Genomic DNA, 144,179 nt, shown 5'->3' on the forward strand with positions numbered 1-144,179 from the left:
ATTGTATAATTTAAAAGGGGTCTTGTCTACTTTTTCCTATAGAAAATTGATGCCAATGCCCTGATTTTCCATTGCTGAGGGTGATGTCATACGTGCCGTTATGTCTGCGTTTGCAAACGCAAACAAAGCCGCACCCACCGGGGCGCACCGCAGACAAAACGGCACGTGTGCCACCAGCCTTACTGTGACTACTGTGACTAATAATCATGTCCCAGCCCAGTCTCCGATGGAAGATCTGTTTCATTATGCCTATTGTTTCCATATGACTATGTTTTTACTATATGTGTTTGTATATGTACCCCATGATCAGTAAAGCACTACGGAATATGATGGCGCTATATAAATAGAGATTTATTATAATTATCAAGAAGAAGATTCCCACAGTCACGGTGCCTGGATCTATGAGTAAGTGTCCCTGGTTTATCATGACGGATTTTGGTGGTAGGTTTCCTTTAGGGTGATGTCACACGTTCAGTTTTTCAGATGCCGTTTTTGATGCCCAAACCAGGAATGGAGTGAAAATAGAGGAGGAGGAGGAGTAGCAGTTCTTTATGATAAGTCCTCACCTATCATGATCCACACCTGCTTTTGGCTTCAAAAACTGCATCTGAAAAACTGAAGGTGTGGCTTCACCCTCAGGTTGCGGTCACATGTCGCATTTAACGCATGCGCACGCAACAGCTGAAGAGAGATTTGCTTAATTCAACAGCTGTTTACACTTGCGTTTACAAAACGCTAATGTTAACTCTTGCGTTAACGCATGTGCTAACATTGTGCTAACAAACGCATGCACAAATGCAATGTTAACACATACGTTAACATTGTATTAACTGTTTCATTTTGTAAATGCAAGTGTTGACAGCTGTTTAATTAGGCAAATCTCTCTTCAGCTGTTGCAATGCGTTTTTAAAAGCAACGTGTGACCACACCCTCAAGGATTTGTATTATTGATCTATAGTACAGGTGTTCTATATCAGATGAATGGGGTTCAACACTAGACCCCCTCTCCAATCAATTGCTTGAAGAGATTGGACAAGCACTGCAGCCTATCTGGTCCTCATCAAGCACAGTGCTATATATTGCATAGTGGCAATGTTTGGTATTGCAGCTCAGTGCAATCCACTTTAATAGATCTGAGCTGTAAACAGGTCATGTGACCAACTGATTAGATGCCAACACAGCAGAGCCTTATTATTGCCTAAAATAGCTGCTTATGGTTGAACACTCGCCGATCTAATATTGATCACCCATCCTAAGGATAAATAATCAGTAATAAAACATTGTGAAACCTTAACATTTGAGTTAGAATCCAAGTAGAATCTACAAATTTCTTATTGCAAATCTATACATCAGTTGCAAATAGGATGTGGGGTCAAAATTATAGAGGGGGCAGGCCCATTGCTTTCTTATTGATCGCAGTAGTGTGATCAGCCTAAACCCTGGTGCTAAGGAGAGCTACATCTTCTCTCATCACTGTCCATTCATATACTATACCGGACGTAACTGCTATGAATATCAATCGTCCCAGGATCCCCAACACTTACTTTGTATGTCATCCTGAGACAGGAACTTGGTCTGCAGAGAACACAATATCAGTCACCTAACAGCAAGCGATGCATAAAACATATAGACTAGAGGAATAATGTGAAAAGATGGCAGAGGTTGGGTATATATGCCATGCTGTGCCATCTGTGACCTACCATGTCTGCTCCCCGTGCTGTTCCTGCTGTGCGAGATGTTAAAGTCCATACAGGAAGAAGAACATCCTGTAATGTTATCCTGTTGTCATGGAGATCAGAGGTCAGATTCCGGCATTTTCCACCAGGTAACAGGTCCTATTACCTTCATAAAGCAGCTGTCACACAAGACTCCTGTCGCAATGAAGTATTTATGAAGTGTACACGGAATACAACCCACTCCGAATATTCCTTGGCTTTCAGGCATGACACTACTTTGCCTCACTAGTGTGCAGAGTGCACCGGGTTAATGAAGACCGGCGCACAATTATTTTTGTCATAAATGTGGCGGCTAAAGTGAATCCGCACCAGAACGTCCCTATAGGCGCTCAGTATTGTGTCTCGCCGTGCATATTGCAGCCTTAATAGGTAAATCCGTGTTGGTAGGTTTCCTTTAAACAATGGGACATTTACTAAGAATGTGGGAAACTGCACATAAATTGCTCTGCCCGTGTAAAATGTTGGGTGCACAAGATTCATTAAGAACGTGCACCAGAAATCATGAATCTGTCACTTCCCTGCACTGGCCCGACAGAGTTCTCCAACTTTTTTTGTGGTGCACCTTTAACATAGGGCGTGTGACAGACTTTGCATGTTAAATCTGGCACACAGTCCAACTGAGTGCCGGAACGCCCCCTAATTTGTGTCACATCTAGACTAGTGCAGCTGCGTCACAAAAGAGCCGCTTGCGACACAATAGTGGCGAAGATACTTCTTTAATACCTGTGCAAGCAGTTTATACCTTTAAAAAAAAAACCCTTAGTAAATGTGCCCCAATGCGTCTCAGGTTACGCCAGTCTCTAGCTGGAAAACAATAGTCTTTTGCTAGGCCAGATTTAGCACTGTGAAATTTCTTCGCACAGTAGATTTGCCTTTTCTCATGAGGCCATGCCCATGTCCCCAAAGACCACGCCCCCTTAGTCGGACAAGTCGGAGAAGTGCCAAAAAAAAAGATCTAAGTCTTTAGAAATGTATCAATGGCAGTGGTAATGTCAGCTCACCTGGATCGTTGATTGTGAACCCACGTGGACCAGTATAGCACGGACTTGATTCCGCCTCCTCCGGATTACAAGTAACTTGAAAACGCCATGTCCAGCTCATGAATACAGATCCACTTGCGTTTTTTGGAAAAAGCAAATATTCTTTATTGTTCACATGAAGACAATGTAAAATCACATGGAGTCATCACTTGAATGCATGAAAAAATCGCCTACGCGTTTCGGGTAGGTGCTCTACCCTTAGGCCCCTTCCACACTAGCGAGTGTGATGCGATGAACTCGCATCACACTCGCAACGCAAGCTGCCGGGAACGCACGGCCCGAACGCTGCACCGCGGGAGTGAACTGACATGCTAAGTTCACTCCCGCGGTGCAGCGTTCAGGCCGTGCGTTCCCGGCAGCTTGCGTTGCGAGTGTGATGCGAGTTCATCGCATCACACTCGCAAGTGGGGAACGGGCCTTATTCATGGCTGGTTTGAGATGTGCTACCGACGGCTTTAAATAGTAGCATATGCTATCACGTGATAGAACCCTGGACGGAAACAACAAGTTCAGTCCCAGGTGAGACTCACGGATAATTAATGTGCGTTCCGTCTGAACACATCTCAATCTACATGTACAAAAAATCAAATATTAAAAACTGTATTGACAATTAAAAGAGGAAAAGTTGAGGAACAGTGGGAGCAGGACTATTATTCATAAACAAGTTGACCCTATATTTTAACATAACACATTTTCAGTATTGACAAATCACATCAAGTCTTTTGTTTAACCCCTTTGGTACCCGGGTCTCCAACGAGAAAATCCAAAACGTTTCTCGGTTGAGGAGTTTTCTTTTATGATCGCCCCCACGTACAGGTTTAAGAACTTTCTCTATGCCCATGCAACTGAAGGCACTGCAGTCGCCGCCATGTACGTTTTGAAAATGTCTTGAGGCCATAGAGACATTTACCGCATCTTTATTCTTGGCATCAGACAAATGACAGCGAATACGAACCTTCAGTGGCCCACTCGTACAGCCCACATACTGGATACGACAAGTATTGCAAGTGATGGTATAAATAACAAATGCAGTATTACAATTAATAAAATGCGATATTTTAAATTGTTTACCGGTACTAACAGCAAAAAATTCTTTTGATGGTGCTGAATGGGTACAGCAAATACATTTGGTATGGCCACACTTATAAAACCCAGTTGTTGACAACCAGGTATTTTTCTTACTCTCTGTTGAACTAAAGAGACTGGGCGACAATATGCTGGCTAAAGTGGGCGTCTTCCTAGACACAAACCTCACGTTACCATCAATAAATTTGGCAATCGAATTATCCGTCGCTAGCAATGGTAAGTATTTTTTAATAATGTTAACCATCTCTGTGTACTGGGAACTATACGCTGTAGAGAAAGTAATGGAGGATTTTTTAGATCGATCAAGGGGTTTGTTTCGGGTCCTGTTCTCACTAATAAGTTGGGTTCTGGGGATTTTATTGACAATGTTAGTTGCTCTATTGAGCATCCAAGGTGCATATTTTCTATTAGTCAATCCCTGGCATATTCTCTGATTTTCCACTACATAGTCAGTATGCTGTGAACAATTTCTTTTTAATCTTATTAGTTCACCTACTGGTATGTTTTTAATGATATGCGGGGCATGGCATGAAGTAGCTTCCAAAATTGAGTTAACTGCTGTTGGTTTAACATAGGGAGTAATGGCAACATGGGTTCCACTATTGAGGGTGACATCCAAAAAATCTATACTCTCCAAATTGATATTTGAAGTGAATTTTAAATTCATATGGTTTTCATTTATGTAATTATGGAAGTCGGTGGCCTGTAGTTCCGTCCCCTCCCATATCAGGAGCAGGTCGTCGATGTAACGGCCATACCACCTGATATGGGAGAGGAAAGGATTGTCGGGTGAGAACAAGAACGTCTCTTCCCACATGGCCATGTAGATATTGGCCAGGGAGGGAGAACACCTCCCCCCCATGGCCGCTCCACATTGCTGTACAAAAAATTTACTGTCAAATGTAAAGTAATTCTTCGACAAAAGAAAATCAACTGCCAGAATGATGAATTCCCTGACACAAGGTGTATAATGACTATAATTCGTCAAAAAGTATGATAACGATTTTAACGCAACATTGTGTGTGAGGGAAGGGTACAGCGAGACCACGTCACATGTTAACCATCGATATGTGTCTTTCCACGGTAAGCCGTCCAATAATGATACAACATGTTTAGTATCACGGAGATACCCTGGTAGGGCTTTCACTATGGGTTGGAGATGGTGGTCCACCCATTCACTGAGTCTCTCCGATAATGACCCTATTCCCGAGACTATAGGTCTAAGTGGGGGAGGAAAGATATTTTTATGTGTCTTAGGAAGAGAATGGAAAATCGGGACGATGGGATCCTTGACCATCAAATATTCAGCAATTTTTTGGTCAAAGGCTCCCATTCTCACACCCTCCTCAACTAAGTTTTTCAAACATGATTGAAATATTTTAGTAGGATCATTACTTAATTCCCTATATGTAACTTCATCTGACAAAATGAGAAAATTTAATTTCCTATAAAGACCAGCATCTAGCAAAACCACTGCACCACCTTTATCAGCCTGACGTATAATCAGGTCTTTGTTATTTCTTAGTTTTTTTAAAACTACAGGCCACCGACTTCCATAATTACATAAAACCATATGAATTTAAAATTCACTTCAAATATCAATTTGGAGAGTATAGATTTTTTGGATGTCACCCTCAATAGTGGAACCCATGTTACCATTACTCCCTATGTTAAACCAACAGCAGTTAACTCAATTTTGGAAGCTACTTCATGCCATGCCCCGCATATCATTAAAAACATACCAGTAGGTGAACTAATAAGATTAAAAAGAAATTGTTCACAGCATACTGACTATGTAGTGGAAAATCAGAGAATATGCCAGGGATTGACTAATAGAAAATATGCACCTTGGATGCTCAATAGAGCAACTAACATTGTCAATAAAATCCCCAGAACCCAACTTATTAGTGAGAACAGGACCCGAAACAAACCCCTTGATCGATCTAAAAAATCCTCCATTACTTTCTCTACAGCGTATAGTTCCCAGTACACAGAGGTGGTTAACATTATTAAAAAATACTTACCATTGCTAGCGACGGATAATTCGATTGCCAAATTTATTGATGGTAACGTGAGGTTTGTGTCTAGGAAGGCGCCCACTTTAGCCAGCATATTGTCGCCCAGTCTCTTTAGTTCAACAGAGAGTAAGAAAAATACCTGGTTGTCAACAACTGGGTTTTATAAGTGTGGCCATACCAAATGTATTTGCTGTACCCATTCAGCACCATCAAAAGAATTTTTTTCTGTTAGTACCGGTAAACAATTTAAAATATCGCATTTTATTAATTGTAATACTGCATTTGTTATTTATACCATCACTTGCAATACTTGTCGTATCCAGTATGTGGGCTGTACGAGTGGGCCACTGAAGGTTCGTATTCGCTGTCATTTGTCTGATGCCAAGAATAAAGATGCGGTAAATGTCTCTATGGCCTCAAGACATTTTCAAAACGTACATGGCGGCGACTGCAGTGCCTTCAGTTGCATGGGCATAGAGAAAGTTCTTAAACCTGTACGTGGGGGCGATCATAAAAGAAAACTCCTCAACCGAGAAACGTTTTGGATTTTCTCGTTGGAGACCCGGGTACCAAAGGGGTTAAACAAAAGACTTGATGTGATTTGTCAATACTGAAAATGTGTTATGTTAAAATATAGGGTCAACTTGTTTATGAATAATAGTCCTGCTCCCACTGTTCCTCAACTTTTCCTCTTTTAATTGTCAATACAGTTTTTAATATTTGATCTTTAGAAATGTGGTACAAGGCATTTTAGACATTTTGTTTTTTTTGGCGCAAAAATACCAGAATTGTGACCCAGGTTTGTTAAATTCCCCCCCCCCCCCAGCAAAAAAAAAAATGTACTAAGCTCCGCAGTCCCCCCAGGCATCTTGTGCCGTGGTCTCTCCAGTGCTGTACCCCTGTTTGTTTACAGGGGCAGGGAAGCTGTGCTCTCGCCGCTTCTGCGTCTACCTGACCCCATTACCAGCAGGAGGGACATGGTTACGCGTGGGCCTGTCTGACTGTCCGGAAGATGCATGAGAAGAGCTTCCTTGTCCCTGGCATGGAGAAACCGGGGGGCCGGATAGTGGGAGGGACCAAGGAGGTAAGTACATGTTTATTTCTTTATGAAGTGCCCCCAGCCTCATCGCTAATTTTTGGTAATCTCGGAACAACCCCTTTGACTGCTTAAAACTCCATGACCTAAGAAGGCTCACGAATTGAGCCCATTTCATACAGACATGCCGATTGCGGGTGTTAACCTTTTAATAGCTGCCAGAAAAGCCAGTGGCACATTGTAATAGATGATGTGGAAAATCCACATACACTACCTACTGTAGTTTATGATGATCAATCAGACAACAAAAAACAAAAAAGTTAAAATAATTTAAAGAATTATACTCGTGTATAAGCCGAGTTTTTCAGCACAAAAAATGTGCTGAAAAACGTCCCCTCGGCTTATACACGAGTCATATAGTCATAAAAAAATCTTTAAAAAATAATAAACTTATATACTCACCCTCCGGTGGCCCTGACCTGCAGCGCTGCTCCCCCGATGTCCGCGCGGGTCCTCTTCTTGCTTCGGCGCCAATCTTCTGTCTTCACTAACTTTGTGCCGGGCGCTGCCATGTTTTTCCTCCAGGCGGGGCCTTGTATGACGTCAGCAGCGGCGCGTCATACTAGGCGCCGTCCAGGGGAGAACAATGGCGGCGCCCGGCACGAAGTTAGTGAAGACAAAAGATTGGCGCCGAAGTCAGAAGAGGACCCGCGCGGACATCGGGGGAGCAGCACTGCAGGTCGGGGCCACCGGAGGGTGAGTATATAAGTTTTATAAGTTTATTATTTTCTTTTAATGCTGGTCTGGCTGTATACTACTGGGGGCAGTGCTGTATACTACTGAGGGCAGTGCTGTATACTACTGGGGGCAGGCTGTATACTACTGGGGACTGGCTGTATACTACTGGGGGCAAGCTGTATACTACTGGGGGCAGTGCTGTATACTACTGAGGGCAGTGCTGTATACTACTGGGGGCAGGCTGTATACTACTGGGGGCAGGCTGTATACTACTGGGGGCAGTGCTGTATACTACTGGGGACTGGCTGTATACTACTGGGGGCAAGCTGTATACTACTGGGGGCAGTTCTGTATACTACTGGGGACAGGCTGTATACTACTGGGGGCAGTGCTGTATACTACTGAGGGCAGTGCTGTATACTACTGGGGGCAAGCTGTATACTACTGGGGACTGGCTGTATACTACTGGGGACTGGCTGTATACTACTGGGGACTGGCTGTATACTACTGGGGGCAGGCTGTATACTACTGGGGGCAGGCTGTATACTACTGGGGACAGTGCTGTATACTACTGGGGGCAAGCTGTATACTACTGGGGGCAGTTCTGTATACTACTGGGGACAGGCTGTATACTACTGGAGGCAGGCTGTATACTAAAGGGGGCAGTGCAGTATACTACTGGGGGGAGTGCTGTATACTACTGAGGGCAGTGCTGTATACTACTGAGGGCAGTGCTGTATACTACTGGGGGCAGTGCTGTATACTACTGGGGACTGGCTGTATACTACTGGGGCAGGCTGTATACTACTGGGGGCAGTGCTGTATACTACTGGGGGCAGTGCTGTATACTACTGGGGACTGGCTGTATACTACTGGGGGCAGGCTGTATACATACTGTGGGGGTCTGTGACTAATGCATTTCCCACCCTCGGCTTATACTCGAGTCAATAGGTTTTCCCAGTTTTTGATGGTAAAATTAGGGGTCTCGGCTTATACTCGAGTATATACGGTAATACCTAAAATAAATAAAAGAGTCATTTTACATATATCAGGCCAACAATGGACCATAAAAAGCGGCCACATAAATTCATCCGTATCCTGATATTACCCCCCCCCCCCCCATCATCCTATCCTCAGATCACCTATGCTGGCTCAGAGATCTTAAGTGCAAGCACTATGTGTAATTTCTTCTGGTTTCCCAAGGGATAGAGGCCCATTAGGAGAGTTAGGGAAAGCAACAGGACACTTTCATCCTCCATTATAAATGTGACCATAGACTTATGCTGACTTTTAATAGAAGTGCATAAACATTAGGCTCATGTATACAATCATGCCTTACTAGTGTCATTCATTGCAGGTCCTGGTTATACAGTTAAAGGAACGCTCCAGTCACAGCAGATTCAGTGAATTATGCAGCAAACATACCTTGAGAATGCTGTAGCTACACTGATGCAGGACCATGTCTTGGTTAATCAATGAGCTGAGTGGTTTTGCTGAAAAAAAAAACAGTTATAACTTTCAGGACCTTGGGAAAGCTGGGGGAGGCTGCCTGCCTACATAAACACATTACACATGGAGCTTAGTCAAGACATGACTAATCAACCTTAGCAGAATGGCTCATACACAGCAGCTGGGGGATGGTGCAGCAATTGATTATTCTGCCTTCAGGCACTACCCAGGCATTACATCATCCTGTAAAGCAGTGAAAACTAATGTACGAATGTGTGAATAATATCATTGTTTTATCAGCAAAATCACTCAGCTCAGGTATTAAACAAGATATGATCCTGCAGCAGTGTAGCTACAGCATTCGTAAGGTATGTTTGCTTCATAATGCATCACATCAAATGGTAGGTTTCCTTTAAGGTCGGTTATGCACTGAGCAGAATATCCCTACTTCCATATAGCAGAGTAAGGAGGGTATAAAGCAGGGGTTTATTGATCCATAAATATTTGTATTTTTTATGTATTTACCCATCTTTCATATGAATGAGAACTTCCCATAGACATTTTTGTGGGTCCAGGATGCTGCTTTGGTGTACCAGCACAGCTTTATTCCAGGACTGGTTTGCATTTGCATCCCATGATGCATTACTTCTTCTTTGTGCTAATAGCCAAGGAGAGCAGCAGGAAAGCCTGCTATGTAGAGGAGTTGTACAGATTTCTTTTTCATTGAAGACCATTTAGAATATCCTAGGATGTTCTTCATATATAACTGCCTGATACTTGTGATTGTACTGTGTTACCTCCCTGAGGTGGATGTTGTTTTAGTATGTTGTTACATTTTTGAAAATCTTTTAAATTAAGAAAAAAAAATTGTTTAACTTTGCATCTAGAGGGCAACGAAATAAAAAAAATTTAGTTCAAAATGAGTCAATGGGATTTGAAGGGGAGAATCTATGGCAGATGTAACTGTCAAAGGAGTACAAAGTTATCACATGGATCCCACTTTTTGCAGAATTTTTAATTGCACAGAATTAGTAAAAAAAAAAAAAAATGTCCATAATCCAACAAAATAACAAAAAAGTAGTAAAGAGGCGTAAAAAACAGAAGGTAAAGGAGAACAAGGGAGGGGTAAGGGAGAACAATGTCTGCCCATTCTGCCACATCTGGTCCCACCACAAACAGCATCTTACTTGTACATACTTTTTGATGTGGGGCAGAATCTGAGTAAATATCTCCCATGTGTCAAAGTACCTTTTAACTTTAAAGTTTAAAGGACATTTACCACCAGGATGAAGGATTGTAAACCAAGCACAATGACACACTGCTGTGTGCACCCTCTGGCAGGATCTGCTCTTCTTTTAGCTTTTTATGCCCTTGTTTTTCGAAGAAAAGGGTACTAAGGGGCACTAAGCTCCATTAACACCTATGGAACCTGGAGCCCCTCAGGCTCATTTGCAGCCTTTTTTTTTTTTGAAAAACCAGGGCATCTAAAATCTAAAAGAAGAGCAGATCCTGTCAGAGGGGGTGCACACCAGCATGTCAGTATGCTTGGTTTACAATCCTTCATCCTGGTGGTAGATGGCCTTTAAAATTGAAGTTTCTTCACAGTGCATTTCAAAGAAGATTTGGATAGAAAGTGAGCATGTGATGGGGCAATCCACTCCTAGAAGATAGGTTTTAGCTGATACAATATGCAGCAACTTATTTGAGCCTTTACTACAGGGAAATAATGCCACTTCAATCCAGCCAGACAACCCCTAGTGGGCATTGCATAGTACATAGTTATTTGTGTATGCAAATTGAACTCGTGAACGCATTTTCAAAAAGAATGGATCACCCGGGAATCCCATAGCCAGTTTGTAAGGTCTGCATCAGCTATTCCGCAGGAATGTCTAGGTCAGTGGTGGCGAACCTATGGCACTGGTGCCAGAGAACCTATGGTACTGGTGCCAGGCTCCCAGGCACAGAGTTTGCCAGACATGGCACCTTCCTGCAGTCTCAGGTAGTCCAAGTAGTGCCCTGATATTGTAAAGTGACCCATCCTGTGCTGCTTGGTCCTGTCCAAAGAGTGAAAAGGTGTGGGATTGGAGCTCAAAGATTCTGATAGCAATACGTTTGTTACTGCCTAAATTGCCGTGTTGGCACTTTGGGAAAAGCTAGTGGTTTTTGAGTCTCACTTTGGGCACTCTAAAAGGTTCTCCATCACTGGTCTAGGTTATAACCCCAGTTAGGCAAAATATAAGTATTCTTAAAATTCAATGCACAATTTTCAATGACAATGTACCTCGCAGAAGGTATTCATGAATTTTGAGAAGGGTTCTGGGAGGAAAGGTCTGGGCGGTTATTGGACCATGACTCCCTCCTGGTTTGTGTAGTGCTGTAGTACTGTAAGGGCATACATAATAAGTGGAGATAAGAGATGGGGATATTAAAAAGATTTGAGAGAGGACCCTATTTTTCAGAATTAGGCACTTTCCCACAGAATAGGTGATAAATTGGGACTTCTTTTCTACACATTTGATGATTGGTGGGTTTGCCCTTAAAATAGGTGATGAATCTCAGATCTGCTGGGGTTTCACAATATTCCTCATATGCCTATATGACCAAGCTCAGATAACTAGACTGTACAGTGACCACAGCCTATGGACAAACGCTGCCCATATCCAATAATAAATAATAATTAAAAAAATCTGTATTATCTCAAACTAAACCAAGTGATTTTTAACACTTTACAAACTTTTACCATAAAGTTTAATAAAAATAATCATCCACAATGAAAAAAAAAAGAAAATATAGATTTTATTCTGAAATAACCATTCATAGGTAATTGCAGACATATCAGAGTTCTCTTATTGCACAATTGCCATCACGTATGATGGGTAACAATTCCTGGAAGATGCATTATCAAAATTGATTGTCTAAACGTACAGTATCCTTCTAAATCCAGCGGGCGGACTAGTTACACACCCAGTCTAACATATAAACCCTATAAACCTCTATTGCCAACAAGTCTGATAATGTAACAGAGAACACATAAAGTGAGCGCCATATACTAAAATAGAATTATTCTGCATTAAAAACTGCCAGGTCTGCTACAGCAAGAAGAAAATAGGCTCTGGTCTTGTCAATCCTCTCTATACAGGTAAAATAATGGAAGTCTATGGTGAGGGCCGCTCCGACCAGGTGACTACAGAGGGGAGAGCGGCTCTCAGTGCAGGCTGTTGATATGCAGCGTATAGAAGGCCCAGGGCTCGGGAATGTATATGACTCCAGGGTATTTCTTCCGCAAAATTTTGTCATTCCATAACCACACAATCCAGACGGCAATGAGGAACAAAGTGACAGAAAATGAGAGTAGTAAGAAGAGGCCATTGCTGTCCAGGCGCAGCCCTTTGCGCTTCTGGTGCAGGATGAGGGCGAGCATGGCAAAGAAGGTGAATATGAAGATGATGAAGATTTGCCCCTCAGTCACCAGGTACCTGGAAGAAAGCAGAACGTAGACATTGGATGTTCAGCTTATGCTTTATTTCATTGGAAGAAATCCAATTAAAAAATTGGGGCAGATTTATCAAGCTCTCTGAAAGTCAGAATATTCGTCAATTTTTCATTTCTTTATTTATATAGCACATACAGATTACACAGCGCTGCACAGAACTTTCCAAATCAGTCCCTGTCCCCAATGGGGCTCACAATCTAATCAACCTACCAGTATGTTTTGGAGTGTGGGAGGAAACCGGAGGACCCGGAGAAAACCCAAGCAAACACGGAGAGAACATACAAACTCTTCGCAGATGTTGACATGGGACTTGAACCCAGGACCCCAGCACTGCAATGCTGTAGTGCTAACCGCTGAGCCCCTGTGCTGCCCATCAATCTCCTATAATATTCTCCCATATTACAGATTGTTTTACCATACTAAAAGGCAGCCTCTTACTGACTGTGACTGGTCATAAAATAGTTTTATTTTGGGGACCCACTTTTAGTTTTGCCCCACTTTGTCTAAAACCGGCCCTGAGTGGCCCATAAGTTTGTAAATGTTTTATTCTTAGTTGCCCATGGCAACCAATGAAAGCTCCCCTTTAAAATATTCATGAGCACTGGTTAAATGAAAGCGGAGCTGAATATTCTGACTTTTAGACAGCTTGATAAATCTTCCCCATTGTGTTAAACACAAAGGGGACCTGTCACCAGTTGTTTCCCCACTGAACTAATTCTGGGTAGGAAATATCCTTTCTAGCACTTCCCAGGTTACCTATTAAAAAAGCCTCTCCAAAGTCAATAGCAAAAAGTGACTCTTCTAAGCTCATTTTCACAAGTTGAGTCGTGCTGTGAGGCTGCAATGGGAAACGTCACTTCAGATGCCCATATTCTGGCCGGTGTAAGGCCATAATTAATGAATTTTTTTTTCATGGATTTTTATGGATGCGTTTTTTTTCGGGACTCATAGGGCTAGTCAAAAAGTAATAAGAATTTAAAATAGTTGTTTTCATTTTTAGTTTTATTTGGGGTTAAAAGTGTAATTTATAGTGTTTTTTACTTTTCGAATTAACTCAAAATGAACATTATTTTTATTTTGTTTTGGTCGTTTTGATATAGAATATGTATAGTCTTGTGGCAAACGGGGCGACTACGGCAATGTCTTTTGTAGTGTAGCAGGGAATTTTTTTTTTCATTATATTGGGAAATGTCAATGTATTTGTATGAATATTTATTAATATTTTGTGTTTATACTTTATATCTCCCCTATGGAGGTCATAAAAGACCCCTGAGGGACATTTTCCCTTTTTTTAATTTGCATTTTTTCCCCTCCTGTAACTGGGGCATCTAAAAGAGCTCCGATTACCCCCTAAAGACCTGGCAGTCATGTGACCACAGGGTCTACCAGTGAGATCCAGTGAGGAACGGAGAAAGCAGAAGGGGTAATATTCCTCTCCTGCCTTCTCCCTAGGGTCTCCGACACCGGGAGGCTCATTCCTGCTCCGGCAACTGGCGCAGGAGCAGAAGGAAACTGCAGTGGTGCCTAAAGTCTGCGGGGGGGGGGGGGGGGGGCCGAAAGGAATTACAGATAATAATCTTAACCACAAGCCTGATGATCTTTGAAGGTTGTGTGAGCTACTGGTTCTATGAGCTTCTGTATAAAACGTGACTCATACAAGGCAAAAACTGACTCTTCTCAGCTCTTTTGTATGTGGCATCGGATGAGATGTTTTATAGGAGAACAGGTGAGTTTTCACATAAAAAGAGGGAATTCAAGAAAAATCATTTTATACCCTATCTGAGGGGGCTGGTAGTTCATAGACCTGCACATTTATTTGTCTGCAAAGCAATATTACCCAATACTACCATGTATATTGGATCTGCTGCCCATCCATTACATTATTTGGTGCAGAACTTCTCAATGTTCAGCCACCACAAAACACGACTGATAACTGTATATTATTATATCTGCCTCCTGTCGGGCTGTGGAAACCTGCAGGTCACAACATGACAATATTCACTCTCATTAGATGCAATGTAAAGATACTTGCCAGTAATACAGACTGCTAGGGAGTAGCAGTGACCAGGCAGATAGAGGCATCTCACTTTCCCGCTTCACAGTTGTGAAACAACCAGAGAAGTATATGAACAGGATCAGAAAAAATGGAATGTACCTGAGAGAAGGAAAAAATATTTATTTCAAATTTAAGTTTAAATTGCCACTGAATCTCTGTATACGTGAGGTTGCAAAAGGTCTTCTTTATAGCATCATAAATAGACATGTGGTCATAAATGCAAAATATCACTTATATACTGGCCATGCACTACAGGGGGGGGCAGCGGGGCTGGCCATGCACTACAGGGGGGGGCAGCCGGGCTGGCGATGCACTACAGGGGGGGGGGGGGGAGCAGCCGGGCTGGCCATGCACTACAGGGGGGGGGGGGGCAGCCGGGCTGGCCATGCACTACAGGGGGGGGGGGGGCAGCCGGGCTGGCCATGCACTACAGGGGGGGGGGGCAGCCGGGCTGGCCATGCACTACAGGGGGGGGGGGGGGGGGCAGCCGGGCTGGCCATGCACTACAGGGGGGGGGGGGGCAGCCGGGCTGGCCATGCACTACAGGGGGGGGCAGCCGGGCTGGCCATGCACTACAGGGGGGGGGGGGGCAGCCGGGCTGGCCATGCACTACAGGGGGGGGCAGCCGGGCTATACACTACAGGGGGGGCAGCCGGGCTATACACTACAGGGGGGGCAGCCGGGCTATACACTACAGGGGGGCTGGATGGCTATACACTACAGGGGGGGCTGGATGGCTACTGGGAGGCTGTGACCAATGCATTTCCAACCCTTGGCTCATACTCAAGTCAATAGATTTTCCATGTTTTTTGTGTTAGGTACCTCGCTTATACTCGAGTATATACGGTACATCAAGTCTCAAGCAGAAGCAGTAGACTTTTCTTCACCATCAAGTGAGCAGTACTGTGGCCTTTTTTGTTTCTATATGACCCTGTTGATATTCCTTAGAGTGAGGTGACTGATTGTTATGGAGCAGACTACTTTAGGTTAAATGGGATTTAAGGGTCAAAATACAAAAAGAAGACATTTTTACCCAGCTATGGCTTCCTGGTACCATGGTATGACCATGTAGTCCCCTTTAGGACAGACTTAAAAGACCAGGGAATTCTGACTTGGATCCATACCCAATGCCCTATTTATCAAATCCACCAAAACTTAGAAAATGGTTACCAAACATATTACCTTTGGGCTAGTAAATCAGGGGGCCACTCATAGAAAAGTTGGCATAGATAATCCCAGGCCTGGATGGTAAGTGCAGATCATGTGGTTAGAAAACATGAAAGACCTGAAGTGATCGTCCACACGGGGCTGCCTAAATATGGTGGTCATCCAAACATATGGATAAAAAGGACTGAATGCAGTTTCCATTAGTTGAAGGGCATGGAGGAAGACAGTGCTATAAGGGTATGGGTTGTGAAGGTGGAACCATTTTGATGCCAGTAGAGCAATTTTAGGAAGGAAGTTTGCTGGGAATGAGTGAATGGTATAAAGAGGATTTAGAAGATATTGGTAATGTTGTACTGTACAATGCTAGGTGGCTCTTACCACATGGAATGGCCCAAGTACTCATCATAGTAGTACAGCAACTCAAAGGAGTCCACCTGCAATGTAAGGACAGAGAGTATTAGGCAAAATGCAGTAAATGATGACAGGATAATACACAATTTGGTCAACAACCCTGATTTTATCCCCATGCACAGCACCGTATGGGGGCCAGTCATACGACTGCACAAATTGCAGCCATATCATACCCCCATAAGGGTCTATGGTACCTGGTCAAAGTGGGATGAGCACAGAGTCTTACCACACCGTGACCTAGCCTGGCGCTGCACCATAGGGTATAGACTATGGTTCCATATTTACAATCACTCACCCTCCCTTCTCCACTGGCCTGGTGCTATGCCGGGTGAACATACAGCCTTGTGTTTACTGTGGGATTTAGAATCTGCATCGTGTGAATTATTGTGAGTCCCTGCCAGTAACTCCCCTCTTACAATAAGTGGGGCCAAGCTAGTCATTAGTATATAATAAAGCCACGTTACTGTGGCACCTGACACGGCTGCCACTGAACGGTTTCTTCACCTCCCAAATGTCCACAGCAGAACCCCCTACCCACAGCTCCCCTCCGTCTTCTCACCAGGGTGGGGGGCTGTAGATTCTGCATAATTGGATTGTCCCGCACAGAAAGGTGAAGTTGGTATCCACTGAAGATTAATCTGTGATTGACAGAATCTCCCACCAGGTGAATACTCGCCCCCATGACGAACGTCATAATGCTGATGTAGATCACAGAGTTGGGGAGGGTCTTTGGAGATCTTTCGATCAACTGAAAAATAAAAAAATGGGAAAATTTTATTTATTACAATTGCTATACAATAAAATACTAAGAGATTATGTTATGATAGAAGAGGAATACCAAAATCTAATTTCACAGGCAAAGAGTCGGTCCCCTACTTAAGGACACCGGACTTACAGACAATCCCTAGTTACCGGCAGACCTCTCTGGCCACTGTGACGTCTAGTGAAGCTCTCTGGATGTTACTACAGTCCCAGGCTGCAATAATCAGCTGTAAGGCGTCTATAATGAAGCTTTATGGATAATCCTTGGCCCCATTACAGCAAAAAATTTTAAACTCCAATTGTCACTGGGGTAAAAAAAATCTACAATTATAAAGTATACAGTTTCAACTTACATATAAATTCAACTTAAGAACAAACCATCTGAACCCATCTTGTATGTAACCCATCTTGTATGAACCCATCTTGTATGTCTTAAAGTCAGACAATGGTGTTGAATAAGAGGTTCATCACCAAGGAGTTTTTCCAATTCACAGAAAGCCCCTTTAATGCCAGTGGAAGTCTGAATCTCCATATTTTACTCCAGTAAACTACCAGCCCCCTCAGATAGGCGATGAAACGTTCTTTCTAGAATTCTCACTTATGTGAAATTTCACCTGTTTACCTACGGAAAAAAAGTCTCCTCCAAAGTAATATGCAAGCGAGCAGAGAAGAATCATATTTTACTGAAAAAATTTATAGATGCACTTGTAGATGCCTCTTGTATAGCACCTAGAAATATGCTCTTGGTATCATGTTAAAGATAAGAATCTTATCTTACAATGATTTGTATTGTTCATTTGTACGGATTTTGATACATGCTATATATTACTGTAAGTTTTATGTGGCAGTAAGGATGAAGCTTCTCCCTGTAGCAGCCTCTGTTTCTGAGTACTAATAATCCCACTTCACCTTCAGCAGCAGCAGTGGAGTTATAATGTTATAAGCCATATGGAAGTAGTCGCCTGCGCTGGGTTTATTCAATGGGAACCAATCCAGGGGAAGGATTATCTGCAGAGAGAACAGAAAACATGACTTCACTAATAAATCACTTGATCTCTGGTGGCAAAGGAAAGATACATCTGGAGGAAATACACAGTAACACATTATTGCAGTTGGAGTCTGATATGTGGAATTTAGAACGTTTTTTTTTTTTAGAATTTTAAACACTCGGCTTAAGGTATGTAAAGCTAAAGCAAGTGTGAAGTTACAAAAACAAACAAAGAGTTAAAGAGGGTTTCTGGGATTTTGATAACTTCTGCATAATATAGGTCATAAATATAATTACAAATGGAAGAGACTTCCGGCACCCGCCCATCAGCCGATGTTGGGAGCCACAGCATTGGCACTAGCATAGTGTAAAGAGGTGGAAGCAGACGGCGCCATGTGTACAATCAATAGGGGTTCACATACATTACATTATGACAAAAACAGGTGCAAGTACAAAATACAAAACTACAGTGATCAGGAGACAAGTAGGAGGAGGACCCTGCACGTGAGAGCTGACAATCTATATGGGGGGGGGGGGGGCAGAGCAGTTAATGTGTGTTGTAGGCGAAATGGAACAGGTGGGTTTTCAGGTTATGTTTGAAGGTTTGGAAAGTGGGGGACAGTCTGACACATTTGGGTACAGAGAATGGGAGATGCACGGGAGACGTCCTGGATGCAGTTGTGAAAAGAGCGGCTGGATATAGAGTGAAGATGAAGGCTCTGTGAGGAACTGAGATTACGTTCGGGGCGGTATTGGGTGATAAGTATTTGCAAGGAGATTACAGAATTTACTTTTTTTGGGATTATTAATCTTTGTAATGAGATTTGTAAAATATACTATTAGAAACCCCGAATATCACTCCCCATATATCACTTTCAAATTTGCACCCCTCAAATCAAAAACAGCTTTTATTAAGATTGTTAACCCTTTGAGATTTTCATAGTAATTAAAATAAAATGTAAGAAAAGTTAAAGGACATCTACCACCAAGATGAAAGACTGTATCCAAATGAGCCTGAAGGGCTCCAGGTTCCATTAACAACTATAGCACCTATGGACCTCTTAGGCTCATTTGCATACAACCCTTCACCCTGGTGGTAGATGCCCTTTAAAATAGTCTGTTTTTGTCAGTACAGTCGGTCCCCGGGTTACGTACAAGATAGAGTCCATATGTTTGTTCTTAAGTTGAATTTGTATGTAAGTGACTGTATATTTTATAATTGTAGTTCTAGACAAAAAAATTTTTTTTCCCAGTGACAACTGGAGTTTCAAAATGTTTTGCTGTAATGGGACCAAGGATTGTCAATAAAGCTTCATTACAGACACCTTACAGCTGATCATTGCAGCCTGGCACTAAAGTAAAGCTTCACCAGAGGTCACAGGGGGCAGAGGAGTCCGTCTAACTATGGGTCATCTGCAAGTAGGGGACCGCCTGTAATATGTTCATTTAGCCCTAAAATTTACACATTCTCAAAACTATAAGAACCCCCCCCCCCCTCTTAAAATTTGTTATGCATTTTCTCCTGTGTACGTAGACATGTGGATGCTAATTGTTGTAAAGGTGCACATGTACAACAAGTATGGGTTGCAAGTTGTAGGGTGCACATTTGCTATGGACTGCCATGGGGGCTTAAATCAGATACCATGGTTGTCATAGCCCCAATCGGCGACCCCCGAAAATGGGGGGGGAGGGGATTGCCGATTGAACAGGGAATTTCCCTGCACGCATTTAAATCCTGCGGTTGTGTTGACTGCAGCATTTAAAGGGTTAACACCCGCGATCAGTGCATGCTCCGACCGCGGATGTTACCTTGGGCAGGTGGTTCAGTTTCAGTGTAGAGCTGAACCTTCATTGGGTCTACAATGTACTATTACTGCATGGAGTGTGATGTGACGAGCTACATGCAGTAATAGTACATCAAGGAGCTGCAAGAGTTTAACAGATCTTTCTAAAACAACCTAAATATAGTATATTTATAAAACAAAGTAATCACCGAAATACCATAGAAAGTTGCTAGATATTGCAACAGATGGTTTAATTACTTTTGTTTTTCTTTTTAACTTATGACAGTACCATAACTAAAGCCAATACATATCTTCACAAGCTTTGTGCAGCGCTGCGTAATCTGTGTGCGCTATATAAATAAAGAGTTATTATTTATTTGATTTATTATCTTCTCCTTTACAACAAATCCTTCATTGAATATATTTGTCTCTTTATGTTTAACGGAGGACCCGGATGAAACCCAGGCAAACACGGAGAGAACATACAAACTCTTTGCAGATGTTCACCTAGATGGGACTTGTACCCAGGACCTCAGCGCTGCAAGGCTGTAGTGCTAACCACTGAGCTAGCGTGCTGGCACTACAAATTTACTACATTTCAGCCTTCTGGGGTGCACGGTTAATGTCTTAGTTGTATTTTCATTGAAAGCACCTAGAATCAGAAAAAAAATCTAATAAACCTAATTGTTTATAATATAATAAGGTGGACAACTAGAACTCTCTTCGCCCTGGGGCAGTTGCATTATGACGGTCATAGAAATCTTATCCTATCACTATAGAAGTTTTATTGTCTGATATTCTTCTTGCCAACTCAACAACTCTGATGAGTTGTGTCCAATTTTGGACACAAAGTTAGGACAATACACAGATAGGAGAATACTTTCCTAGCTATTTCAGTATCCCTGGCTAAGAGCAGGCAGGTAGTCAGGTATCTCATGGTCTGATCAGTTAATGGAAGTACAGTCCATCCATCATCCGCTAATAGGAATGCTTGTCACCTTTCCTCTCCTCCTTTAGGAAGCCATGTCTTACACAGCATCTGGTGGATGACAGGTGTGGGGCACTTTAAATTAATCAACACCATCGAGGTAACATGCACCAATTGACCTCACACCCAGAGCCTCATGTTACCACAGGATAATGTGACATGGCAGCTTCCTAGTGCATTTGTAAAGGTTAACTTATTGTTCCAACACAGGCATCAGCTTATAGTGAACGTCTTCTACTACTGTAACTTCTTATACCAACCCTTTGTCTCCAGCTTTTACCCCACTAAACTACAAGCCTCCTTTAGGTAGGGCAAGAAATGTCCTTTCTTAAATTCCCTATCTGCTTTCCCTTCTCCTTTGGGTCCCAGACCCAATGTTTGTATCTTTGACCCTATGTTGGGGTCTTGTTTTCCTATAAAATTGGAAAAACTCAAAAAAAAAAAAATCACTTCCTGATGTTAAATCTCGCCCAGTTAGGCTTTGTTCACACGTCTGGTTGGATTGCACTTAGAAACGCAATCCAGACGGAACAGGGAGGGACTTGGCCTGATCACATATGCGTTTTTAACTGAGCAATATTTTAGATATGTTGGTCTCTATAATAACTAGAACCAGGCTTCTGGTGTCGTGATGAAGATAATCTTAAAAATCGGACACTTAAAAGATACAGCCAGGAACTGAACCTTTAAGAGATGTTGCATTTTTCAAACGCATTACTACAGAAGAGGAGAAGTGTTTTGCCCAATTACATTGCTGTTAACATTTGTGTTTACAAAATGCTATGTAAACACAATGTTAATGCATACATATGTTAACATCGTGCTTACATTGCATTTTATAATTGCAAATGTTAACAGTAATGTAATTCGGCAAATCAACTCTCCTCAGCTGTAGTAATGCGTTTCAAAACGCAACGTGTGACTGCGCAATATCTATAACTCAGTTAACCTAACTGTAACCAAGTAGGTCACGGAGCGGATGCCTGTACAGCTCATCACCGGAGCTGAACTGTCATCCTAGTTTTCAGCTGACATCCCAGCGCAACACCCGCTTCCATCGCTAATGTTAACCCACTAAATTCGCAATGGCAATGTGACCCCAGCTTTTACCTGTAGGGAAATTCCCTGCCTGATCGGCACCCCCTTCTCACAGCATTTTCAGGGGGGGTCACAAACAGGACCTTACAGACAAACAGTGAGCCAGCCTATAGTAATACGAATTCTTTATTTATATAGCACACTCATTTGCATGATTTTTTAAGCCTCTTCTTTCTTAAAATCAAGGACATAGGAAGCTTAAACAAGAGCAGATCCTGCCAGAGGGTGCACACACCCGTATGTCAGTGTGCTTGGTTTATAATCCTGCTTCCAGGTGGTAGATGTCCTTAAAGTTAAAAAATGGCTCCGTCCTTAAGGGGATAAATGCAATACACCATGTGCAGGTTACTGATCGCATGTGTTTCCCAACACTGTGGGGTCCAGAATAAGGGAAAATGAAGTGACATTGCACCTCAAGAAGTGACTGCATTTGAGGATTTTTTTTTTTTTTTAGTGTTCTGGTTTTAGAAGGTTAGTCAAAGCTAGAATAATATGGTTTCTCGATCAGGAGGACCGGATGATGAAATCCTTGTAATGCTTCATGTCTCCTGCTGTGGTGCTGCAGGGAAAACGGACACAATGGAAAAGCAATTGTCCAAAGCAGGCAAATCCTTTTGAGGGGAAAATTTTGTGAAACTATTGCAAGTAGCTTAAAAGAATCAGATTCTATGTCTAATCTTCATAGTTTTCAAAATAATACTGGTCACCCATTACTTCTCTATTATCCCTTGCACCAACTTCCTGAATTTCCTGTATTAGTTGGTATTGTACACCAGGCCTTTATTTTCATTTTTGTATTTAGACACAATGGTCAAATCCTCTGCAGTTTTTTTTATAGTCTATTCATACTTCATAATGACCTACAAAAACTTTAGAGAATTATTAATAGTTAAAAAAAACACAAAACAGCCAATGTTCCATGGATGAATTTGTCACCCAAAATTGCATCTCACATTTTCTTTATGCACTTACCATGACAATCGGGCGTCCAAAGTCCAGAAGCCAGTTCTGTAAGGTGAAGTAGAACCACAGATCCAAGTGGAAACGGTTATTTCTTGATTCATCATTGGGCTGAATCACACCAAATCTGAGGAACCATCAAAAATACTGCTCAATAACATCATCAGATACAACTAGACAATGACAACATTTTGGGTCATTTACTACGCACTTAGCTGGTTTGAATCTGTTTTTCTTCATTTCTGGAAGTGTAAGCAGCTGAGAAATGTTACCACAGCTGCTGCCTACACTTCCAGAAATGAAGAAAAACTGATTCAAACCAGACAGACGTGTGGTAAACATGCAAAAACACATGAGTTTTTAATGCACCAAGAAAACTGTGTGACTGCACCCATAGAAGAGATTTATTTGAAGGGTGTGTTCCCATACGGCGTTATTGCATGTGTTTTCAAACGAATCACTACAGCTGAGAATAGATTTGCCTAACTAGATTGCTGTCAGTATTGCATTTACAATACGCATGCATTATTACAATGTTAACATGTGTGTTAACACAATGTTAACAAACGCATATGGTAACATGATGTTGACAGGTGCGTTAATAAATGCGTTCTGTAAACTCAGCTGTTGTGATGCATTTGTAAACGCACGCGTTAATACGATGTGGAGGGTGCATTCCCGCGTGGCCTTTTTGATGCTACGAAACGTGTTTGTCAGGGTGCATGCGTCAGAATGCATGCGTTTTTATATATTACAATGGGTCTGGTTACTCTGGAAGCATTTTTCTTCATTGCTGGTAGTGTAGGCATGTAAACAGGTGAACTCGGCCTTAAGTTTTTCCATGCAGATTTTAAAGCCAAAACCAGGTGAGAAAGTATAAGTGTGACGTCACATGTACCTATTTGATTTTGTTTAGAAAATTTATGAAAACACACAAGCGCGAGCCACGGTCCGATTGCATATGTGTTTCTATGGAAATGCAGGAGATCAGTAACCCATACCCATTTTCTAAATGGGATCAAAGCGGAAAGGAAGGAAGATATTACTTCACTCTTTTTTGGTTCTGACTTGGGTATCAAAATGGTTGCTCCAAATGAGCAAGATCCAAATCTCTAATTCTGCAGTCACACCAAGAACACAATTCTTCACCTAAACCACTGACACACCTTTTCTCCTGCCCTGTGTAAATTATGACCTGCACATCAATGTATACAAGATACACAGTACAGGCAGTCCCCTACTTAAGGACACCCGACTTACAGGTGACTAGTTAACCCCTTAACGACTTGGCCTTTTTTAGTTTTTTCACTCACCAACTTCAAAAAACTATAACTTTTTTATTTTTCCACATAAAGAGCTGTGTGATGGCTTATTTTCTGCGTAACAAATTGCACTTCAAAGTGACGGTATTTAACATTCCATGGCATGTACTGGGAAGCGGGAAAAAAATTCCAAATGCAGTGAAAATGGTGAAAAACCACATTTGCGACGTTTTCTTGTGGGCTTGGATTTTACAGCTTTCACTCTGCGTCCCAAATGACATGTCTACTTTATTCTTTGGGTCGGTACGATCACGTGGATACCAAATTTGTATAGGTTTTATAATGTTTTCATACATTTAAAAAAATTAAAACCTCCTGTACAAAATTTTTTTTTTTTTATTTTGACATCTTCTGGCGCCAATAACGTTTTCATACTTTGGTGTACGGAGCTGTGGGTAGTGTCATTTTTTGCGAATTTTGATGACGTTTTCATTGCTATAATTTTTGGGACTGTGCGACCTTTTGATCACTTTTTATGAATTTTTTTATATTTTTCAAAATGGCAAAAAAATGCCATTTTCGACTTTGGACACTATTTTCCTTTACAGGGGTTAAACGCAGTGAAAAAACATTATCATATTTTGATAGATCGGGCATTTTCGGACGCGGCGATAACTAATGTGTTTATGATTTTTACTGTTTATTTATATCAGTTCTAGGGAAAGGGGGGTGATTTGAATTTTTAGTTTTTTTTATTATAATTTTTTTTTTAAACTTTTTTTTATTTTTACTTTTACTATTTTTCAGACTCCCTAGGGTACTCTAACCCTAGGTAGTCTGATTCATCCTATCATATACTGCCATACTACTGTATTGCCGGCGGCAATCGAGGTGAAAACACCCGCAATCGGTGCTAGCACCGTTTGCGGGTGTTACCGGTAAGCCTTTGCTGCAATATGCAGCAAAGACTTACCGGCTATGGAGAGGGCTCGGCCCGCCCCGGGACGGCGCGCGTCGGGAAAGGGTTAAAAGACAGATCCATCTGTCCACTGTGACCTCTGGTGAAGCTCTCTGGATACATTACTTTACTCCCAGACTTCAATGATCAGCTGTAAAGTGTCTGTAATGAAGTTATATTGATAATTCTTGCTCCCATTACAGCAAAAAAAGTTTGAAATTCCTCCAATTGTCACTGGGACAAAACATTTTTTGTCTGTATCTACAATTATAAAATATACAGTTTCGACTTACATAAAAATTCAACTTAAGAACAGACCTATGGAACCTATCTTGTACAAACATTTTAGAAAAGTATCTAAAAAAAAATAGGTTGCGCATGCGTCGTGCCGCTTCATTCAATTCTTCAGGAGTAGTGGAAATTGATGACCACAGCGCTCGACAACTTCCAGCACTCCCATAGACATTTAGGCAGGATGGACGCTCTACCTGCGGATAGGCGCTGGGTGAGGGGAGGTTGTGGAAGACAGTTTTAAGCTCCAGCTTATACACTATGGCAACACTCAGCAAGACACAAGGTAGATAAACTGTATCAGCAGGATCTCTCACGTTACAAAGCAGATTGGGGATTTCAAAATGTGCTGTTCATGTTGTTCAAACACATAAAAACAGGAAACTTTTGTGGACCGCAGCCACAGTGATCAGGTCAGCCGAGGGAAGTTACTGCTGCAGGTGAAAGGCACATCACATCCTCAGATATCATAAGATGTCCAGCTGTGCCATCAGCTCAGAACAGGACCATCAATGGTACCCAGGGAAACCCAGCTTTTTTTTGGACAATCGTCATTAAAGGGGTTCTAAAAACAAGAGTACTCACCTCCTACGGTGCTCCAGATACACATTGAAAGTCCTGATCTAATTTTTTTTTAAAGTGTGGAGAATCTATTTAAATGAAATCTACCATCGAAATCAAGTATGATAAACCTGGGAAGGCATTGCCAGGGGCAGATTCACAGTTCAAAGGTGATATAAGAAGGAAGGAGACCATGGATAACACAAATAAGAAGATTACCACAGTCACAGTGCCCGGATCTATGCAAGTGTCCCTGGTACTTCATGTTTGATTTTGATCAAAGATTTTCTTTAAAGGGGTTTTCCCACCAAATAAGTTGGATAGGGCCTAACTTGCTGATCGGTGGGGGTCTCAGTGATGAGACCCTCACAGATCACGAAAAAGGGGAGTCCAAGTTAACTCTGTCTGACCCCTCGTCGCTCTTGGAGGTGGATGGTTGCGCATGTCCATTCTGCTACATTTAGATCTACGGAGCTGACGGAGAGGTTTAGAACAAAGAAAGAGTTGGGACAGCCCAAACACACAGAGGTTTTGCACAATGTTGGACTGGGGTTCCTAAAATCATTCTAGGGGTCCACCATTCCTCATACCTGGAGAATAGATGCTCCACATTAGGTTGTCTTCTGCAGAACCTCTGGAACCCAATTTGGGTCCCCTGTCGGCATGGCTGTAGAGGTGCTCTACCACCATATAGCCAATGTCACCAAGCAGTATAGCTTGGCATGGTACCAGGGCTGGTAGACTGATGAATGCAGTGCCACACAAAGTTCTGGAAAATTTACTACAGAAGATCATGAAAAATCTGCAGTTCTGCAAAAGTTGTGGAATGAAGAAGAGGGATTGGTGTGACTGATGGCACCTATAGGGCACATCGTGGCACCAACACCACGGGGCACACCGTGGCACCAACACCACGGGGCACACCGCGGCACCAACACCACGGGGCACACCGTGGCACCAACACCACAGGGCACACCGTGGCACCAACACCACAGGGCACACCGTGGCACCAACACCACATAGGGCACAGCATGGCACCAACACCACAGGCACACCATGGCATCACACTACAGGGCACATCATACTACCCACACCCGAGGGCACAGCATGCCACTCACACCATGTCGTCCACACCGCAGTGCAGCCATGCATGCCACTAATCCCTGGGTCCGGTTGCAGCCGGTACCTGGCCGGGGATGCCGGTGGCTGGAGCTGTCTCCTCCGTACAGCGCTCTGCATCCTGCCGCTGTGTGTGCGGGTTTCCCGTGTGATCTGGTAGAGACAGGACCCCGAGTCAGCAGCCAATCAGCGTCAACGTAAGGGCGTGGCCTACGGGAAGGGGCGGGATCATAGCGTAAACTACGGTCATGTGACACGAGGACTGGTTCCCGAGCGGCTCAGTTAGTTACGGTCACGCAAGAGCATGGGCCCCGGGGCGGGAGTGATGTGGCCCCTGTGCCCGCCCCGCCGCGCACACTCACTCCCCCTCAGGTGTCACTGTTTGTACCCGGAACTGGAGTGACGTCCGCGCGTGTTGTGTGCGGGGCAGAGCGGAAGTGAGCACTGGCGGACTTCCTGCTGCGGCTGTTGCTGGCCCGGGATGGCCCTGGAGGGGCTGTCAGTGTATGTGTATAAGGCGGCGGCTGAGGGCCGGGTGCTGACCCTGGCGGCGCTGCTGCTGAACCGCACAGAATCGGAGATCCGCAGCCTCCTGAGCGCCGTCACCCAGCACGGAGGGCAGCGCTCCACCCCCCTCATCATCGCCGCCCGCAATGGCCACAGCAAGGTGGTGCGCCTGCTGCTCGAGCACTACGGGGTGGACACCCAGCAGACCGGCACCGTGCGCTTTGATGGGTGAGTGTGACAGCAGTGTACAGCATGGAGGAGCACAGACCTGCCCCACTCAGCTATCATCACAATCCAGCATGACGAGCCAGGGACACTTACTCAGAGCCCGGCACTGTGACTGTGGTAATCTTCTCATGTGTTATCCAGGGCTTCCTTCCTTTTAAAATGATGCCCAATGCCCCTGAATAGCTCCTGCTAGTGGTACCAGAGCCACTCCGTGCTGTACCTTCACAGGCAATTACACTCTCACCCTCCCTCTGATTCCTCAGCACTTCTCCCTCTCTTTTCCCTCTCTTTCCCTATATAATCTCACACTGTGGCAGGGGGGGGGAGTGCTCATTTCACAGTAGTGTAACCTTCTGTGAAGATACAGCTCTGTTAACACCCCCATAAGCCCTTGTTCCTCTCGTCCTACAGGCAGCACTGATGGGTAAGAGTCTGGAGTCCTAATTATGACAGAAGAACACAATAACAATGTTAATTAACAATAAATCAATTAACCGACTGCCCTATAAGTATCCTAGGAGTCAAGGAAGAGGCGTGTTTTTTTCTTCTGTCCTAATTAGGTTTACTGCCAGTATCCTCTTGCTCCCCTGAGGCCTGGGCTGTGGTGCACGTCCAGCAGGGTAGAAGCAAATGTCTTACCAGTGGCAATCTTGGTGAAACTACATTCTGAGGCTGTCCTTCCCCCCGTGGTGGCGGAAGTCCAGTATTTTCGGAGTTTCTGGATAAACTCCCCTCCTACTGCGTCTCCCATTGGAAGCGGGAACCGCTGTATTCTCAGGTACGGCTTTTGAATAAGCAGAGAAGTGGAGGTCAGATTTGTGTTGCACTCAATACTTTGGGGTATAGCTGCTGTTTGCCGCATCTCCCCCTTCCTGAAGCCACCATCTACAATGTACCGTAAGGTGGTTTCTATATTGTTGTGAACAAAGCTCTTGCTAACCTTAGGGCTCAGCGCGTCCCCTGCATCCTTTTCTTATGTTAGAAGGATTTGGTTGTTAGCCCGGGTGTCGCCTCTGACCAGGTGCATTGCATTTCCTGTTGGGAATGTTTTAAGGCTGTACTGTTCAGGTATGCTCTCTGCACCTGCCAGGCAGCAGAGTCAGTCTGAGCTTAAGGTTTGTTCCTTTCATGAGTGCCCATGTTCCTTCATTTGGCATGTCCTAACACTTGTTGTTTGTGTTACAGATGTCCAGCCTTGGTAAAAGGAAGAGAAAGTCTCATCATAGAGACTGTATTAGCTGTGAGCAGCCTATACCGGATGATTGCCCTGATGATGTTTGTGCCCCTTGTGCAGCTCCTGCTCAGACTTCAGGAGGAGACGTATTTTTTCAGTGGATGAAGGAAAAAATGTCTGCTGTATTTGATGAGATGAGTTCAAAGAAAAAGAAGTCTAAAAGACATCATAAACATAGAAAACATCATAGGCAATCATCTTCTATATCTTTGCCTTCTAGTAGCTGCTCAGAAGCCCAGATAATTTCTGGGGATAGCCCTGAATCGGAAGGTTCTGGGCCAGATGTATCTGAGGATTTTTTTCTGTTTCACAAAGATAAAACCTCTAAATTGATCAAGGCGGTTAAAAGTGTAATGGAGACAGATGAGTCTCATAATGACTCTGTTAACCAAGATGCACTTTTTTATTTTCCCAGAAAAAAAGCCAAAGTATTGCCTAGTCATCCTGATCTTAAAGTCCTCTTTGAACAGGGTTGGTCTAAGCCTGAAAAAAGATTTGATTTGGGGTCTCGTTTTCGAGCAGTATACAAAATCGACCCTAAAGAATCTGAAGAATGGGAATTGCCTCCCAAGATTGATATCCCAGTGGCTAAACTATCTAAAAAATCTATTTTTCCTGCAGATGAATCTTCTTTACTTAGAGACCCTCTTGACAGGAAAGCTGACGCTATGCTCCGCAGAAGCTATCAACTCTCAGCAGCCATGGCTAAGGCATCTCTTGCTACTGTGCCTGTTGCACGAGCCTTAAGATTATGGCTAAGCCAGATTGGTCGGGACATTTTGGATGGAGTCCCTAGAGAAGAAATTTATGAGAATTTGTCTTCTGTTAAACTTGCAGGCGATTTTCTGTGTGATTTTTCTCTTGACTCTTTAAAACTTGCATCTAAGAACATGCTAACGGCTAACTCTGCACGTCGTGCCCTGTGGATAAAACCCTGGACAGGGGATGTAGCCTCCAAACATCACTTCTGTTCACTTCCCTTCCACCCATCTTCCTTGTTTGGGAAAGACCTGAAGGAGGTGTTGAAGAATCTTAGTGAAGATAAGGGGAACTCTTTTCCACAAGTAGCCAGTACCTCCAAAAAACCGAGCTTTCCACCTAGAAAAGCAAGACCAGAAAGACCTTTTCGTGCATTTCGTAACCGACGTAGAGGAGTTCAGAAGTCTAAAGACAGAACTGTATTCCACAGTAAAAAAAACGAGAAGCCTGACTTCTGACGCCATGCCAGGTCTGTCTCCAGTAGGTGCAAGGGTGGCAGACTTCGCTCACTTATGGACAGACATCACATCCGATGCTTGGGTACTGTCCACAGTAAAAAACGGTTACGCTTTGGAATTCGACAAGATTCCGCCAGAAAGATTTTTGAGTACAAAAATCGAAAAATCTCAGATCCTTCCCTTGTTGCACGAATTTATCCAAAAAAGAGCTCTAGAAGAAGTCCCTTTGTCAGAAAGAGGAAAAGGAGTGTACTCCGCCATATTTGCTGTACCAAAGCCAAACAACAGGTGGAGATTAATTATAGACCTCCGCTATCTAAACAAATTCTTGACCAAAATTGCATTCAAGATGGACTCCATAAAATCGGCCACCGCCATTCTACAGCAAAGCAACTACATGGCCAAAATAGACCTGGCCGATGCTTATCTCCACATTCCCATCAGGAGAGGTCACAGAAAATATCTGAGAATAGCAATTGTGACCAATTCAAGAACTCTTCACTACCAGTTCACCTGTCTGCCATTCGGCATTACATCAGCCCCTCGCGTCTTCACCAAGACCACCATAGTTCTGGCGGCTGCACTGAGACTTCGGGGGATACAGATCGTGCCCTATTTGGACGACTGGCTGATCATAGCAGAGAATCAATCTCTCTTGAAACTTCATCTTCAGATGACAATCGATCTTCTACAACAACTGGGTTTCCTAATCAATTGGGAAAAATCCCTTCTTATTCCAACAACCAGAATTCAGTTCCTGGGGTATATTCTCGACTCGTGCAGTATGACTATTCATCTTCCTCAGGAGAGAATCTTGAAAATCAAGCAGTCCGTGCACTACCTTATCAAGACAAGATGCACAACGGTCAGAACAGCCATGAGGGTCCTGGGTCTGATGACTTCAATAATAGAAGCAGTTCCTTGGGCAAAGGCACATTTCAGACAGCTACAACTCAACATTCTGGCTGTTTGGAACAAATCTCCAGCAGGATTCGACAAACCGATTGTACTAACTCCTCAGACCAGAGTCAGCCTCGGTTGGTGGTTGAGGAAGAATTTGGCGTCCGGCAGATCTTTACGTTTTGTTCAACCCCAGATCCTGACAACCGATGCCTCAGCCTCAGGTTGGGGGGCCCACCTCGGCAATCTCTGGGTTCAGGACAAATGGAATTCCACAGACAGGACTCTGTCCTCAAATCAAAGAGAATTGAAAGCCATTTATTTAGCCCTGAAATTCTTTCAGACCCATCTGAAAAAACAGGATGTGAAGGTACAGACCGACAATCTGTCATGTGTTTATTACATAAACAAGCAAGGGGGTACCAGGAGCACACCCCTCATCAAACTGTGTCAAAAGATTATCTCCTGGGCCGAGGAAAACCTTCAGAGTCTGTCAGCAGTCCACATTCGAGGGTCTCTGAACACTCGGGCAGACATTTTAAGCCGCTCTCAACTAAGACCAGGGGAATGGTCCCTGAACAGTGTTATCTTCCAACAGATTGTCAGTCGGTTCGGTTGTCCATGAATAGACATGATGGCGACCAAACAGAACTCGAAGTTGCCAATGTTTTGCTCTCTTTACAGGTCAGACCAACCCTATGCAGTGGATGCCCTGTCTCTTCCCTGGACCAACCTGTTCATTTACATATTTCCTCCGATACCGCTCATTCAGAGGATACTTTACAAAATCAAAGAAGAGAAACCGAATGCAATTCTGATCCTACCATTTTGGCCACGCAGAGTATGGTTTCCTCTTGTAATGAGGTTGTCCAAGGGCGAATATTGGAAACTTCCTGCAGTTCCACATCTCTTGGAACAGATGGGGTTTTTCCATCCATCACCACAGAAGCTACAGCTTACGGCCTGGAGATTGAGAAGAAGACCCTAACAGGTCTAGGTCTTTCATCCAGAGTTATAAAGACATTGTTGTCAGCTAGAAGACCAGCGACCATTAAGTCCTATGGTAGAGTTTGGAAAGTCTTCACATCCTGGTGTTCAGATAATTCTGTATCTGAACCTTCAGTCTCAGATATTCTTACTTTTCTACAGGATGGCCTTGATAAAGGTTTAAAACCTGCTACCTTGAAGCTTCAGTTTGCTGCAATCAATGCTTTAAATAACAATAGATTCTCATCTAATCATTTAGTACGGAGATTCTTCAAGGCTTTAAGGAACATCAAACCTCCTATTAGGCCACCATGTCCACAGTGGGATCTTGCCTTGGTCCTACATCATCTCACAGAACCTCCCTTTGAGCCTATACAGGAAGCTTCTCTCAAATGTTTATCGTGGAAGACCTTCTTTTTAGTTGCCGTTTCCACTGCTAGAAGAATTTCAGAGCTGCAAGCCTTATCCTGCAAAGAGCCATACTTACAGATAAGACCAGACTGCATCATACTAAGAACAGTTCCATCGTTTATTCCTAAAGTGGCCTCAGTTTCTAATTTAAATCAGGAATATTATCTTCCAGCTTTGTGTCCAACTCCTGCTAATGCTCATCAGCAAGTTCTGCATCTTCTGGATGTTAGAAGATCCGTCTTGACTTATCTAGAGAAGACAAAATCTTTTAGAAAATGTGAATCTCTGTTTCTCCAATTTCAAGGTCCAAGAAAAGGGATGAAGGCCTCTGCAGCCTCTCTCTCTCGATGGATAAAGCAGAGTATTTCTATGGCTTACAGAGCCTTGGGACAACCTTCACCTTTACAGATTAGGGCTCATTCTACAAGATCTACTGCTACTTCCTGGGCAGAGTATGCAATGCTCTCTATAGATCAGATCTGTCACGCAGCTTCTTGGACTTCTTCTAATACTTTTGCTAAACATTACAGGCTGGATGTCTCCTCAGCTGGCTCAGCCTTTGGCGTATCGGTGCTATCTACAGTGGCTTCGAAAATTTGTCCCCCCCTTTGATTTGCTACCTAAATCCCATCAGTGCTGCCTGTAGGACGAGAGGAAGATCTAAATTTTGCTTACCTGAAAATTTCTTTTCCTCGAAGTCCAAAGGCAGCACTATTATATTCCCTCCCAATAAAATAATTTTTTTGCTGCATAAAACACGCCTCTTCCTTGACTCCTAGGATACTTATAGGGCAGTCGGTTAATTGATTTATTGTTAATTAACATTGTTATTGTGTTCTTCTGTCATAATTAGGACTCCAGACTCTTACCCATCAGTGCTGCCTTTGGACTTCGAGGAAAAGAAATTTTCAGGTAAGCAAAATTTAGATCTTGCTCATTTGCATCATTTTAATAGTGGATTTTAGAAGGGAAAATGGGCATGAATAATAAATATGAGTTGATTACCAGAGTCACGGTGCCTGGATGTATAAGTAACTGTTCCTGGTTTACCATGCTGGATTTTGTTTGTAGATTTCCTTTAAAGGGAATAAAATAAAATCTATCTGCCTTTCTAGGCTTCTCCAATTCCCTCCCTTCTGTTTACAGATCCAAGGTCCTGTCCATGTCAGATGATTGCGGCAGCCAATCACAGGCCATGATGATGACCTTGGAACTTGTGGCATATCTCAGTCACGTGTAGCTCTTGTGCCCAGGTTATAGCTGAAAATGCAGCAGCGATCACCTGAAATAAATCGGATGTCGGTACTGACCTCATCCTGGAGCTGTAACTGAATGACTGAGGCCCTGTGCACATATTTCTTAGGTCTTCAGTTATTGTGAGACAAAATCAGTAGTGATGGATCACACAGAATCGGCGCAAGTCTTTCCATTACACCGACCTCCTGTTCTGTGTGTTCCACCTCTCCTGGTTTTGGCTCAAAATAACTGAAGACCTAACGGAGATAAGAACTGGGCCTGAGAGGATTATCAGGAAATGTAAGTGCACTCTTCATTCCCTTGCTCTTCAAAATTGAATAGTTTAACACTATTCTACACAAAGATTATTATTATGAAAGCAAAATGAATGCGTTAAGTCTCCTCTTAGCAACACTCCATGGCGTATGTGTGCAGTGGAAGACTGCTTGTACATTTGTTCTAACTTACTCCGTACACGCATGGGTTTTACCAGCCCGAACATAGAACTGTGTGTCAGTCCAGTTTAGCAGTATCCCGTTTAGGACTGTGGGTTTATTGGGACAAACTTGCTGGTGTACAACCAGTTTAAGGTTCTGATCCTGTATCTCACCTCCCAGCCTACTGTAGAAAGTTCTGTAGTGAATTATATGGTTGTTCTGTCCTCTTCTACAGGATCCAGGACAACTCCTCCCTTCCCCTCTGGCTCATCTTTCACTAACACTTCTCTTCATTCTATTGTCCTGCCTTCTTTCTCCTTCACTGAGGAGTACAATACATTATATATCTTAGTCCTTTGGGGCAACGGACTGGGTGCTTTTATCTATAACTAAACATGGTCCTTGCTTAGCCCCTGTCTTTCTGTTCCTACTTTTTGGCATTGTATCATTGTATATAGAGCAAGATATACATACGTAAGGGGCATTTCGAATTGATGGTCTAAAAGTTTAATCTATTCATTGATCAGTTCTGGCATATCTTTAGCAATTCCTGTTCTACCCCTTCACAGCCATGTGATGACCTGGGTGGACATGATACTGATTTCTCTTATTTCCTATCTGTCCTTTAGATATGTTATCGATGGAGCGACTGCCCTTTGGTGTGCCGCAGGTGCCGGACATTATGAAGTAGTGAAGCTGCTAGTCGGTCACGGAGCCAATGTGAATCATACAACTGTAACCAATTCCACTCCTCTAAGGGCTGCCTGCTTTGATGGGAGACTCGACATTGTCCGATTCCTGGTGGAGAATAATGCAAACATTGGAATTGCCAACAAGTATGACAACACGTGCCTCATGATTGCTGCTTACAAGGGCCATACTGACGTAGTCCGTTACCTCCTGGAGCAGCGTGCCGATCCTAATGCCAGGGCTCATTGTGGAGCCACAGCTTTGCACTTTGCGGCTGAAGCCGGACACTTAGATATTGTGCGGGAACTGGTTAAGTGGAAAGCTGCGATGGTTGTCAATGGTCACGGGATGACGCCATTAAAAGTAGCAGCTGAGAGTTGTAAAGCCGAGGTGGTGGAACTGCTCCTCGCGCACTCTGACGTCGATATCCATAGCAGGGTAGAAGCGCTAGAGCTTTTAGGTGCTTCTTTTGCCAATGATCGGGAAAATTACAATATTACCAAGACTTATCAATACTTGTACCTGGCAATGCTGGAACGTTTTAGAGATCCTGACAACATCCTTCACAAGGAGGTTCTACCCCCTATTTCTGCTTATGGTATGAGAACGGAATGTCGCACCCCACGTGAGTTGGATGCTATTCGCCATGACACGGATGCTTTGCACATGGAGGGCTTGATTGTACGGGAACGGATTCTCGGATCTGATAATATTGATGTGTCACATCCGATAATATACCGAGGCGCGGTGTACGCAGATAACATGGAGTTCGAACAGTGCATTAAGCTTTGGTTACATGCACTGCAGCTACGGCAGAAGGGAAACCGAAACACACATAAAGACCTGTTGAGGTTTGCTCAGGTATTCTCACAGATGATTCATCTGAACGAGCCTGTGAAGTCACACGACGTGGAGAATGTGTTGAGATGTAGTGTCTTAGAGATAGAACGTGGTATTACTCGAATTCAGAATCCACAAGAGCCCGACGCTCATTCTGCACTGGAAAACCATGAATGCAATCTGTACACTTTCCTCTACCTCGTCTGCATCTCTACCAAGACTCGGTGCTCTGAAGAGGAGCAGTCTCGTATCAATAAGCAGATCTATCGCTTGGTGCACCTAGACCCCCGCACACGGGAAGGGGGTAGCCTCCTACACTTAGCGGTTGACTCTAGCACGCCGGTAGATGACTTCCACACTAATGACGTTTGCAGCTTCCCCAGTGCCCCTGTAGCCAAACTGCTTATAGATTGTGGAGCAAATGTCAACGCAACCGACCATGTAGGCAACACCCCGCTCCACCTGATTGTCCAGTATAACCGTCCCATAAGTGACTTTCTCACGTTGCACTCTATCATTATAAGCTTAGTAGAGGCCGGTGCTCACACAGACATGACTAACAAAGAGAAGAAGACGCCGCTGGATCGGAGCACTACAGGCGTGTCGGAGATTCTTCTAAAAACTCAGATGAAGCTGAGCCTAAAGTGCCTGGCAGCTCGGGCCGTGCGTCTGCACAACATAAAATACCGGAACCAGATCCCACGAACACTTGAGGAGTTTGTAGAATTTCACTGAATGCCTGCATCACCTAAGCCCACTTAAAGTGCATGTCAATAACTCCAGGGAGGGGTGGACCATGAGTAAGGGGCTGATCCAACGCCATGTCCCTCATTTCAAGTATGCGTTGGTCTTCCAGCTTTGTACAGAACTAGAACATTAAAAAAAAATAATAATAATTTTGACCAGACATGCCATACGACCGGGGCCTGCTGTCCCCATTATTGAATAGGGATCAGAGAGACCCAAGACATGGTGCTGAATCATGAGTGGAGATCCTGTCGGGACAGGACATCTCATGGGGAACCAGATCCCCACTGTCTTTTTTTTTTTTTTTAATTCCATGTTATGAAGCTTTGCACATTTTTACGTTGAATGAATAGAGTAGTCTGAATAGTTTCATGAACCAAGCCGCAGCTTTTTATTTTTTGCTTTCATAGACGTTATTGCCTTATGGGGGGTAAAATGTGGCTCCGTGTCTCCTTGGCTCTTCACATCTTTGGTGACAGATTATGTGAGGCTTTTGAGAAATGTAACGTCATTGAATGTGTGCCATTTACCAGTACTGGACGTATTCCAGGTAGCCATATGTTGAATATGTTTCTGCTGGCTTTTTATATGGTCGATGTCTGGATTCTCACCTTTTCTGTCTCAAATAAAATCTCAGGCTGGCTCCTAAATGCTTCTGTCTGATATTAATGTGGAATCCCTCAATCCCAGTCCTCCTCCTGACTTAATTTGTGTCTATGCCCTATCTTTTCACGGGGTATGGAGCGGTACGGTGCCCCATTTGCCGTGCACTCATTGCCCTCTATGGGGGATGTATATAGGCTGTATATATACGTCCCCCATACAGCAGTGTGAATGCAGCCTAACTTGAATGGAAGCTTAAAGGTACACTCCAGTTAAAGCTAATTCGTTGAATAATGCTTAGTGCAGGGCCTGAAGGGAGGAACATGACACCTTCTCATTGTATTCCTAAAACCTAGAGTCCCACTCCTCCCTTCAGGCCCTGCACAAGGTATAATTCACTGAATCGGCTGTGACTTGAGCTTTCTTTTAAATGCAGTTACTGGCACCAGCCACTACAGAAGGAGCAGCGTTTGAGTTATAGCTCCATTTACGGTACTGTTGTTTTGGTGCCAGAGGTTCTCCACAGTCAAAAGTGGGCAGACTTGTCCTACTAAGAAGTTACTTTTATTAGAACTGTATGCTCTACGATTATAGCAATATAGAATTATACAAATTAAAATTTGAACCCCCCCCCCCCCCGCTCCATAGCGATATATGGTGCACGGCGCCGTCTTACGGGGAAAGATAGGACATGTCCTATCTTTCTCCCAGGTACAGAACGGTACAGTGCTGCACCGTACCACTCCATACGGTGCTGTTGCCCATGGCTGGCCTATGGGGAACATATATCTGACGTATATACGTCCCCCAACGGCAGTCTGAATGCAGCCTTAGCAGGACACGTCTACCATTAGTAAAATTGATAGTAGCTGTCCTTTAACAAGCCTGACATAAATTGGGAAACAGAGGCCCACATTTATCAAAAAAGTGCAATCTATACTAGGTGCAGTTTGCCTATGTAGTGTGCATAAGGGGGCCTGATTCATGTATTGTGTCACAAGTTCATCTGTACTGCTCCGACAGAGGGCTCCAATTTCTTATTTATTTTGTCGGACATGTGATACAATTAAGTAGGACACTAGAATATAAATGTGGTACACAGTTTATTGCGCACCAGAACGCCCCTTTCAGTGCAAATTTTGTGTTGACACTTTTATTAAGCAGTTTGCACTAAAAGGAACATTCAAAATCAGACACATAACACTGGTGCAGTGCCTTTACTAAATGTAGGCCAAAGTCTGCTATTTACAGTACCAGTACAGGGGTTTTAAAATTTAAGGTTTGTCTGAACCCAGCAAACCAGAATTTTAATGGGTCTGCTCATCACTATTTATAAGTTTTCTTCTGCTGGTTACAAAATATCTAGGAATTTAACTCCTTAGCGCTCTGTGTCCGATATGTCGGGCGCTGAATGCAGGGACTTATCACTCAGCATCCAATATTTTGGATGCAAGCACTTCCTGTTCTCTGAGGTCACCCTGTCTCACGACAGGGTGACTAGCCAGTTTCAGCGATGGACATTGCAGGACCAGTCAACTTGGTCCTGTGACGTCTTGCAATCCCCACCGGCCCCTAAACCTTGTCACCCTGTCGTGAGACAAGGTTTAGGGGCCGGTGGGGATTGCAAGACGTCACAGGACCAATTTGACTGGTCCTGCAATGTCCATCGCTGAAACTGGCTAGTCAGTGCAGACTAGCCAGTTGTAGTGATCTCAGTCATGACATATTGTAAGTCAGGACAGATCCTGTCCTGTAGGTACTGTTGCACAATCACTATTACACCCCCTATCGGACGTTTTTCCTTGCGTTATGCCCCCCCCCCCAGCTGCACATAATAATAATAATAATAATAATTCTTTATTTATATAGCGCACACAGATAGCGCACAACCTAACAGTATGTTTTGAAGTGTGGGAGGAAACCGGAGTACCCGGAGGAAACCCACGCAAACACAGAGAGAACATACAAACTCTTTGCAGATGTGGACCTGGGTGGGATTCGAACCCAGGACCCCAGTGCTGCAAGGCAGAAGTGCTACTCACTCAGCCACTGTTCTGCCCTACACTATAAGTGATAGGAGTAGTGGTGTGCTGTGTATGTAGTAGTGCATGTCTTGTGTGGAGGTGGTAGTGGTGCACGCAATTTGAGAACTTGCTACTAAAACTATAAACCTTCCAAAATTCGTATAAGCAAACATAAAAAGAATTATGGAAATGGAAAGAACACAAATGGCAAAAGTTTTTTCTACAAAGAAAAAATTGTGGTATGACTTTTTGTCAAAAAGACTAGAAAACTTTTTCACATTTTACCCAAAAAGTAGAATTTTTACGCCAAGTAAAATTTTACTATAGACATCAAAAACATCTCAAAATCAGTTTGATAAGTTAGTGTTAAAAAGTTATAACGACTTGAAGAAACACTGGTCAGATTTAAAAATGTGCAAACTAGCTGCGTCCTTAAGGGGTTAAAGGGAACACCTATAGATGAATATGGAAATACTTCAAGTAAAAAAAAAATAGAGGCTGTGAGTTCAGAAAGTTCATTCCAGGATTGCTGTGGGAAATGTAAAACTGTTTGCAACAAAAAAATAAGTTTCTGACGGTCTTTAAAATAATGAAAGCCAAAAATAAGAAAACTTGACTGAGAATATAACTACAGAAGACAGCAGGAGGCTTGGATATGTGCTAGCGCCAGATGATATAAAGTGAGGTCTTTCATCGGATATTTACTACTTATCTGCGTCCATGGAAATGACACCCAGCAGCACCAAACTGCGATCCTCCATATGGCACTGCTGTTCTTTGTGGGGCTTCAGATATCACTATAATATATCACTGGGAGTCCTGTTCCCGATACTGGGGTCGATTTGTGAAATCCATCCAGGAGAGGTCTATTATTCATGGACTAAAAACTGTCCCTGAATAGCAGAAAGCTGAGTGGTGTGCTCAGCGCACTATGACCGGGTGCCATAGATCTCTATGAGGGCCATGATCTGGCCGCAAATTATTTCTCCAGATCAAGGCCCCACTACGGTCATGTGTGCATGAGGCCTTAGCTTGATATCTGCTGTTTGTGAGATATTGGAAGGTGTTCTTAGAGCTAAGGCAGTGCAGAGCCGGCAATGGCACATGACATAGGTCAAGTGATGGCTGACCTGTGACAAGGGGCAGGGCCCCTCTCCTGAGAGTGCAGTGCCCTTCCCTGACAGAGGTAAGATGGGCACTGTTCACGCCGGGACTCTTGGCAGGAAAGTTGCTCTGTCTCCAGATGCTGTCTGCTTGCTGCACCGGCTTCACTTTCAGTCAGCGTCGGCATCCAGAGGCGGGGAAACTCCTGCTGAAAGTGTGGCGGCCGTCTTACCTCTATTAATGAAGGCAGACTGCTGGACCAAGGTCCAATCCAGTGACTACAGGGGGTCAGAGTCATCTCGGGCAATACGGGGGGAAAGAACCATTTGTAATTAGGAATACAAATATCACAAAATTTATGGATTTTTCTAAAAGTGACTCAGCACCCGAATTATGTTCATGTGTTTTTTTTTTTTAATTTTGACACATAGGGGCAGATTTACTTACCCGGTCCAGTTGCGATCCAGCGGCGCGTTCTCCGACGCTGATTCGGGTTCTGCTGGGATTCACTAAGGTCGTGTGCCCGATGTCCACTAGGTGTCGCTGCTGCACTGAAGTCCACCGGAGTTCACCTCCTGCGTCTCGGTGTATGTGAGTGCTATTTTTGCGACACAATTTTTTAAAAAAATTCTGCGGCTTTTCCAAATCCGTAGGGTTTTCCAGCAGCCACGCCCCGTGATTTCTGTCGCGTGAAAGCCGGCGCCGATGCGCCACAATCCGATCGCGTGCGTCAAAATCCCGGGGCAATTCAGCGCAAATTGGAAAAATTCGGGTAACCCGATGAAAATGCGCGATTTGGACCCTTAGTAAATGAGCCCCATAGGCTGTGTAAATCCAACATGACTATTGTCCAAATGGAGCTAAGTTCAGATCTAGATGCCAAATAAATACATTTTGCCAAAGTTTTAGATACCGTGCCACTCGAGCATCTAGTTTATGGTTACAGATTCAAGGACTATTGAATAATATATGGGTAATAGAAAACTGAAACATGGTAAGTTTTTCTTTTTACGCAGCAGATTTTTGTTTTGTGTGTCAGTTTTTCATCTGCATCTTTCATCAGTCTTTAATGTGTTTTATTTTATTAAAAAAAATTTGGGTCAATGGGTTTTTATGTGTCCTCATAGACATGAACAGAGGTAAAACTTCTAGTTGCCCATGGAAACCAACCAGAGCTCAGCTTCAAAATAATAAACAGCTGTGGGAAAATGAAAGCTGAGCTCTGATTGGTTGTTTTTGTCAACTAGAACAGTTCTGCTCTCAGACACTTCTGATAAATCTCACTCAGTGACTATAATGGGTCAGTACGAGTCCTGTCCTTCGTAAAAGGCTTGTGTGAGAGGGATGTAAGGATTATATACATATACTATAGTCTAACAACACATCTTGGTTTATTATCTTCATTATTTCAGGTAAAATTGGTCAGCCAAAAAACTTCTCAATGCATGAATGACCTAACCCTAAGGCTACATTCACACGGACGTATGATTTCTCCAGTCCCGTATATACAGGCCGTATATACGTGACGTTTTTCATCCGTATGCAGCACGTATGTAACCCATATTTTATACGTCCCCATAGACTTCTAGGGCATACGGAACTGAAATACAGGAGAAAATAGGACATGCTCTATATTTTTATACGGCCAGTATGAGGTACAGTACGGAACGGAGTTAAACGAAACCTACCACTTGAAGTGGCAGGTATAAGAAGGAACTACCGAGCACCAGCTCAGGGTGAGCTGGTGCCGGAGCTTATTTTTGTTAGTGTTTTAAATCGCTGTATTGCGGTTTATAACACTTTTTAAACAATTATGGCCGAAACTGCTTTGGCGCAGGGAGGTACGCACTCGGCGCTTACCATGCGTGCAGCTCTCCTTCACTTCCTATGTGGTCGCCCGCATGGTAAGCCCCGAGCGCGTACCTCCCTGCGCCGAAGCAGTTTCGGCCATAAAGTTTAAATTGTTTTAAACCGCGATACAGCGATTTAAAACACTAACAACAATAAGCTCCGGCACCAGTTCCTTCTTATACCTGCCACTTCAAGTGGTAGGTTTCCTTTAACAACGGCAATATAAATGGTCAGATGTATTGTCCATTGAAATGAATGTGGGCGTATGTAATATGTAAAAAAACGGTACGGTACGGATACAGCCGTTTTCATACGTCTGTGTGAATGTAGCCTAAGGCTGCATTCACACTGCCGTTACCCACCATAGCGGGCAGCGGCAGCGCACGGAGAGAGGAGGAGGAAGTGAGCGCAACTCATCCCCGCCCCTCCCCTCTCCATAGAAAGTTATGGAGTACGGCGCCGTACTACGGAGACATGTCCTATCTTTTTCCAGTGTCGTGTGCCCATTGCCCTCTATGGGGGACGTATATCGGCCGTATATACGCCCCCCATACGGCAGTGTGAATGTAGCCTAAGGGTGAACCCGTTTTTGATCCGGTTTTAAGCAGTCCGTCCAAAAACGCATGCGTTAAAAAACGCATCCGTTTTTGACCAGTTTTAATTAAGATAATTGGTAAAACCTGTCAAAAATGGATGTGTTTTCAAAAAAACGCATGCATTTTTCAACGGTCTGCTTAAAAACGGACCAAAAACGGGTTCATAACACCATGTGTGTTTTCACCCTTACATTCACACAAACATAGCCTGACATTTTCTTACCTGTCCGAGCTAACGTTGTAGCAGAGGATCCGGGGTGCCTCCTCCCCTCTCCATAAAAGATTGCCGGTTATACATCCCCACAACATTCGTGTGAATGTAGCTTAACAGCCCAGATTGCTATGTTTTTGCTTCACCTATTTAAAAATGTATATTTTCACACAACGGGTCGTGTGTTGCTGGAGGCCCGTCTGACACGGGAGGCCCGCTGCACCGATGTCATAGAAAGTAATCGCAAAGACGGGCAGGAACAGGACCTACTCTATATTTTGTGGTTCGGGGAGTTTGCACGTTCACAGTGTGATGACCGAGCCCAATAGAAAACAGTAGGGACGTTCACGTGAGGCCTTACCCATTTTAGGCTGAGAGGTTTTTTTAGCTTCATCTTCCAGTCAGCCACTAAATCTCCAGAGATTAACCCTTTACAGAAGCCTGTGCTATTTTACTGTACTTTATGTGATTAATCTCAAGAGACTAATCCTCTGCGCCCTCTCTCCTCCTAAAAAGAGAGCGTGTCCTCTGCTTCAACTAGGATTTACTGGAGGGAATGACCTCAATTAGTGATTGGAGTAACCCTGAGTGACCTCGCCAGGAGTTCACTAGATAATGGAAGGGTAAGGCTTATTGAAAGGTGTTGCTGGCCTTGTGGAGATTTAGATGCAGACTGTGAAATGCAGCTTTGGATGTAACCGGAGAAGATTGTTACTTCATAGCAAAGTGACACAAACATGCAATACATAGTGTAATAGAGAATGAAGGCATCCACATATTTTGGTATTTTAAATAGTATTTAATTTTCTTTTTTTAAATAGCACAAAATACAAAAGAACAAGTGTTGTACCACATTCTGCATCACCAGAACAAGTAAGTAGCAGTCATAGAAAGAGAGGCCTGGTCATCCTACACCATGGCACAACACGGGCATCAGAGATGCCAGCCCTATATTCTGTCCCACTTATTCCTCTTGTTTGTTGGCAGCATTTGTCATTATGTATGAGAAAGGTTGCAATCATTTACCATATTTTTTGGACTATAAGGCGCACAAAAAATCCTTTGATTTTCTCTGAAATCCTTTGGTTTTCTCCGCCTTATAATCCAGTGCGCCTTATATATAAACTGTACTTACAGACAACAGCTGCCTTGAACTGTGCACAGGTCTGCCACCTGCTGGTCATTCATCCTTATAATCAGGTGCGCCTTATAATCCGGTGCGCCTTATATATGAACCTAGATGTTTTAGCAGGCATTTATTGATGATGCGCCTCATAATCCAGTGCGCATTATAGTCCGAAAAATACTGTAGCCATCTAGGAGGGCTTTTCCTGGGATGAGTAAAGACATGCTATGGGGGCAAATATGACAAACATTTCCTATATTGGAAAGGATTTTACCCCTTCATGGGAATCTTTATATTTCTGTCTCATTCTTAGTTCTAATCCTTAGTTCTAGCTTTTTTATCTAACAATCCATTTACTAATCAAAATAGACAAATGAACAGATCTGTAGGATGATCGAAGCATAAAATCAAACTTAGCTGATATGTTGCTAACGTTTTCTGTGATTTGGTTATGCATTGCTGTAAATGGGATTTGCAGAAATCACATACAGGTATTTGTAAATTCTTGCAAATTTGTTAATTCACCCTAATATTTCCAATAAGAAAGCTAGTGGGTACAAAACATGTTGACTATAAAGTCTTTTAGTGGTACTTAAAGGGGTTGTCCGACATTAATGAAAACTTTACTGGGGGGAAAGGGGGCTGTAGATCCAACACTAGGGGCTCTGTAACTCCTTAGCATATTTTGATTTTAGAAGAAAGGAGGCCATGGATAACAAATATAAGAAGGTTACCACAGTCAGGGCCCTGGATCTGAGTAAGTGTCCCTGCTCGATTTTGATGGTATATTTTCTTTAAAGGAATTGTCCGAAATTAATAAAAACTTTACTGTTGGGCTGGGGATGGCTGTTAAAAAAAAATAAACCTATACTTACATCCATCGGTGCTCCCGGTGTCTCATGCCCCTGTCCGTTATTGGGCACAGCACCACCCCTCAGACAACTTTCGGCGGCCTGGCACATTCACCCATCTCCTGTCCCAGCGGCATAGGGGCAGTTGGGCATGCAGCACGGGACACCGAGAGTCCCGAGGGAGGTAAGTATAGGTTTATTTTTTATTAGCATATTTTTAATAGTTCATTTTAGAAGGAGGCCATGGATAACAAATATATGAATACGGTACCACAGTCACGGTGCCGACATCTGACTAAGTGTCCCTGGTTTATCATGCTTGACTTTGATGGTAGATTTTCTTTAAATGTGCGATACTTCAAAAATAAAGCCTTATGCAAACTAATTTCCATTTCCATTCTAGGAGCTGGAAAATGAACTATATAGGGCCATATTGTATACCTTTCATTAAATATAGAATACAACATTGTGGCAAGCTCCATCTGAAGCTATAAGAGAAATCCATGTTCCCAGGAAATAGTGGAGACAGCAAACAGTGGCACATGTAGTACCTCTGGCTTCACAGTACAGAGTCGATTGAAGCACTGAAAAGTCAGGGGTGTAGGATTCATTCATAGGCTTAGTTCGATAGGGCAACTGGGGCATGTGACCCAGGTGCTCCTGGTCAGGAAACGCTAAAAAGCTACTATTATAAAGTATGATAAAAAGTATGGGTAGTGAACTGCACTTATGCCCTGGAGCTACAAACTCTGGTTGCCCATGAGCGAGTTCTGTCCAATAAAAAAAACATGCGCTGGATGGATTCCTGGACCGAACCTTGTATCGCTGGACTAAACTCAGCATGTCTTTTCAGTCCTAGAGCGTTTTTCTCTGCCTAAACACACTCGTGGGCAGCCAGCCTTAAGATGTTCATTTAGAATTTAGGAATGATTCCATAGTGGATACAGTGGTGCCCATATATAGGTGCCCTAACATCAAAGGACCTAAAATCTTTTTTAGGTTGAAAATTCCAATTTTTTTAACATGCTGTATCAACTAAGTACTAAGTAAAATGCAATGTTTTGGGCAAAAGGGTCAATGCACCTATTCATTTGGAATAATCATTTAAAGCGTACCTGTCACCAGGAATGTCATTTTTGGCTGGTAAAAGATTCCAATAACCTATGCTGTGCTGATTTTGCCTTTGTCAGCATTCTGAATCATTTCAGTAGTTTATAAGTTTAATTCACATTACTTGCTTCCTTGCCAATGATGTGTGATGAGTCCTGGAAGGGGGGCAGCTCCAGCCTGTGTGAGTCTCCTCCACAGCTATCCAGCTCCTTCCCCACTCCTCACTTCCTGTCATGTGAATTAAGCAGGCAGGGAAGGGAGGGGGATGGTGTATACGAGACAGACATACAGGCACCACAGGCTGCAGCTGCTCCAACCCTGGGACTCACCACATGCTGCCGGCAGGGAGCCAGGTAATGTGAATAAAACTTATTAAACTACTGACAAAGGCATTTCAATTCAGTATAGCACAGACTAATGGAAACCTGTAATACGCTAAAAATGACATTTTTGGTGACCGGTTGACACAAATAATGAAATGGCAGAACTCCATGTTTCTTGTCTGTATTTGTACTGGAAGAATTAAACCTGTGGTTGGAATGTTTTTTTTTTGTGGGCAATTTCTATAGATCCAACATGTCTAATGTCTATAATCTGTATTTATGTTGAAGTATAAGTTTTGAGACATTGTCTTGATGATTTGTACAAATCAGTTTATTATTGTTGTCAAAGGTGATCAGTGCATGACTGTAACGTATAGCTGATTTGTGATGTATAATCGCACTTTTATAACACCTGCAAATCCTGCCCTGTGTGCATGTCTTAGGACCTGAATGCTTACAATGCAATCTGCTGGTATAATTAAAGGGGCGTTCCCATCTTATCCTTAGGATAGACTCAGGTTTCACCTCCTGGATCTACATCTATCCTGCAAGTGAATAGGAAATTGTAGCACATGTATAAGTCTCTCTGGTCACTTATACATGAATCCAAAAAAATAGCGGAGCAGACTAGTATATTATATAGGTGGTTTGGACGGTAGCCACCTAATCCATCCACCAAGTTTTATACTGAAAAGGACCTTCACCCATGAAATCCTTATCTCCTGCTCTCAATACACATGTACTCAAGTGCCATTTCAGGACCTTTGAAGGTCTTCCAAAAGTCCTTATACCGCAGATTGAAAGCAGACAGAAGGGACACATCCTCCATTCCCCAAGAAGCTGATTCTAGTACCATGTGTAGGAAGTGACTCCAGACTTGTAGGGGCTATAATATCCATACAGCCCAGGGCCCATGGCCACTTCTGGAACAGACGACCTCTCTCCCATTTCTTGCGGCTGTGACTAGATGAGGGTCACGGAGGTAAAACCCTACAGGAATTTATGGCATACTCTCTGGATATTGTTACAATCATATAGATGTTCCCCTTTAGGCCAGAGTCAGGCTGGGATGTGCAACTATAACAAAGCTACAAAATGCATCTATATTTTGCTCATCTGAAAACATGCTTAGGCTCTTTTTCTTGACAACTTTTATCCCACGTGTGGCACATTTGGTGCATACAATTCTGAAAAATCTCAGCCCGGTTTGCACACATTTGCAAAAATTCTGCCAAGTGTGAATATATCCCAATATTCTCATCCTGTGTTCCCTGGTCCCTTGTTACAGTGGTCTTTTATAGCAATAAAAAAATAGATGACGGGAATAATACTAAGTATTCCAGACATAGGGTATGATGGGAGACTTCCAGGGAAACAGGCAGTGGTCTCCACCTTTTGGTAGTGACTGATAGGTTTATCCCTGAGCAGAACCTGTCAGAGTTCAGTCTTTGGCTGTACGTTCCTTGAATTTCAGGTCAGTAAAGAAATAAATAGAGGCCAAAGAGGAAGCAGGAGCTCAATCTCCCTACTCCCTGAGGCAGCGTTTGGTGGTAATATTCAAGTTACCATCTCGTCTTCAGCCCTGTGCAAGTCGGCCTTTGTAAGACAATTTGTTTTCAGTCCTCAGAGTTGCAGCCAGCTTCTCCCTCTGGCCCCTGTGGGTTGGTATATACATACATATATATATATGTATTGGCACAGTTAGCGGGCCAAGAGTTCCAGTCCGCTGTTGCAGCCTCACTCCAAAACTTTACCTTCTTCCTCTCTTTCATGGTGACTACGCTTAAAGAATCCCAGCTGGAGGGAGAGAAAGGAACAAGAAAGATAAACATGATACAAGATACAAGATATACATGATACAAGATAAACATGATACAAGATATACATGATACAAGATAAACATGATACAAGATAAACATGATACAAGATAAACATGATACAAGATATACATGATACAAGATATACATGGTCAATGTGCCATCTTATCCAATTTATTCAAGAGAAATTAGTTAGGTTAGGACCATTGAACTGACAGAAAACCATTATGCAGCTTGGGTTTAGAGTCTCAAACCTATGACACTTACCACTTCTGGTTGCTGAAGATAAGAGAAAGTTGTCAGTGGTCCACTCACCTGATCCCCTTAAGCCCTTGCAGCATGATGAAGCCGGGGCCAGTACACGGGGCATGCTCCCATTGTCCAGAGTATGTATGGGGGGGGGGGGGATGCTGGGGCTACCAATCTATATACTGCAGACTGGGTATGTGTGCTAGGGCTACCTATCCATATACTGGGGACATGTGCTGGGGCTAACTATATACTTGGGACGTGTGCTGGGGCTAACTTTATACTTGGGACTTGTGCTGGGGCTAACTATATACTTGGGACGTGTGCTGGGGCTAACTATATACCGGGACGTGTGCTGGGGCTAACCATATACCGGGACGTGTGCTGGAGCTACCTATCTATAAACGGGGGATATGTGCTGGAGTTACCTATACATATACTGGGGACATGTGCTGGGGCTAACTATATACTTGGGACGTGTGCTGGGGCTAACTATATACTTGGGACGTGTGCTGGGGCTAACTATATACTTGGGACGTGTGCTGGGGCTAACTATATACTGGGGACGTGTGCTGGGGCTAACTATCTATACACGGGGGATGCGTGCTGGGGCTGCTTATCTATATTCTGGGGATGTGTGCTGGGGCTACCAATGTATATACTGGGGACGTGTGCTGGAGATACCTATCTATATACTGGGGATATGTTCTGGGACTATCTATATACTGGGGACATGTGCTGGGGCTAACTATATATGGAGGATATGTGCTGGGGCCAGGGGTGTCGCTAGGTCAAAAGATCCAAGGCTTGTGTCCCGGATCTTTTGGCTTGAGCCCCGGGTCAGCAGGACATCTGCCCAGGTATCCTCCCCTCTCTCCTCACGGATCTTTTGGGTGGAGCCCTGAATCTCCCCGGGTCAGCAGGACATCTGCCCCGCTGCCTGGGCATCCTCCCCCCTCTCCTCACAGTCTGTGTCCACAGATCGTGATGAGAACATGTACTCACTGCTTTCCCCAGCGTGAGCTGCAGCCTCTGGGAGAATAAGACTCCTGGAGGCTGAAGGACCTGTGATGATGTCATGGTCACATGCCCTGCCGGGAAAGCAGTGCACAGAGCTGCATCTGTGCAGCTGCATCTGTGAGGTGAGGGGGGCATGATATAAGGGAAGGGAAGGGGGAGAACATGGGGGGCTGTGTGTGGGACATTACTGGGGGGCTGTGTGCGACATTACTGGGGGGCTGTGTGAGGCACAATACTTAATGGGGGGCTATGTGAGGACATTACTTACTGGGGGGGTTGTGTGGGCACATTACTTACTGGGGGGATGTGTGTGGGCACATTACTTACTGGGGGGATGTGTGTGGGCACATTACTTACTGGGGGGATGTGTGTGGGCACATTACTTACTGGGGGGATGTGTGTGGGCACATTACTTACTGGGGGGGATGTGTGTGGGCACATTACTTACTGGGGGGCTGTGTGAGGACATAACTTACTGGGGGGACTGTGTGGGCACATTACTTACTGGGGGGCTGTGTGAGGACATTACTTACTGGGGGGCAGTGTGGGCACACTACTTACTGGGGGGATGTGTGGGGGACATTACTTACTGGGGGGCTGTGTGGGGGACATTACTAGGGGGTTTTGAGAGGACATTACTTACGGGGGGGGGCTGAGTGAGGATATTACTTACTGGGGGGCAGTGTGGGCATATTACTTACTGGGGGGCTGTGTCAGGACATTACTTACTGGGGGTCAGTGTGGGCACATCACTTACTGGGGGGCTGTGTGGACACAGTACTTACTGGGGGGCTGTGTGGACACAGTATTTACTCGGGGGCTGTGTGTGAGGACATTACTTACTGGGGGGCTGTGTGAGGACATTACTTACTGGGGGGGTGGTGTGGGCACATTACTTACTGGGGGATGTGTGTGGGCACATTACTTACTGGGGGGCTGTGTGGACACAGTACTTACTGGGGGGGGATGTGTGAGGACATTACTTACTGGGGGGGGGGCTGTGTGGGCACATTACTCACTGGGGGGGGCTGTGTGGGCACATTACTCACTGGTGGGGGGGGCTGTGTGAGGACATTACTTACTGGGGAGATGTGTGTGGGCACATTACTTACTGGGGTGCTGTGTGGGCACATTACTTACTGGGGGGGGCTGTGTGGGCACATTACTTACTGGGGGGGAAAGTATTTAATAGAGGGGCACGGTATTTATCTATAGTGGGACTGCATGTATTCATTCATTATGGGGGTATTGTATACATGTAATTTAGAAGGTTCTATACATGTGTAGAATCATTTGGTATATATGTATATAGGGACCGGGGATTGGTCCTGGTGTTGTGTTTCTGTATGAAGATCGGTTATAATACTGGACTTATGTATTGGACTCCATACTGGTGCTGTATTTGTGTAGTAAGCTTTGTTCTGGTGAAGTATATATACCAGTATAATCGTTATTATAATAATTCATGATAATTAATAATTTTTAATTAAAGGGGGGGGGGGGACACTGCATATATTAGAATTAATTTTTAGGTGAGCCACGTGTAAGCTAACTTAGTGGGATAGTGCTGCATACACTATAATCCATACATAAATGTGTCCCTAATATTTTTCATTTGGTAGGGGGGCTGTTTATGCTAAAAATCTGGCAGTTGGAAATATTTTATGAAGAGTAAGAGGGGACATTTTTTTAGAATGGCCCTGGAACAACAAAGTATCTAGAAACTGCCCTGCATAGAGAGATAACAGTTCTTACAGGGACTGAGCTGCTGTTTTGCCGTCAGATAGGGATTCCCTGCATCGTATTTCTGTATGATGCAAGGACTCCCGTGGGATAGAACCAGTATACTGGACACGTTTGAAAATGACCTGAGAAGAGTCATCTTTTCCCTGAGTTGAGTCAAGTTTGAGACTCCAGGGGGAGCATCAGTTCAGACTCTGAAGACGTCCTTAGGTGTTTGTAATTTGTCTGGTCACAGAGGATCATGGCTTTTAGATGGTAACAGCCAGGGATGTATACCCAGCACCCTGCTACTGATCCTCTTTTCTTAAATTCAATTAGATTTTTTACCTTAGAAGTATACAGGCACCGCTAATCTTATTATATGGGATGTGGGCAATATCATAAGGTTACTGCAACATCAATGGCTTTTTTTTTGCTGGAGTCTGGCTGAAAAAAGATTAGGTGATGTCCGGAAGTGAACATTGAATATTTTATACCCTGTATTCTGGAGAATGGAGAGCACCTAAAGGAAATTCAGCACAAGGCAACATCCAACCTAAGGCCATGGATGTGTTAAAAAAAATGTAATTACAGGCAGTCCCCGGGTTACATACAAGATAGGGTCTGGAGGTTTGTTCTTAAGTTGAATTTGTATGTAAGTCGAAACTGTATATTTTATAATGGAAGTTCTAGACAATTTTTTTTCTTTTGCCCCAGTGACAATTGGAGTTTCAAAATTTTTGATGTAATTGGACCAAGAATTATCAATAAAGCCTCATTACAGACACCTTACAGCTGATCATTGCAGTCTGGGACTATAGTAAAGCATCCAGAGAGCTTCACCAGAGGTCACAGTGGGCAGAGGGGTCCGTCTGTAACTATGGGTTGTCTGTAAGTCGGGTGTCCTTAAGTAGGGGACCGCCTGTAGTTGTATTTCCTCCCTTAATGGCGACTGGAGTCTTAATGTACACGAATAAGCATTAACAAATTAGGTCTTGGCTACGACATCATAGAGAATAACCAGATGTTTTCCATACCAGGCTCACTTACCTTCCACAAAGCCAGGACCAGGAGTGCCAGTAGCAGAAGCCCACCTATTGTACTGCTGATAATAACCCATATAGGAACCTCCCATTCCTCCTGCTTGGAAATCTCAAAAGCGATCTAAAAAAAAAAGAGAAATACACTGAAGACAATGTTACATAATAAACTGTACAGGCAGTCCCTAATTTAAGGACACCTGACTTACAGATGACCCCTAGTTAGAGACGAACCCCTCTACCCACTGTGACCTCTGGTGAAGCTCTCTGGATGCTTTACTATAGTCCCAGATTGTAATAATCAGCTGTAATATGCCTGTAATGAAGCTTTATTGATGATCCTTGGTCCCATTACAGCAAAAACAATTGAAAATCCAATTGTTACTGGGGCAAAAAATTTTTTGTGTGGATCGACAATTATAAAATATACCTGTTCTGACTTACATTTAATATCAACTTAAGAACAAACCTAAAGAACGGATCATCTATAACCGGGGGACTGCCTGTACAGCAAAAAAACCCAAAACATTAACAATTTACTGTACTTTACGGTAGGAGGCAGCACAACCCTAGATTTTGGAGTCTCTTTCCAACCAGTTTCCAACCAGTTTATATTTTTCACAATAACTGGTATAGCTTCAGAAAATTTGGAAACACTGAACAATACGGACCATTTTGCTGAATAGTACAGGGATTCACAGACAGTTGGCAATGCTGGTATATATATATATAGTGTTCAGTGCTAATATGTTGCAGTCAGGTTCTCATTACAGTGTAAGAAATGCAAAAAATAAAATGTTGAACCCTTACCTGGCGACTAGGTTCGTCCTCTCGAAAAATAAAAGGACTCTGAAATTTTCGCTGTAAGGACGCAAAACTAACCAGACTGACGTGACGGAAATTCATCTGCATAAGGAGGTAAAGTAACATTCGGCGTTTGTTTCTCTATATATTGTCTATGATCCTATTGTATCACCCCTGCCCCTCGAGCAGTGGGATCTTACCACTTGGAAAGATCTTCTCCAGAGATATCCGTGAAGAGTGAGCGTCCCCTCCTGATTGGAGGCAAGACTCATGGCGCACTCAATGGACACCACGTCGGTGTTTGAGTGATTCTGGAAGAGACACAAATTCGGTGATTAGATGATGTTGAGATCTTGACCTGCAATTAATGGCTCTGACATATGACAATGTACAAGTGTAAGTATACAATGGTATACATCACACCATATATATACTTTGGGATATTCATTTTTCTTACTGCAGTGACTCACTCTAGAGAGAAAGTATAGAAAACTAATAGAAAACTGTGATTTATGGATATGCTAGATGTATTTTCTATATGCACAGGGCCGGATTAAGGTTGGTGGGGGCCCCTGGGTGTAAAATCTGGAGGGGGCCACCATTGAATGTGGTCCAGACAGGGAACAGCAATCGCTATATGCTACTCCCCTTTAATCACTATATACAGCGCCCAGTATTCACTATATACAGCCACAAGTAATCACTATATACAGCTGCCCCCGCCAATCACTGTATACAGACTCCACTAATCAATATATACAGCCCACAGTAATCACTATATACAGCCCCTACCAATAACTATATACAGCTCCCAGCAATAACTGTATACAGCCTCCCTATAATCACTATATACAGCCCCCAGCAATAACTATATACAGGCCCCTATAATAACTATATACAGCCCCCCTATAATAACTATATACAGCCCCCCTATAATAACTATATACAGCCCCCAGCAATAACTATATACAGCCACCTATAATAACTATATACAGCCTCCTATAATAACTATATACAGCCCCCCTATAATAACTGTATACAGTTCCCTTTAATAACTATATACACCCCCTATAATAACTATACAAAGCCCCATATTATAACTATATACATCCTCCCTAGTAACTATATGCAGTCCCTCTATAATAACTAACTATATACAGACTCATATTATAACTATATGCAATCCCCCTATAATGACTATATACAGTCCTAGGTTAAATAATAAAATTGTACTCACCTTCCATCAGTCCCACGATGCGCTCCAACCTCCTTCCCTTCCCTCACGGTGTCAGGAGAGTGGATATTGAAGGTGTACCAAGATGGTCGGCGCCATTTTTGTATACATCCGAACGTCAATGCAGAGCAGGGAATTTATTGTTCCTTCGCTCTGCCATAGACCGAATACTCTGTGGGCAATTTGGGTGGTCACAATTGCCCACATTTGGTGGAGGCCCCTTTAAGGGCAAAGTGGTGGGAGTCCCAGGGCGCGTACCCCGGACACCCCCCTATAATACAGCCATGTATATGCAGAAAGTAGAACAAAGTGTGAAGTACTGGTCCAGATATTACCAGCTGGGGAATGTGAGTGAGGTCCTCTTCAGAAGGCTTCCTTCTGTAATCTGTGCTGTTACCCCAGACATCACAGTTTTCATTCCCCTATAGCAGAAAACATGGCAGTATATTATGTACAGATACATGGATGTGTTCTCTAATGGATCTTCTTATATTAAGAAGCATTACTGTACCTGGTCGTTCACTAGTTCTTGTAGGAGAAGCAAACGGTTTCCACCACGTGTAGCAACTGGGATTGTGATCTTAATGCTGACATCCTCTGGAAAGAAGCCAAGGTTTTGGATCTATAAGACATAAACCATGGGTTTAGAATAGTGATTTCTGGGAAAAGAATCAGTATAACTTATATTTTATTCATTTATATCTATACTTTCTGGGCTCATGACTACTTAGGCGTTCAATGGGCAGGGGTGCTCAGATATAGACAAGTGTTTATAAAGGGATAGAAGATTAGGACTGCCCACAGCAGTGTCAAGAGACTTCCATTCATTTAAGTCTAGCTACAATCCTGGAATAGCGATGCATTATTTCCCATTCCTACTGTTCTCAACATTGCTCCTCTAGGAGCAATACATAACACTTTTTGCCGCTTTGTATGGTCAAAATGGCTGGTAGGCTCTCCTTATAGAAGTATCTTTTAATTTCTGCATCCTTCTCCAATGCAGATACATTAAGTGCAGGGTGTAAGAGACACATACTGTCCTCCATTACAGCTAATTACTTTCTCTGATCAGACACCACCTTGACTGTTCTCTTACTCTGTTCTCTGCTAGCAACACTATGATGCCTCAGTGCGGCATCACATGGGCAGCTAGAGACAGTAGCATCTCAGTCTGTAGGACAGACAGGGCAATTAACCTTCACTCTAAATATAATAACTAAATACAATAATACCAAAATGTACACAACCTATGCAGATTTTATCTTTTACCTTAAAGGTGCTGTTGAATGGAGGTCCAATTGCATTGTATCTGTCGGCTGAGCCTCGGGAGGTAATCTCATACTGGTCCATGCTGGAATATCTGAGGGAGAAATTTGAGAAAAGTTGTAAGGGTGCGTCACTTACCCATAAAAAAGGGAATCATAACAGAAGGTCTTAAAAGGAACCTATAACTAGCTCCCCCGCTAGATTACTAACTCCCTCTAGTAGGGTACAAAATACCATTTCTACAATTCATGTGAAAACTTACCTTTTTACCCATAAAAAAACTCCTCCAAAGTCATGTGAAAATGAGCAAAGAACAGGCTGAGAGGCTGGAAGTGGAGTGACATTTTACACACCTATATTGTGGGTCCGATAGAATTTCGGGGGTTATTTATCAGGGCTTCTGGACCAGAACAATGGAGTAGAAACCCTGAAAGCCCTAAAGTTCCTTTTGGAGCACTTGCTGTCTAATCCTCTTGATGTATCAGGCTGGGCTATATCCGACGCCCAATAAATAACCCCCCTCATCTTTAACCCCTTAGTGATCAAACTGCCATATGTCACTAAAATTATCCCATCACAACACTAACTACGACAGGTTTAAATGGCAGCACCTGATCTAGTAAAGGGATCAGAAAGCAAATGGGATTGTTGCCATCATTCTGTTTTTTATTATAAACATGTGTCCCAATAAAAGGGTCCTTCCTATACATCAAGTTTCTGCACACTGGATTCTGTGTGACTGTAATCTGACTAGGAGCTCTCCAGTTTCCCCCCACACATGTGCCAGTCTGAATTGTGTGCAGGCAGTAAAAGAGAATGTCCTAATGTGACAAGTGTGTGACACAGACAGACACGTCACCCCTATTGGCACAGGAGTACAGCAACTAGCATTTCTGCGCACAGCATGTGCCAAGTGTATTTGGGGGTCGCCCAAAGATTTTGGAATTTCTATTTCTCTACATAATAATGGCAAACTTATGTAACAATCAAACTGTATAAGGACCACTTTACCAGGAGGTATGTCAACACCCTATTCATAGCTCCCAACTGTCCCAGACTTGGCGGGACAGTCCCGGTTTTCTAAGGCAGTGTCCCGATGTCTCGGGCAGTTGGGAGAATATCCTAGTGTGTCCCATAATGTCCCGCCTCCTGGTCACCACCCCAACACAATAGAGTGCAGAGCCGAGACTAGGAGGCAGGATAAGCTCCTGCTTCTCTGTACATCCCCCTCTGCTCTATAGCAGAGATAGATGTGCGGATGTAGCTCCTAACCTGGCTGGCCCCACCCCTCCTCTGTCATCTTAGAGCCTGGTGAGCAAGGAAGCAGGACTGCAGGGGAACAAGGCAAAGGTCACAGTATGAGGGGACACAGTGTGAGGGGAGGGGGCCACAGTATAAGAGAGGACAGGGGGCCACAGTATGAGGGTAGGGAGCCACAATATGAGGTAGGGGGCCACAGTATGAGAAAGGACAGGGGGCCACAGTATGAGGGTAGGGAGCCACAATATGAGGTAGGGGGCCACAGTATGAGAAAGGACAGGGAGCCACAGTATGAAAGTAGGGAAGGAATCTTGGGCATTATAAGTTTGGGGGGGATAAATAAAAGCGGGGGGACAAGTAAAGGGAGAATAAATTTAAAGAGAGAGGTTTATATGGTGCTGAGTTGCATTAGGAGGTATTATATGGTCCATAGGGGTATGTATGACTGAATATAAAAAGTACCTGGTAAATAGGAGATCAGATTCATACTTCAAGTTGAAGTCCAATAGAACTTCATTATCAGAAATTGTGCCTTCTAGTTCTTCACTGTCACTAAAAGGACACAATAATGTAATAATGTAATATAACGGTGGGCTCTGTATAAATGATAAAAAACTCATACAATATACATATGTACAGTATAAAGTGCACAAATCACAAATAATCCACATGCAATATTAACATTACTGAACAATAAACAGATCATTTCTGAAAATACAATTTACAGAATATTGAATTATAAAAAATATAAAAACTGAATTAGATGATCCTAGGGATAGATCTTACAGGATAATAATAATAATAACTTATTTTATAGTGATAAATGTCCTTTTAAAAAAAAATCTTGCATTAATGACACCTGCTAAATGCCTAATTATTAAATATTCTTATTATCATAACTGAGTCTCCTTCAGACCACGTCTTCTCTGTGCATATTTTAATGCCGGACTTGTTTGTCATCCTCCCCCCAGTATAGTTCCTCAATGTTCTGCAGTTATCTTTTTGCTCTACTATACTAATATATATGAGAAATACAGCCCAATCTTTGCAAATATGTTTTCCAGGATAGGACACGGCTGCAAGGAGCCTTTAATTGGCAACATCTCCGTAACGCTTAGTCGCTGACCCTAGTCAAAAGCTTCTCACTCCGAACCAGTTACTTACACTGTACTGAAGAGACGCAACAACATTGAAACAGGACTGTCTACAGTTGGGAATCTGTTCCTTCTGGAATAGATATACTGGTTTGGCTTTTATCCTGCATCATATCATTGAGCTTCCGGAAAGTCATGCTTGATGGTAAGGTAGCTGCTGTACAAGGCAGCCAAAAATGAGGCATGGTATCCTTGCCCCATTCTTTGTGTGTTACTATACTATACTAATATATATATATATATATATATATATATATATATATATATATATATATATATATATATATATATATATATGAGAAATACAGCCCAAAGACAACTGCAGAATATCGAGGAACCATACTGGAAGCATCAATTGCTTGTGGAGCATATCCTGTGAGCCATCAATGGCTATAATTATCCACATGACTACAAGGCGGCCTTAATTCGCAACTTCTCCGTAAGGAGAACTCTTACTTCTTGACCCCTATCAAAAATATTCCTGAGTTATTATCTATTTTGAAAGAAGTTGGAATTACAAAATGAATTCCTCTTCTACTTACAGACATATAACTTACCTGCTTGCTAGGAGATGTATTTGCAGAGATGGCAGAAAAACATATTTGCTGAATTCAAAGTCAAGTCGGAACGCCACCTATTAGAAATGTATACAATGGCATCAGACAGATTGGCAGCCAGCCTGACACATTCTGTACACCTCCTGAGCCAGGGCTTAGTTCTTGTCAAAATTCCATTTTTTTTATTTTCCCATCTGGGCATAAAGGTTTTTGGAGGACAGTTTTCCAGCCTTAGTTGCCGTTAAAGGTAGAGTTTAGGACAAAAGTTATAGTGGTATATCACAAAGAGGAGAGGGCAGAGTTCTCTTTACTAATGGAGACAGCCAAGTCCTTTTACACTACAAGAACCCTGTGTATCGAGTGTCTTGTACCTCTTATTTTATAGGCATGAAGAAGCACTATTATATGTTTGGGCTTTGAATTAAAAGATGGCACTAATCCAAAGAAAGTGAAAGTCAATAGCATTTCTGAAAAATATTGGGAGATATTTAGTGCCATGGTTATTTATAATGTAATGAGATTATGAACTCAAGAGCTATTCCATCTTGTCTACATACATGAATCTACATATTGGGGCACATTTACTTACCCCGTCCCCGAGGTGGGTTGTCCGACGTGGATGAAGTCTGCTGCTATTCAACAAGATTGTGCGCCTGAGATCCTACATGTGTTGCTTTCCCACTCAGGTCCGCCGAAGTTCACCTTCTTCTTCCTGGTGTATGTGAGTGCATGTCTTGCGACACAATTGGAATTTTAAATCCCGCGCTGTCCGATGGCCACACCCCCTGATTTGTGTCGCATGAAAGTTGACGCGATTGCGCCAAAATCTGATGTGTGTGCCAAAAATGCGGTGCAAAACGGAAATAGTTGGGAAACCTGGCGGAAATGCGGTCCGCGGACCCTTAGTAAATGTGCCCCATTATCTAAAAATCCAGTCAGGGGTGAACCCAAACTATGTGCTGCCTGTGATGAGCTATAGAATGCCCCTCTGCCCCATCAAGTAGCAATATATCAGGCTATTTTTTGAGTAAGTGGGTTCTCCAAGAAGTGTCTCACTTCCATGCTGATATAATTTGTGAAGAGACACTATTTTTAAGTGACAGGTCCTGCTTTGTAGCAGATAACTGCCAGAGGTAAGAGGCTCAACCCGCCTCCCTGCTGGTGCACCCCTGAATCCAGTCTTACCAGCTCACTCTAATAAATGTGACTGTAGTACAGAAGTTACCAGCTTGGGTTAATTGAAATTGTACATGGAAAACAAAGTCTTATTCTTCCTTCTACTACAAGAAAGTATTTTATTGTAGGAAGAGTCAGACCCATGTCGAGGTCAGTAAATACTGTTTGCCGGACATATCAGCTTACAATCTTCTTATACTTTTACCTACCTTTGCTTTGGCTCTGAAAAATGGGAAGCTGACATTGCAGATCTTGCTGTGAGGCATACGTTCATCATTTTTGCATTCAATCTTAATGTCTGTGTCTTCCTGTGGGATAAACATATGCAGTTCCCTGGATCAGAGGAGCATTGGACATTGGACATTTGTGAACATTTGAATATTTCCCCGATGTGAACTCAGTACTTGCATTAATCTATAGTTTTTTTTTGTTATATACATTCTTTTTATTATTACTGCATCGGTATAGACCTGTAGAAACTGTTACTGAACACTGAGAGACATTTCTGACTGTGTATCTCTAACTAAAGAGTAGACAGTCTTTTTCCAGCTTTAGTAGAGGTTGTTTTGCAGAAGTAAAACAGACTTGTTTGGCAGACAAATAAACCGTCTGACCTTCAGAATGACAGGTGCTGTCTGGAAAGTTGTTTACACTTTAGAACCTTTGCCATAGAATATTATGGGAACTCAATGTAAGTCTATGGGAGAATGGTTTGTCATTGTTTTTGAGCTGGAATACAACCACTCCTCCCCTGGTAGAAGGTATGTATGAGGAGGACAGTCCCAGTCCCTGGTGTCTTACAGTCAGGGAACATAGCATTGTGGAGAAGGCTGCCAGTCTACCTGAGCAACCACAAGAAGAAACTGAGACAGGGATACTTTGCCATAGACCATTCACTGCAGACCCTGACTCTCTAGCCTTATTTACCATTGGTTTGACCAAGCCTTACCACCCCTTCTGGAGAACAGTAAAATGTGGTGGCACCTCGAAGGTGCCTAGAGGACCCAGCATAGCATTGGGGCCACTACTATCCCCAGCACTGCAGATACAATGATTTTCCTTTCCATTGTACATATGTGTAAGAGAAATATGTTAAAGGTTTATGTTTATTGGAAGGCTATGACAAATATTGTACACTAGCAACTGTCCTTTATAGAGCTTATAAAAAATATAGCACATGATGTAGGGTTTTTAGCAGTGGTTCCTTTATAGAATAGTGTATACAAAAAAAAGACAGATACCCCATCATATAATGCTAATGATACCATCTGTTTTCACCCGTTTGATCAAACATTGTATTAATACCCATACCATATAGTAAGCTGCTACATTAAAGCCATAAATAGTCTAACAAATAATATGCTACACAGTGGTTAGTTAGCAGTACTACACAATGTTGAATACTATTATAGAGTGCTCAAATAATAATAAAATACAGTGAAGAAATAACAGCTGTATATGTAAAGTAGTCAAGTACTGTGTAATAATATAATACTGATAATAATTTAAGATAATTGTTGGGTCACCCACTTGTTTCATCCTCTGTGATCAAACACCCTTAGGCTCTAAGCACACAACCACATAGAGGGCCATGATCTGACCACACAAATTGCAGATAGAACATGGACCTCATAGAGGTTTACGACAACCAGTCACAGTACGCTGAGCACATGGTGTCTCACCACACTGTGACAGAAGCGGACGGTCCTTCCCCACCGGCCGTGTGCTTTGGCAAACGGTCATGTGAATAAAAGGGGTATTTTCATCTGATCATTCACACTTAATTAAATTCATCTGCCATTTAAATACATTTCTTCAATTGGATGTAATTTAAAAAATTGTCCCTGCGTGAAGATGATTTCCCATAAATGTAGGTATCTAGTCCCTTAGAAACAAATGTCCTTGGGTATGACCACTGCTGCTGTAGGGATTGCACAAAGAAATAAATAGTTTTTACATATGAAATGGCCAGAAGTTACTACATGCCCTGCAGCCGTCCTGTGGTAATGAACGCTGAATTTAGGTGGTCAGGCAGGGCTCAATAGACAAATAGACAAATGTCAAACCACTGCTGCCAGGGTTCAGGGGTGGCCGTATCCAAGGACAGTTGTAGTGTTTCTAAGGGACAAGTCTAAAAGACATACTGGTAGGTTGATTAGATTGTGAGCCCCATTGGGGACAGGGACTGATTTGACATGCTCTGTGCAGCGCTGCAGAATCTGTGTGCGCTATATAAATAAAGGAATTAATTATTAACATGGATACATTTATGGGAAATTATTTTCACACAGGAACTTTTAAAGTAACATGCAATTAAAGAAATGTTTATATATGGTAGATGAATGCAATTTAATATTAATGCCCAGATGAGAATACCTCTTTAAGCCTTAAGCTGGATTCCAGTCAAGACAGACAGCTCTCCATAGGAAGCAACTGTGTCACAGTACGGTGAGAAACTGTTTGACTGAGTGTCAGAGACCACTATGGGGGCCATGGTCTGGCCTCAATTTCTGTGGCCAAAGCACAGCCCTCAGTATGGTTGTGTGCATGGAGCTTAATGGTTGTGTGCATGGAGCTTGAAAGGGACCCTGTTCTTGTGATTGATGGGGATACAACTGGTCGACCTTTCGTTATAAGCAAGTTATTGCCTATGCTTTAGATAAACGCTTAGATCTAAACGCTTCTATAAAATGGCATCAGGATTTTACAAGGAAGTATGCAAATTAGTAGCTACCTCAAAAACAATGTACAACCAATTTTAAAGCCGTGACACAACTAGGAATATTAGTCACGTCAGAATGTCTTCCAAAAGGAAGAGACACAATTGATAGTTGTTTTGGGGTTTGGTTGGCTGTTGGAGAAGCCTTCGAGTTTTTGGGAGCTTACCGGGTAGTCAGCCATAGCGGCACTAGAGAGAACATTCTCTTCCATCTGGAGAAGAGATAGTTTTCATGGAAGCACAATCTGCAAGACTCCATACACCAGCTTATACATAAGCCTCCAAAATTCTGGTTGCTCACCTTGGTAATAAGACTGGCAAACTGCAGGTTTTGGGAGTAGGTAATGTTGAGGACAGTGCTGTATGCGTTCTCGCCACGATTCTCTAATGTGACTTCCAGGGCCACCCGTCTTCTGTTTCCTTCAATGATGAAGACGGAGTTGTCGAAAGAACGAGTAAAGGTGGCACAATCTGAAGGCGATCTTCTAAGAGAGCGCTGGCAGAACTCCCTGAACATGAGAACAACAACATGTCACAAATACGACAACTCAATAAACCCCTGATAGAGCAGTCCTTGGACCGAGCACCCAGATTAGCATGACCTAATGTGTCCTAATGTGTGCGACTTCATTACTGCAACACTCAGTCTGCTCTCCATTCATGTCTTAATGTTTGTTTTCTGCATTTAAGGAGAACAGAATGTGCCCTATTTCCAATTTCCAGGCTCTTAATATTTGGAAAATACCATTCTTGGAAGAGAACACGTGGCCTGAGTTATGATGCTATTGGAAGCTGAGTATTTGTAAAAAGTCTAGAATAGGATCACATTTAGGTAAATTAGAATTTATGGACTAAGAACTGTCTACTATCAATTACGTCCTAAGTGCCTCAGAATATGGATGACAATTCAGGCAACTGACCTGGAATCTGTAGACGCGGAGCAAAGCACACAAACTTTATTTCATAATCTTTCAGCATGCCCTGAAGCCCCGTGAAGTAGATGTATTTAGTAGTCTACACTTCGAAAGCCAAATTTATCAGCTTTGAGCAAGTTTTATCTCTGCGCTATAATTTGTACCAGCTTTTAGGGTAAATTATACCACATTTTCTGGATCACAGCTAGTCCTACCCCTCAATAAACCCTGTCCAGGAAGTCACAGAAGTGCCAAAAGTTTTGTGCAAATATGACTATTTGCAACTTTTTTTCGTGCCAGTAAATATTTATAAATCGTGATAAATAACAATCACTCTAATAAATGGAAAAAACTTGGATCCTTATAAGCAGCCCACTTTTATCATTGCTATGAATCCTACTCTATTAACAGCAGAGACCAAGAGAGTATATACTTTATAATCACCCCTAAAGTTATAGTTACCCCTTTAATGGATGAGATGCTTCATATACTGTATATACATTTGGCCCTTTTATTATTAAAGCCTGTTTAGTCATCATTGAGCCCTCTTGCGAGTTAATGTGAGGACTGCAGACCCAGACAGAGGACTCACATTACAGTATAATGTACCGTAGTCAGTGGATCGTGTGCTACTGTGTCTTTTTGTTAGCGTGACCAAGAACTGATGGAAAAGTTTACATTAGAGAAACATGTGTTCTCAATAAATCCCCACCTCATTATGTGAATAACTCAAACAATCTGGATTAGTTGATCCAATGAAGAAAGTAGAAAACTGTATTTTATAATTCAAAACAAAATGTATCTATGTAATAAAACAGCAATAGGGCGCAATAACTAACTAACTGTATAAGTTATGGATGCACCATCTAAAAGAAGAGGCAAAAATAAGTTCCCTTAACCTCCATATGCCATATGTCTCCTTTCCCTAGTAGTTGATCATCTAATTCTAGCGTCAGATCCTATACTGAAATAATGTGATTACAGATTACAGGGGTCATGTCTGACCTCAGGTATATATGATGCATTTAGTGTATGTACCATTTGTCTGGTTTTAAAGGGTGATTTAGCCTTATAACTTTTTTCCCAAAATATATTTCTGTCAGCTGCTTATCTTATGAGTAGATAAAGATTGGGTGTGGAAATCCAAATATCCAATTATTATCTTACTTACATCTACAGACAATTGATAGATGGGAAAACCCCATACATATTATATAGTTGTTTAAATTCAGTAAAATTTTGTATGCACCAATCCCCTCCTTTGCCAAGAGTACCCTGATGCCCTGATACAATTTGTTTTCCAGGCTCCAGTGATGGCATAATATATTGAAAAATGACCACTTCAGCCAATTGGGAGATGGGTCAATACTGGGGGCAGCACCGAACCTACTGGGGGCAGTACTGTGGCTATTGTGGCCAGCCCTATGACTATTGTAGGCAGCCCTATAACTACTAAGAGGAAGCACAGGCTACTAGGGCATGGGGGCAATACCGACTACTGGGGGCAGCATTGTAGCTACCAAGGACATCACAGTGACTACTTGACGCAGCACTGGCAACTTAGGGCAGCACTGATGCTACTGAGGGCAGTACTGTGACTATTGGGGATAGCTCTGTGACTACTAGGGGGAAGCACCGGATACTGGGGCATTAGGGCAGAACTAACTAAAAAGGCAGCATTGTGACTGGGAGCAGCACTATGACTACTTGGGTAAGCACTTTGACTACTGAGGGCAGTACTGTGACTACTGAGGGTACAGTACTGTGACTACTGAGGGTAGCACTGTGACTACCAGGGGGAATCACTAGTTAGTGAGGGCAGAAGTGACTACTGGGGAATGAGGGCAGCAATGACTACTGGGGTCAGCACTGTGACTACTGGCTGAGCACTGGCTACTGTGTGCAGCACTGTGACTATTGGGGGCAGCCCTATGACTACTGGGGGGAAGAGGCATTAACTTGACAGGTAATGAGCAGAGGCGTTCATTTGAGGCCCAAGCAACGAGAGTGTTTAGGGCATCATCAACACTAAATATGTACCTGGGAATTGGAGGGGCAGATAAAAAATTTAGAAAAAAGTAATAATAAAAATATTAACAACAAATATATTAACTAAAGTGTAAAAAAGAACTAGTTATTTATCAATATGATGTACAGTATTTTTTCTCCGTTCTGTACTTGTTTCCTATACATTTATCATAACCATGTGGTATAACACTTACCCCAGCTATAAGAAAATAAAAAAGGTTAGAACGATGAACAGCAGAACATATATACAAATGTTATACATATTATACATCATCAAGTAGGCAGATGTAGCTATCATGGCCTTGATATAAATATATATAAAAGATTTATTCTTTCCATGTGCATTGGAAACACAATAAGCTATCATTATATCATACATTGTGGTAAGTCTGACAAAGCTAAGCATTCTTATGCATGATCTCTGATTGCTATAGATATGGCTGCTGATGATTCATAGACCTTGCGTGCAGACTGGTCCGGGAATTACACCACTTACAGACCCAAAGTAGTCACATTCATCAATGGCAGACGCTCAGGATGGGGTAGGTCTGTGGAAACTATTTTCATCCAGTTAAATATTTTTTTTCGTGAAATAATTCTACATGTTCAATGGTATGTGAGATGCAATGTGGGGCATCTTAGTGTCAGGTGGGTGGGGTCAATGTTGCAGTGGGTTGCAGAATTACTTAAGCTGGAATACATTATTTATAGTTGTATATGTTTACAGATTAGCAAATACTCAAAGTAATCAAAACGTATTATACATAATGGGTAGTAAAGAAGGTTACTCCATACTTCATGTACTTACAGTGCCGTAGGGATATCGTGTTTCACATCCAAGAAGAGATCAGGTACGCAGCGCTCGTCCTGGTTACATCCATTCCAGAAAGGAACCTGAACAGTAGAGAAGTAATTGTCATATAAGGAGAGTCTACAAAACATGAGGACCCCATACACTGACCATATAACTGATCTCCTGCACTTACTGGGACAGTCAACAATTATTATTGGTATAATCAATATTTTCATTTATAATACTCCTTAAGGCCACATTCACACGACCACATGGGGAACGTATAGACAATGGGCGCACGGAGAGATAAGGTGCCACACACTTCTTCATACACAGAGCAAAGATAGGACATGTCCTATCTTTTCCCGTGTGCACTGCCCGTACGCCATGCAACTCTATGGAGAGGGGAAGGGTCACCCCTCCTCCTCTCCATCATGCTGGACGTATGCCCACCCAGCTATGGCCCGACGGGCATACGTTGTGTGAATCTGAATAGTTTAACATGTATAGTTCCCACCTCAGCTTTTCCTAAGCAATGTCCCCTACTACAGAAACTGCTGCAAAGACACATCAAATTCATTAAATGTCCATTGATGTTTGATCCCGGACACCAATGTTACCCCTGGAAGTGCCACTTGCCTCTTGACAATTGTTATGTTATATTATAGTGGGGATCTCTAAGTTAAAAAGTTTAAAGGAGAAGCCACAAATGGAAATTCCCCTTAATGTTGGAATGCCGCTATAATCTCTATTCAGATGTATGGGACATTGCAGACATTTCTGCATCAAATCATCTACCGTCTGGTTGTCATTAAAATCAATGTCTCTACTATTAGTGGGCATCCTTCCCGTATACACCCAGCACCATACATTGTTTTCTATCACTGTCACAGCCCCCCCAAGTGCGGAACGAGCCACATTAACCAGAATTAGGCAATAGCCTCATGACTAGGGGGAACACTGGATTTGGAAAGTGAAATGTAATAAGTTGCAGAAGTTGAGGTTTGTATTGAATGGATTTTCACATAATGTAAGTAATATGCGCGGATCAGGGGGTGTGATATTCAGTTATATATAAAGATTCCCCCTCAAGGGCTTTACATGGGGGCTTTGTTTTCTAAACAAGTTATTACTTCCCATGAATTTTCAGCACAAACATCTGTATTGAAGTTGTGAATCTCAAGGTTTAGAAGACTTATTTGGTAAAATAGTATAAAAGAGAACTAGTCCTTGTAGCCTCTTCTTAACCATCATCTATCAGCACCAGATGATTAAACCCCTGAGCAGGGCTGGTTTTAGACAAAATGGGGCTCTGGGTAAAACAAAAAGTGAGGCCCCAAAATAAAACTATTTTATGAACAGTCACAGTCAGTAAGAGGCTCCTTTATCCCTGCACAATAATAACACTTTGTAGCTACAAGCAGTAGTAGGTAAGTATCTGTAATATGGAACTGTAGGAGAATGTTATAGGAGAGAGACAGATGATAGGGAGATGGATGGTAGAAGAGAAATATGAAAGATGATTTATATTTATAGATAGATGATAGATTTATAGATACAGAAATATAAAGTAGATTATATACAGATAGATGATAGATGGGTATGAGAGATATAGATAGATACAGTAGAAGAGAGATAGAAGATCGATTGATATATGGGTAGAGAATAGATAGGAGATAGATATGATAGAGAATAGATAGGAGATAGATATGATAGAGAAGAGATAGGAGATAGATAGATAACAAATAGATAGGCATATACAAGATATATAGATAAATAATTAGACAATATAAATAGAAAATAGACAAATTATAGGAGATAGATAACTAGACAGATGGATGATAGATATATAGACTAGAGATAGAGGATAAGCATCTTCATCCGAGCATTCAACCAAGTCCACATGCAGGGGGCCCCTTCAGGACAGGGGCCCTGGGCAACTTGCAAATGCCCATTTTGCCCCCCCCCCAACGCCGGCCCTGCCACTGTATGAACGGCCATAAACTTTCTATAGAGACAATTAACAATGACCCCTCATCATCTGGAAAATCTTGGGCAGTGCTTTTTTAGAAGATTGTACTTTGAATACAAAACCACCTTGACACGGTTTCCGCAGCTGCACATTTATTGCAGCGTTAGTGTTTATTTGCCGGATTTATCAAAGTGGAAAATATGACCTGATGCCCAAATATACCTATGCCAAATATTCTTTCAATTTATGTTTCATTTTTTCCACTGCGTTTTAGGTTTTTTTCCCCCCAACTCTTTATATATGTATTTTTTTCTAACATACCGACACTTTGAGAGATGTTGGCCAGCCCTCGTCTAGTACCGGTCCCTCCTCTGGAAATGCCAGCTCATATTCCATGGAAAAGGTAATAGGTTTTACATAGTCTGCAGTATCCTATAGAGAAAGGGTCAGACAGCAAAATTAATATATTGAATATTTTAGTGAAAGCTAGTAGAAAGATCTGTAAGATGAAAAGCTATGCATAGAAGACAGTCTGGCTCTTATGGATGACCTGCACTGCTCATTTGTCCCAACAGCCTCCAGACAACCCCTTTAATTTATAATCATATGACATATGAACTAAGAGTTGTCTCCATTGGGATTTATTGCCACACTTCTCAGAGCCAGTTTAAAGGGAGTCTACCATTAGTCTACAAAGCTGCAGACAGTGTTCTGTGTTAGATACTATCCATGAGGGTTTATATAACCATACTTTTGTGTGTGTTGTTAATAGTAGCAGGTCTGTGAAATATGCCTTTATATTCCAGGATTGTAGCTGGCTGTGTACAGCGAAGAGATTTCACATGCCGCTGCACTAAGTCCAGCTACAATCCTAAAATATAAATGCATATTGTACAGTCCTGCTACTATTAAGCACACACATAAGAATGCTGTATTCTCTTTCACACCATTATTTCCATAGACCTCTTCCTAGGATTGGTGACAGATTTCTTAACACTCTCTATATAGATGTAGTCATATATAAAGATACATCAGTCATGTAAACTCCAGACAAAAATGAGTCTGGTGCACAATGTTTTATTGTTCTTAATTTCTTGGGGTAGATGCCCCCTTCCTATCACTCAACTTCCCATTAGGACATATAGCACCATTTAGTGTCGTGGCCAGAACTCAAAATTATGCCAATGCTACAACAAATGCAGGAGTTCACACTCACCAGGACATGGAAATTGAGCTGCTGGCACTGGTTCTGCCCGCTCGTGGCTCTGATGGTTTTAATAAAGTGCTTGTCCCCTCCAATGTCATCAATCACAGCACGAGGGGTATATCTCCTCTCATCAATCGTCACATTGTATTTAATGGCTGCGAGTACATATAGAACATTAGTCATATACCTCATTTTTGCACTCATACAAACACATTTCACATCACAAAATTATCATGACAACAATAATAAACACGATAAGAACGAGCCTGTGCCTGGGAACCTTATTGGGTTTTTAAAGGGGTATTCACATCAAGGAAAGTTAGGCCCTATCTACAGGATATAGCCTAACTTGCTGATCAGTTTGGGTCTCCCACAAATCACGAAAACTAGGGGTCCGTCGGACCCCTCCTCGCTCCATCAGATTAATGGAGCAGACGGCCGCGCATGACCGTTCTGCTCCATTAATCTCAATGGAGCTGACACAAATTGCCGAGCGCGGTGCTCACGATCTCCGTTAGCTCCATAGAGATTAATGGAGCAGAACGTTAATGCACGGCTGTCCGACGGACCCCTTGTTTTCACAATCAGCACTGAGACCCCCATTGATCAGTTAGTTAGGCCCTATTGTGTGGATAGGGCCTAACTTTCCTTCATGGGAAAACCCCTTTAAGGGGTTATATACGGATTACGTACAGGATAGGTTGTTTAGGTTTGTTCTTAAAGAGGACCTGTCACCCATAATTTCTGCACTTGTGCTTAAACAAACGCCACAGTGTTAGAATGATAGTGTTACGGGAAACCTCTGGTAACACTATCTAACACTGCGGCAGAGTACAATGTAAGCCAGACTTCCAGCAAAGCTGTCCGACGTATTCATGAGGGGGCGGTCCGAGGCGCTGCCTCTTCCCTGGACGGCCCCGCTCGCTCCATAGGCCGGCTGTGACTACCGCCCCTAAACCCTCCCACAATCCCACCCGCTCTACGAGCAGTCCGGCATTTACATTGTACTCCTCCGCAGATTTCCGGTAACGCTATCACTCTAACACTGCGGAGTTTGTTTAAGCACTAAAGTAAGCAGCTCCTAGTGCCGAAATTATGGGTGACAGGTCCTCTTTAAGTTGAATTTGGATGCAAGTGGAGCTAGTATATTTTCGGTACCACCAGATTTTCAAAATTTTTTGCTGTTATGGGAACAAGGATTATCAATAAAACTTCATTACAGACACTTTACAGCTGATCATTGCAGCCTGGGATCTTCACTAAAGGTCACAGTGGGCAGAGAGGTCCTTCTGTAACTAGAGGTCGTCTGTAAGTCAGGTGTCCTTACGTCGGGGACTGACTGTATGTATATAAATAGCTGAGAACTATAAACTATAAATTATAGTTGGAGTGGATGGTACAGATTTTGCATTGGGGCCCAACAGCATCAAGTTACACCTTGAAGTGTGATTTTAGACCAAACTAATAGCTACATGAATCATGATCTTACTGATCTTTGTAGACATAGGAGATCTCCCTGTAATATAAAGGCAACACAGTTTACTTACCAACGCTCTGTCCCTGAAACTGTGGGGCTTTGAACACTGGAGCAAAGCATACAAATGCTGACATACATGTAGCCTCCCGTCCATTTCTGCGACATTCTTTGCTAAAAATATTGATTTTAGGTGGCTCAAATCTGAGGGTTGCGTTGATCTGAATAACGCTACGAGTCCTAAGCGTCACAAAGAAAATAGAAATTACAGAGCGCAATGGCTCATATTTTCCATAAGAATCTGTATAAACAGTAAATTTAACAATAATATATACAAACACACATATATGCATCCTAAGCTACATCTGTAAGGTACAGCTGAGGATGCGCTGATAAATGTCAGTATGTTTCATGTCTTTGCTAGTCTGAACACCGGCATATAACCTTTCCTAGCAGTCTTGATTGATTTTGTGAACTCTGCTCTGGGTCATCAAAAGCTCATCTACTGTTAATGACAGAAATCCTCCCTATTCTGACTGCTGTCACATCCATTCAGTCCAGGATTTTGTTGTCAAATATAAGGTTTTCTGGAGTTCTCTTTTCCTGCTATAGACTTGTACTTGGCTAGCTGTGTTATTCTGTCATCTGATTTCTGGTATATATGATCCTTTTGCCTGTATTTCTGACTATCCATATGCCTAGTGATTTTGTTCTGCATAGTCCTACTGGTTCTGACTCATACTTGGTGACTATCCCTCTCTGTTTTGTTTTATCTTGTTTTTGTCTCTGTATTTTGCACTTTGGCAAAGGAAGGGAACATCAACCAGTTGTCTCATTCCCCTGCGGGATTGTTTGGGCAGGGAGAGCTGGGAAGGGGGTTTAGTGTCAAGCCCACTGTCTATGTCCATTCACAGACAATGCATAACATATATACAGTAAAGGCTTTGTTTAAAAATGATATTGAAAGTGCTAGCTGGTATTCACAACTTCTGTAAGGCTCAGATTATTAAATCACTGATGCCATTGGGAGCTGAATTAATCTGTTTACAGTCATCTACTCCTAGTGGCTGCAGAAAACCACAATACTTGATTTTGTTGTATAAAGTGGTGAAGGGAGGCGTCTCCTGACCCCACCAGACACTTAGCATTGGTGTAGTCTGTCTCTAAGGCATACAGTATACACATACGAGGGGGGTTCAATAAGTACTCGTGTTTGACGACAGAGGGCGTTCCTGAGGGAAGTTGGTGTTATCATCGTGTGCTGCCATCTATCAAACGACGGCAAAACAAATTGCAGACTCATTGATTGGTTAGTTTGGATTTGGCAGCCATTGGGAAAAAATGGGAGGAGATATTTAAACGTGGGCGAACATCCGTCTTTGATGAGGAGCGACCAGGACGCCCGGCAGACGTGGTTACTGAGGAAATCATTCAAAAAAGTCCACGACATGATACTCGCTGATCGATGAACAAAAGTACGCGAAGTACCAGAGGCCGTAGGTGTGTCGACCACAACGGCAATTAATATTTTACATGATAAGTTGGCGTTGAAAAAATTGTCGGCCCGATGGGTGCCGCGATTGCTCACGGTGGACAACAAGCGGATGCGGCTGTTAACTTCGAAGCAGTGTTTGGAGCAATTTAATTGTGATACGAAGGACTTTTTGCATCGAGTTGTCACCGTTGAAGAAACCTGAATTCATCATTACACATCAGAAACTAAGCAACAGTCAAAACAATGGATTTCTCCTGGTAATTCAGCTCCAAAGAAGGCAAATACGGTCCCATCGCCCCTTAAAGGTCATGGCGACGTTTTTTTTGGGATGTGAACGGCGTCATCCTCATGGATTTTTTAGAAAAAGGAAGAACGATCACTGGACAATACTACAGTGAGTTATTGGCCCTCTTTGACAAAAAATTTAAGGAGACACCGCCGCATTTGGCAAAAAAAGGTGCTGTTTCACCATGACAACGCACCAGCATATTCATCTGGAGTTGTCGCCGCCAAACTACATGAATTGCGTTATGAATTGCTGCCGTATTCTCCCAATCTGGCTCCCTGCAACTTTTTCTTGTTCATGAAGAAATGCCTCGTAGGAAAAAATGTAGCTCAAACGAGGAAGTAATCTCCGAGACAGAGGCGTATTTTGGAGAGTGTGACAAATCCTATTTTTTGGAGGGGTTAAAAAATGTCAGGAATGTTGGGAGAAGTGTATCTTTCTAAAAGGGGACCATGTTGAAAAATAAAAAAAAATTTGGGAAAAAATGGTATCTTCATTTCTGAAATGGGTTCTTATTGACCTGCCCTCGTATAACAACATATCTATGATTGATTATCTAGAGCATAATTACTCACCATAGCAGAACTGCATTTCCCATAGAACCCACTGCCAGGTCCACTAGTCCATCCTCATTCATATCCATCTCACAATGAATATTACAGCCAAAATATTCAAGTTTGGAAGACAGGTCTGCTGCAGCAATACGCTGGGTTGAAGGAACATAGCAAATGTGTGAAAAAACAATGGACAACTATCAAACCCAAAAATACCCAATAATTAATTTGGAACACATATGATCACATTATCTCATAGCCGTTTACTGGACTTCTACCTGTGCACCTTACTACATCCTTCACCATAAAAAACTGCAACTTAATATTCATTTAATATTACAAGAGAGTTTGTTTATATTTGTAATCTTTACCTGTTTATATTTTTTCAAAATATTCCTCTTAAAACCATGGAATATGTAGATTGCACCTTTGTGATCATCTTCAAGAGGAGCTCCGACCACCACATCATTGAAAGAGTCTTGGTTGAGGTCTGGAACAGCTGTTATGGCATATCCAAAACGGGAATTCTTTGACGTGTCAAAGTCTCGAAGGCTGCCATCTGGAACAAAGCGCTTCTGTAACAACATAGAATAAAAACATTGGAATAGGCAAGCATGTGTAATGTCATGAAGCTACACCAGATAAACCACGAACCTCACGTGTGTCCTATGTATTCCATACATACATAAAGGTGTGGTATGGCAGTCTTTAGGTTGTACATTATTTAATGACCTAAATATAATCCACTTAGAAGTATCATATCTAAACATTCTAAAGTGAAAATGATCCGCTGCAGCAGCTTTGACAAACACTTGTTCTGTGGTCCCTGTTAGTCTCATTTCTGTCTGTCTCAGCAATGGCACACCACGACGATATGTGCCTCCATCATCTAATAAATGGCTAATAAGTCACTGTTTTGACCAGTTATTGAATGTAGTGGACATGACATGAAGGATGGTAACTTGCTGTTGCTGGAGCAGGAAGAAAGACTTGTATCAGGGAAACACCAGCTCTGGCTAAAACATTTCTTAAGAGTTGGATGATCCTTTAAATAAACATATCAGCATCTCCTGTGCCTAGTCACAGCCTGGGGTATGTAGCTCCCTCGAGAAGACACATGCAGAAGATAACTACAAGTATCACAAACAGATTGATCTCTATCTGTCTATGAACAATTGCCCTGCCAGGACCTTAATCTTATATTCATGTCATGAATACTATCATAAGATCACATGACCCTCCATCTGCGGCCATTTTATGGTCAGTTATCTCAGGGGACTCACTTTACATATAAAGAAAGCAGAGCAGAACTATTAATAGATGTATATTGGTAAATGACCTAATATCCTGCCCCCCATATGTACACACACATTACAAAAAAAGGTAAAGTGGACAACCCCTTTAAGGATCCTCTAGTATCCTAGTGGGCCACTGCAACAAAAATGTCAAAAATGAAATTAAAATAGAGGACGCAGATAGAGATGTTGGGCACCCATGACCTGAGACCAAAGCTCCATTCCCCAGCTAAAATATACATTTACTTCCTTACACTAGTAAAGGGAACACTTTTAGTATAATTAATATAATATGAATGCACTTTGAAGTCAGATGACATCACACAGGGCTTATAAAAAATGTCACTATAGTTAGTCTCTTTCTACTGAGGATCATGAGAAAAATGTACATGGAAGGGGTCCAGGAAGTGGGGGACATAAGTTCTGTCTGGTGGAGTCCAGACCTGTCAACTAGTTATGCAAATCATATGTGTAAGAACAGATTTAAAAATAAGCAGTGCTATATGTAAGTATCAAGATTTCTGTAGAATAATCATTAATGGTGTTATTGTGGAGGTCACATCACAGCGCCAAAGAAATTGTAGGTTTTTTTTTACTGATCTTGGAAAACCCCTTTAGACCAGATTTATGCAGCTGTGTTAGTTCTGTGAAATACTGATCTTATGCTGCCTCTATTTCCCCGACTAAAGACTATATGAGGACTCCCAACATCATGGATCATCATCCATTTTTTTATAGTAAAGAAAATTATGGGGTGGATGAGTTGAGGGGTGCTGACAAAAAGAGATGTGTTCCAATTTACCCCTTCATTATGCTGTAGCAGAGAATTACAAAGTGGATTACACGATTTGGAATACTCAATGACAATTATACTAATGAGTATAGAAGTCATTGGCAATACCTAAAAATACTGTGGAGGAAGCTGGTCATAACTCATTGGTATGAGTATTATAAATACGACTTGAGATGAATGTTTCTATATAAAAATATGCAGGAATTGAAAAAAAAAAGGTCCTGGAGTGTCCAGTATTAGTACTCTGCTCTGGGGTCTCCAGTACTATTAGTCTACTCAGGGGTCTCTCATTAGTAGTCTGCTGTAGGGTCTCCAATATTATTGGTTTGCTTTGGGTACTTCAATATAAGTAGTCTGGCTTGTGGTCTCCAGTATAAGTAGTACAAATCTGGGGTCATTATTATTAGTCTGCTCTTAAGATCTCCGGTATTATTATTTCCGGTGCCGGGGGTCTCTTCATTATTATTGTCTTCCCTAGGGGTCTCCATTTTTATTGTCTGCTCTGGGAATTACTATTGTTAATAGCTCTTGGGGTGTCTTATATAATAATAATGCCCTGGGATCTCCAGTATTTGTCTGCTCTGAGGTCTCCTTTGTCTGATTTGGGTGCTGTATTTACTGTCTGGTTTGGGGTGTGTATTAGTAATCGTCTGAATGCAGTATTTGGTTTCTGGGGTTGTATTTAGTGATTTCCTCTCCTGTATTGTTTTTGGTGGTACATCATGGGTGTTGGTTACTAGTGCGGCCCCTTGAAGTTGAAGGGTTTGATAATGTGGCCCTCGATCCAATGAAGGATAAAAACCCCTGCCGTATATCAACTTTCTCCATGGCTGCTATTAAACAAATAAACACTTACATATACCTAGACATGAGTCAAATAAGGTGCTGCCAGCAACTGCAAGTTGCTTCAATAAAGCTGGCTTTGTACAACCCTGGTGAAGCCAAGGTGTGTTACGTTACGTCGGCACAGTGTAAAAACCATTATATTTTTAACTGTGGCCCCGGAGAGAACGGTATATGGACCATTTGAGGCACTGAGCCACTGGACCATAAAGTTTAGTGTCCTAAATTGTCCTGACAGGTCCCCTTAAATGGTTTTCTGAACCCTGATTTTTCCTATTTGAATTGATGGTCTATTCACAGTGTATTCTTCAGCCTCCTTTTCCACCTCACTACAGTCCTGCAGAGTGAAGGCATCAAGAACACACAGGGGCACATTTACTTAGAAAGTTGGAAAATTCACTTAAAGTGCTATTTAGTGTATAATGCTGCGTGCGACGATTCACTAAGATTGTGCGCCAGAAATTATTGATCTGGCACTTTCCCGCAATTCACCTTTTTTGTGGTGCACCTTTAACATAGGGCGTGCGACACAATTAGCACGTTAAATACGGCGCTCGGTCCGAATCAGTCAGATCGACGGCACACCCCCTAATTTGTGTCACATGGAGGGTAGCGTTGCGGCGCCACAAAAGGGTTGTGTACGACACTGTGCAAGCTGTTTTAGCCTAGAAGAACTTGCACAGTCTGACAGAAGTGCAGCGCGACGCTAAGTAAATGTGCCCCATAGTGCCACTCCATTCAACATCTATGGGACAAAGAGAACTATCACAGTACAGCAAGGGGACCCTTTGGGGGGTATTTCTAAAGCTTCATGTTCCCCACATGCCTCACTCTGACCCAGACAAACCAAGAGGTTCCTGTCTCTTAGTATATCCTGCACCTGACCATGTGTAGTATATCAAGCAAAAGGATATAGAATTGTGCTATATCCTGTGCCATAGCTAAAGCGCTGGCGCAGGATGAAACTACACTAACCCAGCCAACTTCCCACCTGACATAAGGGAGAGAATAGTTGCAATTCTTGGCTAATGGGACTGAAATTGGGGCTTGTATGCCAGCACAAATGTCAAATTGGCCAAATAGGTAACCAAGGGCAAATATTTAATATAATGTCATGTCATACCTTTAAGAGCAAGAGTTGCGCTCTTAAATAGTCTCTTAGGCTACATTCACACGGACGTATGAAAACGGCCGTATACGTACCGTTTTTTTACGGGTTACATACAGCCACATTCATTTCAATGGACAATATGTCCAACCATTTATATTGCCGTTTTTGACACTGGAGTGTACGTACCGTATACTGGCCGTATAAAAATATAGAGCATGTCCTATTTTCTCCCGTATTTCAGTTCTGTATGCCCTAAAAGTCTATGGGCATGTATAAAATACGGGTTAAATACGTGCTGCATACGGATGAAAAACGTCACGTATATACGGGCTCATACGGCCTGTAAATACGGGACTGGAGAAATCATACGGTCGTGTGAATGTAGCCTTAGATAGTAGTCTAGAGTACAGGAGCCCTGTCTATATACTTACGTCTCTCATGACATATACAGACACACGACCACGCTCCCGCCCATCACTGAAGAACATAGGTGCTCCAACCAGTAGGACATCAGTAACTCCATCACCATCCACGTCTACCGAGCAGATTTCACTGCCAAAATATGATCCAATCTACCAGGGACAGAGAAAAATCATCAATATCATCAATGTTGTACTGAACTAGTTTATACTATGGAATGAAAGAAAGATTCCTCCATTACCGGACTATTGCTTCTTGGAGACTATTATCCCGACTGTATTGTTATGTGATTACCTGATCCCCTATAAGAGACTGGTGAATGACAAGGTTCTCCATTCCCTGTATGCTAAAGATGATCACTTTTCCGGTGTGGTTGAATCGTGGTGCTCCAGAAACATACAATCTGACACGTTGGGCTGTCATAACAGACGTCACAGTGTAACCTACCAAAGACATAGGGGGTTAGTTATCATTAGACCAGCTACTTGGGAAAGTTCTATGTCTAATTTTGGGGTTCTGCTGCCCATCAGATTCATTAAAGTGGCTTTGGTCCTTTAAAAATGCTCTTATGGTCTATTTTCTGTCTATTTTTTTCAAAAAGTCCCAAAAAAGTCTCAAAATGCATAAAAAGTCTCAGCACAAAGATCAGCAGGGGACTGGAGTGACTGAGACTTTTTATGAGACTTTTTGCAAAAGTCTTAAGTCATGAATCTGGCTGCACAATGTTGTACTAGTAGCAGTTCTATGTTTAGGCCAGATTAATGAAGAGGTGTATATAGTCCTGTGAGACTTATTAGCAGTGAAAAGTCTCAAAAGCCCTCAATACGACTACTTTGAGACTTTTTTACGCCAAAAAAGCACAGGAAAACCAATGATACATAACCACCACAGAGAGATGTGACCTTATGAGTCATATCACAAAAGAATGACAGAGTGACACAACCTAAGAACTTAGTTCCTGATTCTAAATAACAGTTCACACATCTAAAATTGTATGTTATATGATATTGATTATAATCCTGGGGAATGTAAAGAGTTTCTTATTCTTTAAAACATAAAAAAGCAAAGATTTAAAATTTTTTAAAATGTACTTAAAAAAATTTGAGCCAAAATCAGTGGTATATAATTAACATGTTTACTGCTAACCATATACTTGCACATAAAGTTTGCTCCATATTTGCTTAGAATGTTCGATGTGTCCACTTGTATACAATAAAACTATCCAAATGAATATTATAATGCGCTTATTTTGTGCATGCACGTGACAGAAGAGGGACTTTCTATACAGAAATACATTTCTTAAAGGAAATCTACCATTAAAATCAAGCATGATAAACTAGGGACACTTACTCATAGATGGTGCCACCGTGACCATTTGTTATCCATGGCCTCCTTCCTCCTTAAAAACAACTTTTAAAATTATGATAATGAGCCAGATTCACAGGCTGTTACAATGAGCAGAACATGTCTCTCCCAACCCCCAGCTCTCTGCCTCCTCCCTCTGCCTGTGTAATGTAGCAGCAGCAAGTGCAGGGAGAGAAGAGACCTGTTCTGCTCATTGTAACCACCTGTGAATCTGCAGCACTGAGGGGCTCTGGTAACACCCACCAGAGCCCTTCAAGCTCATTGGCATAATTATAAAAGTTGAATTTAGAAGGAAGGAGACCATGGATAACAAATAAAAGCAGATTACCACAGTCACAGTGCCCGGATCTATGAGTAAGTGTCCCGGGTTTATCATGATGGATTTTGATAGTAGATTTCCTTTAAATGATAATGTCAATGGCAAATCTTAAACAGATCTGCTCTCCCTTTGCCGCCTTATTGCGTGTCGTGATAATCACATTTTCAAGATATTACTTGAAGAAATACAAGAAATATTATTTGTGCAACTAAGGGAGTTAGTTAGAATATTACAATATTGCACTAATATTTTTTCACAAGGAATTAAAGTCTTGAACCAAATTCCAATTTTATCCAAGTCAACAAACAGTTGCAACCCTTAAAGGTAACTCTATGTATCCAGACAGTAAGCTGGGCATATGTGTAGCACAGATCTATGAGATCTTGGCATTAAGTATAAGTTTTTGCAAAAATTAAATTTCTAAATGATATAAAATGTACTTTTTATTACATGGATTCTGCTGAGTCAAAACCACTGTTATGGAGAAGAGTGGATGTGATAAGTAAGGAATACTTGGAAAAGTCTGAGCGTGCTGAGGATTTTCATACATACTGCTGGCGCGCTGCCTTCCATAACATTATTGTACAAGCCTGAAGTATGGGGAAGGGGGGACAATACTAATGCAGGAGCATCGCTCACACATTCCCCCTGCAGCAAATGTGGTGGTGTGGTGAGCAACTCCAGGCACCGGGCCAGACGTCTTCTACCCAAAGCAATAAGATCCATCCTGGACATTGCGGATATAAAACACTTATTTTCCCCCCTCAATTTTCCGAGCGATGTTCCAAGACATAGATCAAAATCCAGATCTGGGCATTAACCCCTAAGGCCCATAATCCTCCGGTTTGGACCTGGGGTAATTTACTGTTAGGGTAAATTACGTCATAAAAGGATGTATTTCAAGTAAATCCAATGTGCCTAATGTCATTAGGAAGAATCTAGATCTCCTGGAGACATCTTAGTGTGTCTAAAATAATTTAGAATAATGGTAAAGACTGGACGCATGTGATGTGATTTAAGGGACAGCTAATAAATCAGGGGAAAAGTTGGGAAAAAGTCTATTAAGAGCCAATAAAGGTTTTACAGGGAGACAGGATCTGGGCAAGAAAAGCTGGAGATTAATTTTGTATATTAGTGGAAATTGCTTTGAGGTATTTAAGTTTGTAAACTACATAAGGTGTAAGAATGACTTGACACGATTGAATGAATCGTAGATTATAAGCCTCATTGGTTTCTAATAGTATAAACAGACAGGTTGGAGAAGGCATTTATGTTGCCAGGGGACATTTTTGGCTGGAGTACATACGTTTTCAGATCCAAAATGAAAAATCATTAGTGAGTAGAAGACCTGCTGTGAGAAGGCCAAACTTCATAACCTCATAGTGATAGCCTCATGTAGGTAAATATAGTCCTCTCTTTAGTTCTATTGTGTAGATGAGTGGTCTCCAATCTAAGGTTCACCAAGAAATTCTATGATGACCCCTAAAGTCCTACAGTGTTATAGAACACCTCTTAGGCAAAGATCCCTCCAGTAAGATCTATCTTCATCAGACGGAAATGATCTTACCCAGCTGTACAATATTATAAACAACTCAAAATGCATCCCCGATTACCGAGATAAGCTGCATGGTTCTTCAACTCATCAGGAAACTCCTTGAGGTAAGATTCTCTCCGAGGTATCACCTTCCCACTACTAGTCTCTTTTAGAACAGCCCCATTCCAGTCATAGGCACCAACAGCTCCAAGCAAAATCCCATCCTAGAAGAAAAGAGCATACAACTATTTTATTACTGCTACAAAGCTGTGGAATACTAACAGTGTTGAACAATGGCATGATGGGCCCACCAGAAAAAATGTTTATGGGGTCCCACATTTCATTAATTTCTGGCCTTCTCTAAATTGTGTTCTTCCTTACCCCTAGTGCTTTTTCTTCACTTAGAGCCTGAGTTCATGGAAATCTGCAAATATGTTTTTCAAGATGGGACAAGGAAAACTTTGTCTCTTAACTACCTTGTAAGGCAGCTCCCTTAACATCAAACATGACTTTCAGGATGCCTAATGACATGATGCAGAATTAAAGCCATACCAGTATATATATTCCAAAAGAAACAGGTTCATAAATAGACAGTGCTCTTTCCCTGGGGCACATTTACTTAGCCGTCCTATGGAGTTCACCGACATCCCAGCGCAGACACCTGTTAAATACTTGTCCGAGCCGTGCAATCCCCGAAAAAGGCGCAGTCTGACAAAAGTGAGTAGCGCAACCCTTAGTAAATGAGCCCCAATGTCTTTGCATCTCAGCAGTTCAGCGATCAGAAAGTAAGAAGACTCTTTAGGGAGACTCTGCTATTTAAGTCCACCTTCCAGGCAAATGTAAATGCAGTGCTGTCTACAAATGAGAATCTGTTCCTATTAGAATTGTCTTTAATTCTACATCATATGACAAGGCTTTCTGATAAAGTTATTCTTAATGTTAACGGGGCTGCTTTACAATGTAGCTAAGAGGCAATGGGGGTCATTTACTAAGGGCCCGATTCGCGTTTTCCCGATGTGTTACCCGAATATTTCCGATTTGCTCTGATTTTGTGGCGCATCGGCGCTGGCATGCACGTGACGGAAATCGGGGGCGTGGCCGAACGGTAACCCGACGAATTCGGAAAAACCGCCGCATTTAAAAAAAAAAATTGGTCGCATGGGCCATACTCACATGCACCATGATGAAGACGATGAACTCAGGGGCACCTCGGCGGACATTGGGCGCAGGACCTTCTGGTGGACATCGGGCGCAGGACCTTCATGAATCGCCGGAAGACCCGAACGCTCGTCAGAGAAGCCGCCGCTGGAACGCGAATGGACCGGGTAAGTAAATGTGCCCAATTGTTTCCTCCTTCTGTCTAATATCTGTCAAACACCAGATTCTAGGGGGCGCACAGCAGTATGTCAGTGTGCTTGGTTTACAATCCTTAATCCTCGTGGTAGATTTCCTTTAAAATAATTTCACTTCCTTTTATAGTAGTTTAGTCCTGTACATATAATTTATACTATAGCTCATTTTCCAAACCACAAAGATTTAGGGAAGAGGAACATATAATCCATCCACTTTATGAAATGGATGGTAGAAAGCTGAATCCGCTAAAGGATTTGTGGCTTTTAGGCTTGGACCTGACATTCAGGTTATTACAGGGTCAATTTGTAAGGCCCACATATCTAGCATGTATAGGAATATATTTAAAAAAAATGAGCTTTTAGTAGTCAAAGTCAGCAGTCAATGTTACTTACCTCCTGATGAACCCATGGCCCGTGGCCACCCATACAGGTTCCTACATCGGTCATTTAGGGCCCTTGGGCTAGCCCAAGTTCTGCACCGGGAATGAGCAGTGACCCAGCTGTGCCCCAGCTCTAACACTCCGGATCCCATGGTTAATGCTGTAACCACGGGATCTACGTACCCGTTGAGGTAAGGAGCTCCCTCCCTCCTCCTCTCAGCACCCCATCCTCTCTGCTGGACCGAGCAGTCTGCTTGTCAGCCTATTCAAGTACATAGGTTGACACTTCTAATACACTGCAATACATGGTTACTAGTATGAACTAGTGATTACATTGCATGCCCTATTTTAAAGGTGCATCCAAATATTGTTGGTGTATTCTGTAAGGGCAGTTTGCACTGTTTTAAGTAAATGATTGCCATTGTGTTAATATGAAATAATAGGTGGTCGTTAAGTCTTTGGAAGCGCTTGCTATGCTAACTGTTTTACTGTGTGAATATGGCTTAATGGATGATAGCAAGCAGAGATCAGAACAACATGAATATCAGAGAATGATGTCACTTTTAATAATAAAATACCAATCTGGGATTGCTATGCCATGATATCTGAATTCTTGCCTCCAAACATATTTGACAATATATACATATGTTGTCAATGCTTTATCCCAAACACATCAGGGCAGATTTATTAAATCGTTTATTTTTTATTATTATTTTTTTTTTAATTAAACTCATTTAGCAATTTACGCTTAAAAGTGTATTATATACCTTGTGCCACATTTGTCAAAGGTCTAAGACAGAGGTAGGGAACCTATGGCTCGGGAGCCAGATATGGCTCTTCTGCTGGCTGCATCTGGCTCACAGACAGATCTTTAATAAATAGTGATGGCTGCTGTGTGTCTCTTAGACTGATCACTGGACACAGGCAGTGATTTCACCGCTGCCTGCTTCCTTTGTACGACCCAGGCGCCATCTTCTAAGCCTGGGTCAAAGAGAAGGGAGCGCTAGTAAGTGAATATTCTTTTTTTTTTGCTGTGACTACCTATCTACTAGGGGGCATGTGCTGTGGCTACCTATCTACTAGGGGAATGTGCCGTGGCTACCTATCAACCTGGAGTATATGCTGGGGTTACTTACCTACTGGGAGTATGTGCTGTGGCTACCTTTCTACTGGGAGTATGTGCTGTGGCTACCTATCTAACGGGAGTATGTGCTGCGGATACCTATATACTGGGGGGTATGTGCTGTGGCTACATATATACTGGAGGGCATGGGCTGTGGCTACCTATCTACTGGGGGAATGTGCTGTGGCTACCTATCAACCTGGAGTATGTGCTAGGGCTACCTTTCTACTGGGAGTATGTGCTGTGGCTACCTTTCTACTCGGAGCATGTGCTGTGGCTACCTATCTAACGGGAGTATGTGCTGCGGATACCTATATACTGGGGGCATGTGCTGTGGCTACCTGTCTACTTGAGGCATGTGCTGTTGCTCCCTATATACTGTGGACATGTGCTATGGCTACCTATCTGCACACACGCTGGTCACCGGGACGGGAGACAGCAAGTGGTGAGTTGAGTGAGCTCGGAAAGGGGCACCGCCACAGAGTGGGGCACAGGTGTGCCTGGGATCCAAGACCTAGATTGCAGGGGCACCTGTGACACTGGGACTACCTATCTACTGGGGGGCATGTGCACATGGTACGGCTCTTCCGGAATAACATTTTAAAATATGAGGCGTTCATGGCCCTCTCGGCCAAAAAGGTTCCTGACCCCTGGTCTAAGACATTTTACGGCCTTTTAGACACTTTTACGACTAGAAAAATAAAGGGGTTGTGGCTGTGCTGGAAAAGGACCATGCACCAAAAATTATGCAAACGATGTAAATGTAATTTTCTGCTGTAAACTAAGCCAACTAATAGATGGTGCAAAGTACAACTAGACCGTCTTATACTACACCAGGTTTATCATCCAGCATCAGATACAGGCGGTCCCCTACTTAAGGACACCCGACTTACAGACAACCCATAGTTACAGACGGACCCCCCTGCCCACTGTGACCTCTGGTGAAGCTCTCTGGATGCTGTACTATAGTCCCAGACTGCAATGATCAGCTGTAAGATGTCTGTAATGAAGCTTTATTGATAATTCTCGGTCCAATTACACCAAAAATTTTGAAACTCCAATTGTCACTGGGGCAAAAGAAAAAAAATTGTCTAGAACTTCCATTATAAAATATACAGTTTCGACTTACATACAAATTCAACTTAAGAACAAACCTCCAGACCCTATCTTGTATGTAACCCGGGGACTGCCTGTACTTGAATCTGGTATGGTAGACTGTCTAGTCTACAGTAACTTTGCATATAATTTCCATAAACTTTCTATACAGGGGCGTAACTTTAGGGGGTGCAGAGTTTGCGATCGCACCTGGGCCCAAGAGGTTTAGGGGGCCCTTATGGTGTCACTTTCCCATATGAGAAGACTATTACTATAAACCATACATTATAGTCGGGGGCCTGGCACAGACTTTGCACTGGGGCCCATCAGCTTCTAGTCACGCCACTGCTTCTATATACTCACCTCCACTACATGTGATGAGAATCCAGCTTGAGACATTTCAAGTCCAAAAGAAGTCTCGTTCTTATTGGTTCCTGCAATATAAAAGCATAACTTGACTAACCTTGAACTTTCAGTAAATTCGTGTAAATTGACAACTGGCAGAACCTACTGAGGATACAGGTTATAAATATAACTCAAAGCAAATTAGTTAAAGACATTGAAACTGATATGATTAGAAAAACATATAAAAGACAAAGTAGAACAATACAGGCAGTCAGACTTAAAAAACATTAAAGCGAATTTTCGAAATCTTTAACCCAATGGTCCTTACATGACTTCAGCACCACAATGCGCTCAGCTATCACATAATCGTTTCTCTTTATCTTGGCAGGGCATTCTCCATCATCCGCTTCCTACATTCCAACCTCACCACAGGCAGAACAATCCGTCTTCTCACTTCATCTCCAAGATACTAATCTACATGGTCAAGCTCCACGGAGCACAAAGCTCTGAAGGTCTACATCAAACTCTACTATTGACCCACAAATAATTTGTTCTAACTGCCCTACACATAGAGATGGCCAATTATTTTACACAAATGTCCCATTTTAGTTCAGTATATTTCTCACAACCCTGTATACAATGTGGTAGGTGCCATGCATGTATCACCCTCAACTCTATGGACTGTTACGATTGGTTTCCTAGAGATACATCATGGATAGATACAACTAGTCGTATAGTGTGTAATGCAGCTATGTTGTGCAGAAAGACCACAGTTATATACCTCCTTCTAGATTGAATATTCTTTCTCCAAGAGCATCCACAATGTCCTTCAAGGCAGCTTCATCTGTCACATTGAAGAAGTGTTTGTCATCGGGATCACTGGCAATGTACTTGATCTCATTGAGAAAAGCTTCAGGATTAATCTTTCTCCTATTATAATATCCCAAGACCTGAGGATAAATAATAGTATATCATATGTCATCCAATTTATTGGTATTGTAGATTAGTCTCATTCCAGTTGTAGGTGTCATACTGTTTCATACGCCCCCTGAAATACATTCATCGAGAATTTTATATGTGCAGAAACAAGCACTTACTGCCACTGCATATCGCGTGATGTTGTCTCTTTCACTCCTCTCTATCACTCTCTTCAGATCTGGGCTGTCATGAGACTCTCCATCTGTTATAACGATCATCACTTTCTTGGCTCCCTTTCGTCCACCATGCTGGAATGCTTCAGTGCTATGAAAGATATACGTATGATGTATGTTCAGAAGACAAATTTAGAGTAAAATGCTGACTAACTTTTCATCAATTAAGGCCGCCGTGTAGGCGTGTGGAGTCTTATAGCCATGGATGCTCCACTAGGAGGATTCTAGGAAAATATGCAAAGTTTTCCAGGATGGGATAAGGATTGGCAGTCTCCATTAGGAGAACTCTTATTTCCTGAACCTAGTCACAAGCCTCTCACCCAGCCAAACCAGTTCCCTACGCTGTACTGAGGAGACCCAACCAGGTGGAAACAGTGCTACAGTTGGGAGTCTGTTCCTTCTGCAATATATATACTTGTCTGGTTTTTATCCCGCAGCATGTCATAAGGCTTCCTGAAAGTCATGCTTGATGGTAAGGGAGAACCTTACAAGGTAGAGGTGTTGTTTTACTTCTCCCATCCTCAAAAACTTTGCATATTTTCCCACTAACTTTTCAAAAAAATGTATATACATTATTATTATTTATTTATTTATTTGTTTATGGAGCAGATTTATTCCATTGTGATGTATGTTCAATAAGGGGTTCACATACATTACATTAAAATGAGGGCATGTACAATTTTGCAAAAACTACATTGATCTGCAACAAGTGGAAGGAGGATCCTGAGGACTCACAATCTACATGGGAGGGTAGATGTAGAAATGGGGTGAAGAAGAATAGCAGTGGGGTTTTTGTATGTTGTAGGTGATCCTAAACTGGTGGGTTTTCAGGTCACGTAAGAAGGTTTGGAAGGTAGGGACAGTCTTAAGTGTTTCGGTAGAGAGTTCTGGAATATGGGGGTGGGGTAAAGGAGTCCTGGAGACGATTCTGAGAACCATAATACAGGTAAACACATTGTAATATACATATTTTTATATATATATATATATATATATATATATATATATATATATATACATACACACACATACATATATATATTCATGCATTCATTCATTCTCCACTTACTTTCCTTCCTTCCTCCACTCTTTCCTTCCTAATCTGCTTTTTGGACAGAATTTTGCACAAAGCACATTGCAGATAAAACAAATTTAACATGTCACTTAAAGAGGTATTCTCACCTGGACATTGGCCTTTAATTGAATTCATCTCCCATATACATACATTCCTTCAATTGGATGTTATTAAAATAATGTACCTGTGTGAAGATAATTTCCCATAAGTGTAGTCATATGGTCCCTTAGAAACAAGATTGTCGTCCTTGGATACGACCACAGCTGCTGGAGAGAACGCACAAAGAAACAGATAGTTTTTGCATATGAAATGTTCAGGAGATGCTTCATGTCCCACAGCCATCTGTGGTAATGAACGCTGAATTGAGTTGGTTAGGCAGGACTCAATAGCGCATGTATGGCCATTGCTGCCATGGTGCTGGGGTGGTCGTATCCAAGGACAACAATCTCATTTCTATGACTACATTTATGAGAAATTATCTTCACACAGGTACATTTTAATAACATGCAATTAAAGAAATGTTTACATATGGCAGATGAATTAAATTAATTCCCAGATTGAAATACCCCCTTAATGCCCTTAAACAATGTCAGTTCTCATGTATACATACTGAAGTAAAAATTTTATGCAAAGTTTGTTGAGAGGTGAAGTATATTTCAACATATCCTTACACAGCTTTCTCAATTCCCAGTGCAGTTCTGGTCTCTTCTCCTCCTCTCTGCTCAATACTTTTTGCAGCCTCCACCACCTCAGTCACTGAGCGATAGTCTTTTAAGTAAAATTCATGAACCACCTTTTCCCCATACTGCAGCACTCCCACCTATAACAAACATGAGCGAATATTAGTCCAAATGTAGGTCTGCTGCACCGGTGCAGGTCCCTGTTACCATTCATACCTGTATCTGCCCAGGAGCGATGTAAAATTTCTGTAGGATGCTGATGAGAAAGCCTTGAACTTCTTCCCAAGGGTAGATGCTGTTGGATCCATCCAGAACAATGACAATGTCCATGAACGTTGGACATCCTGAAGAAAGAGAACAAGCTTGTAATTTGCTTAGCTCCATGATATAATTGTAGTTTTTCATAAGCTGGAGTATAAAGAAATAGTCCCACATAGAATATTTCTCATGTATCCAATGGACTGCTGGGGGCCCAAGGATTTCTAGAATTGGGCTACCAAGGTCCTCACTGCGCAAATTCAGTGAAAGTAGCAAATATCAAGCTGATTCCATTCCATGATTTTCAGATAAATTCCATTTGAACTGCTTTGAAACAAACTTACTGTCTTTAGTGAGATAATATTTATATTAGATATTGATGTAATCATTTGGTGACCATTTAATAATGGATTGATATAGTAGTAATGGTGTGTATTGTGTTTACTATATGAAGTATTAATAGAGTAATTAAATAATAATGACATCATGATATAATAATGAACTGATGATGTATAAATGGAGCGGTGATGAAATAATAGATTGATGATGATTTATAGAAATGATGTAATAAGGGATATAGTACTGATATAGTAAGGGTGCAATTATATAATAATAATTGATTATGAATTGACGATTAAAAAATTAAGTGATGATGTTATGATAGCTTGTTTACGTAATAATAGATTGTTACTGTAATAACAGATATGTGGTAACACCACCGTGAGCCCTTCTGGCTTATTAGCGTAATTTTAAAAGGTGATTTTAGGAGGAAAGAGGCCATGGGTAACACATATAAGAAGATTACCGCAGTCATGGTGCCTGGATCTATCAGTAAGTGTCTATCATGTTTGATTTGACGGTATATTTGTTTAAATGGTGTAATAATAGAGTGATGATTTTAATATCTATTTATGATCTAATAATGGATTACGCAGCAGATACCAAAAACATGATGTGAACCCCGCCTTTCAATGACATTGTAATATATGAATGTAATACCGGAGAGATCATGTAATAAAGGAATGATAATGTTATATGGCTGTGATGGAGCGATGATGGAATGATGCTGTAATTATGGAATGGATTAGATGCTGGAAGGTAATTACAGGTAGTCCCCGGGTTAAGTACAAGATAGGTTCTGTAGGTTTGGAATTTGTATCTAAGTCGGAACTGTATATTTTATAATTGTAACCCCAGTCAAAAATGTTTTGGTCAGTGAAAATTAAATTTTTAAAATATTGGATTGTCATAAGAACCAGGATTAACAATAAAGCTTCATTGCAGACACCTGTGATAACAGTTATAGCTGATTATTGTAGCCTGTGACTAAAGTACAGTAAATTATCAACATCCAGAGGTCCGTTTGTAACTAGGGGTCGTCTGTAAGTCGGGTGTTCTTAAGTTGGGGACCTCCAGTATTTAGATATTAGTTGGATAGAGTTTCAGCTTACTTTGAAGAGCAGGAGCAACAATCCTGGAGAAGCGGAAATTGGCATTGACTCTTGAGCACATCCCGGTAGTGTAATAAGAACTTCCACATTCATGGGACCATAGTGGGCTGCAAGCCTGCAACATAAAACATACCAGCAATATTGTATTTAAAATATATAGCACAATATAATGCAAGGCTATAGGACAGTGATGGCGAACCTTTTAGAGACAGAGTGCCCGAACTACAACCAAAATCCACTTATGGCACTGTTAAGTGCCAACATGGCATTTTAAGCAGTAACTTACTGCTACCTGTTCTTCCACTTCTTTCAATTGTATCGGCCGCCTGAGGCCACCAATATAGTTGAAAGAAGGTGGGCAAATTCAGACTTTCATTATAGCTTCTCTCCAAGTTGCATGGGACAGCAGGAAGATTTGATGGGTTTGGTCCTGTTTGGTGAACTCTGTCCTGGGGTAATGGCCTGAGTGCCCACAGAAAGGGCTCTGAGTGCCACCTCTGGCACCCGTGCCATAGGTTCGCCACCACTGCTATAGGAGATGCAGAAAGAAAAAATGGAAACCAGCTCTGGCAAAGTCATCACATGCAAGGATGTTTGGAGGGGAAAGCATGGAAGTGAGCCACAGACATGGCATGCATCAACGAATTATGTAAGTCTGGAACTAAAAGCATTAGTACAGAGCAGACAATATATAACTGAACTTGACATTACCACAAAGCTATTATCCTTGGGATTTGTGACTAGGCTCATTCCCAAGCGCATGTTATCCTTTCGCTCCGAGACGTTGGACAGCGTCACCCTGCCTGAGAGACCTCCAGTTACCACAGACACAGACTTCTGAGACCTCCACAGAGACCTGAGAAACCTCTGAGTTACCACAGAGACCTTAGAGACAACCAAACTACCACAAAGACCACAATTTTATCCTTTGTTTCCAAAAAAGACAGCATTCAATGTGACAATGGATCATGTGGATGAGAGTACATTCACTGTATTGTGGTGCTCTAAATAATCAAATTAGTGTGAGGTGTCAATAAAGAGAACGTGGAGAAGCCAGATTCACCATCAGATCTTTGATATAGCTTTCTATATACATTACATTAAAATGTCTATTTTGTGTCTTTAGCTCCTTTTCAAACCTATGGGGCTAAATTACTTAGGGTCCACAGACCCTTTCTGTTTTGCGCCGAATTGCCCTGGGATTTTGGCGCATCGGCGCCAGCTGGCACGTGACAGAAATCGGGGGGCGTGGACGTTGGACAACCCGAAGGATTCGGACAACGCGCACAATTTAACATTCAGAATTGTGTCGCAAGACATGCACTTACAAGCACCGGGAAGAAGAAGGTGCACTCCGGTGGAGCTTTGCGGGGAAGCGATGGATGCAGGAACTCGCGCCAGACTTCATCCTTGTCAGACCGTCCGAATCGGGGATTGTGACAGGACCAGGTAGGTAAATTTGCCCCTATATGTCTCTTGTAGTAACAGACTACAAACAAGTTCCCTAACCATAGGACACAGAAGCCCACCTTGGAGTGCGCCTTTTAATGGAAATTAGCATGATTTTTTAACATCTTTGAAGTGTCTCAATAAGATGTAGGTGGTAGTCAGAAAGGAGAGAATGCCTATAGCAGCGGTTCTCAACCTGAGGATCGTGACCCCAGCAGGGGTCGAACGACCAAAACACGGGGTCGCCTAAAGCCATTGAAGCCACGATTTTATTGTGTTTTTACCTTAAATTGCATGAGTTGCAGGGTCACAGCATTACAAAGGTTGAGAACCACAGGCCTATAGAATCTGACCACATAGAATTTGTTTGCAGTCTGCAACCAAGGAGACATATTTATCTGCATATAACTATTTATTTTTTTTTACTTAAGACCAAATATCATTGATTCTAAATACCACTAGTTCCAAGAAATAATTAAACAGACATGTTATGAGGAATGTCTTTTTTCCTGGTGACAGGTTCCAATAGCTATGCTATTTTGGTATGCTGATTTTGAAAATGCCTTTGTCAGCATTCTGAATAGTGCCACTACTTTATAACCTTTATTTCACATTACCTGGCTACATTATTGGTTTTTATAACTTCATTACAAGGTATAAAATAGTGCTGAGAACACCCAACATAGCGTATTTTTATATCACTCCCCGACTTTGCATTGTCCTATATCCATGTATAGGTGGAAGGAAGGGTGGAAAGTCAAGAAATATAGAGGCACATGGATGCATGATGTCTTACAAATCAAGGCATTAACCCGGTTTTCTGTATGTGTAGGATATTATATAAGCATGGTCATGTCATCACTTTTGGCTATAGACATTGCATTATTCAATGGCTGAATATAGTGTATGTAGGCTATTTGTTTCATTGTTGAGATATGGGTTCTATAGATGCAATCACACTATGGAGATTACAGGTGTTTTTTTTAATTTTCTCGTAAGAAAATAAATTAGATTAAAATTTATGTAACTGCCTATTATATGTCTGCAACTTGTGAACCTGGGGCTAAAGAGGTCCATGGTGATATGTCACCTACCGATTCCAAGCTTGCTGCAGTCAGAGGAGGTCTCATTGGTGACGGAACATTTGTAGATGTCTCCTGTTCTCTGAGCCCCATTCTGGTCAAAGGGAGCGCCAACCACCAACCTACACGATACAATGGGAAAAGTAAAAATGTAACCCCAATAATATAAGAAATAACATGGGGTGTCACTTTAAAAAGTACGTTCACTGTTTAACACCAGTTTCCATATAATGAACAAAACCCAACATTTTTTGTATTTTTAGAGCTAAATTCATGATACCGCAACCACTTATTTTTATTTTTTTGTACTTGACATTGAAGCTGCTTCTCCCATATTCCCTTAATAGATTTTGTTTTTCATGTGCCAAATATATCTGTAAGTAGCTGATGTGCTGGAAGAACAGACAAGAGAAAACGACGTTATGGAAAATATATGTTCATTCTCAGACTGTAAAGGCAGAGAAGGACATCAGATAAAGAAAACCTAAAGACATTTTACCAAGAGATTTGTAAGATCCGGGAGGTTGGATCAAAACCGCAAGTGACAGGCAGAAGCAGCTTGTGGGTAATACAGAAGTTTGAGGTTAGAAATCTCCGCTTAGACCCAACGTGTATCAGATTTCTAGATGCAATGATTTACAATGTATGACTAATGTTGACATCAGTAACTTTAAGTGTTGTTTGGAGAACGTTATTTCACATTTAAAGCATGAAGGATGGAAAAGGACCATTGTCATGTGTGTATGGTTCATACATATTAGATGCTAGTCGGCTAAACCCATTGTTTTCTGGGGGACCAACTGAGCGATGTCTATCACCCCTGGACAAGTCCTAATTGGATAATGATGAGGACATCTAAGGAGTAACCAAGTTCTCGGTGTTCCTACTCGACTTTCATCAGCTACTAGAAGGTAGGATAGGAATCAAAAAAGCATTGGTGACCTAGTGGGACTGACAACTAGGGCCAGCGCCAGCACTGGGCATACCCAAGGGGGCCCACAGCTGTTGGGGGCCCACATAAGGCTACGTTCACACGACGTGTGCCCGTCGGATCGTAGCATGGCGGGCACACGTTGGCACCCGGGAGAGAAGGCTCACCCGCCCCTCTCCATAGCTCCGTATGGCGCACCGCCCCTTATTATGGGGAAAGATAGGTTCCGGCTACGGAACGGTACAGCGCCACACATGTGCTGCACAGTACCGCTCCTGTACGGCACTGTGAGCCCATTGCCATCTATGGGGGACGTATATGTGGCATATCTACAGCTTAAGGCTGTACAAAAGGAATCCATAGGGGTGAGGGGGGCTGCATCTAATGAATCCATAGGGGGTGAGGGGGGCTGTAATAAAATAAACATGCAGGGGATGTTTGGGATGATAACCTAGGGAATATTTTAGGGCACTTTAGTTTCTGAATTTTTAATGCCACCATGTGAGTTCACTGCAAAGGGGCCCACTGAGGCTCTGTTGCCCAGGGGTCTACTGAAACCTGGAGCCGACCTTGCTGACCATATGCTGACCAATGCTACCATATAGTCAATTTCCAATGATATGCCATTTAGCACAGCTCAATACTGCAGTCTAGCAATGGTCTCGCTCACTGACTCTTCACATTGAAGCAGCTGGGGGAGTGGACCCCCCCCCCCCCCTTTAGTGTAAACTTATAGTCTACAGGTGCAAAAGCTATTTACTATATATATATATCACTATAGCTAAAGAGTATAAAGAAACTTTCTATACTATTCCCTTATGTGTGGGGGTAAGACTTACACATAAATCTCCATAGAGTAAGCTGCCAGTCTTATTATATTAACTTGGCTGCCACCAATGGAAACTTCTTTCCTCTCTACCTCTCTCTGCCATATGAGGTAACCTGAAACCTCAGAGCGGTGGTTCTTAGTATTACAGACCGTATGATATATCCAGATCAGACTGTCAGTAAATAAATCATAGTCTAGTAAAGATCAGAGTGGCGTGACCTTATCTGCTGCTTCTTGTCATTGATCATCTCTTTGATTTGTTATGTAATACTTTTTACTGCTTTTTTATCCTTCCACTTCCATGACCAGTGTGAGGTGAAGGACTCCTTCCTACACACTGACAGCAGAATTTTGGATGGAAAAACAGACGATTGGCGGTGAGAATGTTGGGCTGTAGGAGCCCTGTGATTTAATGTCATTTAATACATTGGCAGTCCTGGTGTGTAGTTCAAATGGTCAGGAGGGACATGGAGAAAAAAGAGTCAGTCCCTTTAACTTAAAGGCAAATATATAGAGAGGAATTCAATAATCTAGGTGACCAATCTACTATCTATTATTTTTTTTATTTTTATTTATAGAGCAGCATTAATTCCATGGTGCTGTACAACGATAAGGGTTTCACATACATTACATTATGACAAGAACAAATGCAAGTACAAAACACAAAACTACAGTGATCAGGAGACAAGTGGGAGGAGGATGCTGCCTGTGAGGGCTCACAATCCATTAATTGATGCAAAAATAAATTATATACAGAAACGTGTTGTTCATATCTATGTACTGTTCATCCTTAAAAGAGCCTTATCTGCTGTTATATGTGGTTCTCTGTTTCACACGGAAATGTTGCCGGTACAAAAAGCTCTATAATATGGCACTCTCTCAGTACACTAATAAAACACATCTCCGATGGTGACAGCACAGTCGTGTACCAAGGGATAAAGATGCAACTATTTATAGAGAGTGGATGGAGCAGCTGTGAATAAAGACAAACAGAGACATCTCAGGCCTAGATTTACTTCTAAACTGCTGTATAATGTCCTCCATGCTGCTTCTACTGCTTTTGAGGTTTAGTCTCCCCTTTCGTTATTGTCTTGTCTATGGGAGACATAATAGTAACTAGTCAACCATATAACTAATGGTGCCTACAAAATGGATTCTGATGGAAAATGGAATATACAAGTCATATATAAGTCAGATATAGGGGCTCATTTACTAAGGGTCACGTGCGCACTTTAATCGGGCTGTTGACGTTCTTCATGGCTCACACAGGTATTTAAGTAGTGTGTGTGCTGGGATTGTGTTGCACGTGATGGTTTTTTGGCGCAGCTGCGCTGGCTACCATGCGACACAGTTAAGGGGGCGTGCCGTTGGACGTTCCTAATGATTCGGACTGAGAGCGGAATTTAACTTTCAAATTGTGTTGCACGCCCTATGTTTAAAATGCACCACAAAAAAGATGGTGAACTCTGTTGGACCTGTGCGGGGGAGCGACACATTCATGATTTCTGGAGCACACAGCATTATAGACGGACAATGCACTTTCAGTGAACAACGGTGACCCCATAAGTAAATGTTCCCTATAGTGTCATTCACAAGTACATACACGATGGACTATTGAATTGCAAGTAGATATATGTGATATCTTACATTTTTCCGTATTACTTTTAGTTTTACGGAAAGAGACAGTAAACAGATGCATTGGCCCATCTCTGTACACCTCCGTCCAGGACCAAATGGATTTTAGATTTAGTAACTAGAGAGTCTACCAGTTTTTGACAAAGGAAATCTGTATTTGTTGTAGGGTTGTCTGGGTTATAAACCCTATTTGCAGTCTCCATGGTTTGTGAACACATGAATACCATATGAAGCCTGGCTCATAATCACATAAATACCAGATGAAGTCCGGCTAATTAATGGAAGAAAACCAGATGACACAGGTTTTATAATATGTGAACGGTGACACAAACTATCTCACAGTACATGAACACATGAAATTTAACATTTTTATAACTAAGTTTTTTCAATATAGCTAAAACACTTATGAGTATATATTACATATCCGTAGGTAATCCCTTGAAGCAGGGGTGCACAAACCGTGGTTGCAAAGCCTCATTTTGCAGTCCACACCCTGCTGCCCGGCAGAGACCAGTAAGCACTTTCATCATGGATGGCAGTGCTCATTATTGCAGAAGTCCATGTAACGGATTGTACACGAGTACTTTTCAGATGTTCGTTACTCATCTCTCCCTGGTCCTCTAATGGCCTGGGTGCTGCTCCGCAGTGGGTCGTAATGCAGATGCATACATCCATCTTCAATATAAGCAGTCTGCTCTGTAGCCAGATGGGTCTGGTACCTCCAGTATAAGTTGTTTGGCCAGGGCTATAAAGAAATTGGTTTGGGGTCTCCAGTATTACTAATCTGTGGTTTCCAGTAGTATTAGTAGGCCCTTTGCAATGAACTCATGTGGCAGCATAAAAAATTCATAAACTAACTAAAATATTAGTATCATTCCCAAACAGCCCTGTCATGGATCTATTATATACAGTCCCCTATGGATTCATTATATGCAGCCCCCTCACCTCTCACCAGGCACTGCTAGAGGACTGAGATTCTGCTGTGTGGGCGCCCCCCAGCAGCTTTGGGCCCCATGCACTTGCCGAGCAATGCTTGATGCTGGCGCTGGCCCTGGTCCAGATCATTAATGTGCTTTGGGATCTCCAGGATTATTAGTCTTCTCTGGGGTCCGCAGGATAATTAGTGTGAATGCTGGGCTCTCCAGCAGGACCAGCTCCAGGTTTCAATAGGCCCTTGTGGAACAGTGCCTTAGTGGGCTGCTTTGCAGTGAACCCATGTGACGGTATTAAAAATTCAGAAACTTGGTAAAATATTCCCTAATTTATAATTCCCAGACAGCCCTGTCATGGTTATTTTATATATAGCCCCCTCATAGTTTAATTATATAGAGCCCCATCATATTATATATAGCCCCCCTCACCAGGCACTGGGGTCTCTAGTATTTTTGTTTGCTCTTGGGGGGTCTCAATTATTACTGGCTGCCACGAGGATCTTCAGTATTACTATTGTCTGCTCTAGGGTCTCCAGTATTATTTGTCTACAGTAGGGTCTCCAGTATTATTTGTCTACTGTAGGGTCTCCAGTATTATTTGTCTACTGCAGGGTCTCCAGTATTATTTGTCTACAGTAGGGTCTCCAGTATTATTTGTTTACTGTGGGGTCTCAAGTATTTTCCGCTCTGGAGTCTCCTGCATTATTACTGTCGGCTTAGGGGTTTCCCGTGTAATTATTGTGCTGCTCTGGGAGTCTCTATTTTAATTTTTGGTCTCTTATCTTCATTATCTGGTCTGGGAGTCTGTATTATTATTTATTTCCTGGTCTGCGCTCTGTATTAGTTTCTTAAATGCAGTATTGTGTTTCTGGTATTACATTTATTGCTGTACTGTATTTTTAATATTTCTGGGATCAGGCTCTCATATGACAGAAATCAGGGGGCGTGCCGTCAGACGATCCGACTGATTTGGACTGAGCGCGGTATTTAATATTTAAATTGTGTCACAACTAATGCACTTACATACACCGGGAAGAGGATGGTAAACTCCAGTGGACCTGAGCGGGGAAGTGACACATGCAGGATATCAGGCGCACAATCTTTGTGAATCGCTGCACAGTGCATGATCGTCGGACAATCGTCGGGTGAACTCCGTCGGCCGGGTAAATAAATGTGCCCCACTGTGTTATACCTAATGTAGTGCCTTAGCGGATATCACATACATTTCTAAGGCAGTATTTTCATTAATGTACTGTTCGTTTAGTACTAAAGGTGTTCATGCTCTGTCAAAAGACAGCATGACTGATGCTCCCAATATTATCAGTAAATAGCTGTCCAGAGTCCTCTAGATCCATAACATAGCAAGCCTGTCCCTCCAAAGTCATTGGATTCGTATGACTTGCTCTTGAGTGTATGAGGCCCTTAAGCTCTATCAATTTTGTGCAAAGTGTTCCTTTAAGGTTCCCAGGGTTGTCAGTCAGCCATAAAATTGTCTTTCAAGCGTAAAAAAAAAATTATTTGAGCAACGATAATTATCCCACCATGCTCTTTAATGCTGGAATTAATTAACTTTTGCTTGTAGTTTACAATCAGGGAGGGGTCTGACTTATTGTATGGTTAACGTAGTATAATGTTATCCATTGCCTCATAAAGTATAATCTCCCCCCTGTAAGGTCTATTGAGTCCATAACAGCTTCACGAGTCCGCTGCACGCTCACAGTTGCAGGTTGGTAGCGGATAAGATGTAATTTATTTTATAGGTTTTGGTTCATTTTTTAGCAGACAAAGCGCGTTTGGGAATGTCTCCATGAGACTGGAAGCAGCAGCCAAGGACTACTCACAAAACCAGATGTGAGGGGAGTGTGTGTATTGGCTCATTGGGCAACAATGAACTTCGCAGGAAACGTAACCCTATGAACGATGGAAATATACTCTCCAAAATACATAAAATTGGCTTTTGCACCCAAAGATGCACTTCTATCTACTGGTCCCTATAATGACTAGCAGTTCTGAGTCCTTGATGTCTCCCCACACACAGTCAGGACCGCATGCTGTGCACATGTGGCCACGCTGGTGATGGGGACATTCCAGAGCATCAGACATAAAGGAAGAACCTTCAAACATCTGGTCACAGGGAGCCGGGCCAGGAAAATACAAATAGCAGCAGAATTGTAGCTCAGCAACGGGGCAGACTCATGAAAGCATCGGACACTATCCCCAGAGATGACACCCCATAAAACTCTGACTTCATTTTACATAATGTCATTCTGTGAGATCCTAATAAATGCACAGTATACCAATAAATGTCCCCAAAGTAGTCTCCGCCACAAGAAGACACTGGCTATTAACAGGTGTGGCAACAAGATCATATGTGAAAACTTATAGAAATTAATACAAAAACAAAGAAGATATTCACTTAATGTCAGGATTTAATGGGAATGTATCTTGATTCATTGAAAGTGAATACATTCATAGTGCTCAGTAGGAAAATGCCACATATAAGTCCAATAGCAGATAGTCTGTATTCATCCAATCCTGCAAACCATAGGGCTATGAGGATTCTCTTCGGGTGATATCCAAATCATGTTATAGAGCAGGAGGAGCTAAGAAGAACGTAAATAGTGTCCTATCTGCAAGCAGTGCGTTATAGAGGAAATGCTGAGTAGTTATATACAGAATGACCTATCTGCAGAACGGATCCAATTCCCAATTATTTTCTGCCACTAGTTATTGAAGGCACTTTCCCCCACAGTAAGGTACCTGACTATTACAGATGTAAGTTGACTACGTTCCTGCTTTACGACTTGGCTTGTTGTACAACTAAATTCAAATATTTTGTTCTTGTCCGGCTGTACTCTTGTGATGATATTGGGTAGCCGTGCTTTCCTTTACCTACAGCTTGTGTCTTGACTAATAATAATAATTTTTATTTATATAGCGCCATCATTTCTGTAGCGCTTTACAAATCATAGGGGACATATACAAATAAATAAAACATGACAGAGCATGACAGACCATATGACCTTCAGTCATATGGAAAAAAAGGAGTGAGGTCCCTGCTCACAAGAGCTTACAGTCTATGAGGAAGAATGCAGCGAGACAAGAGGTAAAAAGCTTATATAATGGTCCATTTATTCTTCATGAAGGAATAGAACAAAATGAAATATAATATAGTATAATAAATAGAGGTGCTTCTGCTTGACCCAGTCATCAGCCATCAGCTTATATACAAAGTCCAAAGTGATGGGACTGCAGAGAAGCCTGGTGGTTGCTGGATTATGAATGGGAGGAGAACACCGGATGGGTTGGTAAAGAGAAAACTTCAAGCAGTTAGTGAGAGTGATAGGCTGCCTAAAGTGATAAGTTTTAAGAGCATGTTTGAAACTTTGGAGGTTGGGTATTAATCCAATAGTCCGGGCAGAACATTCCATAGAATAGGTGCAGCTCTAGAGAAGTCTCTCTAGAGAAGTGAGTGGGAGGTTCAAATTATGGTAGAGATTAATTTAAGATCCCTGGCGGATCGAAGAGCATGGGTTGGTCGATAGACTGAAATGAGAGAGTAGATGTAGGAGGGTGCAGCGTTATGCAGAGCTTTGTGGATGAGGCTTATGGTTTTAAACTGTATTCGAAAGGATACAGGCAGCCAGTGCAGTGACTGGCACAGACTGGGAGCATCCGTGTAGTGCTTGGTCTGAAAGACAAGTCTGGCTGCTGCATTAAGAATGGATTGGAGAGGAGAGAGTTTAGTGAGTGCAAGACCGATTAGTAGGGAGTTACAGAAGTCTAGTTGAGAGTGAATCAGAGCCACAGATAGCATTTTACAGGTTTCAATTGTGAGAAATGGACGGATTCTAGAGATGTTTCTGAGATGCATACTTTAACTCCACCTGCCCTAACCATGGCTTACTCCTGTCCCCTAGTACTTAGTCTTTTGACTTATATAGATTAGTTGCTACCTCTTCAAAAATTAGATCTCTAGTGACCTTATCACATCATAGTGTAGATCCATGTTTTAGGTTGAAAACCAACAGATCTTGGGAGCAGCCCTAACCCAAACCAGTTAGGTGACCCAGTGGATCCACAAGCAGATGCTCTCTGTACAAACTATAATAAAATACAAAGAATACACATGGGGTAGATTTATCAGAAGTGTCTGAGAGCCAAACTGTTGTAGTTACTCACGGCAACCAATCAGAGCCTAACTTTCATTTCCCATATCCTTTTATCAAAGTTAAGCTGAGCTCTGATTGGTTTCCATGGACAACTAGGACAGTTTTACCTCAGACACTTCTAATAAATCTCCCCCATAGTGCAAATAGTACACATAGCTCATTGTAGAGGCTTCTTTATAATGAAGTCATTATTTTATCTGTATACTTGATTCTTAATCTGACCAAATTCCGGAATCCATTCCAAGAGCAGTGTGTGAATTTCCGGGCCCTGACCTTCACACAAACATCATGTGAAGGGGGAATAACTATAAGTTGTGATGTCATGTCAAAAGGAGCTGACAGATTACTGCTAGTACAGCTCCTGCACTAAAACAAGGCCCAGGCCTTCACCAGGAGGAAGAATAACATCCATTCTGCCCCCATCTCCCCTTTATCTTTCCTGATATGGCGTCTGGCCGGATCACAGTCCATTGACTCTGAATAGCATCACTTGAACTGATGTATCTCTTCTCCCCCACAGAAACTGCATCCAAGTTATTGTTTACTAAGACTTCTTCTTACATCACTTCTTTATCCTGAAGGCTGGGCCGAGCTGGCACATCTCACACACTTTACGCCTTCTGATCTAGAAAACTTACACAATGAATGAAATAATTCCATATTTTTTCCATTGAATCAGTAACTTCCCTTGGGTTAACTTCAGCTTTCCTAAAACCCTGGGCTCAGGAATACTTGTTACATAACAGGCATGGTATCTCTGCATCTGTACTCATTACACTTGTCCAAGAGTCTCCATCGCTGGCTCAGGGGGACATGACTAATTCCTGCACACACTGAGCTTGACCAGATGATCAGATTACATAATCCTGACCTTCAGATTAATTAGTATATTGTGCAGGTGTACATGTGGGCAGGAGAGATTGCACTATGGCATCAACAATTACTACTAAAAAATCATATCCTCTACACCGACGTGTAACCAGAACTAGACCCCCCGTGTGTAAATTCCTTTATAGTATCCTATATCATACCAAAATTCATAGGTATTCAGTAGGTAATCAAAATGTACTTTTAAAATTACCCATAAACTTGATCAGCCTGTGACTTTTTAATAAAAACCCTGGTGGTCTAGGGGCATGAAGGGGATAATAGATGAAGGGAATTTACCATCTTCTAACTCAACCCAGATGTAAAACCAGCATTGTTTCGGAGACTGTATAAACTCTCTAGATATATCTTTCCAGTTACCTGGAGATTTGTAATTTTACATAAATTTTATTTTTTTTCTATAGGAGTTGAGGCTCAATAACAGAATTCAGACTTAAAGGGAAACTATCACCCACTTTTACATCACTAAACTATCAACCCCTTCAGGTGGTGTATGAAATATCCTTACTAGCATCCCCTGTTTTATGTTAAATCTCAGCCATCACCTTAAAAAATTCACCACCAAAGTCATATGCAAATCAGCAGAGAAGAGCCACTTTCAGAAGTTGAACAGGGAACAGGTAGCGTGTGGCTTCAAAAACTTCAATGGAGCTAAATCGATTAATAGTAAGAACCCATGGAAAAGTGGCATGCTGCTTCAGTGTTCCTTTATGTTTATTTCCATATCCTTTATAAAGTCAGGTTCACATTTTTTAGACTTCTCAAGGCATATATACAAAAAGAGGATGCATTCAAGTCTTTACATTTATTTTTCCTCTTACTCAAATTCTGCAGTTGCTGCGTGTCAGACCCCCCCCCCCAATGTGATATTGATGACCTATACTTAGGACAAGTCATTAATATTCTAGGCCAGGAAAACCCCTTTTAATCTTAGAATCTGCTGACACTGTGAAAAGCAGCAACTCATCGTATTTAGATTTACTAGGAAGAAGTAACCCAGCTGCAACGAATAAACTGAAGAGCAAAAGTCCAGAGGAAACATCCGAGAATCTACAATATTATGGACGACTTCAATAACCATCATGTATGAAATCCGGCAGAAATGCCTAGTACACCACTTTTTACCATTCTGGTCAGTGTGAACAGGGTGCAGGGTATTAGGCAGCGGCACAGATAGTTTATGTACAGTCACAATATTTATTATTTCCATCTTCTATGGAATCAGAGCCAGGATCTGGGCTCCTCCTCGGCTTAATTCCGTCAGATAACATTTAGCCAACACTAGAGATTCCTACAGATCCCAAATGAGATACAAACACACCACAAAAATGCAAACATATGGAAGACTTTTTTGGCTTTTTCTTGTTCTAATAAACTTAACCCTTTAACTGTATTTAATTTCACAATATTAAATATCCTGCTTAGGTTGACATCAAATATTCAGTTGTTTAAGTTTGTTTTATGTACATTTTTGAGGTTTGTTTTAACCCCTTTGTAGATTGAAGCTTCCCTGGTATTCAGCTATAGTCTGTCATAGACTAGAATGGACCCAGCTCCCTTATACATATTGGTAGAAGGGTGATCTGCACTTACCATTTCTTACCCCCAACCAGATGTTGCTGTACTGTGTAGCCAAAGAACGCGTCTTTTGATCCTTGGATGATCCTTGGTTTCTTGTCATCAATGTTGAATGTGTCTGTGAAACCTTAAAAAACAAACAAAAACAAAACAAATAAATATGGAGTATATAAAAGGTTGTATGCCCATTGTTAGTAAATATACTGTAAAACCTTTCTGATTTGTAGCCTTCATTAACCTAATGGAGGAATACACCTACTCATTGATTTTCTTCCTCAGCCATGTTTGTATTATACTACATTCAGACCTCGATTCTTTGATACGCTCTATGTATAAGCCAGGAAAGCTCCCGGCTTACACCCTAAGAGTATCCATAGACACATACTGGCAAATAGATGCATCCTTTTTGCCTCTGTCTGCACAGTTTAGGTTGCATACTGTTGAAACACAGGAAGGAATTATGCAGCAAGCTATGTCTTTCCATTCTGATCCTTGAGGCTTAGGATAGGCAATAATAACATATTGGGGATGGATGCAACAGTAGTGCATCCGCCCCTGGCCTCTGCTGAGTATACACTCTTAGAGGTCCTCAGTGATGTCACTGCCCAATGTTCACTCCTCCTCCGGCAGTCAGGGGTGAGGGGAGGAAGAGGACAACATATCCCACTATTCTATCTGGCATGATTAATGAAGCACTTTATTTATACAATATATAGCAACGTTTTTTGTAATAATAATAATTCCTTTATTTATATGGTGCACACAGATTACGCAGCGCTGCACAAAGCTTGCCTAATCAGTCCCTGCCCCCAATGGGGCTCACAATCTAATCAACCTACCAGTATGTTTCTGAGTGTGGGAGGAAACCGGAGGACCTGGAGGAAACCAATGCAAACACAGAGAGAACATACATACTGGGGCACATGTACTTACCTGGTCCTGTCGTGATCCCCGAGGTGCGCTGTACGATGAGGATGAAGTACGGCGCGATTCACTAAGATCGTGCGCCCGATATCCTGCATGTGTCGCTTCCCCCGCTGAGGTCCACAGGAGTTCACCTTCTTCTTCCCGATGTATGTGAGTGCATGTCTTGCAACACAATTTGAATTTTAAATCTTATTAAAGATTCCAGCCCATGTGTAATAACTGTGCCCCCATATTGCTAAATATGAGACTGATGTTCATCCATAAATATACTATCCATGTCCAGCTCATTCTCTAGTCTGTACAGGAGCTGCTGTTATAATGAATGATAATTTGTTATAATCCAGGCTTTAATTTTCTCCAAAAATAACCTTTGCCATTTACACCAAAATTCAACATTTTGGTCTGCTGTCCACGAAACATTCTTTATATAGCCTTTTGGATCCTCAACATGGGTTGTGGCAGATCTGCGACAAGCACAAGTGTTTGTTTTAAGCTTTTTTTTTTCTTTTCATGTGGATTGTAGTGGTTCTCTCTGCTATATCCGATCACCAGACTGTTTCTACTTAGCATGGTGTGAGACAATGATGCCAAATGGTGCCAGTATCTGTATATATACGGTATATGTATATGATACATATGAGTTCTGTAATGGGAAAATGTAGTGTGGACCTAATCTAACATTATTAAATTATTACATTGCTCTCATAACTTCTCCTAGATTTGTTAGATAAGTCTTAGTTCTTGTATTACAAAAAATTTGGTACATCTGCTTTTCTCATGTTCTTAGTTTTATGGCACTACTAATGGTGTCTGCAGCACAGATTTTGTCAAACTATTATTCTTACCAATAGAAAAATATAACAAAGAAAAACTGAAATTCCCAAGGCTTCTTTTATGCTATGTGCACATTGGTAGTGATAGTATGGACTAAAAGATATAGGGGAACACAAAGCGCAGGAGACTCAAGTGCAGGTGATGGATAGCTTATTACAGTAAGAGATAGTACAATGCTCACCTTCTAATGCAGGTTATATAAACGTATAATAGGTGGTCTCTTGTTCTGAGGGAAGAGCAGCTCACGGTGGTTGTATCAAGGGGTATCAATGTCCATAGGTTAGACCCGTTTAGCAGTAGAATACAATGGATAGCAAGCAAGGACAGTCCACTTTAAAAGCACATCTTCCAGAAATCAAAGCGTTTTTTATTTTTTGTTACAAAAGGTATATAAGAGGTCTATAAAACAACGCGTTGCGGCATAGAACTAATGCCTTCTTCATCAGGTTAAAAACCATTATATGTACAACAAGTAGTATAGTCGATTTCCTTTTATAAATCGACTATATACATATATTGTTTTTTAACCTGATGAAGAAGGCATTCGTTCTATGCCGAAACGCGTTGTTTTATATACCTCTTATATACCTTTTGTAACAAAAAGGTTACAAAGATGCGCTTATAAATTGGACTGTCCTTGCTTGCTATTCATTGGAATTTAAACATTGGGACACATTTACTAAAGCCCCTGACAGTTTTGTGTCGGAGTTTGCACATTCTTTTAGGTGCAGTCTGCTTGCACATGTATTTAAGAAGTGTCTGCGCCAGTTTTGTGTCACAGGCGACTGTTTTGTGTCCCAGCTGTACTAGTCTTGGACCGTGTGCCAGATTTAACATGCTAAGTCCGACAGTATTGTGCCGCTCACCCTATGTTAAAGGTGTTCCAAAAAAAAAACTGGTGAACTCTGTGGATTCAGTGCAGAGGACGCCAGATTCATGAAGAACGTGAACCAAAAATCCTGAATCTGGCGCCCCCTGCACACTACACAGGCAAACTGCACATAGTACACACTGCACTGTTCATAGTAAATGTGTCCTATTGAATTCTTGCGGCGGAAAGAAGAGATCAAAATTTCTCTATACATTCAATATTTAATGTACTCTAGAAAATGTATAAAAAATATAAATCTTATTTACCATATACTGTTAAGATATGATTCTTTATGTCATCGTGATAAATGGGTTATATAACTTTACTTAGCAACAGTTTCCTCTGGCTTAAGTAATGATCCATTTCCATCTCTCTATGTGATAGTTGCAGGTTCATAATAATTGGATCCAGCACCTTCGGCTCTGTGTTCAGCACCATGGAAAACTAGCTGTGCATTGCATGGAACATTCTGGGGCTCATTTACTAAGGGCCCCGCAGGCCGCACAAGGTGAACTCTGGCGGACCTGATCGGGGAAGTGACACATGCAGGAGAGTTCATCCTCATCGGACAGTCCGGATCGGGGATCGCGGGTAAGTAAATGTGGCCCTCCGTGTTCATAACTTTAACCACAAGAGATATTGCAAATTTGATTGCGCCAAGCACTTTCTGAGACAATTGTGGTCTTTAAATGCCACATGACCACATTCCCATTGAAAAACTGGATCAACTACGGCGGCTTTTAAGATGGCGGCCATGATTCGTACATAGCCTAACTATGTGATGGTAGATTGTCCTTATTAGCATGCTCGTTACCTCTAAAGAATGCTGGCAGTGTTTTTTATTAGTTATAGGACGTATGAATTACATTACATGTACATGAGTCTGAGTCGCTCAGGCCGAGGTCACTTTTGCCATGGCTCCGCCATTGAATAATTATGCATGCCCCTTGGCACTTACTATGCACCACTCCGTTCTGCCGTCTCTTCACAGACAGCCAATGGCGACAGCCGGCTGTTTGAAAATCTTGCGCATACGCAATAACACCATTCCTTAGTGGCTCAGTGGTTATCATTACAGCCTTGCAGCGCCGGGGACCAGGGGTCAACATCTGCAAAGAGTTTGTATGTTCTCTCTGTGTTTGGATGGGTTTCCTCCGGGTCCTCTGGTTTCCTCCCACACTCCAAAACATACAGGTAGGTTGATTAGATTGTGAGTCCCATTGAGGAAAGGGACCGATTTGGCAAGCTCTTTGTAGCGCTGTGTAATCTGTGTGCGCTATATATGGTTGAGCCATTAGGTGCTCAGTGGCATAAAAACATATTTTTATAAAATTATTTTCTTTGTAATTCGGACCTCCTGTTGTAATAAAAAACACTGCGAGCATCCCCTAGAGGTAACAATAATTAGGACAGTCTACCATTACTAATCTTGTGGTAGATACCCTTCAAAATAAAAGTGTACAAATAAAATCTTATATAAATCTTATACTTCACTTCCCCAATTCCTTGCATCCTACTGATTTCGGTATAGTTTAAGTTTTTTCTTCAGCCCACACATTTTCCAAGCAATGTAATTAGTTTGGGCAATCAAGGTGCAGATTTTTCCTTCTACTGCCAGATTGTTGGTCCTGGACTGCATCAGGCAGCCTGGCACTGCCCAAATGAAAGTTGAGAGCCTAACGAAACATATTGGATGCCAAAACTAAGAGCACCGATTGCTTCAGAACAGTTAATAATTCCAACTCTGCAGAAATCAGTGGAGTGGATCCTATTATAGGGCGCAAAGAATTGGAGATGGGGAAGGTCTCATTGATAGTTATTGTTCATATACCTTATACCATGACACTATCTAATTGGAAATAGAATTAGAACTTGGTATCACTTCTTTTATGAACTTAAGCTCAGAAGAATGGGAGACTTTGAGCTTTTTAGGGATAAATCATCACACCCTGGCATCGTGAAGTTTAGAAACCGTTGATGACTCTGCAGTATTACATCGTGAGAGGCATACATATTGAATTGTAGTGAAGTTTACGCCCTCCTTATACAATGATGATCTAATAAAACAACAATTTAGTCATTGGGGTAGAATTTAGGATTGTAAGCACAAGCAGACATGAAGTTTCCAAATGACCACAAACCAAAACAGCTTGTTTCAGCAGTATAAAAGTAATGCAAGATTCAAAACACGCTGGAATAATCCAACTATATCCAACTTTTCTTTTCCTATACGTTACACATGGAATAACCCAATGTTGTCAGGGCAGTGATAGGGCAGCTGAGAAAACAAACAGATAACTGGTGGATTTAGGGAGGCACTAGACTGGATTCACATATTGCACAGCATTCTTTTGTTTTTAAGAATAAGATTGAACCTGAGGGGCTCCAGGCTCCATAGAGGTTAATAAAGCATGGAGCCTCTCAGCCTCATTTGCATAATTTAAAAAGCCTTTTTTGTAAAAAAAAATGTGAATAGGAAGCTTAAAGAAAAGCTGATCCTGCCAGAGGGGGCACACACCAGCATGTAAGTGTGCTTGGTTTACAATCATTCATCCTGGTGGTAGATATCCTTTAAGCAGTTTGTGTAAATCAGCTTTCGGTCCTGTATCCACTGACAGCTGAGAGATAAAAGAACCTGATAAAGACTCTAATGTCCTAACAGTCCCTGGATAGTCTAATTTCCTCAGAGAACTGAATCATCAGGTGAAACCTTCTCTAGGGATAGAAAGAGTTAATCATTTCCCTCCTTATCTGTTTTAAGTGGACAGACCTCAGCTTCCTCCTGTGATGGGACTAACAAAGAGCATAAGGCTAGAAGCACAGCTCCATTCCCTGTATAAGGACTGTGGTAGTCTACTGCATCTTAGCTCCAATTAAGCTGATCCCATTATGCTGTGAACTTGTATCACACTGCAATATTATTTTTCTGCCTAGAAGTCTACACACAGTAAAGTACCAGCAATAAAAATACACTGATTCCAATACACACACCTCCTATGCACTAGGCTCAATAGCCATTGCTTAAAGGGGCTGCCCAACTTTCATAAAAATTATATAGGGGCGCTAGGGGCCTGTAAAAAATAAATAATCAAGTGCTTAACTCTTCTGGTGCTCCCGGTTTCCCAAGCCAATATCTGTCACTGCTGTGCCCCTGTTTATTTACAGAGGCAACTCAACTCTGGCAACTTCGGTCCCTATGTCCCAGCCCTGTATCAGACACGGGCATAGGGGTCGTTGGGCCTGCCAGGCGGCCAGAAGTTCCCAGAGCTAAGGTGCTGCTGCTCTGTTAAAAAAACTGTGGCGGGTGGCAGCACAGGAGCACTAGGGGAGGTAAGTACTTTTTTTTATAGATTCCCCCCCCCCCAGCCCACCTATAGAATTTTTATTAAAGTCAGACAACCCTTTTAAGTCTAGTAAGGCTACTCCAGGTATGACAATGCCATACTAGAGATTGGACCTCTCATTTGCTTGACCCTTAAGTACTGCTGCACTTTCTACCAAGGTTCCTTCCTTTAAGATTCTTTGGCCACGTTCACACGTTGCGCTTGAATTGTGTACACAGATGGGTTTAGACCTAAATGCTTGCCTGCAGGAACTGGCATCCTCTGTTTTGACGGTAAACAAGGCACCTTCCTGGCTTATCTCCCTTTAAGATCTAAATACAACAGCCTAATTCTTTGCTCCATTGGGAAAGAGTAAAGAGGCCAATGTATATGTTAGATGTTTGGCTGGTCCCAATACACTTAGAGGGTTTTATTTTGCATGGTCAGTATTAAAATATACAGAATCAGTCTTATCTTCATTACTGATCTATTTTTTTTTCTATTTGACCCTTTGTGAGACGCAGGTTGGTTTTTAGTGAAGCCTCATGGATAGACAATACATCAAAATTCATGTATAATGCCTTTGCTAAGAATAGTTAGTTACTCACAGAATAATGTCCTGAGAAAACCTCCAGACGGAAAGTGCACAGCCCACAGGAATGCCGTATAAAAATCCATCTGAACGGGAGCTGATGTTAAATTAACCCATATGTGTTCTCAGGAAAGGATTCAGGCTGTTCTGCAAGACCTTCAATTAGTCCCGGGATCTGATGTGATGGCAGGACAATGACATTTAGAGTAGGGGGCTATGGCAGACATGATGACAGTGGTTGTAATGGACGACACGGAGTCTGCGTCTTGTGGCCCTACTCTCCTACTACTTATTCTTCCAAGATATTATTCAGAATTCTACTTGAGGAATGATATAGAATTAGGTTGTGTATATAAATTTAGCCAGGAAGAGGCGATCACAAATGTACAGAGGTTTTTCTCGGATCCGTGAGGAGAGATTGTAAAGTATTTTGTCAACGTGTAATCTTTCCACATGTTCTATGTGAAATGAAAGCCAGAAACTCCTTTGTGGCTTTCTACATATGTATAGCAGCCGGAGAATTAAAGGGACAGTATTGTTTAATGTTATCACAAGGTTTTATACATGGCAGCAATTCACCTTCAGCATACTGTAAATCTCTGTCATGATTTAAGAATTAAAGGGGTTTTCCAACAAAGCAAGTTAAGCCCTATCCATAGGATAAGGCCTGACTTCCTGATCGGTGAGGGTCTGAGTGATAGGACCCCCATGGATCACGAGAACGGCGGGCTGAGGTACCACCATCACACCCCACGTAGCACCTCCAAGATAACTGGAGCAGCCTGTCGAGCATATGCGGGCTGCCCCACTCATCTCTATGGAGCTGATGGAGATTGCCAAATGCCGTACTTGGTAGTCTCCATCAGCTCCATATATAGATGAACAGGGCAGCCCAGCCACGTGCAATCGGCTGTTCCGGCCTTTTCGGTGGTTCTACAAGGGGTGCGACAGGAGTACATCGGACTCTATCGGTCCCCACTCTAGTGATCTGTGGGGGTTCCATCAATGAGACCCCAACCGATCAGTAAGTTAGGCCCTATCATGTGCCTAACTTGCTTGGTGGGAAAATCCCTTTGAAGCATGTTTCACATCTGAGGTCGTACGTGATAAATGCCTAATAGATGTGCATCTGCTACCAAACAGAATCAGGGGAGCAAGAGTCAGGAGAAATTGAGATAGATGTGAGTCCCTTAGGTAGCACCCACATCTATCAGGTATTAATGACATATTCAGATGAGAATACACATTTAAAATCAATAAAATGTTCATTTTTCTAAAATCTGAAAGCATATGTGTGCTAAGCGTGCCGCTCAACCTGCCGCTCCATCATTACTGTTAAGTGGACCCTTGTTCTCATGATTGTTTGGGATCACTGCAGTCGGACCCCCACCGATCACACTGCTATCCCATATCCTTTGGTCAGTTGTCAGCCTCGATTATTAATGGAAATGCTCCCCATCACTGGTACAAGTACAAGTCATGAAAATGGCATAAATTTGCCCCAGTATTTTTCAACTGTGCTTTAAATGTTATAGGTATTATCTGATTATTATTATTATGATCATCTGTTCATATAATACGTTTTCCAGAATGGGATAAGGAAAACTAGGCAACCTTAATTGGCAAAGTCTCCATGAGGAGAACTCTTACTTCCTGATCCTAGACGAAAGCCTCTCACTCAGCCAAACCAGTTCCCTACACTGTACTGAAGAGCTGCAACCGCGACAAAACAGTGCTGCCTACAGGTGGGAATCTGGTTTGGCTTTAATCCCACATCATGTATTAGGCTTCTTAAAAGTCATGATTGATGTTGAGGACACTGCCTTTCAAAATAGCAAAAAGAGGCATTGTTTTCCTTATCCTATCCTTGAAATTGTATTTACATAGTTCCATAGTGAAACATCAATAGCTATTAGAATTTTTGATGATGACACACCAAAATATCACTTCCTAGAGGAAAGGGATAAAAAACTAAGTAAGGAAATTATTGTGTAACTAAAATTCATGCAGGTTGTATTATATGACCAGATGTAACATGTGTTACACAACTGACGGCTATGGGGAAGTGTGTGATACAAGTCGACATGGAATTCACAGGAAAATTACCAATTGGGTGAGGCCAATACACTCCAGCCATAGACCTGCTAGAAACTTATCTCCTCAAGGTAAAAACATCAGGTATGATGACATCGAACAGCCAATCCTTATATTCAGTGACATTTCAATACAAAATTGTTGCGTCAATCCATACTAGGCTCAATCAATACTGGAATCCATTTTTGCAATCACTGTGGAAGATGACTGACAGTACTATTGGGGTACGGCAGCAGTCTGGGTATGCTCTGCGGACATATTTAACCACTGTTTGTGTTTTTAGGAAAGAACATCTGTCACAGTCTCATCCTATAGGGTCAGGCACAGTCTCAGCTATAGGGTCTGTCACAGTTTCAGCCTATAGGGTCGGGCACAGTCTCATCCTATAAGGTCTGTCACAGTCTCAGCCTATAGGGTCTGTCACAGTCTCAGCATATAGGGCCTGTCACAGTCTCAGCCTATAGGGTCGGGCACAGTCTCATCCTATAGGGTCTGGCACAGTCTCAGCCTATAGGGTCTGGCACAGTCTCATCCTATAGGGTCTGGCACAGTCTCATCCTATAGGGTCTGGCACAGTCTCATCCTATAGGGTCGGGCACAGTCTCATCCTATAGGGTCTGGCACAGTCTCAGCCTATAGGGTAGACTTTTAGTTTATGGAAACCAAGCCCAAGATGTTCTTTTTAATAGAACAGCACCTGCTACTAGTTGTAGATCAGGGCAGTCTGTGCTGTTATAACCCCCTGCTGGTTCCTTGAATGCACAGGCTATAGACAATCTCACATCTGTCTGCTCAGTGTCTGAAAAGGAAGCTACATGAAGCTCGACGTTCCTTTAATACACAGTGAAGATAAGTAGAAGCACCTGTTTAACTATAGAGAATGTTACACAACTTTACAATCCAGAGACTTCTCATCTACAGCTATCATCCTGAGCATGGTACTGCACTGACTGTAAGCTCCTGTATTATGATCTCTACCCGCATTATGAACATGCCCAACATCGGCCATGAAATGCAGACTTTTTCTTATGTTTTTCATAGCCGATTTGCATCAGTCTGATATCCGTGTTTTACAGACCTCATAAACTATAGTCTATTAGCTACATATGGCTGCACGCTACTACTCCACTTATGTACCATGTGCAACGTCTTTAGTGTCTTTAGGCTAAAGGGTTTTTCCCATTAAACATATTAGGCCCTATCCACAGGATAGAGCCTAACTTGCTGATCGGTGGGTTTCATTGATTAGACCCCCACAGATCACGAGAAAGGGGAGTCTAATGTACCCCCGTCGGACCCCTCGTCGTACCTCGAGATGAGGGGAACAGCCGGTCTTGCATGGCCGGGCTGCCCCCTTCATCTCTATGGAGCTGACGGAGATGCCGAGCACCATACATTGGAGCCCTGTTCTTGTGATCTGTGGGGGTCTCATCACTGAGACCCCAACCGATCAGCAGTTTAGGCCCTATTCTGAGGATAGGCTCCAACTTGTTTCATGGGAAAACCTCTTTAACATTGATTTTACTGAACAACCCCTTTAACTATAAGCTGCCCCTTTAACCCTTCAACCTATCACGCTGTTACAAATTATCAATTGACCAAAACATTGAATTCTGTCTTTCATCTTCCAACCTTTAAACTGAATCCTATAAACCCTACAATATACAACTATATTGCCCCGCATCTACTTTCCCATATAGAGTGTGAGCCCTGATCTCCAGGTTCCTCCTTCCACTTGTTCCAGTTCAGTTTAGTTTTTTGGTTTTTGTACGTGCGTTTATATATACCTGTTTATGAATCTGCAGAACCATAGAAATAAGTGGCTCTATAATTAATAATGATAAAAATGAGTTCAATAATTGGCTCATTACAGTGGGTGATATCACTTTTCAGGCTCCTCTGGTTGAACTCTATGAATACAACCTCAATAGAAAACATAACCTTCTCCGGCTGGCCACAGTGACCACGAAAAGTAACTGGTGTCACATTGATGTAACTTCTTGCTAATAGAATTTTTATGTCATTCCAATAAAAGCTCTGTGTTATCCAGAGCATAAAATATTATGTATGGTAGCCAGGACACTTGTTTCATCTTCTCCACATACCTCCCAACTTTTCATATGTTCGAAAAGTCATACAGTAAGTACTTCTCCTGAAATAACAATTCCGAAGAATCTTATTGTGGAACTTGGTGATTTCTGTTTCTCTGTTGTTTCTTCTGAATATTTACAAGTAAATTGACAATTGGGTGTTACCAGGGATGTGTCTTTATACAGACTCGTTATGTGGCTCTACCAAGCACTGATTGGACAAACTAGAAACACCCAAATTGCTAATTTATAGGGTACACTACTAAACACTGCCAGAAGGCAGATGTGCACTGTTTCTGATTTTTTTCCCCATTTTTAATTGTTTACAGCTCAAGTTTTTGTTTGCCTAATATTCATAAAATAATGTCAAAATACAGAATTAAAGCTATAGTTATCTTTGTTATTGGTGATGATTTGCCAAGACTGTTTTTCAACATTCCCTACCCAAAAAAGTCCCAAAAAAAGTTAGTAAATTGGAAACATTCAAGTCGACTCTTAAAGGGAACCTGTCACCAGCAATCGGTCTAATAAACCACCACTAGTACATTGTCAAGCAGTTACCTTCTAGTTATTGTTTCTTTCATGGTCCAGTGTGGTGGCTTAATCCGGAAAATAAACTTTGAAGTGAGCTGTAAATTGCTTGTATAAAGTCAAGGAGGAGGAGAGTTTAACACTGAAGTCAAGGTGCGGAGCTCTGAACGCCTCCTCCTCTGTGATTGACATCATGCCTCAGACTTCAGGATATCCATATAGTGATGTCTCTGGATGCAGGACCATGAATTACAGTGAAGGGGCTTTCTGAGGAAGAGAGAGCTTGACTTCATAGTTAAAATCTCCACCTCCTTGACTTTATACAACCAAGTTTGGAGGGCTTCTTTAACTCAATATTCAAATGACACTGACACATAATTCCAAATAAGATTTTGTTAAAGGAGAGAAAAGAGAAGTCTTGTTCATGTTTGCATTGGTTCTACACACTCATTTAGGTTGTAGGAAAAATGCTATTGCCTTAAGATGGACCATTGGAAACATATGCAGGGATATCCGGTTCACAAGTAGCAAGAGAGAAAATACATACAAGTACGATGTATATGTTGAATAGGGGTGGAACGTGCATTTTTCATGGAATCTGTGAGTAGTTTTGACACTACAAAGCTACAGACATTGTTAGGTATTGACCCTGGATATCTGTGACTTTGTGTTTTTAGTAGCAGCAGGATTGTGTGCAAAGAATGCAATTATATTCCAGGATTGTAGCTGTAATAGGAGCACTTTGGTGCACTGGTGTATAACATCTCTATATTGGACACAATATCACCCCCCCCCCTTCCTGAGTAACTGCTGTAGTATTCAAACAGCAGTGACTCATAGCAGGGGTCCAAGTCCAGCTACAATCCTAGAAGTGCATTTTTTAATAGTCCTGCAGTTACAAGAACATACACAAAGATTAGGAAGATCTCCAGAGCCATTGTTTAACAGCTTTTCAGCGTTGTATGGTCAAAACTAATTTTTTTAGCCCAGAAACATTTCAGGATTGTGTGCAAAGAATGCAATTATATTCCAGGATTGTAGCTGTAATAGGAGCACTTTGGTGCACTGGTGTATAACATCTCTATATTGGACACAATATCACCCCCCCCCTTTCCTGAGTAACTGCTGTAGTATTCAAACAGCAGTGACTCATAGCAGGGGTCCAAGTCCAGCTACAATCCTAGAAGTGCATTTTTTAATAGTCCTGCAGTTACAAGAACATACACAAAGATTAGTAAGATCTCCAGAGCCATTGTTTAACAGCTTTTCAGCGTTGTATGGTCAAAACAAATTTTTTAGCCCAGAAACATTTCACTTTTTCTGGGCTTTCATGAAAACCTTATATTCACAATTGTTGCATTTACCTGATACTGATATAAACAACATCACATTACTCATAGGATCCCTATTATCATCCCAGAGACATGTTAAAAACTTATCATCATTTGGGCCGTCGTACTCAAATTAAGCCATTGATCCTCTACCATTTCCATTCAAATCTCTTTACTTCCTGGTCCAGCATTTATGTCCTGATGTGGACTTGTGACCACTAGAGCTGTAGTAGGTGAGAGTAGTCACATGTCCATGTCAGGACCTCATCAATGGACCATGAAGTTGAGAGACCAGCGAAAAGTTACGAAACATAAAAATGCGAGCAGCGCGGCATGTTTCTTCATTTTCTACTTTAAAAAATGTTCAGGTCAGATAACATCTTTAGGTAGATAGCCATCACATAAGTAGGAATCACATTGGTTCTATCTATGCATTATACCATCATCATTCATGTATAAATATTAGCACCTCTAAATAATATGTTTCTGTTGATAAAGATCCAGTTAAAATTTGCATCAATTTCAATTATTTCCTACATTTGCACATGTATAACCTATAAAACCACAACAACTTGAATTTAAAAAGTTGTCTAAAATAGAATTAGAAACAGCGCCACATTTGTTCATTGGTCGTGTCTGGTACTGCAGCACATCTCTAGCCAAGTGAATAATGCAGAGCTGCAGTACCAGACATGACCCATGGACACACATGGAGCTGTCTCTGGAATAAGACAAGACAATGTTCTCTCTTCCAAGTTAAATTAGAAAAAACTGGGGTGACACCAATGTGACACTGGGAAGTCATTTGTTTCCTCTTTTGTAACACACGTGAAACCTCTCCTTATCTCCACCTCTCAGCCTGAGTCTCTCCTGAAATACTAAAGTAGCGGAGATGATTCCTGACCTGTCCTCCACTGCCTCCTTTCGGTCCTGAGCTCCCCAAAGTCTACAACATCTTCAGAAGATGCCAAGCCCAGCACCCCTGCCCCCCTATCCCACTCTGTCCACCAGTCTCGCCTTTCATCTTTCGAGCCCCCTGCTCCTCACATTTCTGCTACGCTTTGGGATTTTGGGTTGACGGCAGATTTTGTTTCCAGTTGCTGCCAGATGTTTCGCTCTCTGGAAGTGTCCGGCTACAGACAGAAAGGGAAGAGTCCTCCTCATTAAAGGGATAAAGTCTGTGATGTACATTGCACAGGCAACATCTCCAGCAGGATAAACTCTACATCCCCTGGCAGGTCTTGTAACCTGATTGTATCTCTGTGCCAGTCTCTAGAGCTGGCAAGTGCCAGTCACATTATTAGTTACTCTTTATCAGCTAAATGTATCAGATCCTATAACTTCAGAATGAAATCAGAGTTCATTCAGCAACAAAGATTTCAGGTGTCAACGTCATTATCCCTAAAATCAGGTGGAATTCTTCATGCACAGAACACAACAGTGAATGCCATCATATTACGGTCAATGGTAAATCACAAGTTTTTTTTAAATGATTTTTATCCTTACAAGTTTCACAAAAGTACACCAATGTTTCAGGTGCATCCGGCAATCTGCTAGGAGTATTTTATCGCTTTGGATAATTATTGGATGACTAATGCTTGCTATGTCTGATATCTGTAGTCCTGATGGTTGTCAGCTCACCTGGGAGGATGAAAAGGGTCCAGGCAGCGAGGAGCCCCCTCCAGTGATCCATGCTGCAGACTCTCATGCTGCTGGTGGGGATCCCTCTGCCAGACTGGTAGCTGGAGAAGCTGCCACTTTCCCACTTCAGTCTCCGCTATTCCCTGGCTCCCAAACTTAGGAGTTTCATAGTAGACCGAGGAAGTGGGAGGACCAGACTCTGGTAGGAGGTGTAAGTGGTCCAGGGGACAGGACGAGAGCAGAATAGCAGCAGGCAGAACGAGGACATTAATCATAGGGTCATCAATAAAAGACAAAGAATGTGAACCTTTCAGTGTGGCCCCTTAAATAGACCCATGAGTCAGATCAGAGGCTGAAATCAAGGCGGATAAACTATTTTGGCTTCTGTGTTGCAAGACTTTGGTTACCTGCTTCTCTTTTATTTTCCATTTTTTCCGGGGGCTAAATGAAGACTCTGCAGTCACTCTGATTCAATGTTACTTATGAAATGATTTTACATCTGGTCGCATCATATTACGCAAGAACCCACAGGACGACGGCTACTTCCACATCAGAAAATGCCATTGCTGCTAGCTCAGACCTCTTTCCTTGTGTTATGTAGTCACCTTCTGAAGAGCAACATCCGGACCACCTGCTTCTCTATTGCACCCTATACATAAGGCTCATATAGTATATACACAGCTGGATTGCTTAGCTCAGCTGCCTGCAGTGCCACATCCATTTGCCTCTTACAGCCGTCCAATGACTATTCAACTTAAAGGGAGAAATCCTGGTGGCCTGGTGACTAATGGGATCCCAAACACATTGTAACGATTTTGTTGCCCCTTGTGACCAAAAACCCATAAGGTTAACAGCCCCAAAACTAAAGCCACTCTATTTGTCTGTAATGCTAAAAAAATAACGTTTCTGCAGTCCGAGGTCTCTGAATATTAATCATATATTATACAATAAGTATTTCTTTTAACTCATTCATATTAAAGTTAATCTGTTAGCAGTTTTGACAGTATAAAGCTTTATGGAGATCTGTGTAACCTGATCTGTGTGCTGTTAGTAGCAGTAGAATACATTTATATTCCAGGATTGTAGCTGGACGGGGGGTGTCAGATCTCTTCACTGCACAAAGAACAGCCCTTATGGCCTAAGAGCAGTAGTAGGTTTCAGGTTAAATAATAAACAAAATGAGAGGGACTAGAGGGCAGTTTGAATGCAGAAATCTGTGATCACAGCAGTCTGAGGAGATGCCACCATTGCTCCAGTAACAGTACTGGAATATAAGTGCATTTTTCACAGTCCTGCTGCTTCTAACAACACACACAGGTATGGTTACCTAACACTGGCTGCAGCTTTGTATGCTGATACTCTTTTAACACTGGTAATTTTTTACCAATTTGCTTGGGCTGCCTACTTGTGTTTACCCTGCCTTTTACCAATGTATACAACATAGGCATACAACATATGGGTGAACATGAACTTTTTGCTGATTTAGGTGATCTATAGAACGGGGCTTCCTCCACTTCATCCAGTAGTAATATGTAGTATTAGGTTATTATTTTAGTTCGTGGATTCTCCATGAAGTGTCTCAAACCCATGCATCCTCCTGACCCTAGTGAATAGCCTCTCACTCAGCCTAACCAGTTCCCTTTTCTGTACTGAAGAGACAACCAGGTAGAAACAGTGCTGTCTACAGTTGGGAGTCTGTTCCTTCTGGAATAGATATACTGGTTTGGCTTAATCCCATATCATGTCATTAGGCTTTTTGTAGGTCATACTTTGTTTTAACGAGGCAAGGTGGCAAAAAGAGGCATTGTTTTCCATTTCCCACCTTGGAAAATGTATTTGCATATTTCCCATTGTTCCATAATGACTTCTCTCAAGACAATGGTTGTTGTACATGGAAAACTAGGTATACCCTTATTATGGCATACCCTAAAAAAAAAAGTATAGTTTTAATTAAAAAATTCTTCATCAAAACACTAGATGACAACCAATGTGACTTACTTTGTGTTTTGCATCTATACAGGAATCTGTATAGTTGTGTATATGTATATAGGGGAGCGAGGGCCGTGTAAGTGTAATTGCTTCTGAAGTTTGGTAAAAACACCTGTGGGAGCTGTAAAAGCTAAAATATTCTCTGTAATCCTGCACCGCTAGAAACGTAATAGAAGAAAGACATAGTGAAAAACAGGACAGCACCAAGTCTTGCATGCAAGTTTTTAAAATTTTAGGATGTGCCCAAACTTGGATAAAGTTAAATTAATGAATATTTTATTATGAATTAACTATCTGAGGAGTGGGGGTAGAAGGGGTCCCTGTGAAACTCAAGAGGCTGAACAGGATATACTGTACCGTATGTTTAACCCTGATATATAATATAAAAATATATGTTACTTATTAAACCTTTTGAAATATGCTTTTCTACTTTTGCACATAAAAAAAACATAAAAACAAAAAAAAGAAAGATTTGTGTTAGGATCAGTGGATCCTCTGGACCATCGCGGGAGATGTAACTAGCCAACACCCGGAACCGGAGCCTAGCGGCACCTGGTTTTCACCAGAGCCCGCCGCAAAGCGGGTTGGACTTGCTGCGGCAGGATACCACTAGGTCGTTCCCAGGTGTGACTAGCCCACGGTGGCAGCCGAGGTCGAGGTACCTTAGCGGATGACAACTCGTAGTCGGGTCCAGGCACAGGGTCAGGGCAGGCGGCAGAGATGCAACGTCAGGTCCAAGTCCGGGGTCAGCAACGGGAGGTCCAGGCAGGTGGGAACGGGAACACAGGCACACGGAACACAGCAACACGGAGGAACTCAGGTGACACAGGACTCAGGAGCGGGAACACACAGGAATACACAGGAACGCAGGGATACACAGGAACGCAGGAATATACAGGAACGCAGGAATACACAGGAACGCAGGAATACACAGGAACGCAGGAATACACAGGAACGCAGGAATACACAGGAACGCAGGAATACTCGCTTGGAAGCTTTCTCTAAGGCTATGAGGCACAAAGATCCGGCAAGGAACACAGGAAGAGGCAGATTCTTAAAGGTGAGGTGTTCAGCCAGTGCACCAATTAGCGGTGCGCTGGCCCTTTAAATTTTCGTCCGGAGCCGCGCGCGCGCCCTAGGGGGCGGGGACGCGCGCGCACGGCAGTCCGAGGGAGAGCAGGAGCCGGGAGAGGTAAGAGACACCGGGCAGCAGCGGGGGCACGTGAAGGAGCACGGATGCGCCCGCGATCCGTGACAGGGATCGCGGGAGCACCCGTGACAATTTGTTTTGTGTCATTGTATTACGAGAGCCATAGTTGTATTTTTTTATTTCACCGGAGAGGGGGAAGCTTAACAAGTTTAGGACTCAAGTCTAAGACAACTTATTGATTACCTTCAATTCAATTTTATAGGTAGCTATGAAAATAAAATGTCAATCTGGCAAAAAAATAGCAAGTGATTTAAAGGGATGATCCAGGTATATATATAGTTTTTAATAAATGGCTGGGAGGGGGCTTTAAAATGAATAGAAAGTATATACTTTCTATACGTACAAGATAGATTCTGTAAGTTTGTTCTTAAGTTGAGTTTGTATGTAAGTCGGAACTGTATATTTAATAATTGTAACCCCAGCCAGAATTTTTTTGGTCTCTGTGACAACTGGATTGAAAAATGTTGGATTGTCATAAGAACCAAAGTTAATAATAAAGCTTAATTGCAGACACCTTTGATAACGATTATACATTTTCATTGTAGCCTAAGGCTTCAATACAGTAAATTACCAACATCCATTGGTCCGTTTGTAATTAGGGGTCGTCTGTAACTCGGGTGTTCTTAAGTAGGGGACCGCCTGTATTCCCTGATCTCCATGCTCCTGTTTACCTGCGCCTCCACCGTCACTGCAGAACTCTGTTTATAGAGGCCTTTGATAGCGTCCCAACAACTGGCGAACGTCTTCTATAGCCTGAAAATAATTCTGTTTCTGGCGCACGTGGCAGTGACTGGGATGGCACCAATAGCCTCTGTATACAAACAGAGACCCTGCAACTAAACAAGAGACAGGTGGGTATAAGAGGATTATTATAAGTCCCCCTAGCCATATATTTTTTTTAAAAAAGGTACTCCTGGATAACCCCTTTCATGACTAACTGTAGACATTTTTTGGTAGATTTATTAATGTCTTTGAAAAAAAAAAAAATTATTTTATTATTAATCTGTGTTATCCTTTAACAACTTGGACATTTTTAGTTTTTGTGCTTCTGTTTTTTACTCTACACCTCCCAAAAGTCGTAACTTTTTTATTTTTCAGTCTCAGTTTCAATTGTCCTTCTTACTGTTAGTAGTTAGTATTCTATACAATGTACTGGGAAGCTGGAAAAAATTACAAATACAATACAATTGGAAAAAAGTGGCGATGTGTGGGTCGATTCAGACATTTGGATTTTCTTTTCCATAAAAGTTTTATTTTGAGTTATGGCATTTTGGGGCATACCTGCAATTTATATTAATTTTTTATTTCTGTTTTAGGCCTTTGTCACATTTGACTGTGGCAGGTTGACACTTGCAATCAGTAATAGTACTGATTGTGGATGTTAGCGGCAGTTGTTTGCTGTATAATGCTGCAAAAACCTGCCCTGCATGGAGAGGGCTCAACCTGTAAGCCTTTTCTATACCGCCTTAACAACACCATGACATATAGATCTGTCATGGGTTATGTATTTTCAATGCTCCAAAGATTATGCAAAGTCACCAGAATCATCCAGGATTTGACAAATATTTGATAAAAGTTCATGGCCACATATACCGAAACCCAGTCACACATCCCTAACTAAACCTGCATAAAAAATACATACCAGCAATGAATATACCAAGTACATTAATAGATACCTGCAGCAAATATAATGCAAATATATCAGCAATGAATATACCACAAAAATAACATGGTGTTACAACCATGAGTTTTTGGAACCCAGTTGCCCTCAACTCCTTGCAGCAAATCTCCACACTGTGTACCTAAAAATTATTCAAAAACTATGCTTCACAAGCTGCACCTAAATAATGCAAAATCCTAACAAATGACCATACTATGCTTTGCCTTCTTATTTATCACATTTTACACTTCATATACAATAATATGTACAATATTCCTTGAATAAAATATTTTATAGTACCCCCCTGATGAAATATACATTTATCCACTAAATTATTAATATATTTATGAAATATATTATATACGGTATATATAGATTTAAACAGTGGCACCCCACCAAATTTATTTTATTATACACATATATAAGAAGTGAACCATGTAAATAGTAAATGAGTTCTACACATAGCAGAGTAGAACTTCATTGAGAACCTCTTAATTTCCGGTGCACCGCACACCACCGAGGCAAATGGCGCAAGATTTGCCAGCCTTAATATATTCAACCCATAAAAACACATATTCATAATGAGGGGAAACTGTTGTCCTATATACATTCACATATATCAGTGATGGCGAACCTTTTGGAGACCGAGTGCCCAAAGTACAACCAAAATCCACTTATTTACCGTGAAGTGCCAACACGACATTTTAAGCAGTAACTTATTGCTACCTGTTCTTCCGCATCTTTCAATCATATCGGCCCCTGAGGCAACCAATACAGTTGAAAGAAGGCAAATTCAGACTCTCATTGTAGCCTCTCTCCATGGTCTCATTCTGGAGAGGAAGTATTGTGGGTCCAGCAAGATGTCCTCCAAAGGTAATGCAGCCCAGTCCACACCTTCTCACTTTTCCCACAGCCAATGAAGTGTCACTTTAATATAGCGCTGAGAGCAGCATCTCTCTAGTTGCCTGGGACTGCAGGAAGATTTGGTGGATTTGGTCCTATTTGGTGAACTCTGTCCTGGGGTGATGGTCTGAGTGCCCACAGAAATGGCTCTGAGTGCCACCTCTGGCACCCGTGCCATAGGTTCGCCACCACTGACATATATGATTCCTCTGTTCTTTGCTTGTAAATACTTTCTTGGAAAATTCTAGAGCACTGTACTTTTATGAGCAGAAGAAAATCCAACACCATAACATTTTCTGCCATTGATGGGTTTATCGTTAATTGTAATTTACAGTGGAATGTATCATCTGTCAGAATTTACTGTGCCAGTTTTAGCTTCAAAGAACAATATAATCTACTGATAACATGGTTAGGCATGCAATCAAGGTTCATAGTATGGGACCCATCCAGTGCTAGGTCTGAGGTAACTATTACATGCTACATAACTTACATAAATGATCATTAAAAAATTGACAATTAGTGGCCAATGAAATGTATAAACTGATCCATTTTCTTTGTACATAATGCCCTGTAAACAATTGGATCAATCTCCTCAACTGCACCTGCTCTATAACATGCTGCCTGATGATAGGACACTAAGTACAATATTCACAGCTCCTCCTGCTCTATAACATGCTGGCTGCAGACAGAACACTATGTGCAATCTGGTCAGCTCCACCTGCTCTATAACATACTACCAGCAGATAGCACACTATGTACAATCTGGTCAGCTCCACCTGCTCTATAACATACTACCAGCAGATAGCACACTATGTACAATCTGGTCAGCTCCACCTGCTCTATTACATACTGCCAGCAGACAGAACACTAAGTACTCACTGGTCAGCTCCACCTGCTCTATAACATACTGCCAGCAGATAAAACTCTATGTACAATCTGGTCAGCTCCACCTGCTCTATAACATGCTGCTGGATGAAAGGACACTGTTCTGCTCAGATCCTTTTCTATATGAAAAAAACTACCTGCATATAGGAACGTATTTACAATTTATTTAGCTCCTTCTGCTCTATAAAATGCTGACTCAAGATCAGAACAGTACTTGGACTGTATAAGGAGTTATGGGGGAGGGCATTACTGTCTGATGAGTCTCAGAGGCTTGGTGAACTGTACTTGCACTGACTTAACCCTTGGGGTGGAAGGGTAGACAGGGGATGACATGTAGCAGAAATATATGGAAGAGGAATCATTAGTGTAAAAACTGTTGAGCTTGTGACAATGTGTGGTGGGAAACATAAATGAGAGGAGTGAAAGTCGAAATTTTGTCTGCTAGTGTTTTTGTCTGCTAGTTGTATATATTCACTGCTGGCATATTTTTATTAACGTAGTATGTTCACTGCTTCTATATATTTATATTCATTGCTGCTATACATTCATACAAGGTGTGTGGAATATTCACAGCTGGAATATATACATGTGTGCAGTATATTGACTGCTGGTATATATTTTACTTGAGCCTTGTATAGTGCTGTCATTGGTAAGATTGATCTTTGCATAATAATTTTTGATTCAGTTAGTATGGAGGAAATATTTTCTCACTGTATAGAAATATTTAAGGGTACAACTACCATAATTTTTTGGGTCATTTTTGGCTTTTTTGCACAATTTTTTGGTGCGATTAATAGATTTGTGTTTATGCTTCCCAAGTGAAAATTAAACTGTATACAACATGAAAAAATACTTTAGTGCACTTTTAAAATGTAAAATTTAATCATCTCACCATTAAAATGACCTCAAGTAACTACTTCTTCACTTTCTATAGTATGTCGTATTTTTAAATTGGGTTATAGTCAACCTAAATGTATATATCTAAAAATTTTATCAGATTCCATTTCCTATACACTATAATAAAAAAGGCAAAGACTCATTTGAGCAAGAAATTTTTATTTTCTTTTTTAACACATCTTGAACTTTTAGTCTATTTACTATTTACAAATAAATGTATTTTTTACTTTTTGTGCAAAAATGAAGCTAGGAATGTTCTTTCGCACCTTTTCTTAATCTAGCTTCCTTATTGGTCCCTTAGGAGATTTACTTAGTAGGTGAATAATGTTCGACAAATTAGGCGCAAATGAATCCCCCATGTGACAATTCAAAAGCATTTAATAAGGCAAAACAACAACAAACATAAATTACACGACAAAGAAAAAAACAAACCAGACACAAAAAAATTATTGTTATTTTTTATATGATGAAAAGTTATACAAATGATCACACAGGTGCACAGCTCGTTATATCGCACACCTCTGATTACTCTCTGTGATATAATGAGCTGTGCACCTGTGTGACCATGGTCATATTTCTGTCCACTGGCATTAAACATAGAAGCTTTCTATAGAATGACAGCAAGCAGAGATCTCGACAACCACGAGGAATTGATACAGAAAGTATATTGGAATATTGTATAACTTTTTTAGTATACAAACAATAACATTAATTTGCTGAAATGGGAATAACCCTTTAATGTCCCCCTTGGTCCTGATAAGAGGGTGATAACTATCTGTGTAAACCTAAAAATCACTTTTATTGTGTGCTTGTTGGGTGGCAGAAATCTTTGAAGACCCTAGTAACATCTTCACTGCACAGGAGGTCCCCTACTTAAGGACCTCTGGTGAAGCTCTCTGGATGCTTTACTTTAGTCCCAGACTGCAATGATCAGCTGTAAGGTGTCTGTAATGAAGTTTTATTGATAATCCTTGAGCTCATTACAGAAAAAAAATTTGAAACTCCGATTGTCACTGGGGCAAAAAATATTTTTTTGTCTGTATCTACAATTATAAAATATACAGTTTCGACTTACATACAAATTCAACTTAAGAACATACCTATGGAACCTATCTTGTATGTAACCCGAGGACTGTCTGTATCTCTACCTTTGAAGGTCACGTTGGGTCAAAATATGTAAACAGGTACAGTGTGAAAGCTGCAGAATAGGACACGGTTATGAAATCAATGGAAAAACTTACTTTATGTTCTTTTTTCTTTTACTGGACATGCTGTCCTGGGTCTCGAAAGCCACAAATAATGAGGCGTTTAACCCGGAAAAGTGTTAGTAACTGATGGGTCTCCATGTCTCTACAAGGATATGAGTGTGCCCTCAGACAGGAAGAGTTAATGCAATTGAATCACATTTCGGGCCGATGTGAGGTTTGGGAAAGAATGTGCACACTGATATTCTATCTGTTTTTAGTATACCTTGCGCAATGCAAGGGACAGACAAGAATGTTCTGAAAGGAGATGGAACAGACCTCCTAGGACAGATGTGGATCAGAGGATCCATCTATAAATCAGCACTTACCCTTCCAATAAAGCGACGGATGATAAAGTCTCGGAATGTCACATTGTGCCACGGCTATGACCTAACTACAAATTAATCCTTGTCGTCAATTTTTTTCCATAAAACTGTGGAATATTTTGAGCTTCTGTTCATTGCGTCAATAAACTGGACACATTAACCCCTCTTACACTATCTAGAGGAAGAAATCTAGATTTGTATCTATGAATCTCTATTCCTGTCCTATAGGACAGCAATAAATCAGAAAATAACGCACGCAACTACGTAGATTCTAGAACTGCTCAGTATTGTAGCTGATGTAAGTGACTAGTCTACATTACGATGTGATAATAATAAAGTTTCGCTTGTATTGGCAGCGTTCTTGTTTACTATGATGTTTTATTGTTTGTTTAGATTTAAAGGGGTTTTCCTGAAATATGATATAGATGAGTCATTCTAAGACTAGTCATTAGGGATCTGTGGGGGTCTAAAACCAAGCACCACCAATATGTTGTTCTTGGCTGCCACTTAATTACACTAGGATGTTGACTAGTCCTATCAGCATCAATAGGTGTCCTAGAGATCGCAAGACGATGGTGTATCCTAGTGATATAACCAAGTACATAGAAGTTTTGCCTGCAAAATCTGTGCAGATGTTAACAATCATCTTAAAATCTCATGGATTTACTGTTATATATTGGTACGTTTTCAGATGTACAGTATGTTATGTGAGTCCACACCCTTTTACAGTAGAAGAATTATTGTGCGACTCTTACACAGGCAGATATTGAGCTCTGATTTTAGATAAAGCTAATTGATTTCTGCGTGTTCATAAAATTATTCATCGTTCCCATATGGTTTGCACCGGTTGGCAGAACATTCCCTGTGTAAGGCAGGAAATATGCTGCCGGGCAAAAGTGATTTTAGGTGCCACATTAAAGAGAACCTTTCACCACTTCCATCAACTCCAACTCTTTGCATCCTCTAATAGTTGCCAATCCACGGATTATATCATAGTTGGAATTATTCCTCTAGCTCCCACTGCTCCAGAGTAATAAACTGAATTTTTGGATCTGAGACAGTTCTAGCTCAGGACCTGACGGTGGAGAGGCTGATTAGCATATATGTTACTGAAACTACTCTTAAAGAGAACCTGTCAGGCAAAATAACCCCCCTAAACTAAATAGATTTTCATAAACTGCCATTAGAGAGCATTGCCTCTATCCCTTCATTGTCCCTCTACATGCCTGTAAACCTAAGCAATGAGGTCCTAAAGCCATATGCAAATGACCTGTGAAATGTCCAATGAGTCATTAGCATATTCAAGCTGTCCAGCTTATTCATGAGTGGGAGGCACAGCCACACCCCCAGTGCATGACTGACAGCCTGTATAATGATGTGAGGCTGTATAATGATGTGATGGCTGCTCCATGTGCTTGCTGGTGGCCACGCCCCCTGCAGCCTGTGTGTGTGTATAGGAGAGATACAACAGCTGCAGGCAGCCATGTTATAGCAGAACATGTCAGGTACTTGTGTAGCTGATGTCTGTGTCTCTGTGTATTGGGAGGATGCAGCATGTCAGCAGATAAAGCACAGACACTAGCAATGCTTTACTATACACTACACACAGACATGAGCAGGGGGAGGAGAGGGGGGGGGGTAACAGGGGTGACATCACTGCCTCTGACCATGTGACCAGCCTCATTTACATAATAAAGAATAGATGATTTTATAATGATTAATGTATGAATTGACTAGATAAAGGCTGTGATGGATCCTTGTGAGCTGCTCCAACAGGTAGTAGCAACAGAAATAGTGACAGAGACCTGATGACAGGTGTCCTTTAAGCAATGATAATTAGGTTCTGTGTAGTCATATAGGTGGCCCTGAGTGGGAGAGGATGGCCCTTTTCCTCCAATTTGACATTAAAGAAATGAAAATGTCGGGAATGTTGGGGGCTAGAGAAATAGATATGACTGTGCCAGAATTAGTTTAAAAATACTCTGTGCTTCAGCATCACAGGCTGTTACAGTGTCTCACCCCCTCCTCCACTCCTTCAGCACTTCCTCCTCCCTCTGCCTGATGTAAATTCACTGCACACTGTGGGAAGCGGGAAGTGCAGGACTATCAGCCTGTGCTCTGGTAACACCCCAGGAGCCCTTCTGGCTCATTAGCATAATTTTAAAATTTGATTTTAGAAGGAATAATGCCAAATACAAGATTACCACTCCTCCATTGCTGTAATCTATGTGCACATGGGAGACATCATGTCACAATGCCAGGACTTCAGGACATCCATATGTAGATCCAAAAAGGACAAAGAAAATCCAGCACTGTTAAAAAGTATCCCCGCTTTATTCTTCAAACAATGAATTCTTAACACATAGCATGTATGGCTGGCGATTTTCAAGCCCTTGAGTAGCCCTTGGTCATAGCCAACTATGACTAAGGGTCACTTAAGGGCTTGAAACGCGTCAGCCATACGTGCTATCTGTTAAGAATTCATTGTTTGAAGAATAAAGCGGGGATACTTTTTAACACAGTGCTGGATTTTCTTTGTCCTTTTTTTTGTATCGGCCACAATTACAGTGCCTCAATCTAACAGGAGCATTTAATTAATTTGGGCGCGGGGAACAGTGCTATATTTTTGTTAGTGGGGTGTAAGTTTGTGGCGCAATGAATTGGCGCACCGACTAAAAGGAAAAATAGATTCGATTCACAAGTGGAACCACAAATTTTTGCCTAAAAATAGAAGTGGAGAGTGTCAGAAAACCCCAATATTGTGACGCCAAAACTTCATAAATTAAGACACAAGAGGCGTTGAAAGGAAAATAAAAAACGCCACCAGTTTTCCATTTGAAAGGCCATAATAAAGACCCTAAGTGTCCCTGGGTATCATGCCTGATTTTAATGGTAGATTCCCTTCAAAGGATGATTGAATAGGAGCACAACTGCAGTTACCTGGGCTGGCCACTACACAGAGAATGGAGCTAGATGCCAGAGACAACCAGATGAGCTGTGGCTATTATCCTATGAGTACTTATCCTATGGATAGGTCATTAATATCAGAAACTTGAAATATACTGTCATATTGTTAGGACAATCATCGAACTAAAGCACAAGAGCCTTAAGTTTTTGGGAATCCAGATGTGATACATAAACATTAAAATAAAGGAAGACACTGGGGAACATTTACTTAGCCGAAGACAATGCACTGTGCTGCGATTCACAAAGATCATGCGCCTGATTTCCTGCATGTGTTGGTTCTCCACTCATGTTCACCGGAGTTCACTTTCTTCTTCCTGGTGTATGCAAGTGCATTGGTTGCGACACAAATTGAATATTAAATCCTGCGCTCAGTCCAGATCGGTCGGATCGCCTCCTCGATTTGTGACGCATGAAAGCCGGCACTGCTGCGACAAAATCTGAACCTGTGTGACACAATCCCCTTCTAAATAGCTGTCACAGTGGTGCAAATGCCGGAAATTTCCAAAATCCAATGAAAGTGCATTCCGTGGACCCTTAGTAAATAAGGCCCACTGCATATGGCCAGCACCATGATGTGAAATAGTGGGGCACATTTACTAAGGGTCCAAACGCCACACTTTCGTGGGGTTTCGCATGCGATCGGATTGTGGCGCATCGGCACCGGCTTGCATGTGACAGAAATGGGAGGGCATGGCCGTCGGTCAAACCGACGGATTCGGACAAACCGCACAATTTAAAAAAGGAATTGTGTGCACCAGGAAGAAGCAGGTGAACAGAAGCGACACATGCAGGAACTCGGGTGCACGATCTTAGTGAATCGCGCCGGACCTGAATCCTTGTCTAACAATGCACCGCGGGATTGCGACGCGACCGGGTAAGTAAATCTGCCCCAGTGTGATGATAGAAGGATACTGAGCTCATTTTTATCTGGCCACAGAAGCTTCAGAAGACCACAGCAGATAAATCGTCATTGAGACATCATCAGACATCACTTCATGTTTATTCATCAGGATTTGGAGTCTCCCAGTACAGCCGAGGCTACAGAAGGCCGCCCCGTATCTGATTATACTGGGTCTTATGAGGGGAGCATTGTGAAAAGGCCAAGCGCACTGTCCACTGGGAAAGTAACGGAAGGAAAAGAGAAGCCTGGAGGAGACTTACAACCATCAGACAGTTCATCACATAATGAATCTTTTGTAAGAATCTTTCATATTTTGGTCAAAGAGTATTTCAGATTAGTAAGAACTTGAGGCTTATTTTCACCTTTGAAAGCTTCGATAGCATCTACAGAAATAGTTAAAACCCCAAAAATTCTACAAAAGTGGCTGAAGAAATAAACATCCATCCACAGATATTTAATGGACAATTTTCTATTTCAATAGAAAACAAACTGGGGTCCAACGCCACCCCAAAAGCTATAGGACCACCAACACAATGATACTGTCTATATACATTGGGTGTCATTTATCACATCTTCCTCTTGTGCTGACGTGATTTGCGCCCTTTTCTTGCCTTTTATTTGCACCCTTTTTGTCTTTGTAGTCTCAGCTCTTTATGAAATGCTGTTTTTGCTGTTTTTAAGCACAAATTTTTGCGCAACTCATACCATTGGCTTTCCTACACATGTCAGGACTGGAGTGTTTTTGTGCAATTATTTGCTACCTTTGAGGTGGAAATCAATGTTAAATCAAACATCTGGTAGCTGGAGAGATGCGAAGATATATCAGGCACAAACTAGGTTTACTGCTACAAACTCCGGTGAACTGCTTGAAAATGGGGGAAAAATTGCACAACTATGCCCAAAAAGTCACTAAAATACAAACAAAAAACAAGCATTACATATATACAGGCAGTCCCCAGGTTACATACAGGAGCAGTTTTGTAGGTTTGTTCTTAAGTTGAATTTGTATGTAAGTCGGAACTGTATATTTTATAATTGCAACCACAGCCAAATTTTTTTTAGTCTCTGTGACAATTGGATTTTAAAAAGGTTGGGGTGTCATAAGAACCAGGATTAACAATAAAGCTTCATTACAGACACCTGTGATAACTGTTATATCTGTTTATTGTAGCCTAAGTAAATTACCAGTAAATTACCAATTACCAGAGGTAAGTCGGGTGTTCTTAAGTAGGGGACCTCCTGAATACTGTATTTGAATGTCTATCTCTATCTATCTAAAACAGTGATGTAATAACTGATGTATGTTACACCTCCTTTCTTTACTTTTTTTTAACAGAGGTAATGATTTGAGGGTTGAACTGTAGTGTGAACGGAGCCTTAAAAAAAAAGATTTGATATGGTTACAGCATGAAAAATAAGTAAGTACGACAAGAGTCAGAGGTCTCTGATTGTGTTGTATTACATCCTACAAAACAAATGACACGGCAAAAAATTAATATGGGATTCAGTGCCTCCATGTTATTAGTGCACCCAGGAAATTTACTAACAGTTTCTATGTAGATTAAGTAATGCCATGATAATACACGTTTGTAAATAAATTATTATTTCCTGCAAATACCACAAATATCCTTAAGATTTCCTGTTCTGGACTTAAAATCTGCTACCAGAGACTTAGAAGTAGAGGGAAGGCAGAGGTCTGTTTATCATCTATCATGAAGTTTAATCCAAAATGCATTAATGTCACTTAGTGCAGCCTTGGAGCAGGCGGACAGGAGATTCATATCTAAGAGCATTTCATTAGTATAACACACAGAGAGGATCTACATACACAGATTGGACATCACTGCACAACATTCCTCTGTCTTTGATCCGAGATGATTTTATGGATTTACTACTCAAGACTCCAAAACTACAGAATAAACCAAGCAATTCCTGGAGGGCACTGGAATACAAATGTAACACCAGTTCTTCTGTCAGCGTGTTACAAATTTTGTTAAACTATTTAAGACCTGTTTCTTTTCTTTTGGTCGCGGTTCTAACACTCTGGGGCCCCTTCAATCCATCGGCCTCCCCTCTCGGCCAGTCCCTTGACTAACAATCAGCAGTACTGCGGAGTGCCCTGAATATCACCATGCATCTGGACAAGGGGATATCAATCAATGTGTTAGAGTAAGTTGCGGAGGTCATATATTGCTAGATACCAATTTTACATAAGTGATCTGCAGACTATATAAGAAGTGAATATATTCTAGTCAAATCCAGTGACTAAAGTGGAACATTTTACAGTATCCCTTTTCTTTTCCATTCAACCCAGAACACAATGATAACTTCTACAAGTCATAATTTGTCTGCGGAATAAAACGCACAGGCTCAGTACTATCTGCAGCGCCTCACTTAATGCAGATCCTGCAGCGCCTGGTGTCTCACATAGTAAGAGTGTCCCTAAATAGTAGAAGAACAGTGAAGAAATCAGCAGATACCTTTTTGAGGCAAATTGAGTACATTTGATGGTGAGCTTTCCAGAATACTAGCTCAGACATAATGGGGCACATTTACTTACCCGGTCCTATCGCGATCCAGCGGTGCATTCTCCGACGAGGATTCGGGTCTTCCGGCGATCCACTAAGGTTGTGCCCCCGATGTCCACCAGGTGTCACTGTTGCGCCGAGGTCCTCCGGAGTTCACCATCCTATTCCTGGTGCATGTAAGTGTGTATCAAGCAACTCTTTTTTTTTTTTAAATAGCGCGATTTTTCCGAATCCGTCAGGTTTTCCGACAGCCACGCCACGTTTTTCGTTGCATGCAAACCAGCGCCGATGTGACACAATCCGATCGCGTGCACCAAAAACCCGGGGCCCCTTAGTAAATGTGCCCCAATGTTATGCATGAAACAGAAAATTCACAGCATTTTATGCACACTAAAGAGTGATCATCAAAGGATATTAAAAAACTCCTTCTTGCATTTTGTTAGGAAAAATATGTTGCTGTTTAGCTGTGCAAACTTTTTAAGCCGGGTTTTCAGTTCCATTCTTGTGCGGTACATTGTGGTATCTTCCAAGTTGCTAGTAGTGTAGATTTGTACCGTGTTAGCCATAGAGAGCAAATAGTAATCACACAGTGATAATACTACTCAGAATGGCCCATACATTATGCAAGACGGCAATAGTGTCCTGTTTTTGCTCCACACAGTCATAACTGATTTGTGCTACTTCCAGAGCAGTGTTACTCTTTCTTTCCCCCCACAGTAATTATTCGCCCCTTTGTGTCACTATGTGATATTAATACCCACCTGTGTCCATATATAGATGTTAACTGCACTTTGTGCCTCATATTGTGGAAATGCCTCATTGTGCCATGAAAGTGCATTAATGCACCACGTTGTACCAAAATATCGTAGTAGTTTTCTTCCTTATGCCCCAATATAACAGTAATGTCCTTCTTTGTGTCACTGCATAGTTGTAGTGCCCTATTTTGTTCCTCCATATCATAGTCATTTCCCTCTTTGTGCCCAATATATCAGTAATGTCCTCCTATAGTCCCTATATAATATAATCCTCACTTTTGTTCACCTCCGTAGTAGTAAAGCCTCCGTTCAGAGCCCCATATAGTAGTAAAGGCCATTTTTGAGCTTCCACGTAGTAGTATTGTACCTTTGCATGCACTCATATAGTACTAATGTGTGTTTTGTACCCCCTAAGGCAGTGATGGCGAACCTTTAAGAGACCGAGTGCCCAAACAGCAAACCAAAGGCGACGTTTCTATTGCAAGGTGCCAACACAGCAATTTAGTCCAATAGCGCCACAATATCACTATACAAGAGACAAATAACACTTTTACATCATGGCGCCACCATTACAACCACATAAATAGCATAAAGACCATTATCAGAGGTCGCACTAACATTTTTCCAGAAGGGTAAAAATACTCCTCTCACCATTTTTGAGGAGTATTTTTACCCGAGGAGGAGTATGAAAATTTTGGTAATACGCCGTTCACACTACGCTCACACTGCACACACAGCACACACTCCACTCCACTCACACTGCGCACACTCCACTCCACTCACACTTCGCACACTCCACTCCACTCACACTTCGCACACTCCACTCCACTCACACTTCGCACACTCCACTCACACTGCGCACACTCCACTATGCTCACACTGCGCACACAGCACACACTCCACTCTGCTCACACTCCACTCCGCTCACACTCCACTCCGCTCACACAGCACACACTCCACTCCACTACACTACACTCACACAGCACACACTCCACTCCACTCACACAGCACACACTCCACTCCACTCACACTGCGCACACTCCACTATGCTCACACTGCGCACACAGCACACACTCCACTCTGCTCACACAGCACACACTCCGCTCACACTCCACTCCACTCCGCTCACACAGCACACACTCCACTCCACTACACTTACACAGCACACACTCCACTCCACTACACTCACACAGCACACACTCCACTACACTCACACAGCACACACTCCACTCCACTACACTACACTCACACAGCACACACTCCACTACACTCACACAGCACACACTCCACTACACTACACTCACACAGCACACACTCCACTCCACTCACACAGCACACACTCCACTCCACTCCACTCACACTGCGCACACTCCACTATGCTCACACTGCGCACACAGCACACACTCCACTCTGCTCACACAGCACACACTCCACTCCACTCCGCTCACACTCCACTCCACTCCGCTCACACAGCACACACTCCACTCCACTCCACTACACTCACACAGCACACACTCCACTCCACTACACTCACACAGCACACACTCCACTCCACTACACTACACTCACACAGCACACACTCCACTACACTCACACAGCACACACTCCACTACACTACACTCACACAGCACACACTACACTACACTACACTCACACAGCACACACTACACTACACTACACTCACACAGCACACACTCCACTCCACTACACTCACACAGCACACACGCAGGCAGCGGGCACCGGGACCCCGCAGGCATCAGGACCCCGCGACTCTGCAGGCAGCAGGGCGGGGACAAGCAGGCATCGGGACCCCGCGACTCTGCAGGCAGCAGGGCGGGGACAAGCAGGCATCGGGACCCCGTGACTCTGCAGGCAGCAGGGTGGGCCAAGCGCGAACGAGCAGGCAGCGGGACGCCGGGTCGAGCGGTCAACAGAGTGCTGGGACCCGGCAGGGGTAGGTATCATTGATGAGACTGGGGAGATGGTACGCGTGCCAGCAGAGAGGGCTCTGCGTGCCCTCTCTGGCACGCGTGCCATAGGTTCGCCATCACTGCCCTAAGACCTCATGTACATGACCATTATGAGATCAGTGATCTGGCCATAAAATTGCAGGGAGCACAGTGATCTGGGCATGCCCTATATTTTTCTTTCTTATGGTGGTGGCGCTTTCTATGGAGAGGGGAGGGGTTGGAAGTGTTCACGCCTCCTCTCTCCTGCACCTGGCTGTGTGCCCGTCCGGGTTACGGCCCACCTGTTCGCGTACATAAGGCCTGAAAGTAGCAATTCTAATTTCTCTGCTTAGGTAGTAATATTGTCTCCATTTCCATTCACATAGAGCCATGTCTCACTATGCTAAGGATTATTGAATTATTATATGAATTATTTCCATTGTATGTTTCTTTGTCTTAGTCTATGACCTGTCGATCCCATGTGTTATATATTGTAGATCACCATGCAATACTAGAGCAGCAATTTCAGAGAAAACGCCTGAAACAGCTCAATACCCTTTAAATTGTTGGTTCAATTTGTCTGCCATATCCATCCTTATATAACTTCTAAAAAACTTTACATAAAACTTTGCCTATGGCTGTGGAATGGGTTGGATCAGAATCTCCTAAGTAGTAACAGATCAGGTTAGACATTGAAAGTCACACATTTCTGTGGTTGGTTACTATATTCTTATGGCCCTATATTCTGTTCATACTAGATCATCAGAGAAGAGCTCCAGATGTTTCCCTTTACATTGAAGGCTGGATTGAATTGAGATCTCTGTAAATAATGAACTGTATCGAGGACTTCTAAAGGGGTACAATGGTCACAGATCAAAAAGAAAGTTCTGAAATCAGGTGTACGTTCACTTCAAAGCTGCATGCTATGGTGCACGGGGATACACTGGAGCACTGGGTGATATAAAATAGGTAGTAAAGTGCAATAATAATATGTTGTGTAACTTGCTGCTATGTGTGTAGGTGGCAAGATGTCAAGTGAATTTATATACCATTTTCTGGGATAAAGTTCTGTATACATTTAACAAGCAGCATTTTGGAGTGGCTTAGATGGCAAAGCCTAGTATCTATGGTGGTCTTGGAAAAAAAGGGGTGTCAATTTTTATAATCCATTCATTATACAGTAGATAGGCTTTCCCAATAAATACTGGACAACCCCTTTAACCTAAGAAAAGTAATCTTAAAGCATAGCAGTCATGTTCAGATAATTTTTTTATAATATGTGTAGGGGGCTGTGCTGAACATTTTTCTAATATACTTTGTTAAAAAATTCTGCTTAGTTTGTAACAAAAAAATCCAAGCTATCCCGTCCATAGAAATGCATATCCCTGCCTGTACAATGTGTGTCTAAGGAGTCTGCATGAGCTAATGCAACACCCCTGCCAATACAAAGGCAAGGGGGTAGTTGGAACAGTGCCCTCTTCAGGTTAGAAGCTGACAGAGGGAGTCGCAAAACCTCCAGGAAGGTTCTAGACCTTGTCATCAGGGGTTAACAGCGGTAGATGCTGCTTGAGCAGGCAAGGGTTAACTGTGCTAAAGTTATCCTTCATGTGAACTGGGGTGTGATTGGAGAGTGAGCCAACACCTGACCAGGGAATAACAAAACCCCTGGAGAGGAAGGGGCAAGTCCTCTTAGGCCCAGGCTCTCACTACATGAGCCCATCTTAGGCCCAGGCTCTCACCACATGAGGAGCTCTTAGGCCTGAGCCTTGCTCCTGAGCACAAGCTCTTGGAATCTAGCTCCTGACACAGGAGCATCTCTTTACCACCAGCTCTCTTGCAGAGCACACCTTGCAGATTGTCATTGACCAGAAAGACAGTGTGAAGCACACCTTCAGTGCTACACACTGAACACCCAGGACAAAGCTGCAGCTTCCATATCTGGACACAGCTACATCCCAGCCTGCACCTACTACCAGGCTGGGGAACCAACTCCTGAGGATCACTCTCCATGACCACTCCAGTAATCCGGAATCTCCCACAATCCGGCATCTGTAACAAGACCATTTGGCCCGTTGCCTACAGTTGTTCTAATAAAGAACCGTGAGTTATTTTGCACAATGTTGCCTCCGTCTGTTCCCTGGATACGGCTGTAACACCAAGGGCGCCCCATCCATTACCCAGGGACTCATACTACAGACACCAAAGGGGTTGCCCCAGGGAGTTTCAGTACACCAGCATCTCCCTCCATATTTCTTGCACACACCACTTGCTGGATACCTGCCAGGCTGCTGTTTCCATACCAAGCACCGTGACCACAGCGTGCCTCGGCCGCAACCGCCAGCCACTCCGGTATTCTGGGCCCCAGCTGCCTCCAGGCCCCAACATCTAACATCTAACCTCCCTGTGTTTTGTTAAACAGCTCTGAGAAGGGAGGAATAACCCTTCCACTTTCAGCTTGATCATAGCATACTACAGCCAGGGAGAAAGCAAAAAGGGTTAACACTCACTGCTGTGAAACAAGCAGGAGAGCTTCAATCTGGTAGATTGTCATAGTAATGTAAAAGTAACTAAGGGGAACTTTGCAGCCTGATTCTTTACAAACTAAGCGGAATTTCTTAGCATATATTAAATATCATATGTTAGAAAAATGTCCACAACACCCCCCACACACACCAACAATATCAAAAATCATCTGAATATAGAATCTGTATTTACCCATTTCTGTGTAGCCCGCAATGGTTTTCACTAGAGATGAGCGAACACTAAAATGCTCGGGTACTCGTTATTCGAGACGAACTTTTCCCGATGCTCGAGTGCTCGTCTCGAATAACGAACCCCATTGAAGTCAATGGGAGACTCGAGCATTTTTCAAGGGGACCAAGGCTCTGCACAGGGAAGCTTGGCCAAACACCTGGGAACCTCAGAAAAGGATGGAAACACCACGGAAATGGACAGGAAACAGCAGGGGCAGCATGCATGGATGCCTCTGAGGCTGCATAATCGCACCATTATGCCAAAATTATGGGCAACAGCATGGCCATGACAGAGTGACAGAATGAAGCTAGATAGCATCTAAAACATCCAATAATTGACCCTGACACTATAGGGGACGGCATGCAGAGGCAGCGGCAGCAGGCTAGAGAGTGTCATGGCGACATACCCTAAATGGACTCAGGCTTCAAACCAATGGGTGGCAGAGAGGAACCAAAGGAGGTGAGCAAGAAGCGCTCAAATAATATCGGTACATGATAAAAGTTTGCCAGTATATTTTGTGGATTACACAGCAGGGTGGCGACAAAGTTAACATGGAAGCCATGAAAACAACCCAAAATTCTGCCTGACACAGCTCGTTTGATAAGGGGACCATGTATGGAGGCAGTGAACTAGTAGTAGATTAAAGGTGCTGCAGTTAAAACTATGTTAGTTGGATCTTGGCATGGAGCTGGCGCTCCGCTGCCAGGCGAGCTTTCGCCAATCCAAGCCCCTGTCTCTAGGCTACTCCCCAAACAGCACTTCTAAGAACCTTTTGTATAAGATCAAGTGTAGTAGCGTTCTTATAAGTTTAGGATATGGCGGGTGAGGGGAATGTAAACAGATGCGCAAGAAGCGCTGAAATAATATCCCTAAATGGTAAAAGTTTGCAAGTATATTTTGGGGATTACACAGCAGGGTGGCGACAAAGTTAACAACTTTGATGTGGAATGCCCTGTAATAGCTCTTGGGCGGTGTGCCTTTTATCGCCTAGGCTCAGCAGTTTCAGCACCGCCTGCTGTCGCTTAGCGACGGCACTGCTGCTGTGCCTAGAGCTACCGACTGATGGCGCCATGCCCACGGATGGTAATTCGGAGGAGGAGGAGGTGGAGGAGGGGTGGGAGGAGGTATAGTAGGCCTTTGAGACCTGGACCGAGGTAGGCCCCGCAATTCTCTGCGTCGGCAGTATATGACCAGCCCCAGGGTCAGACTCGGTCCCAGCCTGCACCAAGTTAAGTGTAGTAGCGTTCTTATAAGTTTGGGATATGGCGGGTGAGGGGAATGTAAACAGATGCGCAAGAAGCGCATGATGCGCATGGAGCTGGCGTTCCGCTGCCAGGCGAGCTTTCGCCAATCCAAGCCCCTGTCTCTAGGCTACTCCCCAAACAGCACTTCTAAGAACCTTTTGTATAAGATCAAGTGTAGTAGCGTTCTTATAAGTTTAGGATATGCCGGGTGAGGGGAATGTAAACAGATGCGCAAGAAGCGCTGAAATAATATCCCTAAATGGTAAAAGTTTGCCAGTATATTTTGTGGATAACACAGCAGGGTGGCGACAAAGTTAACAACTTTGATGTGGAATCCATGAAAACAACCCAAATTTCTGCCTGACACACCTCGTTTGATAAAGGGACGATGTATGGAGGCAGCTATATGGACGACTTTTGGAGGTAGCAATGGAGACAACGTGTGGAGGCTGCTATGGAGACAATTTAATTTGGATAGTGCCTGTATGTGGCAGTCCCAAACATTTTTCAAACCAGAGGAGCAGGTAGGTGGCCCTCCAGTAAAATGGGATAGATTGAGTGCCTGTATGTGGCAGTCCCAAAAATGTTTCAAACCAGAGGAGCAGGTAGGTGGCCCTCCAGTAAAATGGAATAGATTGAGTGCCTGTATGTGGCAGTCCCAAAAATTGTTCAAACCAGAGGAGCAGGTAGGTGGCCCTGCAGTAAAATGGAATAGATTGAGTGCCTGTATGTGGCAGTCCCAAAAATTGTTCAAACCAGAGGAGCAGGTAGGTGGCCCTCCAGTAAAATGGAATAGATTGAGTGCCTGTATGTGGCAGTCCCAAAAATTGTTCAAACCAGAGGAGCAGGTAGGTGGCCCTGCAGTAAAATGGAATAGATTGAGTGCCTGTATGTGGCAGTCCCAAAAATTTTTTAAAACAGAGGACCGGGTAGGTGGCCCTCCAGAAAAATGGAATAGATTGAGTGCCTGTATGTGGCACTCACAAAAATTGTTTCAAACAGAGGACCGGGTAGGTGGCCCTCCAGAAAAATTAAATGCATGAAGTACTATAGCAAGAGCCAGTGGGCCCTGTCAAAAAATAGCCATTTTCCTCTGCTTTACTGTACAAAGAGGAGGAGAAGGAGGAAAATGAGGAGGAGGAGAAGGAGTGGATCAATTATTCAGGTTGAGCTTCCTTCACCTGGTGGAGATTGGAAATTCTGAGAAATCCAGCCTTTATTCATTTTAATAAGCGTCAGCCTGTCAGCGCTGTCAGTCGACAGGCGTGTACGCTTATCGGTGATGATGCCACCAGCTGCACTGAAAACCCGCTCGGACAAGACGCTAGCGGCAGGGCAGGCAAGAACCTCCAAGGCGTACAGCGCCAGTTCGTGCCACATGTCCAGCTTTGAAACCCAGTAGTTGTAGGGAGCTGTGTGATCATTTAGGACGATGGTATGGTCAGCTACGTACTCCCTCACCATCTTTCTGTAAAGATCAGCCCTACTCTGCCGAGACTGGGGACAGGTGACAGTGTCTTGCTGGGGTGACATAAAGCTGGCAAAAGCCTTGTAAAGCGTACCCTTGCCAGTGCTGGACAAGCTGCCTGCTCGCCTACTCTCCCTCGCTACTTGTCCCGCAGAACTACGCACTCTGCCGCTAGCGCTGTCAGAAGGGAAATACTGTTTCAGCTTGTGCACCAGGGCCTGCTGGTATTCATGCATTCTCACACTCCTTTCCTCTCCAGGGATGAGAGTGGGAAGATTTTGCTTGTACCGTGGGTCCAGGAGAGTGAACACCCAGTAATCGGTGCTGGAATAAATTCTTTGAACGCGAGGGTCACGGGATAGGCAGCCTAGCATGAAATCTGCCATATGCGCCAGAGTACCAACGCGTAAGAATTCACTCCCCTCACTGGCCTGACTGTCCATTTCCTCCTCCTCCAACTCCTCCAACTCCTCTTCTTCTGCCCATACACGCTGAACAGTGAAGGACTCAACAATGGTCCCCTCTTGTGTCTCGCCAACATTCTCCTCCTCTTCCTCCTCATCCTCCTCCACCTCCACCTCCTCCGATATGCGCTGAGAAACAGACCTCAGGGTGCTTTGGCTATCAACAAGGGAATATTCTTCCCCCGTCTCTTGTGACGAGCGCAAAGCTTCCGACTTCATGCTGACCAGAGAGTTTTTCAACAGGCCAAGCAGCGGGATGGTGAGGCTGATGATGGCGGCATCGCCACTGACCATCTGTGTTGACTCCTCAAAGTTACTCAGCACCTGACAGATATCAGACATCCACGTCCACTCCTCATTGTAGACTTGAGGAAGCTGACTGACCTGACTACCAGTTCTGGTGGAAGTTGACATCTGGCAGTCTACAATCGCTCTGCGCTGCTGGTAAACTCTGGATAACATGGTCAGTGTTGAATTCCACCTCGTGGGCACGTCGCACAACAGTCGGTGAGCGGGCAGTTGGAGGCGGCGCTGCGCTGCCCTGAGAGTGGCAGCATCTGGGCTGGACTTCCTGAAATGCGCACAGATGCGGCGCACCTTCGTGAGCAAATCAGACAGATTGGGGTATGTCTTGAGGAAACGCTGCACTATCAGATTTAACACATGGGCCAGGCATGGCACATGTGTCAGTCTGCCGAGTTGCAGAGCCGCCACCAGGTTACGGCCGTTGTCACACACAACCATGCCTGGCTTCAGGTTCAGCGGTGCCAGCCACAGATCAGTCTGCGCCGTGATGCCCTGTAATAGCTCTTGGGCGGTGTGCCTTTTGTCGCCTAGGCTCAGCAGTTTGAGCACCGCCTGCTGTCGCTTAGCGACGGCACTGCTGCTGTGCCTAGAGCTACCGACTGATGGCGCCGTGCCCACGGATGGTAGTTCGGAGGAGGAGGTGGAGGAGGGGTGGGAGGAGGAGGAGGCATAGTAGGCCTGAAACACCTGGACCGAGGTAGGCCCCGCAATCCTCGGCGTCGGCAGTATATGAGCAGCCCCAGGGTCAGACTCGGTCCCAGCCTCCACCAAGTTAACCCAATGTGCCGTCAGCGATATATAGTGGCCCTGCCCGGCAGCACTCGTCCACGTGTCCGTGGTCAGGTGGACCTTGTCAGAAACGGCGTTGGTCAGGGCACGGATGATGTTGTCTGACACGTGCTGGTGCAGGGCTGGGACGGCACATCGGGAAAAGTAGTGGCGGCTGGGGACCGAATACCGAGGGGCGGCCGCCGCCATGAGGTTGCGAAAGGCCTCGGTCTCTACTAGCCTATAGGGCAGCATCTCCAGGCTAAGCAATCTGGAGATGTGCACATTAAGGGCTTGGGCGTGCGGGTGGGTTGCACTATATTTGCGTTTCCGCTCCAGCGTCTGGGGTATGGAGAGCTGAACGCTGGTGGATGCTGTGGAGGATCGTGGAGGCGACGATGGGGTTTTTGTGCCAGGGTCCTGGGCAGGGGGCTGACTAGCAGCTGACACAGGGGAAGGAGCAGTGGTGTGCACGGCCGGAGGTGAACGGGCTTGTTGCCACTGAGTGGGGTGCTTAGCATTCATATGCCTGCGCATACTGGTGGTAGTTAAGCTAGTAGTGGTGGAACCCCTGCTGAGCCTGGTTTGGCAAATGTTGCACACCACAGTCCGTCGGTCATCCGGTGTTTCCTTAAAGAACCTCCACACTTCTGAAGATCTAGCCCTCGCCGCAAGAGCCCTCACCACGGGAGCTTCACTAGTTGACAGTGGCGCTGATGCACCAGCTCTGGCCCTGCCTCTCCGTCTGGCCCCACCACTGCCTCTTCCAACCTGTTCAGGTCGAGGACTCTCCTCCGTCTCAGAAGCACTGTGTTCACCCGGCCTCTCAACCCAGCTTGGGTCTGTCACCTCATCATCCTCCGATCCCTCAGTCTGCTCCCCCCTCGGACTTCCTGCCCTGACAACAACTTCCCCACTGTCTGACAACCGTGTCTCCTCATCGTCGGACACCTCTTTACACACTTCCACTACGTCAAGAAGGTCATCATCACCCACAGACTGTGACTGGTGGAAAACCTGGGCATCGGAAAATTGCTCAGCAGCAACCGGACAAGTGGTTTGTGACTGTGGGAAGGGTCCAGAAAACAGTTCCTCAGAGTATGCCGGTTCAAATGCCAAATTTTCCTGGGAGGGGGCAGACTGGGGGGGAGGAGGCTGAGGTGCAGGAGCTGGAGGAGTGGGGATTTCGGTGACATGGGTGGACTGCGTGGAAGACTGACTGGTGGTGGACAAATTGCTCGAAGCATTGTCAGCAATCCACGACATCACCTGTTCGCACTGTTCTGGCCTCAACAGTGCTCTACCACGAGTCCCAGTAACTTCAGACATGAACCTAGGGAGTGTAGCTCTGTGGCGTTCCCCTGCTCCCTCATCAGCAGGTGGTGTCTCACCCCGCCCAGGACCACGGCCTCTGTCCCCTGCAGTAGTTGGACGCCCACGTCCCCGCCCTCGTCCTCTACCCCTAGCCCTCGGGTTAAACATTTTTAAAATGAGAGTTATAACTTTTTTTTTTTTTTTACTTCTTTTTGTTTTTTTTGGTGTTTTTTTGTGTTTTTTTTTTTTTTTGTGTTTTTTGTTTTTTTTTGAGTTTTTAAAACCAAACAATCCTATCCTATTGCTATGGCTATTTTCTAGCCAAGTATCAAAGGAAGCACACTACTATGCC

The 144,179-nt window shown here is 42.5% G+C and overlaps 4 protein-coding genes and 1 long non-coding RNA gene across 9 annotated transcripts in view; 2 read left to right on the forward strand and 3 right to left on the reverse strand.

The window, feature by feature from the left end:
- The window catches only part of CALML4 (calmodulin like 4), a 4,329-nt gene extending 2,494 nt beyond the window's left edge, over positions 1–1,835 (reverse strand). The window contains exons 1-2 of one of the 3 annotated variants that reach the window (XM_072144561.1): positions 1,701–1,777; positions 1,545–1,575 (exon numbers count right to left, since the gene is read on the reverse strand). In XM_072144561.1, coding sequence (XP_072000662.1) covers positions 1,545–1,575; positions 1,701–1,703 — 34 coding nt within the window. In that variant the 5' untranslated portion in view covers positions 1,704–1,777. Of the gene's footprint in view, positions 1–1,544; positions 1,576–1,700 lie in introns of all 3 variants that reach the window. The other 2 variants (XM_072144562.1, XM_072144560.1) reach the window with 2 other exon arrangements.
- Positions 1,836–11,879: 10,044 nt separating this feature from the next.
- On the reverse strand, positions 11,880–33,516 carry CLN6 (CLN6 transmembrane ER protein). 2 transcript variants are annotated; one of them, XM_072148726.1, is made up of 7 exons: positions 33,491–33,516; positions 22,823–22,937; positions 17,902–18,000; positions 16,790–16,978; positions 16,198–16,253; positions 14,629–14,751; positions 11,880–12,579 (listed from the first exon to the last, which is right to left on the reverse strand). In XM_072148726.1, the coding sequence occupies exons 2-7, from the start codon at positions 22,823–22,825 to the stop codon at positions 12,309–12,311; spliced, it is 741 nt and encodes a 246-aa protein (XP_072004827.1). In that variant the 5' UTR covers positions 22,826–22,937; positions 33,491–33,516; the 3' UTR covers positions 11,880–12,308. The 2 variants fall into 2 exon arrangements, with proteins under 2 accessions (XP_072004827.1, XP_072004826.1); XM_072148725.1 differs by lacking the exon at positions 33,491–33,516 and adding an exon at positions 27,069–27,359.
- Positions 27,242–37,085, forward strand: FEM1B (fem-1 homolog B). Its single transcript, XM_072148724.1, has 2 exons — positions 27,242–27,736; positions 34,788–37,085. Exons 1-2 carry the CDS (start codon positions 27,483–27,485, stop codon positions 36,421–36,423), a joined length of 1,890 nt encoding a protein of 629 aa, XP_072004825.1. The 5' UTR covers positions 27,242–27,482; the 3' UTR covers positions 36,424–37,085.
- Positions 37,086–41,480: 4,395 nt separating this feature from the next.
- On the forward strand, positions 41,481–87,085 carry LOC140127720 (uncharacterized). The gene is made up of 4 exons (XR_011855054.1): positions 41,481–41,578; positions 43,646–43,697; positions 65,629–65,736; positions 85,339–87,085. It is a non-coding gene; the product is annotated as an uncharacterized lncRNA (long non-coding RNA).
- Positions 43,639–117,506, reverse strand: ITGA11 (integrin subunit alpha 11). Of its 2 annotated transcripts, XM_072148727.1 has the most exons (30): positions 117,296–117,506; positions 103,077–103,188; positions 92,109–92,218; positions 90,277–90,368; positions 89,566–89,680; positions 88,073–88,200; positions 87,848–87,996; positions 86,048–86,192; positions 85,732–85,900; positions 84,969–85,039; positions 80,735–80,879; positions 77,732–77,880; positions 77,449–77,589; positions 73,347–73,550; positions 72,997–73,127; positions 70,714–70,880; positions 69,176–69,321; positions 68,281–68,391; positions 66,003–66,088; positions 62,554–62,761; positions 59,743–59,841; positions 58,358–58,434; positions 57,109–57,198; positions 55,390–55,480; positions 54,632–54,742; positions 54,456–54,542; positions 53,087–53,197; positions 52,893–52,988; positions 52,093–52,206; positions 43,639–48,031 (listed from the first exon to the last, which is right to left on the reverse strand). In XM_072148727.1, exons 1-30 carry the CDS (start codon positions 117,360–117,362, stop codon positions 47,972–47,974), a joined length of 3,582 nt encoding a protein of 1,193 aa, XP_072004828.1. In that variant the 5' UTR covers positions 117,363–117,506; the 3' UTR covers positions 43,639–47,971. The 2 variants fall into 2 exon arrangements, with proteins under 2 accessions (XP_072004828.1, XP_072004829.1); XM_072148728.1 differs by lacking the exons at positions 103,077–103,188; positions 117,296–117,506 and having other exon boundaries at positions 90,277–90,421.
- Between the last annotated feature and the right edge of the window lie 26,673 nt (positions 117,507–144,179).

Source organism: Engystomops pustulosus, chromosome 4, assembly GCF_040894005.1.
Source record: "Engystomops pustulosus chromosome 4, aEngPut4.maternal, whole genome shotgun sequence".
Taxonomy (NCBI): domain Eukaryota; kingdom Metazoa; phylum Chordata; class Amphibia; order Anura; family Leptodactylidae; genus Engystomops; species Engystomops pustulosus.

Excerpts from the sequence above, each read along its gene's own strand:
- CLN6 (XM_072148725.1), bottom strand. The coding sequence starts at position 27,121 with ATGCAGAGCGCTGTACGGAGGAGACAGCTCCAGCCACCGGCATCCCCG. Across the intron at positions 16,979-17,901 it reads CTCCACTGCTGCTGCTGAAG|TTGATCGAAAGATCTCCAAA; the intron begins GTGAAGTGGGAT and ends TTTATTTTTCAG. Across the intron at positions 16,254-16,789 it reads ATCTACAGCCCCCCACCCTG|GTGGACTCCTTTGAGTTGCT; the intron begins GTGAGAAGACGG and ends CTTACATTGCAG.
- FEM1B (XM_072148724.1), top strand. The coding sequence starts at position 27,483 with ATGGCCCTGGAGGGGCTGTCAGTGTATGTGTATAAGGCGGCGGCTGAG. Across the intron at positions 27,737-34,787 it reads GGCACCGTGCGCTTTGATGG|ATATGTTATCGATGGAGCGA; the intron begins GTGAGTGTGACA and ends TCTGTCCTTTAG.
- ITGA11 (XM_072148727.1), bottom strand. The coding sequence starts at position 117,362 with ATGAGAGTCTGCAGCATGGATCACTGGAGGGGGCTCCTCGCTGCCTGG. Across the intron at positions 92,219-103,076 it reads CTGGTTGGGGGTAAGAAATG|GTTGGTGGTTGGCGCTCCCT; the intron begins GTAAGTGCAGAT and ends TGTATCGTGTAG. Across the intron at positions 53,198-54,455 it reads TCACTCACATTCCCCAGCTG|AATCACTCAAACACCGACGT; the intron begins GTAATATCTGGA and ends TGTCTCTTCCAG.